The sequence below is a fragment of the Anabas testudineus genome, chromosome 5, assembly GCF_900324465.2.
Source record: "Anabas testudineus chromosome 5, fAnaTes1.2, whole genome shotgun sequence".
Lineage (NCBI taxonomy): Eukaryota > Metazoa > Chordata > Actinopteri > Anabantiformes > Anabantidae > Anabas > Anabas testudineus.
Genome location: NC_046614.1, coordinates 23,928,326 through 24,053,117, shown reverse-complemented (window position 1 = coordinate 24,053,117; position 124,792 = coordinate 23,928,326). Strand labels below are relative to the sequence as shown.

General features: G+C 40.7%; 2 protein-coding genes across 7 annotated transcripts; one reads left to right on the top strand and one right to left on the bottom strand.

Moving 5' to 3' along the window:
• The first annotated feature begins 13,123 nt into the window (after window positions 1-13,123).
• Window positions 13,124-94,380, top strand: chd6 (chromodomain helicase DNA binding protein 6). Of its 4 annotated transcripts, none has more exons than XM_026348586.1 (45): window positions 13,124-16,097; window positions 32,152-32,201; window positions 49,090-49,726; window positions 51,216-51,345; window positions 54,900-55,053; window positions 55,691-55,840; window positions 56,704-56,769; window positions 56,919-56,965; window positions 58,345-58,462; window positions 60,288-60,374; window positions 60,508-60,645; window positions 62,194-62,315; window positions 63,278-63,521; window positions 64,677-64,853; window positions 65,111-65,254; window positions 65,629-65,727; window positions 66,277-66,433; window positions 66,734-66,944; window positions 67,036-67,231; window positions 67,791-67,955; window positions 68,782-68,961; window positions 69,163-69,273; window positions 69,858-70,060; window positions 70,469-70,549; window positions 70,750-70,868; window positions 70,980-71,139; window positions 71,737-71,826; window positions 72,080-72,183; window positions 72,470-72,599; window positions 75,434-75,512; window positions 75,832-75,889; window positions 76,506-76,878; window positions 77,342-77,550; window positions 78,102-78,199; window positions 78,381-79,202; window positions 79,423-79,680; window positions 80,199-80,523; window positions 80,714-82,165; window positions 82,965-83,116; window positions 83,417-83,674; window positions 85,477-86,106; window positions 86,279-86,518; window positions 86,672-86,812; window positions 86,993-87,097; window positions 87,207-94,380. In XM_026348586.1, the coding sequence occupies exons 2-45, from the start codon at window positions 32,172-32,174 to the stop codon at window positions 88,455-88,457; spliced, it is 10,701 nt and encodes a 3,566-aa protein (XP_026204371.1). In that variant the 5' UTR covers window positions 13,124-16,097; window positions 32,152-32,171; the 3' UTR covers window positions 88,458-94,380. The 4 variants fall into 4 exon arrangements, with proteins under 4 accessions (XP_026204371.1, XP_026204372.1, XP_026204373.1 ...); XM_026348587.1 differs by lacking the exon at window positions 13,124-16,097 and adding an exon at window positions 16,418-16,498; XM_026348588.1 differs by lacking the exon at window positions 13,124-16,097 and adding an exon at window positions 16,785-16,906 and having other exon boundaries at window positions 51,219-51,345.
• On the bottom strand, window positions 92,789-120,332 carry rspo4 (R-spondin 4). Of its 3 annotated transcripts, none has more exons than XM_026348589.1 (5): window positions 119,771-120,332; window positions 114,326-114,514; window positions 113,330-113,467; window positions 110,770-110,961; window positions 92,789-95,766 (listed from the first exon to the last, which is right to left on the bottom strand). In XM_026348589.1, the coding sequence occupies exons 1-5, from the start codon at window positions 119,853-119,855 to the stop codon at window positions 95,582-95,584; spliced, it is 789 nt and encodes a 262-aa protein (XP_026204374.1). In that variant the 5' UTR covers window positions 119,856-120,332; the 3' UTR covers window positions 92,789-95,581. The 3 variants fall into 3 exon arrangements, with proteins under 3 accessions (XP_026204374.1, XP_026204375.1, XP_026204376.1); XM_026348590.1 differs by having other exon boundaries at window positions 110,770-110,958; XM_026348591.1 differs by having other exon boundaries at window positions 92,789-95,770; window positions 119,771-120,330.
• Between the last annotated feature and the right edge of the window lie 4,460 nt (window positions 120,333-124,792).

The following is a 124,792-nucleotide window of genomic DNA, read 5'->3' as shown; positions in this document are numbered from 1 at the left end:
TCTTTCTGTATCTAACTCTTTCTGTATCTAACTCTTTCTGTATCTAACTCTTTCTGTATCTAACTCTTTCTGTCTCTAACTCTTTCTGTCTCTAACTCTTTCTGTATCTAACTCTTTCTGTCTCTAACTCTTTCTGTATCTAACTCTTTCTGTATCTAACTCTTTCTGTATCTAACTCTTTCTGTTCTCTAACTCTTTCTGTATCTAACTCTTTGTGTATCTAACTCTTTGTGTATCTAACTCTTTGTGTATCTAACTCTTTTCTGTATCTAACTCTTTCTGTATCTAACTCTTTCTGTATCTAACTCTTTCTGTATCTAACTCTTTCTGTTCTCTAACTCTTTCTGTATCTAACTCTTTCTGTTATCTAACTCTTTCTGTATCTAACTCTTTCTGTCTCTAACTCTTTCTGTATCTAACTCTTTCTGTCTCTAACTCTTTCTGTATCTAACTCTTTCTGTATCTAACCCTTTCTGTCTCTAACTCTTTGTGTATCTAACTCTTTGTGTATCTAACTCTTTCTGTATCTAACTCTTTCTGTATCTAACTCTTTCTGTCTCTAACTCTTTCTGTCTCTAACTCTTTCTGTCTCTAACTCTTTCTGTATCTAACTCTTTCTGTATCTAACTCTTTCTGTCTCTAACTCTTTCTGTATCTAACTCTTTCTGTATCTAACTCTTTCTGTATCTAACCCTTTCTGTATCTAACTCTTTCTGTTATCTAACTCTTTCTGTCTCTAACTCTTTCTGTATCTAACTCTTTCTGTTCTCTAACTCTTTCTGTCTCTAACTCTTTCTGTATCTAACTCTTTCTGTCTCTAACTCTTTCTGTTCTCTAACTCTTTCTGTCTCTAACTCTTTCTGTATCTAACTCTTTCTGTCTCTAACTCTTTCTGTCTCTAACTCTTTCTGTATCTAACTCTTTCTGTCTCTAACTCTTTCTGTCTCTAACTCTTTCTGTATCTAACTCTTTCTGTTATCTAACTCTTTCTGTATCTAACTCTTTCTGTATCTAACTCTTTCTGTTCTCTAACTCTTTCTGTTCTCTAACTCTTTCTGTCTCTAACTCTTTCTGTCTCTAACTCTTTCTGTATCTAACTCTTTCTGTATCTAACTCTTTCTGTATCTAACTCTTTCTGTTCTCTAACTCTTTCTGTTCTCTAACTCTTTCTGTATCTAACTCTTTCTGTATCTAACTCTTTCTGTATCTAACTCTTTCTGTATCTAACTCTTTCTGTATCTAACTCTTTCTGTATCTAACTCTTTCTGTATCTAACTCTTTCTGTCTCTAACTCTTTCTGTCTCTAACTCTTTCTGTATCTAACTCTTTCTGTATCTAACTCTTTCTGTTCTCTAACTCTTTCTGTCTCTAACTCTTTCTGTATCTAACTCTTTCTGTATCTAACTCTTTCTGTATCTAACTCTTTCTGTCTCTAACTCTTTCTGTATCTAACTCTTTCTGTCTCTAACTCTTTCTGTATCTAACTCTTTCTGTATCTAACTCTTTCTGTATCTAACTCTTCACCCTCTATTCCTCTATTCGTCCTTATTTTCTGCTCCTCTATTTTTCTCCATTACATCTTTCTGCCATCTTTGATCAATCATTTCTCTTCTTTTCTTTCCATGTTGCTCCTCTGAGACCCTCTCTTTCTTTCTACTCTCCCATGAGGATCCTCCCTGGTTCTGTCCCACTCCTCCAGTCTCCAGTCGCCTCTTTACTTTCCACTCTTTCCCACTTACTTTCCCTACATGCTTACTCTTTTCCTTTTTATGCTGTTCAGAGCTCTAAATGTAAATGTTTCACAAACCCCCCTCCTCCTCCTTTCCTTTCTCTGTCTCTTCCCCTCCCCCCCCCCTCTCCGCTTGGTGAGTATCATGTTTGGCTTTAGACTAAAGACCTTGGCCACAGCACAGACCACATACATCAGTAACTCTGCTGCTTTGTGTCCTGACTGATGCCATGTATTGGTAAAATTAAACATTACTGAACAATGATGAACAAGAGAAGGAACAAACCTAAAGTCAGAAAGCATCTTCTCTGTTGCAGCAGATTAAAGTTGCAGATCCACAATCTGCTGGTAAATCTTATTTCTCCACTGTTTTATCAGATATTTACACATAAACACAACTTAAAAGCATCAATTTACCCTGATAACAAAGCATCTGGTTATGTAGCTTTTATTTCCCTGACATGTCTGACTTTAACCCAGTATTAGTAGAAGTTCAACTCAACTGACTCTAAAACTAACTTTAATTTAAATATGATCCTCTGTAATCCGTCCGTTGCCATAAACAAGATGCAAAGTTTCACTGTGCCTCTCTGGAGAACAGCTAAATAAACAGCTTCCCTCAGCATCACGCTGCTATAAATCAATCTGTTTTCAAATGTCTGAGGTTCCTTTTGTGTCTGCTCACTGTGTTTTTCTGTTACTATCACAGAACCATCAGACAGAAATGCATATGAACACAAACTATGCAGAGCAATTAAACGTTCCTCAGTCCAGATGCGTTCCCATGCTGCAGTGTGAAAAAAGAAAACAGCACACACGGACTCGAGTCCTTGAACTTTCAATTAAGCTCAGTGTTTGTGAAAATGTGCAGATCCGCCTGCTGGGAGAAACTGTGAAGTGGGGACACTGACACTCGTTTCATGGTTCATGTGGGACAGCTTCACTGATTAGAACTATGTGTGCGTCATTATGTAATAAGCTGAAGTCGTGGTTTAGATTCATGCTGTTTGATGCCTTCTAGGTTATGATGTAACAGGATACTGTGTCTCAACAACCTTCAGTGAAATTAGGTGCAAAGTTAATGATTAAGCAGCAGGTTTAATGAGTTAATTAGTTAACATTTGTACACATGAACATGCTGAACATCATTTGACCTGAGGTTTAAAGAGTGGCTCAGGATGTAGAGTAGGCTGTCCACTAATCTCACAGTTAACACTCTGATGGCTTTGTAACTGTCCTCTCCTGTTTCAGACCTCACACCCACATAAACACGTCGTGGCAGATGGATGAGACTAAACTCTTCAGTGAAGTCTTATAAAGCCAAGTCCAACCTCCACACGCTGACCTGACGTAGTGAAGACAAACTCTGAAGGGGTCGGATTCATTTAGCAGTTGGAGTTTTGACTCCTGTCTTCATTTTAACTTGTCACATAGTGCACGTAGGTACAAACTGAGAAGAGACGTTTAAGAAGCTGCAATAGCACGAGCCTTTCAAAACATAAAACCTACATAAGATCTAGCATACAATCTATTTTAATTGTTATTACAACATCTTTCTCATTTTTGTATCTTTGGCAGTTGTTTCGATCAGATTTCCAACATCACCACTGTGCTCACTGTGTGTAATTTGTATTATTTGGCCTTTTAATTTCACAAATGTCAGCTAACATATGTAACTGCTCTAGAATGTAGACTGTATCCCTGTGTTGCATTATTGTGTTTTGAATTCCAGGTAGAAAATCAAAGTGAGGGAAATTAGACGTATGCATTTAAATAGGATCAGTACATTTAGAACATAGGATGTGGTTAATAGGCCATAACATAGAAAACTACACTGAAGACTTAAATAAACTCATATGAAGGTTTTTTAGTTGACAGCTTTGTCAAACACACCCACAGAAGCTTTGACATAGACATAGTTTAGAGATATTTATACTGTATCTGTATCATGACAGTAACACACACTGACACAAATGCACATACCACACACACCCAAACACGTTATCAGTTGACTTCCAGCACAGAAATACACAGCGACGTTTACTTCAGCTGGCACGTTCATTTCATAAATGCACACACACACACACACACACACACACACACACACACACACACACGAACACATGGCAGGAGAAGATAAGGAGGAAGAGCCGAGTGCATCCTGTGTATCTGGAGGTCTCTGCGTCTCCACTCCCTCATCACACACTCAGCGTAACAGCTGACTGTGCACGTGTGTGTCAGCCTTTACTTCTGTCTTTGTGAGGACCTGTTTGAGTTTATTCAAGGACAATTTTTAAATGTCTGTTATCACTTCTGGTGCCTGGAGATTTTAGATTTGACGTTAGCTTTAAAATTTTGAATCAGTATAATTAGAGCTTCTTTTTTTAGTTTTTATTTTGATCATTTTCATGGTTCACTAACTTGTAATCAGGCGAATGGCATCACTACCACAGCCACTGTGCGATTCCTCTATTACTGCACTACTTTGGAAATCTGTCCTGGAAGACGTTCACAACTGTGTAACGCACAACGTTAACCAGCTCTGTGCAGCGTGGCAGAGGAAACAGACAGGAAAGTGCCACTTTTAGCACAGTTATGTTTTAGGTAAGGATGCACGCTCAGACAATTCCTCCCCTACAGCAGAGGTTTGTGAATCACTCCTTACTACTCAGAATAGCAACATGCTAACATGCTGCACACTTGACTTAAACATACAAATATTCCTGGGTATGCTAAAGACCAGTGATCAGCAAGATCGAAACTAACTAACTCATTCTGACTTCATGCTGTAAATATTTGACAGGATCCTCAGCAGCAGCGTCTGGGTGAGAGTGTGGACTAAAGCAAACAGCTGTTGTAGTTTATCCTGGATCCCTAAGAGCACACGTTTAAGCACATAGAAACCTGCTCAGATGATAATGAAATAAAGTACGTTGTTCATGTCTGCTCACTTTTTGACTTGCTGAATGCAGCTGAGGGAGGTCTCCTCCTGTTGTAGCATGATGCCCTCTGCTGTTAACATGAAGCTACTAAGTGAGGAACACTTTGTTCTCTCTTTACCCAACGTTTACCGTGTCAATGACCTCAGGATGAAACACATCACATGTGACACAACATCACGACTTCCTCTACTGTCAGTACTGTGATTTCTCACTGTGCCATTCATTTAAAATATAAAAACAACCTCCAACCTAACAGATAATAAGAGATGCAGCAAACTGCAGTGTGTTAGGACTGTCACTGTCCACAGAGCTACAACTAAACCTTACCGAATGCTACTAAAACTTTTCACAAACATCACGCACTACATAGAAAATAGATGATGTCAACTCAGCTCTCTGCGTGTCGGTGTTCATGATTTCATAGAGGAAGCAGTTGTTCTTTAGTCTCATTTTGCTGCTCCTGCTGCAAACACGCTACAGCGTCCTCCACAGCAGTGCCAGGGCGACGAGCCCAGCACAGATCAGCATCAGTTACTATAGCAACAGCCGTGGACTAGACTGACTGTGGAGACAACATGGCTGCCAAAGGGGAAGTGCAGCAGCCAAGCTGTGTCTGCCTGTGCGGCTTCACACATGAGTGACAAACACAACATCTTGACGCAGTCATTTGTAACCTCACTGTCTTTGGGGAAACTCTCTTTTGATACAGTACAAGACACGAAAGCGACGTGTCCAGAAAGCTTGTGGTGCAATGCACTGACAAAACATGCTAATTACTCATGTTTAATTAAAAAGTACTCCTGTGAAAGTGTACATTTCTTATTCATCATATCAAGCAGATCATAGATTAAAGATTTAAATGATCAACATTTTGTCTCTCGCTACAGTTCACGTGCCTGCAGTTCTGCGTTTGAGTCTGGGTTAGTTCAAACTAAAAATAATGTAGGACACATGACGGATGCTTGGAGCTGAGGCATCCAGCTAAAAATACACACGGTGTATCATGAGTGCATACATGTTGAATGTGAGAGCTCATCATTGCAGTGTTAGCATCCTAGCACCATGTCAATGAGCCAGTAGATATAACAGATGTGTAGGTTTGAGAGAAGTTAGGTTGAATCCCTCGAGCCCCAGTTTCTCCAGAACTTACCTGTAATGAATCAAAAACAGGCAGACGCCTGCTGAGATGCATCATCCCCCTCTTGCATCACCCACCTCCCAAATATCGCTAATCTGCTGCAGCACGTAAAGTCAAAACACGGCTCAACCAACTAAGAGGAGCTGTAAAAGACAAAGGACAGGATTTGTGTTTTACAGCATTCATAGGCAGCAGATTCAGACTCATACCTGCCGTTCATTGAAGCTGCATCAGATCAAACTTTCATCCTAAATCACACATATTCCCATTGATGGTGTTCCTCTTACTTTACCATCCGTCTGTCACATGACACCTTTTATGCTCGTGTCATGATTCTGCACTTTATTTTCCATCGTAGTATTTTTGGATCTAGATGTCTGGCCTGTCCTTGGTCCACACCTGGTCCACCTCATCCTTTACAGTTTATACACTTTACCATTCACTCCTTCTCTTTCCTTTCATGCTTCATGTGCACACTTTGCTATTGTTCGACTTTTTTCTTTCCTGTGATTGTTTTCTAGTTATCATTCAGGACTTGGAAATGACCTTTAGTGCACTGTGTTATTTTTGATAACGACCTTTTATTCACTTTACTTGGTTGGTTGCATTGTGGTCCTGTTACCTTGACCATTACTCAGCAGCGTACTCACCGAGGACCAATCCTCCTTCTAGGATGGACACAAAAAAGATCAGACCAAAAACTGTATAAATAATAATAACATGCAGGTCAGGATGGGAGTATACAGACTGATAGAGCAGGTAGACTGCAAACATACTGCACATGATGAATATGATCAGGAGACACTTTGAAAACACCCAAATAGCTCCAAGCTCAGCTACATGACCTGAAAAGAGGATGAATTACACAAAAAGACAAAGAAGCTAAAGAGAGAAGCAAGAAGAGGAGCTGAATCTCCAGATCAGAGAGGCGGAGTAAAGTGAAGGAGAAGACACAGAAAAAGAGGGTTAGAGAGATGTAGTGAACTCAGCCGGACAATGAACACGACCGGGAACTTTCAGAACATCGTTCATCGGATTCATTCATGCTGAGCTCAGTGCACACGGTATTATTGATAATGGTAAGAGGTGGAGGCCTTAAGAAATCTAAGAATAACTAAGTTACAGCAAGCAGCAAAGTCGAGAGTCCAGAGTCCAGCACGTCACCTGGTACAGAACCAATAGATCTCTACACACTCCAAACAGTCCAAGACGAGGTCTGTGGGGAAAACAGTAACAACAGAGGTAAACAAGGCAAGTGGCTCAATTAATACTGAATGATTTATGACATAAGTCATCAGAAGCACCTTCAAGTCTGGTCGGACTTAAAGGGAAACTAAGATTTTCAAAGTATTACCATATTTGCAGCGTGTACTTTACAGGCATCATGTTAAAAGCTATTTCTGAGACACAGATTTGCCTTGTGCATGTTAAATAAGCTGCACGCTCCAGTATGTGGTAATGTTGATTAATGACTTTAAATACAGAGGTAATCTTTTACATTAAAGTGACGCCCATGTTACAAGTAGTCTAAAGTTTACTGTCATGCAGGCTGCTAGTGAAACTCCTGGGTTTCAATCAGACCAATTAGCTTTGTATAAATAGTTTTTATTTAAAATGCTGCATTGGTTGATTTCACGTTGTACAGAAGTTCATCCAGCATCAACTCGCCATCAGTTTGGGCTCCTACACAGTCACCTCATCTGTTTTCACACCCTGCACCAGTACGAAGCAGGTTTCTCAGGTAGGTTGGTTCTGATGGACGATGTTGTTTCAACTGGGCATTGTTTGTCTCACAGGAAGACTTCCACAAGCTGGCCAATCAGAACAGAGTGGATTGGGGGAGGAGGGATTTAAACACACAGCAGCTCAAATGAGCATTTTTAGTCTCAAGGCCAGAAGAGCTGCTGCATGAAGAGGTAGCACAAGATGTCTTTATACTTTTTAAACTTGAAAATCATATTGAATTCAGATGTTTACTTACAGCAGAGCAGAGAAAAACATGTGGATGATTTTAAAAGTAAGAGGAAAAACAGGATGCGGAGGTGGGTGGAGGTTCACCACCATAGGTAATTAGTAAATGATGTGTGTGTGGTGGATGCCTGCATGTGATCCTCGGCAGCCATGTGCAAAAGGAGGCCAGTGAGTTCACAGCTCTTACAGTACACCGCACATGGAGATGCAGAAATGGCCTCTTACTACAGTTCATTTCCTTCGGTGCTACGGTGGAGGTTGTGCTGCCTCCACTGTGAGAGAAAAACGGAAATACGAAAGGAAACAACACTTTACATCTGGGTAACTAAAACCCGAGAAGCACGAGGTCTGAAAGTTTTTTGGGGCGGGAATGAAAAGATCAGAAAATCTGTGCCTCCTTCCAGCTCTCTCTGGGCTCGGGGCCAAGCGAGGGGAGGAAGGAAGGGGGCGAAGTGGAGGAGGAGGGATGAAGAGGGGAGGGAGAGAGCAGGCAGGATCTGTGGGGATTGCAGGGGTGCATGGAACAAATGCAGAATAATTTAACTCTTCCTTGGCCAAACACTGTCCTGCTCAGTGGGCTCTGCATCCAGATTAGAAACCCAGTTCAGAGCCTGATTCCAAACAAAAAGACTCAGACTCCTTCATCTAAAACTGCTGCTTTGAATCTTTTATCTCATTCATTTGACTTTTCATGTTTAATAATAGATTGAATCCTTGACTGAAAGGACATTACATTCTTTACATGTACGAAGTATCTTCTAAAGTGAATATCTAGTGTTTCAGAATATGCATAAAATGAATGTTCAGCGGTGGACTGATTTTAATTCTAGTGCTTTAAATTCCTGTGTTCATTTACACACATGAAGTATAACTGTGTGTACTGTAGACGTGTCACAACACGACAAGTACAAACTACTGATCTGATAAAGCTTTAATAAAGTTAGTAAGACTTCAGGAACGCCCTGAGGAAATTTCTTTAAGTTTAGCACAAATGTTTATTTGGACTCAGTGACTGAAAAATTCTGTTTTGGAGGTCAAAGGTCAAAGGTCACTGTGACTTGTTTCTTGTGAATGCAGTATCTCAGAAATGCTTTGAAAGAAACAGACGTCTCATGTGTGTCTCTCTTCAAGTCGTGGGCTCTGACTCTAAAAGGTGGATTTAGTTTATTTGGTTCCATTCTGTTGTGTGTTTTGGGTCATCGTCCTGTTTCACAGACATTCTCACATTTTCCTGAAGAGTTTCTGATACTTGCAGACATTCCAAAAGGTTAACATACTTGTCTGTTATGTAATAATACTCCGTTCTGTTTGTAAAGACAGTCTTTCATTTGTTGAGTCTAGGAACTCATATGGGAAGACCCCCACTCTGCCAAATAAACACCAGGTTTAAACTGTGTAGATTTGGACAGATGCTCTATACTGACACATAAATGCTGATGGATACACATAATATAATTGATAAATATATAACTTTAGAGTAAGGTTTTGTGCTCTTCTCACCAGTTCACTAAAAGCGAAGAATAATAGAACGCCTCTTTTCAGAAATATCTAAAACCTTTAATAAATAAAATGCATTTAGGCAGGAGTGGAGGTTAGTTCTAGGGTGTGGACCTTTTCTGATGCCTTCTATTGCTATTATCAGATACAGCAGGAGAAGCATAAAGGCAGCGGCATGGTGTTTGATATTCACATCCACATTCAGCCACAACAGAAATTCAAGTTTTTACATGCATGACGCAGTGCTGCTCTCATCCTGCTCTCATCCCTCAACCCCCTGAAGAGACATCATTTGGAAAATGCACGATAGACAGAGTCAGGTAAACATCTACAATGCCTGGCACACTAATTATGTATGCTTGGATGCTTGGCTGACTGAAGCATTTGCTGCGCTGTTACTGCACCTTGCAGCATTTGGCTTAAAATGGATTCATCTTGCATCGCAATTATTATCCTCAATTTGTGTGCGACTGTGTAAGTGTTCTACATCTTAAATTGGATAGATTAACAATTTTTTAAATGTATGTTGATATAATTGGAGTAATAATTATATAAGGTAGGTAGTGTGACATACAGAACAGTCAAGCTGTGGATAGAAGCTTGTACTTTCATTCAAGAGCAGTTTTCTTTCAACCAAACAGCCTCAGTCTATCTTTCAGTGCTCTACAAACAATACAGTGACTCAGTTTTTCCAAATTTGTGTGTCATTTACTCATCAAACCTCATCAGCAATGTTATTTTACAAATGGAAATCATCAGATCCTTTCTATGAACGGACTGGAGTGCAGTCATGGCCTTTGTTGTGTGTTTTGTGTTTATTTGTGCGTAAGAGGAAGTTGTTGACAGTGGTTGTTTGTCATCTGATGGAGGAGATTTTGTGCACATGTAGTTTTTAACATCGGTGCCAAAGTACTCTGTTGGCCTGTCTGGTTGGAGATGTGCTGATTATTTTGGTGTGTTATCTGCTGGTATTCAGCATGTTGCACCAACACAGCTATTCCAGTTTCTATTCAATACAATGACCAGTTGCTGTAAAGGCTGATAAGGCTGATCTGGACACTGTATGTGGAAGTTCAATTAGGATAAATCTGAAAACTTTACAATTTAATAAGCAGGAGTTTATTAAACTGTACGTCGTACAACATAATGCAGCGCTGCAGTGTTTTCCACTTGACTCTAAACATCACAAAAAGGAGAAGTTCCATTTCTACTGGTTCTTTATAAAGTTAAACATAGGAAGTTCTGAATTACATCGATAAGACCGAGTGCAACAACCGTAACAAATCCACCGATGGCTTCTCATGTGTTTGCAGGACTTTACTGTAATTCTCATTTTACTGTCTCATGGGGAGAGTGAAACTTCAAGCTAAATGCAAATTAGAAGAGGGTAAATTGAAATTACACAAAAAAAGAAAAGGAACCAGGCAGGGGGTTCGTACAAGGAGAATTAAATACGGCCTTTAAAATCAAATATCAATCTTAAATGTTATTTTGACACTTTAATATTATAATTTTCACACCAGCAGAAAACACCCTTTGTAATTCAGAGTTAATGTGGAATTAAACCTAGATCATGAGTTAAACTGTTGGAGATTTTGTTCTTGTCTGACTTGGGTTTCTATACAGCACAAAGATCCATAAATGTATGATGTGATTTTTGGGGTTTATTTTTACATTACAGGTCTTGACTAAGGGCAAAAAAGGCCAGAAATCAAACAGCGGTCTCTCGCATAGAGGGGAGATATCTTATCACTACGCTATCCAGCCACAGGGGTTGAATATTGTCACAATTAAGAGACACTCAGGTAACCAGAAATTACATTTGATAGACACTGTGTGCGTGCGTGTTGATCCCATCAGTTAGGAAGTATAGGGAAGAAGAGAAAAACCCCTCTGGAGCCTTGAAGGAGTCCTGACACTGGTGGTGGTGGGGTGAAGCTGTGATGTGGCACAGACTGCAACGACAGCACACAGAGGCAGTACAGGAGGTTTGAACACTCTACAGCCAGGATAATGATTGGACGAGAGGAGTTCCCACCTGCACGACCCGCAGCGAATTATTGTATAATAACAGACCGGAGGAGCCTTGGAGTGATGAGGCAAGCTGCCTAAAAACTAGAACCCTGCAGAAGAACTGTTGCAGCATCTGCTCGTTCAAACCATGTTTCTGTGATTTTAGATTTAACAGCCCTGAATTTTAGTGAAGAGCTCAGACCTCTCTAAATGTTGTAACCTCAAAAAGATGGTGTTGATTCTGTTCCCGACTTCCTGGTTCCTCTCTGATCTCACTCGTCCCCTCTGTCTTGGTCTAGTACCTGATTACTGCCTGATTGGAAACACCTGTCCTCTGGTCATTCAACATGCTTTGCCTCACTCATTCAGTCAGTGCCAGATTGTTTGTCGTCACTAAAGCCACTCACCAGGCTGTTCACCTTCCTGAGATCCTGGCTCGTTGTTTCTGGATTTTGGATTCTAGACATGCTAGAAAGATTTTAGATCCTAGGTTTTTGATTAGGAACTGGAAAGTATTCTTGGACTTGGCTGCGTGTATCTGGATTGTGGATTAGAGCTAATTGCTGAAGGTTTTTGTATGAAATTGGAACAGAATTATACACAAGGATTTCTGGGTTTATGGACAGGTTGTTGTTCTTTGGCACATCTTTTCTGTCCAGGAGAGAGGTTCTTTTGTCTTCCCACCCTTACTTTAGCTGGTTGTTGAAACTACTCTTCAGAGCTAACCAGTTGCCTGAATCTGGTATCTGAGCACAAACACAATTCACTGTCTGTCACAACAAAGAGGGATTACTTTGTTCTCACCTCTCCATCTATTCTCTGATCAAGAAGGTCGTTTCATTTTCACAGTGTCGCACAAGCTGACCTTACTCTACTTCATCATTGTTCAAAAACCCTTTTCACATTATTGTACTGTCAGTAAAACGCTGTTTCAAAAGAACCTTTTATTGAAGTGGAATAAGTTGTGATCAGAACAGTAGGGTGCCTGTTTTCCAGAAGCTTTTCATTCCCACGTTTTTCTGTGGAAATTGAAGCTGTGTTCAATTAACCAGCAACAGATAATTCATGCATATTGAGGCGTGTTCGGTTCAGCATGTATCCTACACAGCAGAAAGCCATACAGATAGGAACAGAAGGCCTTTGCAGCATGTCTTGATCTACGCTGTGCAAGCTAAGAGGACGACTGTCAGCTACTCTCCTGAGTATGAGTGATGATGCCGTTAACTTAGATTATCTGTTGCTTATCAGCCGGCGTTTCGGCAGGTGGAGCACTTTTCTTTCTGCTCTTAACTAGTGTTAATGTAAACACTGCACTTCCTCTGAACCAAGATTAAACATTAAGAACTTAATCATGTCTTTTGTTTCGATTTCAGGTTGAGTGCTGAGGATATGGATAAAGCATGAGCACATAATACTGGATGTCCTGTATTTTCTTTTTAAGGTATAAACATGTTTAAACATATAAAATTAGGCTCATGTTGCAAATCAAGAAAGCTGCAGCTCATATAAACATCAATGTGTCAGAATAATTGGTCCTTTTTTTTATTTGTTTCATCAAAAAGTAAAACTGATTTCCACCAATGCCCAGGGAATAGACACTTCATTTTGTGATTACATTATTCTTTGAAATGGTCAAATAATGAAATCTGACAAAACACTTTTCCTAATGAGTCTTCTCAGATCTCCAGACAGTGATCTCGGTGCAAGTGATCTGTGTAAATCAAAAGACAAATGCAAGTCTTTGAAAAACGGAGCTTTATTGTGTTATCAAAATGATGAGGAATGGAGTAATTGTGTTTATGTGATGCTTGTGGAAAAAGCAGAGTTTTCAAAGCGCACATAAACAAATCATAGCAAACTAATGAAACGGGAGGGATAAAAAAAAAAGAGCTGTAAATTCTCTGAGCCATGAGTTGGAGTAATAAATGTGTAATGTGCAGATACAGCACTGAAAAACTGTCCTAAAAAACATGACAGGGGATGAGTGAGGATAAATAATGCTGAAACAATAAAGAAAACTAAATCTGGGACATAAATTCAGATGTTCATAAAGGTTTACAGCAGATATATCCCAACTAGATGTGTGTTATTAAAGTTCTGAGTAGAAGTAACGAGTAGTATTACACTGAGTCAACGTGCTTAACGTCTGTCTTTATTATTAGAACAGCAAACGTCATTAACTCAAAGTCACAGAGCTGAAACAGTGAACACACTAGTTTACATGTACGACGTGCAGCTGATGCTTGTACGCAGAGTGATAATCAGACAGGTACAACCTGAAGGTTGTGATGTGCAGGAGTTTATAGATGTAGAAAGTGTAGATGTAGTTATGTTTATTTTAATAATGTTAATAACAAAGGGTACATTAGTTCAAATGTGCAAGAGAAGCCGAAGAAACTTTGGAAGTCAAGCTAGTGTGTAGTGTTGAAATCACTCAGGGGGTGGGGGGGGTAATATTTCAATAGCAATTCAACATTCATCCCCGTTTTCCTGCTGCCAAGAGTGTTCGTGGGGAGGCAGCAAACCATGTGAATCAATTACAGTATATGAGGTAACATTTTATTAAGCTAAGTGCTTCCTGGTGGATGATGTGTCTCATTTAGTTGCAGAATAATGATGCAGAGATTTTTCTTCCTCTAACAATTCATTTAGACCTAATATATAACTTATATCACTCAGAATCTATATGACCTGACCGCCTCCTGTAGTTGTACAATGGAATATGACTTTAATGTGTAAATGTACATATATTCAGTATGAAACAGTTACAGTAAGTGCGATTCACCCTGCTAATCATTACACAATATTCCACTGACCTATAGGTGACAGTAATGCACCGAGAAGCACAGAAACAGAGGTGAAGTAGTAAAGAAAAGGACTCCACAGGATACTCTTTACACATCTTTAAATATTCTGAAGCAGCAATTTACTGCTCTCTTTGGCTGAAAATGTGTCACAGTGGGCCCCAACAGTGAGGCCACAGTTTACTGGCACAACCTGACAAAGCTCTCTACGTCTGAGTGATGAAAATCGGAAAAGATTCTTAGAATTTCCTACTAAAGATAAGACTAGATCCTGGTAAGGATAAAAGGTGTTGAACTTAAAATAGCTCCTAAGATAAAATGGAAACAAAATGTTGGAAAGACAGAGAGGTAGAAGAAGTATTGAAGCGCTGAGTTAATGAAACTCACAGTTTAGATTGTACAGGGATAACGCAGTTGATCTCAGATGTGCTCGTGTGAGGCCACCAGGAAGTGATCATGGTATCAAGATCTCTGACAACCGGAGAAAGGGAGAAGTGAAGACGACTCTGTCACAACCCTCGATCTGCAGAGTGAACACGCAAACGGTCGCAGAGCGATCACAGCTTCATATTGGGACGTACGTCATTTATTTCCACTGGACCATCAGAAAATAAAGACGTTTATCATCAGAAAGAGGCTGTTAGCAGACTGCACGTTAACCAACACCACTGGCAAGAAATCACATTAGATGATGAAAATTAAAGTGACTGTTCTCCTGCTAATATCAAATATATTAAGTCCTAAGATTAAATTAAGTACTGTGTCCAAGTCTTAATCAAGGATTGAATGTGTTGCTTCGACTGCCCTTTGTATGCTCATCCCCACCAAGAGCACAGTTTTATGTTGCAGCGACCTCCCATTCATCACACAGCTACAGGCGGCTGCTTTATTACTATGTACGTGGATTTAAATGAAGGTGAACAGTGGCCTACTTGCTTCAGGAACCTCCACCACGCTGGTTGAGTCAATTCAACATAGTTCACACCCACTGACACGCTATTCCACATCTACTGTGAGGAGCTTTAAGGAGTTTCTTGAATCCCTCCCAGGCTCGGACTCCTTCTTAGGACTTTTTAGGCTGAGTTAAGAGCTCTCGGAGGATACTTTAAGGATGCTTGTGAATATGGCTCAGACACTCAGACATCGCTGCAGCTTTTAATTTGCTCTTTAAGTCTGAGGCCGCCTCAGCGGTGAGTGCGTCCATTTACTGATGATGATCAACTGAGGTCCCGAGCCTTTCATTCTTGGACATTTACTGTTGAGTAAACCATAAACACAATGACGTGCTGTCAAAAACGTCCTGGCCACGTCTTCCCCATTGTCTTGACCACATTAACCTGCAAAGTTTCGATATGTCACTTTGTGGTCAGAGGTTAACCCGTGATGCAAGAGCTTATTTTGCGCCACATGTGGTGTCTCAACTAGGTGAGACTGGATGCATCTCTCTGCTTTAACCCTGGTTCTGGTTCTTGTTGTTGTTTCCTACAATTTGCCTGTAACTGTTTTAACAAGGCAGCAGTGTCAGCAGGGTGAAGCAGACTTCAGGTGAAGTTGGACAAGCAGCTGTTTGTTGTGTGTCATCCTGCAACAACAAAGCAATCCTCAACAAAAGCTAACAGCACGTTGCATCCTCATTAAAGTAAACACTGCACAGCATTTTAAAGTCCAGCAAACAAACCGAACATCCGGGAAACGCAACCTGATCTGCAAAAGACGTGGACGGTCTTATTTCTTTTCTTCCGCCCTTCAAACCCGGAATGATGGAGGAGGAAAAGGCGACATGATTGGTGGATGCAGCCAGCAGAGGAGAAATGTAAAGACCTTCGTGTTGTTGCATCGGGGGGGTTGAGAACTGAACGCTCCCCTTCTTGTTTTTCTCCCCCCTTCCTTCAATGACAGCAGCCGGAGCAGGAGCCGGAGCCGGAGCCAGCCGGGCGGAGCGGAGCGGTGCGGTTGGAAGCGAGCGTCCCCCGGTACGAGAAGGATTTCCCTGCACGTCTGCGGTAAGGACCACAACAGACCGACACCAGCACCTAGAACAAACAGCAGGCAGCGTGCTGGGGGCGCACACAAACACGAACCACCAGCAAGACAAAATAATAATGCACACAATACACAATGGTGTTGCCTGGGGCTGCCGCGATAGCTCTCAGACAAACCCGGGAGAGAGGCGCTCGGCGCGCTTGCTTGACAGCTGCAGGGCCAATGGAAACGTGCACGGAGCCAGCTGCGCTCGGCTGCAGCCAATGGAAACCGGAGAAATGCTGAGCTGCACCCGGAGCCCCACGGTAAGGTTAGGCTGGCTGCAGCAGCCACACCGCCGCCGCCGCTGCCGCTGCTGCTGCTAAAACTTCCACCAAATCTAAAGCTGTGTGTGTTTTGGCTGCTGCAGAGGCCATTTTAGGTAAGAAGCCCCTTTAAGTTCTGCATGTGTGTGTGTGTCTAGACTGGGCTGTGGTGCTGAAACAGTGCAGGACTCTTCATCTTCCTCCAGACTGAATGAAGTCCGTGGAGCTGCTGCTGCCTTGAGGAGGATTAAACAGATATTGGACTGGCTCTGCTCTCCTCCTTCTCTCTCCTCCTCCTCCTCCTCCTCCTCCTCCTCCTCCTCCTCCTCCTCTCCTCCCTCCTTCTCTCTCCTCCTCCCCCTTCCATCTCTCTCTCCCCTCCCTCCCCTGCCTGCTAATTTTTATGCATTTTTCTAAACTGTCATGGCGATTTTGTGTCCTTGGAAATAAAACGCGCCAGTGTTTTTCGGGCTCACCGGGAGGATGTCTCGCCGGTGAGAGCGTGTGTCCGGTGTCCGGAGCAGGTGAGCAGTCTGTCGGGGAGGGTTTATCGGTGGAGAGATGTCCCTGAGAAGGAGTTTTAGAGGCTGTCCACACGTGTAAGGAGCGGGCTGTTATAATGTATTTACAACAGCGATGCAGTGACATTACTGAGCTAGCGGAGAGAGCTAGCGCGGTAGCTACGGGTGCTAACATGAAATGGGACACAGTGTCTCCTCTTCTCTGTCGGGGTGTACAGCCTGTGTTTGTGTTTTCCCACCCCGAGTCGCCGTTTTGCTCGCCGGGAACTTCTCTTTATCCTCCTAGCTAGCTCTCCCAACTTGGGGCAGCCCAGTGCCTTGCAACGTTTCAAGCTAGCCGTGCGTTAGCCCCTGCGTCTGCTAGCATTCATTACAGCCCAAACCTCAAAGAGGTGTATGCTAGGTTGTTAGCCCGTTAGCCTCTTTAAACATTTGGAGCTGCAGCGGCCAGGTGTGTGGTCCGGCAGGTAATGAGTCATGCAGCCAACGCTACACTGAGTCATGAAGTGAGAGTGCTGTCCGTTCATCCGCACACTTTCACCTGGCCAGGTGTACCACCCCATGGGCAGCCAGACAAAGGCTGCCACAGGCTAACCCCCACCTCAGTGGTCCGATGGGTGAAATCACTGCATCAAACGGGAATATGACACAAGTTGAGTAGGTTTCCCACTTATATTTAGTTTGCTCTCACCTGTAGGGATGATGTTGTCCTCCTGTCTCATTTTTGCACAACTCGTCCAAAAAAAAAAAAAAAAAACCTTCAGCACCATTGTTTCAGAACCCTCTTAATATAATTTTTATATATGAACCTTCTTTGTTATTTATCCATACATTCGTTCATGAATCTATTTCCTGCTACTTATCCACCTCATGTTGGAAAAAATGAGACATGAATACTAATAAGTTCATGCACTTGGTCAGTGGAATTATTTACCTAAGTGCATGAGAAGGATGAACGTTGGTATGAGAGTGCCTCTTATATGGTTTAAAAAATGTATTAAAAGTTTAACACTTTGTTTTATAAAATGTGCAGTTGGGATTGGGACTAGATTTGACTCTTTTCTGATGTGCTGAAAGGTTGCTGGTTCAGTCCCCTACCTGGGTAGTTTTGAGATGACATTGCTGCAGGCTGCACTGTGGCCCAGTGGTTTAACAACTCCCACAGTCAGAAGACATCCAGGCTATTTGAAGACTTTACTCTCAATATGTCTGTCTGCCTACTTCACCCATTGTGTTACGTTTTAAACTGCCTGCTTGCACATTTGCTGCTGCACTCCATCATAAAACCCAGTTGCATGGATGAGAGACACAAAAACAACTTTTGGCTCCTTCTCTTTTTGAGACTGCTGACATTTGAAGCAGACATTTTTAGATGTTGTGTACAGTACAGCACACAAACTCAGAGCTATTTTATTACATTAATAAAAACAGTATAATAATCATTTGCAGTGATATGTTCATACCAAGGCAGAATAAATAGACAGTGATAGATGTTCTCAGCTGCTGTTTGTAGAGAAAACATTGAGATCACAGACTTGCATACCAGCTAGCTCACCTTTACCACAGGTTCCCTGATAATCTATTTGATAATAATACATGTCTTTCTTAGTAATACATTTTTCAAATATTTGAAAATGAATCCACAGTTTAGTACCAATACAGCTATCTTATTGTGCATTTAAAAAGACATGGGGAGAATTAAATGCTGAAGTTTATTCAATTCTGTTATCTTACCAAATAAACTATAGTAAACTCAATAACACTGTGACATCTTACAGCATCTTACAGGAGATCCACCTGTTGTAAGGCTCAGATGTATTTGAGCACATCCTGGCATATGTAGAAGCTGACACTTGTTTACTAAATTTTAATTGAAATAACTAAGGTCAACCAAAACTGAACATTGTTGTCTTTGTAAGAGAACAACGATAAAACCAGAGATGAGTATATTGTGATGCACAGGGTGAGGTGGTGACATTTCTGCCAGTGTTTAAATTGCATTGCATGTGGGATGATTAGGCACATTACAAAGGAGACAAACAGAGGTCTTCCCCATACAGTTGTATCTACAGACTCATTGTTCCATTCAACAAGCAGAAATCGTTGTTTGGTTTGTGTTTCTGTTGAGTGTCAGTCAAACATTAACTTAAGGAAGCTATTTTTATCCAAAGGTTTTGGAGGTGTTCCACAGTTATAGGGTGTCACACTTAAAATCTCTGGCAAAGCTGTAGATCGGGAGGCGCGTTGTGTTGAACATGTTTATTTACATGTTCTGCTTTGACTGGATGGTTGTTTTCTGACGTATCTGCCACAGTGTCAGCCATATGATTTTAGCAGTTTTTCACTGTCTTGGTAGCTTTAGTCACGTGCAAAATAAAAAATAATATTCAGGAAGTTGAAACTGTTCAATTAGCCTTTCCTCTGTCTTGAGGTTCCTTTAAAATTCATTCATTTGGGGAGTAGTAGACTCTTCTTCGGTTTCTGTGGGATTTAAGATGATCCTGACTGGTTCTTGCCCCGCTGTCACTGAACTCCAATGCAGCATATTTGAGGAAAGATTAGCTTTCTTCAGCTTTTCCCTGTTGCACCGTCCCTTAGTGTCTGTCTCGCACAGTGGGATAGACGGACTGCACCGGGTTTCCACTGACAGTGAATTTTTCACATGTGCAGTTGGCTTCATCTAGTCAATCAGAGTGGTCTCTCTCACACACAGGTCTGCCACCAATTCAACATGCAGAATCTTTGGTGGAAAAGTCACAGATGGGGGTCCAACTAGTGCCGTACAGGCTCAGTATCTACAGAAAGTATCTAGGGAGATCAGGTCCACTTAAGACCTAGAGTTTGTATTGATGGAAGTTACTTAGCAGAGTCTGCAGCCATCTCATACAGCTCAGCATGTAATTAAGGTAACGAGGGAGAGAAGGTTTGTAGACTGTAGCTAACTTTGGATGCTGCTGTATTTCACCTTTCACCTTGGTTAACTGTGAAACCAGTAACTAAAACTAACCAGACAGATGCTCACCAACAACCAGCCTTGGTTTATCACTGCCCTATGTCCCTATAGGCTAGCCGCTAGCCTTACAGGTCTTTACAACTGTAAGACAAGCCTATATTAATGGTTAGGTACTGAACTGAAGTGTTGTCAGCCAGAAAATAGAATAACTCTTATAGTTTGTATAAAAATCTCTGTAGTAATTAAAGCTGCAAACATTGAACACTAACAACAAACCATATTTATGTGCTACTTTTTAAATGTATGGATGTATTTATGGGCTGAACCTGGGCTAAAAATGTACGGTTTGACAGTGATTAGGGCAAAACATTAGTGAGTCATGCTTTCCATTGTAGGCACCATCCTCTGAATTTCACAGCTGGAAGTGTTGCCAGCCACAGGTGACTGTGTTAAAATGTTAATACGAGAAATTGGTGTAAGACGAGACAAAATTCACACAGCAAGTTTCAACCAGTTCGTGATGTGATATTTTTCTACAAGTAGAAACCAGTGATGTCACACGAAGGAAAGAGTCACTGTTGGTTGGTTCATCTTTTCTCTGGAGTGCACATTCACTGGTGTTTAGGAGACAGTTTGTGTTATTATTTCCTCTATGGGCTGAGACAGAGGAAATTTGTTTAAAGCAGATTGGGTGAATCCCAGTTTATTGTCTTAATTAATGTTAATCAGCTTCTCAGTGAGTGGGGATCTTTTCTCCTCCAGTTGCTTTGTGTTTTAAGCTGAGAAGACAGCTGTTCATTCATTGTAGTCGTAGGTAGTGCGGTTAACGTTACGGTGTGATCTGTTTGTGGTAAAGCTTTCTGAAAAATGTTCTAGGTTGCTGCTGCTAAATGCTCAGAAAATACTAGAGGAGGTTGTGCTCATAAATTAATTGACTCATGCTCTTTGACACGTATCGTTTTGTTAAGCCCTATCATGATGACTGAACAAAGTGAAGTCAGTAATTGTGCATAAATAAAATGTACACATAGTGATCACAATGCAGACAAAAGATACAGGTTAATTGATTGGGTGATTCACAGAAAATGAATAAATAGCACCTTTACCTTTTAAAATGTTTGTGTTTTGTACTGTAAGCTGTACTGAACTGTTAATTTGAAGACATCGTCTTGCTCTGTGGGAAACTGCGATTCATGTTTTTCTGAATATCTATAATTCATTAAACGGCTAATTGTGAAATGAGTCCAAAACAAAATGAGTCATCGCTAATGCAAATATTTATTAGTTGATGCTTTATAGGGAACATTAGGAGGGCGGGGGGTGAAGTAGTGAGGTGCCACTTTTTTGTTCCACATAGTGCCTCCATTTATTGCACTCTATAAAAACAATTTAAAACGAACATATAGTATTTCATTATGTAAATTTTCACTGTGAGCTGCAGGTGTTTTTCTGAGTGAGTGCAGGCAATAGTTTAAAGTTGGGGATGTGATTCAGTGAGTGGAAAAAGCTGCAGGATTTAGTTGTGACATTAAATATAGCACACAATGGTGTAAATATGTCGATGTCACAGACAGTAGCAGTGGACTAGGTCAGCTCGATGCTAGAAAAGGAAACGGTGATCAGGAGATGATGCAGAGTTTGAGATTTGGAGGTGATTTATCTAATTAAAACTAAAGTGTCTGAGCAACTGAGTATCTGTGTGTTATAGCCCAGACTGCCTCTGACAACACCGTCCTCTCCTTTGTTTGTTCCCTTGTGGGAGCATCGCACAGCTGAAGCAAGGACGAAGCGAGGAGGAGCTGTGTTCCATTTATATAAAAAAAAAAAAAAAAAAACCCTCTTTGTGCATGCTAACACGCTCACGTTTGGGAAAACGGGGCTGAGTTTGGTTCTGATTTAGCACAGCTGGCTGCTCCTCTTGGTCCCTCAAATGAGTCGTCTCCTGATGATTCTCAGACGCAGCAACAGTTAGGCTCTTCTGCTCTTTTGTGCAAGGGCAAGTGGTTGAGTGAAGGGAATAAGGTCATTGAAAAGAGAGCGGCTCTCTCTACAGAGACAGTCAGGAAGGATTTCTGTCTGAGGCAGCTGAGTAGAGTCTGCTGGAGCACCAGTCTTTTTCAGGTTTTAAAAATAAAACGTGCAAATGATTTCAGTTGATACTTGATCCACAAAAAGAATCACACGAAATGACAGCTGTGTTTATGTGTTCATCTATTAATTTTATATATTAAAGGTTTGGCCAATGAAATGTGATGAAAATACTGATAAATGGACAATTTCAATTTGACAGTTTAACAATGTAATTTTTTCAGTGTGCTTGTTTTTGTCTAACCAACAATAACAGGACATTTAGGTTCCAGTAATTTAAAATGTAGGAAAAAAAGCTAATTATCCAATTTGACTGGAACAAAATAAGTTTAAAAACTGAGGAACTGGTAAATCAACATCGTTTTATCCCTTATAGTTGAATATATCACAGGATGGAGCGGTAACAACCTCAATACTTCAATATTAACGAAGATTTTAGTGTCATAGGGATACAACTCTGCATTATTAGCAGCTCTCTGATACCTGCAAATTTATACAGTGTGTTGTGAGGTGTTCAGGGACAGTACAAAGTATAGTTCATCCATGTTATGAAAAAGCCGTATATTTGGAGACTTGTTAGACCCTTAAATATCCTCATATGCACTGTGATGTTTTACATAATAAATGCAATGAGATTAAATCATAACATCAAGATTGTGTGAAAACATAATTGTATTGGTGAGAACTTTTTATTCTTCAGCCACTGCAGACATGACTTCCCGTGCCCTGTGGTTTGTGTTTGAGTTCTGCCACATAAGGCTGCAGAATGAGTGAGCAGCAGACGGTTGTTTCATTTCAGAAAACGGCATGCTCTTGCATCAATATTCATGGGTGACAGGTGTGTTGGGATAAAACAACTTGGCACCAAACTTGAATAAAAGCTTCCACATGCTGTCTTTCTTGCTAGGATTTAGCTGCTGTCTTTTTTTTTTTTTTTTTTTCTTGGAGAACAGGAAGTCCACACTTCCTTCACCGTGCTATTTCTTTTCCTTACACTTTTCTCTATAGTGCTTTTTTTAAATTGATGGCCACAGACGTATTACAGTAAATCTGCTGTTAGTGCACTGTAACTGTTCTTGTAAAGGTAGTGAGGAAAGTTGTTTTGCTGTCACCTGGTGAATTAAATTTTAGAACAAACCAACAGCATAATGTCTTAACTGATTTATTACACTGTAGTGTTAATGTATTGTTTGCTGGAAACTATTTGCATTCAGTCAAAGTAATAATGAGTTTAACTTCATATCGAGTGATTATTCCTTACCATTTCCTATTTTTTACCCCTTTTCAGAACAATGATCCTCTTAAAACAAAACTTAACTTATATTGTGGATAACCTACACTCTATGCTGTCCCTGAATGCCTCACAACACAGATGATCCACACTCTGTACTATCAGGAAACAGAAACGGCACCATGGCTGGGTTTGTTTTACTTTTAATGTAAAAGCCACAGAAATGCAAAACACTGTGTTTGTGTTGCCCAAATGCCTTTTTTATATTCATTCTGCCTAAGGTGCAAAAACACTGCTGAGTGTAAACATTTATATAAAAATTAAAACCCTGTAACGTAACATAAAAAATATATATTGCTGTGTGTGCTGCCACTTTACCCAATCACATACGCTCTGGACAGACTTCATTAAGTGCACATAAACACAGTCATTCACTAAACATTCACAGTGCTGTTATAGTGGAAGTAGTGACTTTACAAGTTTTCCTAAAATAAAAGACTTTGCAGTCAGATGAAACAAAACACAGTCAGAACATGTAAACCAGGTTAGCCAAGTCTAGACTGTCTGGATGAGGAATGGAGAAGCACGTCAGCAAGAAACTATAATGTAAGTATTAGTAGAAAAGAGATGTTTTGTCAGTTTCCTCTCAAAACCAGACATAATGATGAAATTCATTTGTAGTTGAGTATGTTTTTTTCTTTTTTCTGTTACACAAAGATGGAGCGGGCAGCGAAAAGACGGCTTGATTGACAACTTGCACAAAGTTGTTTTGCGTCCCTATGGCAACAGGAGATGAAGTGATGAGGGCATGATGCTGTATTGTCCTGTTTTCATACTCGTTCACCTCTGCTTCCTCTGCTTTAACTCCATTTCCTCCACTCGACGCATCACAGAGGTCCTGCCTCTCAAGGCGGAGCTCAGTATATCCACTCCAGAGTCGCTGGGCCTCAGGGTGTGGAGTGTGCCACATACCCCAGAGCCACTGACTGACTTACTAGCTTGTTTTGTCATGTGCACTGCTTACTGTGAGCGCTTCTGCTCTGCATTTCACCTGTCAGTCCGACAAAGTGTATGAGTGGTTATGTTGTGACAGCTTAAGCCTTGAATTCACTTTGGACTAGTTTTTCCTTGGGTCTGTAGTGCTCGTTTTATCACCAATCATGGTTAGCAACTTTTTTATTTTTTTAAATGTAAATGTGAATGCTGTTGCTAGATCTCAACCCCTCTGTCTCTGAGGATTTTTCTCAGATTAAACCTTCACATTGCCAGATGTTGAAACCTGCAAATATTTCATGAATTGGCTGCAAGTTGAACCCTAGTGGGCGTATACCAGTGTATCAGTTGGTAGTAGAGTAATGGTGTGTATGTATTTATGTATTTTTATTCACGCAGATGTAAATGCAAAGTAAATTTAAATTAAGATCGCCACACTCATGAAGAAGAAAAAGCTACTCAAAAAAAGTATTCATAAGCTACTTCAGTGTGGTATCTTCATCACAGGTTCTCTTAACAGGTGTCTAGGAGAATACGAATTAGCACAGACAGACTGTCGTCCTCACTTGCAATTAAATCTCTTTATTGACAGAATATACAGTGTTTGGTGGAAGGATTAAGTGTCTCACATTTAAAGATGGCAGTTATGAGTCTGCTTGCAGATGCTGCAGTTACATCCCTAATGGTACACTGAGACAGGTGGTGGGAGTGCCCGACTGCTGCACATAACATCGTCCATGTGTTAAGAAGTGAAAGGCCGATTTCTGCTGAATGTCATGTACTAAGCGTACAAAACATGAAGAGTACAGGCTCTTTCCATGAACAAGCTGCACAGTGAAGTTGCTGCTATAGATATCACCTGCTCTAAATCTGCTTCAGCTTCTCAGGGGAAATGTGTTGAAGGGAGTGAGAAGGAATCAGTGAATGAAAAGACACTGCTTACAGTCATTATGCTTTTAAGTTTTGTATGTTACGCTGATCAGTTAGCCTTTTAAATGGATGCATTAGCAAACACAACGTACCGCTGCAACACAGGACTGTTTGCTCATAATGGGCCTCTGTACACCTATGTACTGTAGATACTCCATTATAAAAACAACCATTTCCAGCCACGATGGTCATTAACAGTGTGTACATTGTATTTTGATGTTCTAAAATCTACTTTTCTTTCAAAATAAGGACATTTTGTAATAAACCCCAAACTTTTAAAGGTGGTATAGACATCTGCAGTAAGACTGAGCTTCCCCAGAAAAGCAGAAACAAACCTAAAATCTCTTTTTATGGATTAGGAAAATGAACCTGAACCCCCCCATAGTAACCAAAATGCAGAATTTACATTGACAGCATCTGATATGTTATATATGTCCAGTGCAGTCAACATTAAAATTGCCTGTCTTGTTGAATTTGTAAGCTGTGTTCACATTTGAACTCTCAACAAAGTCTGGAGAATCAGATCCAGACACTGTCTGGAGTTGCTCTTCTACACATGCAGCATACAGTAAGAGATTGTCTGAGCCAGAGTTGTTCTCACTACATTGTTATACGGGATGCTGGGTGGACATTATTGTCCAGGTTCTGATCAGGGTCCACCCAACAGGAGAGGTCACCTACTGATCTAATGCTGTTCTAGAGGTAAAAACATTCTGCTTTGGCTGAAAGTTGGCTATGTTTGATAATATATAAATATCTATATATATATATATTAGAATATTATATTAATTACAATTTGCAAAATATGTTGTAAAGTATAACACAACACTCTTGTCTTCCCCAGTAGGAAATGCATTGGACTGTAATTTGTTTAAGCCGGAGTGTGTGTAGAATGAATTGTAAATTTCTCAGAGTGTCTGTTTCACCTGTGCTCTTAAACTTCATTGTGTTCCTGTCCACGCTGTAGAGGATTGATTAGAAGCAACTTTGACAGTGGTCAATTAAACCTATGATTGGATTGTGGCAAAAATACAAAGACACATTTTTAACCAAGAAATCTGGTGTTATTAATGAGCACATGAATATTTAGTAAAGTTATCACTCTCATTCTAGTGGTCAGAGGCAGTTTATACAAATTCTACCATTCGGTGTTCAAATGTAAGTTGGATGTAGGTCACATGCCTCGGGATCTGATTTTGTACCTCACGTCCTTGTGGTCCAGATAGGAACGGGGAAAACATGTGACTCAATGCAGATTTTTACTGCTCACTGATTAGAAAACATCAAATCTGTGTCACATGAAAGAGGTAAAAAAAAAAAAAAACACAACTGTGTTTTTTCAGTGTGACTGTGGATTGTCCACCTCTCTAGAATACATGCTTTTATTATTGTGCTTTATACAGCTGTTTTCTGTGATACTGCTGTAGTGTGATGGTTAGGGAACATATCATTGATTTGTAGCTTTAATAAGCAAAACGGAGTTCATTTTTAACAGATCAAAGTGTGTTTACAAGTCTTGGGAGTACCTCTACATATTTAAAATGGAAAAGTAAAAAGTTTTAAACCACCTCAGGAAGTTTGAAAATGAAAAATCTGGCGGTGTGGATTTGGAAAGACAGGATCTCTGCTGCAGGCTAGAAGCACGAGGTTACATCAGTAGTAACAGATGATGGCACCATTGTTTCTGTGATTTTATAGACTAAAAATAAAATTAATGTCCGATATAATAATTTAGTTATAGCTGTACATTTGAGTGACAGGCCAATTCAGCAGCCTGTTCAGTATAATAGTCTGAACTGGAGCCTTTAGTATGTGGACTCATAGACTAACTTGAAGGTGGTATTTACCCTTAAGGCAGAACGGTGATTGCTTGTAAGAACGTTGAGTGGTTGGGTAGCCTTGTGGAACCAGTTGCTGTCTTACTGTCTGACCTGTTTTTGTTCTCCCACCATATAGTCAGAGACATCCGACCTCTTAACAAGGCTCATGGGTGTCGGTGTTGCAGAGACAGTAAGGTTTGCTTTTATTCACTGTATATGACCCATTCACAGCTGACATTAAATGCTGTACATGAAATGTGAAGCAGGACTTTAAATAGGACATCTCACCACTTTTAGGTGAAAGTAAATAAACCGAGTGGAGGTTAGAATCTGATTTTTTTTTTTTTTAACCGCTGACGGAGCTAAAACAGGAAATAGTTATTTTTATTTTTATTTATTTTGTTACACTTTTGTGTTTTAAGTTTGATCGGTACTTTTTATAAATGCGAGGATTCTGCTTTTCAGTTGTAAATCACTGCGTTTTAGAACGTTTTACATTAACAAAGCTCAGTTACAGTTAGTTGCCTTTTTTTAATGTGTGTTATAGTGTGTGAGTGGAGCCACTTTGCCCTGCTTGAAAACACAAGTGTGTTTGTTTGTGTGAATATAGATTTTAAAATGACATTCACACACAGAATATTCATTTTCCCTGTTTAAGAATTACAACATGAGGTGTTTGTTAAGCTAATGTTTTAGTTTGTTTTGAGTTTTCTGATTTAAAAAAAAAAAATGCTCTGAAATGATCTAATTTAAATAATAAATAAAAAATTTACATACATAGGAAATTAGGACATTTTCATGTTTAAGTCATTGACTTTTAAACTTACATTGAGTCATTTGGTCACTTTTATTCAAAGACACTTACAAGTGAGATACAAGGTACATTCAAAGGCTGGGTAAGCATAAGGAGGTCTTGCCTAAGGACTTCTACTGGAGAGGTAGGGTCAAACCCCAATCTTCCACATGGAGGGCTGCCATCTTACCACTACACTTTCCAGCTGCTTTTAAAACAAGAGCAGCTTTGACCACACAAAATTCCATTTACATTGCACCAATGAACTATATGCCATCTTCTATAGTTATACTCTGCTAATTACTTAATGGAGTATTTCTCCAAATGCAGCTTTTTTCAGTGTCTGCTTATAGAAGGAAGGTGGCTTTGTGTTTTTTTAGTGATGATGGAAAAATGATCAGAGAGCAAAACAAAGTAAAGACTGATTCACTTGAATGTTGGACTGATGAAAGTAGTGAATGTCTAAATGTACAAATATGCAGTGGACAGACGGATACACAGTGTGTCTAACTCTTATTATAGGAGTAAAGGCACAGTGGTAATACTAGAATTGAATTTGTTTTCATGCTGCATTGAAAAGACTTAACATTAAGGCTTGTTTGCTACATCATACATCAATACCACAGTGTAGTAGTAGGAAAGCCTGAAGTCCTGCAGTGAGGATCTTTGTGGGCGACCATGGGTATCCTAGTGTTTCAAAGAAGTAAAGTGCATAATGTGTTTACAGCAACATCCAGAGTTTGAGTCTGGCTCTGAAACTTTTTGTCAAGTCATTCTTTGTTTTCTTACTTTTTATCTTTTCTTTAATTTTGAGATGCAAAAGTTATCAATCGCAAAACAAAAGAAATTTTAGAAAGGTAAAGAAATCAGAGCGTTTACAAGCATTCAAAAAAACAGGTTATAGTTGGTTTTCTCCAGAAAGCTCATGTAAACGGCAAACCTGGTTACTGTAAATCAGGGTAGAGGATTGGAGAAACCTGAATTTCCAGAGGTAGACTTCTCCTGGAGAACTCTTATTACTCTACCATGTAAACACGTAACTGAATTTCTAATTGACCTTTTACAAGTGTGCATGTGCATAACAAAGGCTGCAGACACTCACCACTCTATCAGCTGAGAAGTGCAGCTGAATGAAAGGAGAGATCATTACACCAGAATTCAACTAAAGAACTAAAACCAACACAAAGTTCCCTGTAGACGTCTAAATAAGTCGTTTTCACTGCTTTTTTTTTTTATTTAAACAGTTTGCACTGTTAAAAGCAGTGCTGTGTCTGTGTCTCTCACAGCAATGTCACCTCCCTGACGTGCACATCGAAAAAAACAAAAACAGAAAGAAAAGTAGTCTGGAAGCGTCTTTTCTGTCTCCATACAGCTACAATCTGTGAACCACGCTCAAAGCAGAGGAGAAATCAGATTACTGTTTTGCTGCATGTATCCTCTGACTTCCAGTAACCTGGTTACTTGAGACCATTTAAACACACTGAATGAGTTGATGAATAGATTTAATTCATGTTTGATAAATTCTAAACCATGTTTCAGCCTCTGTGCTGTGAAGATTTACTGTTTATCTATCTTATTTTATCAAGAGTTTTCATAATGTTCAGTACACCTGACAATTAATCAACAAAAATGTCAATAGAGACATTAATAATTAAAACATTTAGTTTATTCTTTTACAGTTTCCTTAAAACTGGAAAGCTGTTGAGCAGCTGAAATCCTGTATCCAGCAAGAATGGTCAAATATCATGTCCATAATGAGTCTGTCCCAGCTTTGTTGTAGACATCAAACTCTAAATTTGCTAAATATGTATAAAATATAAAATGTAGGTTTATTAGTGAAAACACTGGGAATCAATTGTTAGTGCTTTTAAGATTTAAACAAATGTAGTTTTGGGGCTTTTCTGTTATAAGTGTTTGTATTTTAAGTATAGAGATTAAAATGGTTGAGTTCCAGAACACCGTATTGGAAGCGTATACTTACTGAATGGGTTGCATTTATATTTTTTACAGAAGCAGGGAGTTGAATTAATCTTTTAAATTCTTTTTGGCTCCATCCACCTCCACCCCTCAGCGTGAAACCCACCTCGCTTGCAGTAGCGCTTCCGCAGAAGCAGTGTGAAAATGTTCTTTTCAAGTTGGTATTATTCTCCTTCACCATTTCTGTGCTGTGTCATTGCAGCTTGGAAACCAACCCCAGCAGCGTAGTTTCCACTGAGGCCTGACTGAAAGCTAGTGGTGGTCACTGCTGAATCCATCTTTCACACGTCTTGTTTATGTCTGTCCTTCGTCAGTGTCCGTAACAATTCTTCTGTCTTTGAGCAGGACTGAACGGTTCATCGTTGTCAAATTAACAGCACAGTTTAACACAATGTAATTTTAAAACTGCAAAATAGCTATTTTTATTTCTTATTCAAAGCTAGAGCTTCCAAGCAATCAGAGGTGTAAAGACCTGCTCCCACTGTCTTCATGTGAAACCTGCAACCTGAGTGAGAGTGGACAAAGAAAATTCAAGAAGTTAGCAAGTAGAACAGGCATTTGGATCTATCGTTACATACAAACCCAAATCAAAATGCTGCTGGAAAATTACCCAGTGACAGCTGAGTTTATGGGCAAAGACTTGTTTGCCCTCAGCAGTGAATAAGGCCAAATGAGGGCCTTGGTAAAGACGTTCAACAGGCAGTTATAGCAAACCTTGTGCATGTACTTACAGCAGACTGCTATACTGGAGCTGTATAGAACATGCAGAGTGTAGTTAATAATGAAGATGAATAGAACATCACTTTAAATCACAATATTGCTCTGCAAAGATCACAAATGGACCATTTTCCCTTATTGTTTATAAAGGACACAAGACACTTAGTTGGTCACATGATTCCCAGTGTAGTAGTTGACAACAATGTGCATGTGAGCAGACATGCGTTATAGGAATTAAAGGTCATCACAGCACAGCTAACACTCCTGCTGTTTATTAAAAAAATACATTGCTCATAAATATTTAGCTGTACTTGATGTGGGATCAATAACGTTTAATGGTATCTTATCTTACTTATCCCTGCTGTAGTTGTTGAGGCTGTCCCATGATTAGTGTTCGTGACACCAGTTTAGATTCCTGGAGTGCAGTCAATAATATAAGTCAGTGTTGAATCGTGAGCTGAACTTGTGCAGTATTACCAGTTAATTACAATAGATTGACGTCGTTTATTCCTTTTTCTGTAGCATGTCTCCAGCCTATGTACTGCGTTTGAGCCTTTAGTTGCAGCTCAGGTCATCTGATTGCCTCTTTGACCTGGGGACAGTGGGATGTTTGGTAATACATCACCTTCCTTTTTCACTTGGTTGGTGTTTAGAAACAGTTGAAAATGCCACATTAATAACCCCCCTATTGATAAAGCTTCTGTGGCCTTTATGTGGTTTGTTGAATGGACATTTAAAACTTATTTAAAACCCTTGCCACATTCTTGAGAGGATAATTTATTATATACCTGTTATACCTGCCTGTTACACCGTCCAGACACAAATTAGTGAAGTATGAAGTCCACAAATGTCAAATGTTGTCATGTAGGCACAGCTTCACATTTGTGACCTTTTAGTAATACAATGAGATCCTGTCAGCAACAAGACGGATATATTTGAATATGCAGGTTACATGTCAGGTAGGTTTCTATCCATATGAACTTTTTCTCACGTCTTTTCGTTTGTAATTGATAACAAAGCTGAGATTTATCTTGTTTTATTTGTATGAATTTGACCTCTGGGGTTGTTTGTTGGCCTGTAACATTCATTGCACATACTGTGCAGATGTTGGCTGCTCTCCCCAGTGGTGGAGTCCTACCTCAGCCAGTTTGAACACTCATCAGAATCACACTGATGACAAAGAACAATTGAATCTCTCCTTCCTGCGCATTTAGTCAGCGAACAGCTGAATAGTCTTTTGTCGTTTTTAGCTACAAGTCTAGTTTAACCTCCACGATAGCTGGAGCTGGAAGCTGAAGGCCAGTGAAACAGGTGTCCTTTAGCCAGGCACTAGTGCTGTGTCTGTATGACTGTAGTTGTTTTTGGATGGTCCCTGGACTGAATGTGTGCAACTGGAATGTGAAGGAGGCTGTTGCTGGAAAATGTTTGGCTCCGAAAATGTCTCCTAATATGGATTAGACAGGTTAGCTGTTTTAAATAAAGTTTAAAGTTGGATCCTACATTTGACTTTCAAGAAAAAGGATCCCTTCGGATAACGGTGCGTCCTCCTTGTGGATGTTTATTGGTATTCAAAATGGCTTTTGATCAGTTTGAGTACAGTAGATCTAACTTCACCTTTAACGTTACAGAGCATTACTCACAGATGTATGGTGGTATTGTTTCATGGAATCATACAGGTTTCCCCTGGTGTTTTGATTTGTGTGCATTTCTTGAAGTAATATGAATTATGTCCTCCTCTGTTAACAGATGCAGTGAAGGGATAGAAGATGAAAATACACAAGAAGGACAAGCAGCAGGTTTGTATTGTAATCACACACATGAACACATTAGTAAAGTAGGTCAGTAGGAAACAAACCTCTGTGCAGACACTGCTTTTGTACTAAATAAAACATGATTCTTAATCTTCAGTCTTCACTTTTTTAGTTTAATCCTGTAACATGTCATGAATCCTGCGTTATTTGACGTGGATATGCCGTTAACTCTTAATTCAGAGTGCTGAATTAAGTCTCTCATCAAAAGTGCACTTTCCTGCATTCATTGGGAGTGGGGCAGTTAATGTGGCAACAGACCTGCAATTTGTGAAGAGTGATACTTGTTTAGAAAATTAATATTGTTAGAGTACGATTCTACTTACAGTAGCTATTTTGCAGGATTATACTCTACGCTCCATTTTCTGAAACCGCTTTAGAACAGGTCCCTTTTTCATTTTCATCATTCTAAGATGTTTCTGCATAATCTTAGTCTCATACTGTAGAATGCTGGTTTCTTCTACCTTACAAAGTGTTTGAATGAAAATAAAAGTCTGCTGCCATAAAAATGAAAACATAAGGAGAAGCAGAAAGGTGAGCAGACAACATGAATGATCTGCACTCATCAACGTTTGAATAGACGTTTATGTGATCTGTGTGTCACATGCTAATTAAACAGCTGATTGGATATTTCTCTGTATCGTCAAGTCAGGATTGTAGCTGAGATGGAAATTTTCTCTCCTGTGCTTACACATGGACCTTATTTTAAAGTGTGTGTTTCATTGGATATCCTACGCCTTGTAGTGTACCTATCTGCAGGGAGAGTGCTGAATGTAGATTGTGCAGATGTTTTTGAAATCTGATTGCATGCAAGCAAAAATGTCAAGTATGTACTGTAGATTTCCTGCTCGAGGTCCCACATTGCAGCATCTTGTGTTTGTTACACTTGTTTTTGAAAATATATCCACCTGTCAGTGACTGTGCAAAAAGACTTGCCTGAACTCTAAACTGTGGAATCTCTACAAAAACAAAATTAGATTATTGGCTAATAAAATATTTAACATAAAATGAATTATATGTATCGCTAAAGAAAAGTAAAGTGCATCTAAATAAATTCAATTATCGGTGTTGCTCCAGTGCATTCTTCCTCCCTTACAGCCAACAGTAGGGTGCATCAACTCACCTGAAAAGCCTGTCTCACATTTCCAGGTGTCCTCGCAGCTCCTCACTTCAGTTGTTGGATTGTTCTGTTCTAGTTATTTTAGTGTTCTTGTTGCATTTGCATGATGGCTTGCTGTTTGTAATATTTATGACTCAAGCTGAGCAGAGTGATGAGTCAGAGTTTTTCTAAGTGTGAGGTGACACAGCAGTCTCTCAGTGGAGCATGAGGCCTCCATACTGCAGCGACAGTGTGCTAACATTGTCGCAACAGCACAACATCCCACCCATTATCATCATTATCCAGTGCTGCTACCTGCGTGTTTCATTAGTTTTTTTCTTCATCATTCAACAGCATCAGTCAAAAAGGGTAAAGACTTATTTCCTGTTGCGTCTGCTCATCAAACAGTTCTCAAAAAATAAGCAACACCAACTATTTCTGTAATAGTCAAAATATAACCCGCAGACATTCTCCTGTTTTCTAATGCACAGACTTAAACAAATGGCACATTTGTACAAATGGAGCACATGATTTTATTTTATTCACTGGTCTGGTGCATGACTAGACCGACAACGCGCGTGTGACAGTGAGATTATACAAGCATTTCATGCATTCACAGTTAGGTGTTGTGCTCAGAGGAGCCCGATGAGCTTTGTTACCTGTCAATCTTCCCAACTCGGAGCAGATTTCTGAAAGTCAGGAATGTAACGCAAACATATTTAGGTTTGTTGATAATAAGCTAAATCTCTACACTTTACAGCTGCACCATCTGTAGCAGTCTGTGCTCCTCTCTGTTCTATCCACCTAAAAGAACTCAATTTGTAATTTTACTCTGAAGCCGCTTTCTTCATACAGCACATTTATTTATTGTCACAGTTCTGAGACACACAGATAAACACAGTGATTACCATGGGAGAAAACAAGCAAAACGAAAACTGTCCTATGTCAACCTACAGATAAACATGACACAAGTTCAAACCGTTATTTTCAACCAGCCAGCTCTTTTCATGGTTGTGATTTTACTGAGTGTGTAAACACTCTTTGAGCCTGAATACTTTAAGAAGCCATCTGCCTGGTCTTGGATGCACCAGGGTAGAAAAAAACATGATACATTTGCTATTTTGTTTTTGGATGCTGCAAACCAACTGGATCCATTACTGTTGGTAAACTCTTTTTCCGTAGGGTTTGGTTGTGTGGCGTGGCCCGTATTCAAGTGAAATTTTGTACATTCATCATTCATGGACTGTGGAAAACGGGGAGTGCATGGACTACAGCATGAATTGGTGTGAAATTTTGTGTGTGTGTGTGTGTGTGTGTGTGTATATATTCATGGTGCCCAGAGGATGAATTGTATCATATCCCTCCGTGTAGATTTGGTCCATGTCTGCAGATGTAAGCTGCAGTGGCAGCCATTATCTTCCATCTTCATGATTCTTTTGCCATATGGCGTGCCGTGAACAAAAGCCTCCTACACCGCCTGAGTCTGGTGCATGTTTTGAGTAGACTGCACTTTTGTGGCTCTCATTTGTTGACTGAGGGTGATGGAGTCTGTTGTGTTAACCAGTCTACAGCATTATTAATTATGGTGAAGTACGCTGCTGTTTGTGTTTTTCTGGTCCACTTGGGACTTTTCAGACTTTTCATACTCAAACCACGTTCAGTAGTCGTGTCAGATCAGATTCTCTTTGCTAAAACTGCTTTAATTACATTCCGTTCATAAGGTTGAATGAAATCAGAGGCCATGCGTTGTAATGTTATAATGTTGGCTGCATATAAATGAGTGTGTTTATGTGACTTGTGTATAATTATTAACTCCTTAAGCGAGTTTATTGAGCTGGCACTTGACTGTAATAATGGTAGAATTGATCGTTTTCTCAATCGCATGAGTTTTATTATTTGTTTGTTTGGTTTAATCAGTTCTAGCCTGACAGTGCTTCGTCAAAACACAGTGCTTTAGATGAAGTTATGAGAAAGGATATTAGTAGCAGAATTACAGAGATGACACAGTAGTTCAAATAGTTTAGCATTTCATGGTGTGTGGTGTGGTTTACACTGCATGCTGTAAGACTGTAAGAGGGAAGATGAAACTTTCACTGATGCAGTGAAGGCGTGTCTGGTATCTTAACTTCTTTTCAAGTGGCCACTGAGCTATCTGGTTATCAGCCTGCCACATCGTGGAACAGCAGAGCGATAATGCCATCACGGCAGGGTGACATGTAGGGGAACTGATGTCTGTGTGGAAATGTTTAGAGAAGGCAGGAAGACGAATGACAACAAGAGGAAGATGGGTGATGCTGTTAACGGGGCTCTCCTGGAATAAACAAAACATTTCTGTGGCGGTTGTTGAAGTGGAGAGAACGGTGAACATTTTCTAGATGAGTGAAGTTAGTGGTAGGGAGGAGCAAGAGAAACAACTGAAGTGTCCACTGTAACTGATGGTAACCACTCCTGGACAAACAAAACCTTCTGTTCGTCTCCTATGAGGTGATTGTGTTTGTCACTTCTGTGTAAAACCTTTGTGACCAGTTGATAAGTTTACATGACTTTTGCTTCTGTCAGTGTTTGATGCTTTTTGGGCTTTTGTTGACATGTCTGATAGAAATGTGCTCGCTTTGAGGACTAATGCTGGCTATTATACATTATAATAGGTGCTCCTGAATGCAGTTTTTCTGTTCAAATCATTTGTGAAAATGCCTGCGTAGAATAAAAGGAAACGTTTTCCTTAATGCGTTTTCGATCAGAGTTTAAACATCTGATTAAAAATTGTGCACAGTTTAATTACCAATTAACTGTAAGTTACTTTTATTGTATTTATTAATTTTACAAGTGAAGAGTTTCTACAGTTAGTAATTTTGTCTAGAGTGTCAGAAAATTATTATTTTTTAATTGATTATCAAAATATTTGACATTTCTCTTTTGATTCACTTAACGTATCAGTGTCTGTGGACACTTTAGTGCCCCCACATGTACATGCATATAAAGAGTTTGTTCTTCTCAGTATTTTTTTTTTCTCCCACCACAATTCATGATTCAGCAAATGCTGTGTGAAACTGGGTTTTCTGCACTTCAAGGTGAAGCAGAGAAAAGACTGTATTCTTTTCTGTCTGAGGCCTAGATTCAGTCACTTTGATCATCTTTTCCTACTCACCCAAACAGCCGAAACATCCTTCTGCAGCGCTCTCTCTCCTCCTCCCCCCTTCCTTCCATGTGTTTTTTTTTTTTTTTTTTTTAAATAGGGAATAACAAGAATGTAGGGCTCATCAGAAATACATGTATGAGTAGATGTGTATATGTAAAGGTGCGGTTTCTAATAGATAAGCTTCATGCTCATTCAGTCCCAGATGCTTTTTGTCAAAGTTGCAAAGCTTGCATCATGTAAATGCTCCTATTGTTTTGAAAACTGCATTAAAAGCAGATTACAGCGTTGAAAGATTCAGTATTAACGAAACTCTCTTCAGCTCCCTGACTATCCACCTGTGTGTTAATGGGATTGATGTCAGAGTTTATCTGCATGATTGTATATATGGGGAAAATAGAAGTCTTTGTACCGCAACTTTCTAAAGCTGGATTACATATTGCTTTCACACACTAAAAAATGTTGCAACATAAAGCAAGCAAATCAAAGGCGAGACAGTATAGACCACAGATGAAACGGGAAAGAAGGTGGTGTGAAAGTGAAATGGTTGCAGCTATTTAAAGTAAAACAGTAAAGGTGAGTCATCAGGCTAGTGTTAAAATGATTACTCTGTTAAAAATATATATATATCATAAATATTTAATGTTATTGGAGAAGAGCTGTTGGAGACAGATAAGAAATTGGGAGACATACAAAGGTAAATAGTCTGTACTGTAGCCAATCAAAGTGTAGAGTAACTAATACATTTGCTGCTTTTGTATATTCTATGCTTTTTTTTTTATATATATTGAAAAACGTCACTTTGATATCTGCAAAACTGTAATTAAGTTGTCATCATCACAGGTTGTGCGTCTACACCACACCGGGTATATTTGGCTCAGATATGCACCATGTTCTAAATTTGGCCCCACTGCTTATGTGTCACATTACAAAGTGCATTGCGAGCATCAGTACAAGTTACTGCAATGTTCAGTTTTCTGGTTTCTTATTGTTTTCTGTGGATCTCTCCGTGACACACTGATCTGATAGACTGAGTTATAATCAGTGCCAGTACGCTTACTAAACAAATGGGTTATTGACTAATTCATTGTTGTGTTTAGTGTAAAAATGTAGATGTAGAAGAATCATCCCAGATTAAAAAAGGAAAAAAAAAAAAGACCGGGAGGATTGGATTTGTAGTTTGGTAGAGGAATCAGAACCTGGATTACGTGAGATGAGTGTACACTTACGTGCACATTCAGTGTTAATATTACACTGTATATTCAACACTGCAGAAAGTCCAGCTGTTTTGTACATCTTGGATAAATCTCTTCGTCGAACTCATCCTGTGGTATCAGATCTGTTTTGTGCGTTGATTCTTTTCTACCACACAGTGGTGAAGGCCAGGCTGGGAGTAGGGTCTGTACCAGGGCTACGTCTTGACCTGACCCATCCACACTGACTGCAGACTAGCCACAGTGCTAGCCACATTTCACATTCTGCATGCTGGGAGGAAGCAGCAGCATTGACGAGACTGCAGTGGTGCTCACAGTCTATATTTGTGACACAAACACTGTGTGTTTGTGTGTGTGTGTGTGTGTTTGTGAGGCAGTGTTATTGATTCATCGGCAGTGTGATTGCAGGCAGCCACCCTCAGCTGTATACACCCAGCTTTACTGGGCTGGCAGAGCCTGCTACACTGCAGCACGTCACTGGAGGCTGTGTCTGTGGGCTTTTGTGTGTCTAAGAGAGACTGTGTGTGCCGGTGTGTGTTTGCACAAAGAGGAGACAAGCATGTGGTTGTGTGTTTTTTATTTTATTTTTTATTTATGTAGTCATCTATGTAAGCACATTGAGCCATGAAACGTGTGTGTGTGTGGGGGGTGAGTGCGGGGGTGTATGCATTTAAGAGAAACTGTTGTAAGACAAGCATGTAGCCAGTCATGTAAGCAGATTCAGTGTGGGAGTGAGGGTATGTGTGTGCCTGTGTAGTCAGTCATGTAAGCACATTCGACCATGACGTGTGTGTGTGTGTGTGTGTGTGTGTGTGTGTGTGTGTGTGTGTGTGTGTGTGTGTGTGTGAGCTGCAGTTCTTCCGCTGTTGTGGAGATAAATGGCGGCAGCTAGGGTCATTTCTGAACATGAGTTAGCTTGGTGGCTAATTTTAGCTTTTATATTACCTGTAACTGTGTTTGCAGAGTCATTTTTAGTACAAGGAGGCAAAAGAAGTGAACATGGAGCGAGGTGAGCAAGGAAAGCTTTGTTTTTTTAAATGAGATGATAAACCCTATTGGTGTGTAAATAAATGTTATCAGCACAGAGGTTTAGACTTGATTAGGGTGTACTAAATGTCTATTTGTTTTCTACAGTGTACAGGGGTCATTTCCAAATGAGGTATTTTTGTTAATGGAGTTGTATCTAGGGACTGAATCTGTGAGTTTTAGTTGAGTCTATGTTAAATTAGCACTTACTCTTGTATGAAGTGATAGTTCTATCACAAAATTAAATCAGAATAAACTTGTATAATCAGCCTGTGTGCAGTTTAGGAGTAAGCACTGTTTTAACATAACACACGTGTAAAGGAACACCAAAGCATGACAGACTGTTTTCATGTCTTCATAGGAGAAACTGAGACTTTGCAGCAGGTTGAGTTCAAATTTTGTTAACTTCATTTATTTACACCTGTTACCTGTAACGAGGATTTAGCATTTCAAATGTTACATTTATCTTGTGGCCAATCAGAAGAGATGTTCCTACAGGAAAAGGAGGATTCTGTGTTTGCATTGACTGGGGGGTGCACACTTCAGTGAAAAGGTCATACTTTGATTATTGTGGAAAACATCACAATTTGTGATTGTGAAAAATGCACAGATTAATGGTAAGTTTGTTATATGTTTACTCCTACTCAAACAGACAAGCAATCTGGGATAGAAATAAAACTATTCGTAGCATGAGCAGCGACGCATGCAGCCCGGACCTGACCTGACCTGACTATACCCAGAATCAGCACATGACTTTGTAATTATTAAATGCAGTGCATGGTGGGGCTAGTTTTCTGTTGCCCTTCTCTCATTGTTTTGAATCTGTAAAGTTTAAAACGCACTTTAAATCGCAGCTCAAATCAAAATCGGCAAAATTAATTTAAAAAGACTCTTAATTCAACCAGCTATTAATTCATTTCCTTTTTTCTTATTCCTTGATCTAAGTTTATGATTTAAAACTGTTTTCCTCATTAAGCTTGTTAATGCTTGGTACTGCTGCAGATTGTAAATAACATTTACCCTTTGAGAGGCTTTGGCTTCTTTTGTTAAACAAAAACAAAAAAAAAAGGTTTTGTAGAAAAGATCTTTATGTTCTTCAAAATAAGATGTTTTGTCAAAAAAACCTCAGATATTGTATCAGCATGAGCGCAAAAAACAATTACTGAGCGCTGAACAAGATGTGGGGTTTTCTAAGGTGAATACAGGAGCTGGTGTGTGTGACTTTGAAATACGGTAATCACATACTGCAGAGAGTTAGAGGATGAAATAATACCAATTGTAAAAACACAGATGCAGAAGACGAGAAGTGGCACTAACTAATATTTAACAGTATTTCTTAATAAGGAAGCATCTGTTGTTTGTTGATCCTCAGCATTAGTTTGTGATAAGAGAGAGAGGAGCTGTTTGGAAGTGGGGGGTGGTGAGATGACATTTGATAAATGGTCATATGAGGAATGTCATTGGTCTGTGGGGAATTTGAGTCATTACAGCTTTAAGAAAGAAAAAAGATGCACAAGTGTCATTGTTAAATATTACTAAAATAGGATTTCCTTCCTTAGCTTTGGGAAGAATTCTCACTGACAGATTTACTTCAGAGACAGATTTGCATCAAAGACGTTTCAATCCCATCTGATCTCCAGTTAGAATGTTATTATTGGATGTTATTGTGTTAACGGAGAGGTGTGCCAAATTGTTTGTTCTGTGAAACAGTCTTCACTTCAGCTTTTGTGTCAGGTGAAGTTCGTGGCATCATGCAAATGTGGCCTACTTGGCGAGCAGTGATTCTGTTGTTACTCATTCTGGTGCAAGTGGCCTAGTTATGCCCATGTCCTTCATCATTCCTCTCTCTGCACGCAGAGTTTTGAATGATTTCACTTCATATTTTCTTGTATGTTTAGATTAAAAACACTCCTGATGATAACAAAATGTTTAAAAAAAAATAAAATAAATAAATCTTGAACTAATTATGTTATGTTCGATAATTTACAACTTCTGGTACTTAACCCTTTTAAGGAAATCAGGTCACATGAGCCCAGCTGCACTGAAAATGGGCTAAAATATGACTTTAGACTCAGGATCCTACATCAACAGTGAACTCTATTACAGTTATTTGCAGTTTTCTAGACGTTGAAAAGCATTTCAGGTGTGAGTCAGTGCCTAGATAAAACCCAGCAGGGTCAGGATGCAAATCCACTGCTATGGTAGAAACCTGAATAAGTTATAAACGTTCTCTCGTGCGGTTGAGCCCTGTAGGGAGAACTATGCTTAGTAAGCCCTTGTTAGGTCCTCTCTGGCCCGGCAAAATCCAGACTGAGCTTCTGATCTCTAGCACTCACATGTCTATTTAAAGTCGTCATCAAACGAAAGGCTTTCAAAGAAATATCTTGCAATCCACCATCAATGCTCGTCTAAGGTCTTCTACTCCTACCGTTCTCTTCATGTACGTTAAAGTGAATTTGTGTTTTTTGCTCAATTAACATACGTTGCTGCTAAATATTGTGTAAGTGATGTTTATTTTAAATTAGTTTTAAAGCATGTTTAGTTTTTTTTACCATGTTTGTGTGAAATACATACAGGCAGCATTGAGATACCAGACGTTCCAATAACACAATCACTACAAATGTGAGTGAAACACAAATCACTAGTACAATAGACGTGTGCACATTTTTCATTTTTTTATTTAAAATTCTGCTCATGGCTGCCACTGTTCCTCTTGAAAGCTTTTGACACAGACACCGTCTTTGTCTTATGCCAAAAATGACTAGCAGTTGACCTTAGCAGAGGAGCACTTCCACTTTTTCTCCCAGGTATGTCACCCTGGGAGAAATTCAGGCTCATTACTTTGCTGCTCGTGTCATGTAGAGACTCGAGAGAAACCTGCTGTTGCTCCTCTCGCTGCTGACCTTTTGTTTTACACCGTGATCACACACTACAGTTTACCGAACTGTACGCCGACGGAAAAGTGGAGCTGCATCAAAAATATAAACGGTAAAAAAATAATTGTCAACTTTGAGTCTAAACAAAGATGAAAGTAAAGTTATTACATATGTATAAGTAATTATGTTCAGTTGGACCTGTAGTTAATGCTGTGTCTCTGTTGAAAACAAAACCAAACCAAAAAACACCTTTAATAAACAATAAATGATTCTATATAATCTCCAGACCACATTCTGTGATCATTAAATAAAGATATAATCAACCCACAAAGTTTGTAATTTAAAATCATGGTCATCACAGAGGGTCTTCTGAGTGTATAATGGCTTTTCCTCATCACTAGTGACGCCCACAGCAAATTGTTTGTGCTCCACCGCACAACATGCAACGTTAAAAACCACTGTCTCATGAAGCCTGTATTTTACAGCGCAGAGACAATAGTCGGTTATTTGAGTAGTTGCAGAGATTATTTTGATAACTGATACTTAAAAATGGCCTGTCCATTAAATAACATTTAAGCAAACCAAACCAATAATTCAGTTGATCCTGCTTTAATTTGAACATTTACAGCTTTTTTATTTAGTGTAGTTGGGATGTGTGGGGGTTTTCTTTTTGGTTCTTATTTCTATGCAAGGCAACAAGCTGTGATGTGTCAGAGAAATGAAAACATAACATTGGATATGATACATTTATCAAGATAAAAATAATATAAAGAAATGTTTAATGGCACCAAATACCCAACAAGGAAAAGTATTTGTACTATTGTTACCTTTTATACGTCAAAGTACATTACTGAGATTCACGTTTCAGGTTCCAGTAGATTTAATTGCTTTTTCCACGATCAGTTGTTAATGGATGTGTTTACATTATATACCTGAGAAATTTTAGATGGACTTTTCTGACTGAGAAATCGAAATACTGAAATTATTGCTGAAGTAATATGATTTGTCTGTGCTTTGACTTTTTCTAGTCATTAAATAATTTCACTTTAACTTTATGATTTCCATTGACTTGGAAGATTTCTATATATTCCTATAGTTTAACTTTCATCTCTCACTCACAAATATTCTCTGAACTTGTGATATATTTTGGTAAAATAAATGTGTTTTACTTGAATTTAACTCGGGTATTGTCACATGGACAATTAAAGCAAATTAAAAGGAATGCGCCACATTTACAGATATTAATAAAAAATAATGTTGTTGCACCAGCTTTGTCTTATAGTTGGCTGTACAGATGTGTAGATGGTCAGACCTGCAAACCCTTTGACGCACAGACTAAAAGCGGACATAAAGAAGAAATCAATCCATCCATTAGACAGACAGACAGTTGGATGGATAGACGGTCAGGAGCCAGTGGCAATGAAAGGGTTACCATGGTGACCATGTGTTTACGTCTGCCTCCCCACTCCCCGCAGCTTTGGCACAGAAAGCCAGTTTCCATGGCGACGGCCCTGATACCCCCCTCCTCCAAAATCTACCGGTGACGAGGCCATTGAGCTTGGTGTGTGTGTGTGTGTGTGTGTGTGTGTGTGTGTGTGTGAGTGTGAGAAAGAAAGGGAGAAATTCATTGAGATGATTCCTCATACCTGTGTCTGTTGGTGCATCTGCCTTTGGCTCACGACGCACGGCAGCCATACTCGTCCTTACTGCATAAAAGCAGCAGTTAGAAAAAGGCACATGCACCTGCTCCGCGTCTCGCTTACACCAGCCATGCATCATTATGGCACACATGCACTTTTTTCAAACAAAGATGCACACGCCACACGAGGAATTGCGTGCAGACACATGCGCAGATGTCACTCAGTCAGTCCACACTGGCGTGACCTGGCGTGCTAGTCCCTCCACAGTGCGTGAGCTCTCTGTTCTCTAAATACGGTCAAGAGCATCAGAAACGGCCTCAGCCAATTTTAGATCCTAATCACTCTCTCTGGTCTGCTGTCATAGGAACCATGCAGTCATTCTGACATGCTGCATCAAATACGTGTGCACATAGGTGTGTTTGAGTGAGGAGGTGGAAATGTCGGCCTACATATTCATCAGCTGCATTCAAAGCTCCAGCCTTCCTCATTCAGAATTCCCCATAATCACAGTAATGAGCTGGCGCTGGCTCGTTTTCAGAAACACAATCGCTTCCTTTGCCAAGTGCGAAAATGTGCTACAGTTTGTGGTGGTGGCATCGGTTCGGAAACATACAGACGACGTACAGCTTTCTCACATTACGTACAGATGGTCGGATCCCGCGAACAGCAGTGCAAAAAGGCAGAGTAAGCCATAGAACAGACGGTTGACCGTGCCGTATGTAGGACGTAATGTATATTAAACACTTTGACAGCTGGTGGTCGATACCCGTTTATGCATCTCAAGACAACCTGCCAGTCAGGATTCATTTTTATCTATGATGTTTATATTCAAGAGGCAGCACACAGTATCATTAAGTAATGAGTTCAACGTAGATTCAATAATTAAACTGCGGCACATTTTGTACCGTAGCAGGTGGAAGTTCATTGCTGTAATTTGATCTGTTACCACTGTGATCTAGACTTCTCAGGTGGGATTTTTTTTTTCTGTGTTGTAAAGGAAAGCAGGTAATACTAGTCATGATTTCAGTAATTTGAGTGAAACTGTGTGTAAATCTGGAACTAGCATTAGTTCTTCTATATTTCATCAGCTCACATTACTTCAGAAAAGACCGGCTCTGCCTTTTAAATCTACTGTGTGTTTAGTGTCTTTACTACTCTTTACTGTGCAGATACTTGTTTTTGTCATTGATTACAATAAAAACTCGTGCTACATGCTTTGGAGTTGGTCTCCAAAAGATTTAAACTAGAATCCAGGATGATGTTTGATGATTTCCTTATGCACTACACAGCAGGAGAAGAGTTTTATGCTGAGGTGGGAGAATGTGTTTTACTCTGTCACTGAACTAAACCTGCTTATTAGTTTTCCATGCAAGTGTCACAGGTAACATGTTGCGACATGCATCAATGTGTCTACATGTAGAATTTAACCGTCTTTAGTTAATTCCCTTTTTACTTACCTGCTATTTGATGGTTTTTCTCTATGGAGAACAGAGTTGTTTATCATTGTAAACATTATACAGCACACAGCGTTTACAGACTCAGCTGTATTGTCCAGAATTATTTCATATTCCACTCCTTTGTAAATTAGAGCTGCAGCTGCTTTGAAGGGCTTTTTATAAGCGACTTACAAGTACAAGGTGAAGGCAGAGCAAGCGTAAGGAGGTCTTGTCTAAGGACCCGTACTGCAGGTAGCGATCTTACATCACTACACTATCCAGCCACTCAGCAAGTTACATACAGTACATGTATTTAAAAGCTGCAAGAACTGAAAATGAGAAATTGTTTAGTTGCTTATATCAACCTACATGTGACTTTCTACCACTGGTTTCCTTTCTGTCCATTTTAAAATCTTAACTGTACAACTACACCAAACAGTCGCATGCTGGTATTTCTGCAGATGCGTCACAGAATATATAGAATAGATAAAGACGTATCGGGAGTTACTAGACCAGAACCTCAATCTTCACATAAAGGAATAAAGTATACATTTTGCTGATTGGCACTAAAAAGGAGCATCGACAAATTAACAATTATTTTCTTTCTCATTGTGGATGTCAAAGTGTTAAAGTTCCATTTAGACATGTCAGAAATGGGTGTGCTCTTAAGATTTTGGGAGAAAAGCGGCCATAGGTTGTGATGGTTTCCGCAGCAGAAGGAAGAGTTTACTGCAGATCTTACTTGCTTGGAGAAGAAAAACAAAGTTTGACCGGCAGATTTTACTGAGGAGCCTCGGGGTGTTTTAGAATAGTTGTGAAGTTGTTTCACCATTGTGATGTAATTTCTGGCATTTGTTGGGTCCAACTAAAGTGTTTACTCTAGTTTCCACATGATGTTTAATAGCTGACCCTTTGCTCTGACCTTCCTATTTTGTTGCAAACAAGACAATTTCCCTACTGGGATCAGTCATGTAGTATATTATTATTATTGGCTATGGATCTGGATTCATTATACACACACTTTCTCTGTCCTGCTTGTTTTTCAATTATCCCTGTCATGCTTGCCGTGGAAAGTGTGAGCAGTCTGTCACCTTGGAATTTGTTTCTGTAATGCACTTTAATTTAGTCTTTACTTCATTCAGCAGTGTTTAACTAGAGAGGTGAGATGAGAACAATTATAGTCATTAAAGAAATCACTAAGGAGAATATCTGTCAGGTTTTGTAATATAAAAAGTAGGTACGAAGAGAAATAAAGCAAACAAACACTGCTCGGCACAGACAGTCTTACCATAACATCACCATGCCAAATACAGCCTCAGCTGAATTAAATAACAGACACTAAATGACAACAAAACATCATAAAAAATGTAAAACTCATTGGGAAACCGAGGCATCTTTGAAGCAGCTTCCAAGTCCCACTGACCACACTTTAGGATCCAGAACCAAGCCCCAGAACAATTAGCCAAAACGTCACAACTGAGCCAAGTGGAGCTTGTAAGGGTCCAATCATTTCATTACAGAAATAAGATGTGAGTTGTTTTTATAATTTTATTCTGTAATCTTAACGGACTCTAAACTCTTTGTAATATTTTGTCTGGTATGTAAATATTAGACTCCCTGATGCCCTATATTTGATATAATATCCTGGTTGTAAGAGGACCTATCACTGAGTTCATGTTAGGAAAGTAACGCTGTCACTAGATAAAAGGCATAGTGTGAGCTGTCGGTCAGCTTCAGCTCTAGTGAGGTGCTCGGGGACTGTGCAGACTGTAGGTCATCCATGTTTCAAAAGCCCCTCGAGCCCAGTAGTATCCAGTGTTCCAAGTTGTTGGTGATTTAATAAAACCCTGCACCAAAAACAAGATAAAAACAAAACAAAAACCGAGCTGTGGCTCAAAAATTGAGTTCTGAATTTGGTTTCTCATGGAGGCTGCAGTCCCTTTATATTGGTGAGTGCATAAGGATTCAATACAATCTGAATTTGACCTTTGATTTCCAGTCTTTGCCTAATACAGATGGGGGGGGGGGGGGGGGGGGGGCACTGTGCTGCTTGTTTTCCATCTATCCCTGCCGTATTCACTGCTGGTTACCTGGGTCAGGTGAGTTCAGCCAATCAGAAGATACAAGTGCAGTGACGATTGGAAAAAAAACAGGACAGTATATAAAATAAACGATGGATGTTGAAGGGTCTCTGCAGTTTTACTTGAAATTGACAGCTGTGCTTTGCCCACATGTGCTACAAATGTTGAGCGTTTATGGTTCAAGTATTTTTGCAGACATGATTATGTGTTCCCCAGTGTATGAATTAGAGATGGTCAAAGTTCCCTCCACCTCTTATTGGTGTTAAAGATGGAACCATGGTGGAAATCCCCCTTCTCAAATCTACAGCGCTGCTGCGGGACTTCCATCGTTGCAATAATGCAACAGGGAAGCAGCAGCAGAAGAAGTCAACGTTTTAGCTCAGGGTGGAAACGCACTGTGCTGCTCAAACACTTTGCAGGGGTTTAGAGGAGTGGTGTTTGGATTCTGTGGTTCAGTATATTTAGGATGAGGGCGCCGTAGACTGTAACTTCTCAGACGGCACAGAACACGGTTTGATTTCTCAGAATCTCGGCTTACAGTACAAGGGTGTGATGAATAGGAAATGCTATAACATACTGGGTCATCCTTAAAATGATGGATTCTCTAAAGTAGATCTCTTAACTTCTTAAAACATCATCTCCACTGTTTGATGTCTCCTTGTGATTGAAGCTCTTTTTAGCGTATCTGTCTAGGCATAGAGAAGCATTTTGGTGATGTTCCTGCACAAGGAGCGACTAAAACAGTCAATACATTTACAAACTGCATGAAGTTGTGACACATATAATGTGGGTCCACAGCTACACCTGTTCTGAAGCTGTTGTCTTTCTTTATGTGAAGAGTGACACTCAGCTGTAGTGTGATAGGACTTTCAGCTGTCGCATACGATTCATGCGGATGTGCAAAAACTGACCTCATCATGAGAACGACGTGACCCAGACCCAGTGCTCAGCCACAGTTAACCTTCATCTTGTTCATTACTGTCTGATGTCTTCACCAACTACATTTATTAGCTTAAGCTAGTAAAGAACTCTCCTTTACTGGATCCCCTTAAAACATTTTTAGTAAAGCTGGATGATCACACCAGTCCCTCTACAGACTGCTCTGTGAGGAGAGAGGAGGTTGAATCATCAGCAGCATCCTGCACTAACTTAATCACAGCACATGGCTCATTCAGACCTGACGGCCTACCCTCTGAGCACCTGGAGTTAGTTTTTTTTTTCCTTGTAGTATTAATTATCAGTTTATCCTGATGGTGTTGCTCTTCAGTATGTACATTAAATGGCTCTAGGTTTCTGTCACAGTGTGATTCACACACAACAAAACACATGACCAGAATGAGATTTTGTTTGTTTTTGATTCCTTAAATCCTTGATTTGATAACTAAACATAAAGAAACAGATTACTTTTCTCTTTTACTCTTTATTCATCTCCTCGTTTCTGCCCCCCCTCCATCTCTTGTCAGTGACTATGACTATAGATAATGATGTTTGGGAACATTATATAAACAAACCCAACAAGCTGTTGAGTGAACATTGATGCGCCATTATCTTGTTAAGTTAATTTGGGGAACGCTTTCAGACAGTTGCCTAATAGCACATTCAGCTGCTGCACACATTTAGAGGTTCTAGCAACAGATTGATTGTCCAATAGTCCAGTTCTCGCTGTTTTCTCAGCTCGGTTTTGGTCTCTACCTTCTGTCAGTCAGACTCTTCAGCTGCTGTGCACATTGTTCACCAACTAGTTGATAAACTTGTTTTTTTGCAGTTTGATACTGAATTGAGGTACTGCTGCTGCTCCTTCTGAAAATGAGGCTAATGAGAGCAGTGATAAGTGAACCAAAACATGCCAAATCTTCATAGCGCTGAGGGAGACCAAGATGTTTATTTGAATTTGTCTTTGTAAACATCCTTTTCATATTACACACAGTAATTTGATCCATTTTTATTTTAAATAGTGAAGGGTACAGACGCATAAAAGCTGGACACTAATCGGTGCCCAGTAAAATACATTGAGTGGGGGTAGACTTACAGGTGGGATGACTCACACAATAAAATCTGAATAATATACATTTCCGCAGCATTGAGTCCATTAGCACAGTCACGTTCTGCTGCTGTTTCTCTCTTTAACAGAAATGCTGTTGCCTTTACTAATTAATTTGCTGTGTTAGTGTCAGTGAAGTTCTGTTTCCTGCAGATGTTTCACGTGAAAAAGATGCAAAGAAAGGGACGGGTCATAAACATGAAATCTGTAATCTGTGTAGGTCTAAGTGTTAACTACCAGTAGCTGTCAACAACTGTCAAATTTCTACTTGAGACAGTCAGTTGGTGATTGAGAACAGTATGATAATGATAAACTTGTTTCTTTCAGATGTTTACTGGTCTCCTGAAGCACACGCCTCCTTCGGCCTCCGCTGCAGCAGCCTCCTCTTCCACCTCGGACCAAAACAACAACGCACAAACCGCAGTTTCTACAATCCCACGGGGACACCTGGTCGTGGGAACTAAGGACCAGCTCCGCCTCCTCACCCCCGTGGGCAGCACGGCGACGTCCAAACACTGCGCGGTGGCTGGGGCACATACCACTAAGCACTCCGGAGGAGGCCCGCGACCTCCGTCCTCTCTAAGCGAGGAGGATGATGGAGGAGGTGGAGGCAGGGTGAAGAAGAAACGAAAGAAAAAGGACAGGAGAGAGCGGGAAAAAGGAGGAGGGGAGGAAGGAGAAAGGGAAAGCAGCAAACCAAAGAAACGAAAGGAGGAGAAGGAGCCGCTTGTGGTTACATTGAGGAAAAGCAGGGAGCCCAAGGAAAGCAAGGAGCGGAAGGAGCGCAGGACCAAGGGAAAGGAGGGTAGGAAGGAAAGTGGGGCGGACCTGAAGAATGTGGCAGCAGGGAAAACACCAGGCCCCGCTGTGGCCCCTGGACTAGCTCAGGTACCTGTTAAGGTGCCTGGCAAGAGAGGAAGGAAACCGAAGGTTAAAATCCTACCTCCTGTACCCACGAGTCAAGGTATGCAGCAACAAAATCAAAAAGATTTGTTTTATCAGTAAGTAAAGTTTAAACCAAAATCTGTTTATATGTAAATGTAAGAAATCTGGAATAGATGGTCATTTAAAAAGCTCAAAATAATAAATATTTATTTGTTCACTGTTTTTAAAATAAGGACTTTTTTTTAAAATAAGCTTGTAAATTGCAAAAATGCAGCCAAATGTGGCCAAATCTCTGATACTGTTTTATATGTGGTCCATTTGAGTTGAAGTTTTATAGCACAAAAAATAGGTTTGTGTCTCTTTTTGTGTTGCATCAACAACAAAAGGAAAAAAGTAAAAAGTTTAGCCGAACAACCAGCTTTGAAGCTGGAACATTTCATCATTAATTGGAAGGCACAGATGATGACTGTTCTATTCTTAAATATCCTTAAATCATGATCAGACATGTCAGGATAAATGAATCTTATTATGGTGTGATTGTTGGATTTAATTAAGACAGATTAAGCATGCCAATGTGTGGGTGGGTGCATTAGCACTTTTTCAGAAACCGAAAAACAGACTCAAAAATGACATGTAGCTTCACATGTGCAATAATCCAATCTACACTTGGTTGGCTTATTAGCTGCACTTATCTAAACCTCACAATAAATCCTCCCTGCGGGAAGGTGATAATGTTCGCCTGCTTTTGAGAGATGTATGATGATTTTGGAGCATGTAGTTTGTACTGCCGTTGAGTTGTACTGCAGCATACTGACAGGATAATTTGCCACCTAAGTGTATGTATTACCTCTGCAGTCAGAAACCTTAATTAAGTGGTGATGCATGTGCAAAGGTCAGAGGAGGTTTGCATTAATACAAATGTGAAAATGATCAGGTTATGCATACTGACATTTTCTAACTGATTTTTATGCCTGCTGGTCTATTTTTAAGAAAATCGTGTTAAATGCTTCCTGCTTTCCTGCATACAGCTCTTTACAACTCAAGAGTACAACCCAGCAGCTAGTGAACAACTCAGAAATGCAGTGAATGCACATGTTTCTCACACGCTGGCGATTGCTCTATAGTGTGATGTAGGCTTTTTAAGTTTTGAGGTTGACGTTAAGATAACTGCAGAGAAAATGACACATTCTGCTTTTGTTGTGGGGATTCAAAGCTGCTGCTGAGGTAATTTGATTCTGCCCCTTCGATCATTCCTATCACATATGTGTAGAGCGTTCATTTCTGATGACGTGAAAGACCATATCAGCACAGGGTTCACAAGGTCGCCATTGGGCATTTGTAGTTATAAGTAAATATATCCACAGCTTAAGATTTCAGAGTTTCTCCATGCAGGGACCCTAACAAAGCATTAGACACATTGTTTTTTGCTGATGGGAGTTGAACAGCAGTGTCTGACACTGAGGAGGAAATCAGGTCCAGACCTGTTAAAGGTGACTTTGTTTTGAGAGGATTTTGCTTGAACTCACTCATGTCTATGTCTTCATGTTTTCTGCTCCCCTCTCCACCAGCAGCAGCACCTCCTCCTACCCCAGGACTCCACGGTAAAGTCCCAGGGCAGCTCCAAGCTAAGAATCATGGCCAGGCTAATAGCAAGACCCCAGTCCCCTCAGCGCCAAAACAGAGGGGCCGCAAACCCAGGTATGATTGTGACTGGCTAGTAATTCATAGGAAAAAGACAGAAGGGGAAATTATGGGAATTTAGAAGAAAGAATGTGAAAGAGGCTGTGCTAGGAAAGCCTTGGAAGTGGTCACTGATTGAGTAAGGTGAGCAAGGCAGCTGTAAACCTGTCACCCCAAGCAAATTGTGCAGTTCTTCTTTGGTCAGCTTAGAAATAAATATTTCACTGTGGGGCCTATGGTTTATTGAGGAGTCAGGAAAGATGTGAAAGAGCATTTTATTTAGATTCAGGACGACATGGATACACAGTATGGTTTGCACTTTGCACAGAACTGGCTTCCTAAATGTAGTTGAAATTGGATCTTAGATGTTGCACGTGATAGATGAAACGAAGAGATTAGGGCTGACAGCCCAGAGGAACGCAATTCAGAAGTTTTTGCATCCTGGTTGGTTAGTAAAGCTCCTCATATCATTTTTAATATTGTTTTCTCCCCACTTCTACTTTAACACAAAGTCCTATAACTATATATGGACTGTATCTAACATTAATGCAGATGCATTAAGGACACATTCTAGTAGACAGTGTAGATTTTCTGTGTTTTGAATTCATTCAAATTAACCTTAACCAACCCACAACCATTTTCAGCTGCATACCAAGACTCAACCATAAAATCTCATGCCTCCATTACCGTTTTGGAAAACCACTCACAGCGCTTCTGCCCTGCTGTGTCCAACCCTCATGGGATCTATAACTTCTACAAGAACAGACACACTCGCATAATGTCTTTTTTACGAGGGTTTAGATAAGAGTGACTCACAAAACATATGTCTTTTGAGGGCAGATATTCTTTTTCACAGATAGTGCCCCTGTCTGTCTTCTCCTGCGTCTGCCATCTGTCTTCCCTAAATAGTTTTTTCCTTTTTCTCTGTATTTGAATTTGATCTTTTCTTCTGTTTTGTCACTCCTCTGTCGACCTACTTTAGAGAAGGTGATAAAAGCACTGTGACCTGTCTGCAGTACATTATTTGTTGTTATTAGGTTTGGGCAATATGGCCAACAAAAGTAAGTCAACATTTCTTTTTCGGTGTTATAGACTATTCATGATTTTACTTTTTTTCTGTCTACATGAACTCCAGACAAAACTGACTGAATGATGTAACAATAGTTTTGTGTAGTGAAAGAACAGACTTTCAGACAGATTACTTAAGCTTCTGGTGCTGCTAAAGAAACATTAATGTGAATTTTATGATTGAGGCATTTTTCACAATGTTCAAAAACAATTCTAATTCCAACTACATTAGCTTTTTACTAAAACCTTTCCTGTAACAGGTAAACTGTGCAGTTGATTGTAGTGTTTTGTTTTCTTACTGCTCGGTTGATATTGAGTACAATTGTTGATAAAAGGAAGATGATTTAATTTAAATTTACTGAACATTAAGGTTAATCATGGATGACTTTTTGCAGCACAATCAACCTGCACTAAGTAAAATGCTAATTATTTTTTGTACATCAAGATGAAAACTGTCAAGATTATAAAACCTAATAAGTAGAAAAGAAGTTTTGTGTAAACTGAGGCTAATAATTTAGGTTTTGGACATGTGTGTTTTTACTAAAGCCTGAATTAACAAAGAGACTGAGTAGGAAAGTGCAGATATATTTTTTTAATGATATTGTTGGTTGACTGGTTAGAATACTTTTATTGTTGCACAAGGAAAGGAGACAGGAAGAAATAAGAAAAGCTAATGTCTTCAGATGGCAATAGAGAGATATGTGTAGAGCTCTAAGATTGAAAGAGTGGTAAGATGAGATAGGGGAAGACAAAATAAAGTGTGAATAAATGGAGGAAGTGAGGAGAGTCACTGATGTGAAGTTAGGAAAGGCAACGGCAGCCTGATGGGCAATACAGAGGAAAAAAAAAAAGTTACCAATAAGTGTAAAAAGAATGGAAGAAAGAGGATGAAGGTAATGGAGAGAAGCAGCAGAAATCACTGCTGTGAAGAGAAAGAAGAGAGGGAGCTGAGTGAAGTAAGGATGGGACAAGATGAAATGCAACAGAGGTAATGATATGAAAGAAAAGAGTACAGATAAGATGGAATGAGTGGAGGATAAGAAATAAAACTGAGAGAAAAGATGCAGTGATGTGGAGATCAGGGATGCTCAGTGAATCTCACTGACTCAAGGTCATTTCCAGGTTGTGCTCTGCTATCAGGTCATGTTTTGTTCAGATAACAGTCACAAGAAGATTAGAAAGTCCTCATGTGGTGCAGTTTTAATTCCATTTTAATGTGTAGCTTTGTCTTTTCTCACTGCGTTCAGAGAATGGCATTAAGTGGGACAGGAATTCATCTTTTCTGCTCCTCCGATCACAGCTGCTAGTGCAGTGCTAAATTCACCAGTCACTCTGTGCAGTTCACATGTCGGCTGCATTTCTAAAGGAAAATAAAAGTCTAAACGGCATTTAGTTATAAATGTGCATAAATTAATAGAACATGGTGTTTACCAGCTTATTGCTGCATTTTATTGAAGAGAAAATAACATCCAGTAGGAACTTCGAGTTTTTCATTTGTTTGGAAAGGAGACTGTTGTGTTTGTACGGACACCTTCCATTGAGACCTTCTGGCCACCTGCAGCTGGTAGGAGATCCCAAGGCAAAGCTTTAAGACTCTGGAGAGATTATATATGTCATCTGGCCTGGAAATATCTTTGGATCCCCCAGGAAGACCTGGAAAAGCAACAGAAAATGGATGGACCTCTGTCCATCTTTCCCTCTGAGACAAACATGACGTTTCTAATCTGACTAGAACAACTTTGTCTTATTTACTGCATATATTGTCTGTTGTGCCTTTACACAAAATAAAGGAATCTTCCATAAATGTATAAATAAATGCCCCACCCCCACGGCTAGAGCGTTTGGGATGTTCACATACAAACACGTGACCTGTCATTTGAAGGAACACCAGGACTGCCCAGTGGATGATATTGGAGGTCGTGAGTGCTGGAAAATGTTATTTACATTTTGACAACGGGGAGGTGAATGGTTCTACAGTTAGATGGTGATATCCCTCATCAAATCCATGGTGTTTTCTTCATTATCACTATGTCAAATATTAAAATAACACTTGAATTGGATGTGTCTCATTATCAAAGCTAAATGTGTTCTAACTTCCGTTTGTGTCTATAATGCATTTTATTATAAAAAGCAGGTAATTGTGCCAGAGATGAGCGAATTAGTCATTGGACTACCACCTACATAGATCCACTGAATGCCAGGAAACACCCTGCTTTTTCGTTCACTTCCTCTGCTCTAATTCAGGCAGCCTGGGGATTCAATTGGCAGCCTGATCTACAGGCCTGTTCCAATCCCAGACCAGCTTTTCTCCTCCTGGTTGGTCTTAGCATTGGACAGCGGTCCCTCCAGTATACCTGGAGAGATTAGAGGAGAGTGGAGTGTTAACCAGATAAACCTATCTCAGGCAATCCTCCACAAATCCTCAGAGAGCGGCAGAGTTTGAGAAAATGCTGCTGCAGGCTACCACAGCTGCTAATTACTCATCAGTATTCCTGTCCTTCCAGAGATCCTGGCGCAGCGCCACTGGAGAAGAAGAAAAAGGGGAAGAGGAGAAACCAGGAGCTGGCTGTCCATGAAGGGGCGGAGAGTGACGACACTACCTCAATGTCAGCCCTCAACATGGGTGGAGAGGACAGCCAAGACCCCCTGGATAATGCTGTGAGTGGACATGAGAGCGTGCACACAATGGGTTAATGACACTGACTGAAGAAGAACCATATATTAAGGTTTAGATTCGTGTAGCTAAAGATGATGTATGTTTCATGCAGACTTATAAGAATGACTTTACTGTTGATTAGAGAGTTTCGTTTACTTTGCTACGGACTCCACAGAAGCAAAGGCTGCGTCTAACAAGTTCTGACAAGCTGCATCCACTCTGCAGTAGGAGGGTGTCTTGGATGTTGCACTGTTTTTAAAATCAAAATACACCCCTGCGGGCAAGTTGTGCATGTCTCTAAGACAATGGTTAATATGATATAACTTTAATAGCTGATCTTGTTTTACATGCATCACAACAGGATGACTGAAGTGATTTTATTTACTCTAATTCTTTACATTAAGTAGCAGCAAACTGTTACTACTTTTTATTTTTTATTTAACTTCTTCCTTTCTTTATCATTTCCATATTCTCTGTCCTTCTTTTCTACTGCTGCTTCCTTTCTTGCTTCACACATTCTGTGTTTTCACCTTAATGTCTCACGCTCATCGCACTTCCTCCTCATATCATTGTATTATTTCCCCTCTTTTATCTCTTCTTAATTCTTCCTCTCTGATCATCTGTTTCCCTCCTGTTTAGAAGCGGCGTTCGGGACGACAGGTCAAGAGGAGGAAATATAACGAGGATTTGGACTTTAAGGTGGTAGATGATGATGGAGAGACGATTGCAGTTCTTGGAGCTGGTCGCATCTCGGCGCTTAACGCTACTGCTCTGGCGTGGCAGGCTGAGGTAAGGAAAGACACAGACGCTCTGTTTCATTTACTCTTCTTTTGTCATACTACTGCTACATCATATTTGTAAAATACACAACAAATATGGCATAAAAACTCAACATTTTAATGTCAAATAGTATTTCTGCTGTATATGTGTTGGAATTGATTTTTTTTTCTTAATAAATAGATTTCTTGAGAGTCTAGCTGTGAATTCTCCACTGAAACTTTCATTAGCAGATCTGAAAGAAAAAAAAAAACCTCTCTCTTTGACCAACCCTCTTCTTTGTTTGATGGTTGAGTCTCGTTATGTGCACGTACTGTCACTGGCTAGACAGCAGAAACCCCGTTGCTACGCCAGTGAAAAGTAAATACATGAGAAATATGTAATCATTAAGAGTTTCTTATACAATACAAGTGTATTCAAAGTAAAATATCGCAAAATATATTGAATCAGTACATGTACATACTCAAGTAGTCTTAACCTTTCAGAAGTAGATGGTATAAAGTATAACTTATAAAGAACACACATTTAATTAGTTTATTTAATGTGCTTTTACCTGGATTTCTCTTGGCAAACAGGTAATCTGCAGGATGAGACCCATCTGATATAAAGTCTGTATAATACAAATCAGCTTCCTGACAGTTTGTTTTTTGTTAGTTTCATTTCCTATTTAGTTGTTGCTCATCTATATATACATGGTGGTCACGCTTGCTAACTCCTGTTTGTATAATGCATTTCTTCTCCTACCTACCAATGAGATTTTTATACATATTTTAATTTCTGGGGAGTGCTTCCTAGGTGAACTTTGTTGTTGCATCGCTGTATAAAAACACACAAACCTTCATCTCTGTTGGCTGCTAATGAATTCTGTCCGTCAGGAACCACCTGAGGACGAGGCCAACATCATTGAGAAAATTCTATCTGTCAGAACAGCGAAGAAAGAGGTGAAGGACAAACACACACACACACACACACACACACATTCATAAATTGATCTTTGTGCGATTATAAATCTGTTCTGTTGCTTTTACTTCTCCCCTGTCCTGAATTGCATTCCCCTCTCTCTCTGTCTCTCTACATTTTATCATCACAGGACCAAGCAGAGGAGACTGAGGAGTTTTATGTTAAGTACAGAAATTTGTGAGTACCTCTTCATTGTTGCTTTTCCTATATTGAAATAAGCTGACATTTGACTGACCGTTAAAGGCTCAGTTTTTATACAGTTTGTACAGATGCACACACAAACAACTACATTTCTTAAAGAATCATCCCTGGTGAATCTAAGACGAGTCCTGAGTACCACCGTGCACATGTGCAGCCTCATCTGTACTAATAGATGGAAATGTTTACCGAGCGTTTCGGCTTTGTTTTTGTGACATGGAGTTTTCCCAGGGAAGTTGACTTTGCCCACGCTGACTTTTTCTTTAGCAGTGGCATATTGTCCAAAGTCAGTGCTTCTCAGCAGCGCAGTAGTTGTTGAGGGAGCTCAGACAGCTTTTCATCCTCTCTCTGATGCTCAGTTTTCCAGCCAGTCTGTGGACCTCTGGAGACCGTCCCATTTGTTCCAGCACTTTAAATCTTTAAAATAGATCCTACACAGATATATTGTTGTTGTTGTTATGATGATTTATTCTTAAGAATGATGAATAAAACATGCTGAATTAGATTTAGTTAAATGGATGTGAACACTTCCTTACTTCTCCGTGACTTTATTCAACAACAGTGTATTTGCAAATGATAAAGTTGCAGAAAAGTTTAATACTTGTAGTCTAAAAGTCATTCTTGTACAGAACATAATGTGTTGTTAGATTCATAAGTATGCAGTTGCATAGGCAGTTTAGTAACTGCATGGTGTAAATGGTATCCGCTGAGCACTGCAGTGACATTTATATTCGTCCATTTATAGGTTGTGGTTTATGGATTAAATCATGCATGTCAAACTGTAGCCATAGTAACAACATTTTCTCTGCTTTCTTTTCCATCGACTAATGATTAGGGAATTTTTGTCGGTGCTTAAATCACTGAGTGAGACATCTTCATCCTTATTTTGCAGGATTCAGTGGTATCTGAAGCATAAAGACAGAAAACTAAACACTCATACCTGATAGTTCCTGGTAGTTTTTAAAAAATCTCTTGTTGATTTTCTGTCTGACGTGTCTAAAAGCTCACATTAGCTTAATCTATTATAGTTTATCGTGTTTTTATATGTGATTGTATTGTAGCATTAGATAACTTCCAGCACACAATTGCTAAATTATATAACACATAGAGCTTATTAGTCTAAATTGTTTGTCAAGGTGAGAAAATTAGCTTCTTTTTACAGGACTTGTGTAAAAATCTTTTCTTGTTTGTTTTTCTTCCTGAACTCACAGGGTTCTGTATTGAGTTGAAAATTGTGAAGAGAGGGAAATCATGGTGTAATTAGTCTTAATTTAGTTTTTTTATATTATTTAAATGCACAGTTTACAAATGATATCAATTACAGAATTAAAGCTCTGCTGATTCTTGTGTCGCTTTAGTTCCTACCTTCACTGTAAATGGGCCACTCTTGAAGAACTAGAGAAGGATCCTCGAATCCACCAGAAGATTAAACGCTTCAGGACGAAACAGGCCCAGATGAAACACCTGTTCACAGAGGTAACATCATCCTCCTCCTCCTCTAGATTTTACCATTACCAGTCATCAGGAAAATATACACGTGATTTACTTCAGGTGTGCACTGAATGGGCCACACTGGCTGATAATTCACACTGCATTCATCGAGTATCAAGGCCAACAGGTTAACTCCAGCATGATGTACCAAGGCAACACCTTGATATAGAACCATCATGGCTCTAATATGGAGAAACTGAAGTCAGTTGTATTATAAATTAAAATCAGAATGTATCGGACAGCTTTAGAATCTCTATAAGACGTTGTCCGTTCCTGTTTCTCTCTTGATGGATAAAAAACAGCATTGTAGAAATAGATAATAGATTAGGATTATGAGGTAGGCCTACTCTACTGTTCAAAGGTTTGGGGTCTCTTAGACTTGACTTTGTTTTCCATGAGAACATAACATGAAATATGTTTGATTAAGAAATTAAACAGAATAACTGGGGCATACACTGTAGTCATGGACAGGTCAGTGGAAATGGTAATTATGCCCTTCAGACTTCGTCTTTGTCAAAGTATCTATCATGGCCTCAAGTTACATCCTTGCAGATTTGGTCTGTTCTACTTGTTTCTACAGTTTAAGGTAGTCTGAAAAGATTTCACCTATTGGTTCCTGAATCACCTCCCACAAGTCTTGATTAACATTACTTACTACCAACCATATGATCAAGCCTCTCCCACACTGCCTCAATATGGCTGAGAACCGGTGACTGCTAGACAGAATACCAGCTGACTGTTGCATAGTTTGGAGCTGTGCTTTTCCTGTTGTAGGGGGAAACTGGTCCAAACTGAGCGCCGTCCACAGGGTACGGTGTAGCTGTAGGAACTGATAACCTTCCTTCCTAATGGTCCTTTTTACCCCCTACACTGCCTATGTCATGACCGATTGCATCAAGCACTCCTCCAGCATCTTTGCTTAGATTTGACTGTCTATAATGCTTTTTGCCCGCTGTGCACTGTCTGTTTTTCTTTTGCCCATATTAATGTTTTCGTTGACCAGACTGAGATATAGAAGCTTTTTTTCTGTCAACTCTGCCTAGAGGGCAGCATCCCAGATTCACATCTTTACTTTTGATGTTAAGACTGTGAAAACTATTTAATGAAGCTGGCTGTTGAGGACCTGTAAGGTGTCTTATTGCATTTGTCCTCTTGCTCAGTTGCTCCCATTCCCCTTTCTATTCTAGTCATAATGACAGCTGTGTGCAGGAAGTAGTACAGTGCTGTGCGAGACATTCAGTTTTGGTTCTTTAATTTCTCAAAACAAAAACAGATTCATGAGTTTTGGAAGAAAGGTTTGTTACGGGTAATTTTCTACTTCCTGATGCTCCAGATACTCAACTAGTCTAAGTAAAGCCAGTTTTTACCTCTGGTAAATTACATGCAGAAGGGAATTAGGTTTTTAAATTGATAAACATGCATTAGCAAATACAATAAGTTCTTGGAACACAGGACTGTTTGCTTGTAATCGGCCTCTCACAGTTACGTCTGTGTAGATATCCCTTTGAAAAAAATCAGCCATTTCCAACTACAATTGTAGTTTTAAACACTAACAATGTGTACTCTGTATGTCTGATCACTTTTATATTACATTAAAGGGCTTTCTGGAATAAGGACATTTCTAATTGACCCTAAACTTTTCAATAATAGCAAAGAGAAACAACAACTGTTACATCAATAACCACATTTCCACTGTTCCACTTCTTATGTGAAGGTTTTTAAGGTGATTTGACTTTGCTTAATTTCTTCATTAAATCCCTGAAACTCATTAAGAATTTATAACCAGTGATGTTTTTGTCACATGTTCTAGCCTGATGAGGACTTGTTTAACCCGGACTACGTAGAGGTGGACAGAGTGCTGGAGGTGGCTGTTACCACAGATACTGAGACCGGAGAGGTAGGTAACACATAAACACACTTTCTGACAGCAGTGTTTATCTGGTGTGAAAGTGGTTATTACCGAAGTGCAGTGGTATACTCTTAGTCCAGCAACACAGACTCACACTGTAGTTTCCTGTATGTTGTTGTAGGAGGTGACCCATTACCTCGTTAAGTGGTGCAGTCTTTCGTACGAGGAGGCAACATGGGAGCTGCAGGAGGACTTGGACCCGGAGAAGATCAAAGAGTTTGAGGAGATCCAGAAACTACCAGCAGACCTCAGACACATCGTGAGTATAAACACAAAAGGAGACAAGTGAAATGTGTCTGGTTTGATTAAATACTGAGAAAAATGTAGCAGCAGTAACAGATCAACAGATCAGTGAAAGGGAATTCAAGCAAGGTCCTTTTTCAAGGAGAAATCTTCAGATCTTTGTAAGCCTTCTCTTGCATTATTAAAGGTGTCGTGATTATTATTAGAGAATTGAATATTTCTTGTTTATTGGTCGCAGGGAAAAGATTCTGTTAAGTTATTATTGGTTAGGTGCTGTTGTAGCATGTGATTGGAGCAGTTAACCTAACATTTGTCATGTTTATCAAGGAAATATATTGATTTATGAATTTTGTAAGTGGCTGTGCAACAACTTTTATAGCTGCACCTGCCTCTTCCATGTTTATTGTCTCTTGTCCATGCGATACCGGAAAAGAATACAACCTACAAAGCTCTGGTTAACTCTGATCAATAGCCACCTCATCTGATATTCTGATGTCTGGAGTTTCTCAGATAAATAGTGGAATAAAAAAACTTTAACATTGAGCCTAGGCTTAGTGAGATAGGGGGGAAAGAGAAACTGCAGAACGCATGTCATCTCAAAACCACCCTGCAGAATGACCTTTTCTGCCCACGTCTCTACAACCACTCACCTCACATTCACTATCTTGGCTTTGTTGTCTCTTTCCGGTGCTAATAAGAGCAATGTGTTTTGTTCTGTGAGGTTTTCTTCATTCTCTAGCTGGAGTTTAGCACCATCAGGACTTGTGGTTGTTTTGAGGTGACAGTGAGGGTTTGGAAATTCCCATAATCAAATCCATGTAAATCTTTTTTTGTTCCTTGATCCACAATTCTTTTCACATCTGTTCGGTGTAGGTGTCAGTAGGAAACCCAGGCTAAAATAAACGCAGGAGAGGCCTGTTACTGTGAGCAGAGCAGATTTGATAGACTGGTAACAACAACGACAACTTCCACAAAATACACAACCGTCACAAACCTGTCCGAACATTTACTTCGGCAGATGTCGAATACAAAATTGTTGCTCAAATAGCTGCAATTTCCAAATGTCTCTCGCCACTCCTGAGAGACACAGGAGTACGACCTGCAAATTATTCTTGCTTTTTGTCATTACACTTTTCAAAACTAGTATTATTGCTTATTACTATCTGGCAGCCGTAGTCTGCTGCATTACTTATTTTGTTATTTGTCCATTCAGCCTCCAAATCGGAGACTACTTACGTACCTTTAACAACTGGGACAACTCATTTACGTCCTTTCTCATTTATAGGCAGAATGAAATAGTTTTAATATCTGATGTCCTCCTAGTTCTTTTGATGCATAAAAATAAGGTCAAATGAGCCGTTACATTCAAACAAAGCATCCTATGCAACAAATATGCATTTACGTAATCATCATTTTTTAATAATCCACATTTGCTTTGAGAACTGGTGTAAAAAGGTTCCAGTTACATGTAATTTGATAACTCACCATGAAGCCTTTTGTTAACAGAATAATCCAACTTTCTGAAACATAGTACAGTGTGCGTTTGTGTGTGTTCTTATTGCAGGAGCGTCCTCTTCCAGAAAAATGGCAAAAGCTGGAGCGCTCCAGAGATTACCGCAATGGAAACCAGCTAAGAGAATACCAGTTAGAGGGAATGAACTGGCTGCTGTTCAACTGGTACAACAGGTAATTATGCAACCACACTGCATCCTGTAAAAGTAGTTTGAATATTAATGGATATGGAAGTCTGAAATCAGTTGTTATGGCAAACCAAATCGAGAATTAAAATTCAGTGTTAAACACAAATCATTTCTAGTCTTTAGAATCACACCAAACTCACAAACACACCTTGCTAAAGCTATAATTATCAAACCTTTAATCCAAATGAACCCAGGAATCAGCCCTGTTTTTAAAACAGATGTCATGTAGAAGTGAGATGCAGACAATCGCTTATACCTGCACACTAATGCTCTTTGTATGTTCAGTATTGTTTCTTTACTACTGCAAACGTTTTCCGGCACTTTCTAAAGAGGCTGGCTTCCACTTTATTTACACTTGTTTTGAACAAAAGTCTAAAAATAGCATCCATAAATGCTGAGACAGTTTGAGTCAAAGGTCATTTCTGCTGGCAGACTGAAGACTGAAATGCTTCCAAACTCTTTTTATCCTTAAAGACTCATCATTTAAGTTTCTAATAGTAAATATGTAGCTGTAGCCAAAAAAGAGGTAATTTTGAAATTGATGATAGCAACACGTCTCAAAAAGTTGGGACATTGGCAAAAAAAAGGCTGAAAAAGTAAAGTGTGACTAACAGGGAAGAGCTGTAAGAACATTTTTCAACCTAGTCGGTTAATTGGCAACAGGTCAGTAACATCACATGACACATGACACAGACTGGGTATAAAAAAGAGATTTTTAGAGTCTCTCTCTTCATCATGAACTATTTCAGAACGATGTTCCTCAACATAAACTTGCAAAGACTTTGAAGATATCATCCTCCACAGTATCTCTGCTCAAATAGTAATATTTTTAATTATTAATTTAAATATGTTAGTGATTTTCATTAATAGATGCATTTCTTCTACGTTATGTTTTTGTTCCTGCTGCTCTGTGTTGCTCCCTCACTTCATGTTGGTTTTTCAACCTAGAAAAAACTGCATACTGGCAGATGAAATGGGTTTAGGAAAGACCATCCAGTCCATCACCTTTCTCTATGAGATCTTCAACATGGGGATCCGCGGGCCCTTTCTCATCATCGCCCCCCTCTCCACCATCACCAACTGGGAGAGGGAGTTCCGCACGTGGACGCACATGAACGTCATCGTGTATCACGGTTCGCAGATCAGCCGCCAGATGATCCTACAGTACGAGATGTTTCACAGAGACCCACAGGTAGCGTTTGAATGCATCATGAGTCAGCTGTTATCGTTCTATACAAAGAACTGAAGGTGTTTTATTTTCAATCGGATCAGAACATTAATGCTGAAATTTAACCATAGCTGGCTCCTTAAGGGGAGATCTGGTCACTGTGCTGTGATTCACAGGGGACCTGCTTGTAGTGGGCTCTTGAATTGTTTTAGTGCGTGTGAATGGTAAACTGAATGTTTGTTAACAAGTGTATGTGATGCGTTCAGGGACCCTAAAGAGGCTAGGTTGCTTGTGTTTTTGTAAACCTCAGAGCTCAAATTATGAACTACCTGCTGGTCATTTAAATGTTCCGTACATTTGTGTACTGTTTGAAAGGCCGTGTAATCTGCCTCCATACGTCCTACGTACTCGTGTTGTCCTTAAATCCTCTACAGAAATCATCAAGAAGAAGTCAAGACGTTAACATTTTTGAAACTGATCTTATTAAACACTTTTACAGAAGTGTGATAACAGAACGTACTAAATCTACTTCTGCTGACATAAGTTTACTGTGGGGCATTAATGACTTTTCATTGGGAGCGTTTAGATTGTTTTAATGAGTATGTCTACGTGTCTAAGGTCTTAAATCAGTAAAATTCAATGTATTTCACCTCTATCCCCTTTTTTATTAAGATAATTCTTCAGATGATGAAGAGCATGTAAGATAATAAGTAAACTGTGATTTTGCTGAATATATTTTTTTATTTTTCCCTACTTGTCTTTCTCTTATCCCGTCACCATCCTACGTCCTGAGGGACTTTTGCAGCGTGTGCAACACTGTGGATGTGACAGACATACATAACACGTTTGTCATGTCTTTCACTCTCTTGTTTGTCAGTTATTTTACCTCAGCCTCGCTCTTGCTGCTGGGTAAATGTATTTCATCATTAACTTTTTCCTGGTGGCACATTTATCTTTATCTACATAGTTATTTGAAATGGCCTCTTCCCTTTCTTTATATTATCTGGTGTAAATATTCTGTCTCACAACAGGATTCTTACTGATACAAGACGAACACAGAGCAGGGCTCTATTTAGTCTTTTTTTACATATTTGGATGCCACAGCTGCATGATATCTGCCCCTGACCCCATAATAAGACACTTTACGTGTGCTAATGCGGACCTATCTGTCACCTACAGGGTAACACTCTCCCAGGTGTGCTGAAGTTTCATGGGTTGATCACCACCTTTGAGATGATCATGGCCGACTGTCCGGAGCTGAAGAAGCTGCACTGGCGCTGTGTTGTGATTGACGAAGCTCACAGACTGAAGAACAGAAACTGCAAACTGCTGGAGGGACTCAAACTCATGAACCTGGTCAGTCTGTCTCCGTGTTTGATGAATAAAATATGCAGCGTCTTTGGCATCACAGCTGCAGGAATTAGCTTATTTTTGTATAGGTATATGTATTCATACATATATTATATTTGTTGTGAAATGGTTCGATGAAAGGTAAACTCTTACATAGTTTTACACAAGTTTTGCAAACCTTTATTGGTAAATGTCTTAATTAGGCACCAGATTTTATCAGATTTTTCATATTTAAGATTTTTTCTGTGTATGTTCTTTAACAGGAACACAAGGTTCTGCTGACGGGAACGCCTCTTCAAAACTCTGTGGAGGAGTTGTTTAGTTTGTTGAACTTCTTGGAACCGCAGCAGTTCCCCTCAGAAAGCACCTTTCTGGAAGAGTTTGGAGACCTCAAGACAGATGAACAGGTATGTTAACAGAAGTGTCTTCGTTTAGATTATTGACCTAAACCAGAACAAAGTCTCTACAGGTTTTAAATCTCTCTTTTTTGGGGATTCTGGAAACGCCTCATAACAGAACTTCAGAGTTTTTCAAACACCCCTGATTAATTATCTTTTAGCGAAACTGAATCGAATGGATTTGTATTAAATGCATGCTAATGTCACTGTTCCCTCTCCTCTCGCTTGTTATTCTGAAGTTTGGTTCTGCTGTGTTTGTGTCACCTGGTCTCAGTTATTTATTTTTATTTTATTAATGCAAAACCAAAAATATCTTAAAACACTTTTATTGTAAACATACAGAGGAAACATTCACATCCACCCTTGTCTGTTCTCTTCAACAGGTGAAGAAGCTTCAGGCCATTTTAAAACCTATGATGTTGAGGAGACTAAAAGACGATGTAGAAAAAAACCTTGCACCTAAAGAAGAAACCATCATCGAGGTGGGTCTGTGTGTGTGATTGATACAAACATCCGGTCTAAAATTTGTTATAGGGTTTAAAAAAAAAACACTAGGCTGGAAAGAACTTATCTCCCACTTTCTTCTGTTTTAAGCTGATTTAAATAGTGACGTGGCTGCAGTAATGAGTAAAAACTGTATGTGAGCAAGAAGATTCTTGATTCAAACCCACTGCAGGTGTCTGAGGCCTCTTCTCTCAATGTGGAAATAACATCCAGTTATTTAACAAGCAGGTTAGGTAAAACACTGCCTATAGATATAAATCTGAATACATGTGCCATCCCTTGCTGTAGCCTCACTCGAGTAGGGTCTTTTTAGCAAGACCTTCTTTTGCTTACCCTGCCTTTGCCTTGTACCTTGTAGGTAATTTAATGTAAATGTAAACGTTGATGGGCTGACCAGCTTACTGAACTGGAGAAGTGATAAATGCAATAGATTAATTAATGGAAATTGGAAATCAGAATCGCAGTGTAATAACAAAACTACATGATTACCAGACTGTTTACTAAAACACGTGTTTGTGTTCCTGCAGGTGGAGCTGACCAACATTCAGAAGAAGTACTACCGAGCCATTTTAGAGAAGAACTTCTCCTTTCTGTCCAAAGGAGCGAACCAGCACAACATGCCCAACCTCATTAACACCATGATGGAGCTCCGCAAGTGCTGCAACCACCCATACCTTATCACAGGTAAGAACACATACACACAAGTGCTAGACTTTCTGTGAGGGGAAAAAAACACTATGGTAATTAAGGACGGGCTTTCTTTTGACCTTGTTCTTCCACATCTGTGAGTGCAGCTGAACTAATGGCGTGTTAAAGATGGCTAATTTATTACTAACGGTCACATGTTAAAACAAAAACGGTGACGCTGGGAGAAAAAACAAAACAAAATGGTGTTTAAGTTCGGGGCAAAACAAAAATATTTTATTCTTTTTTATTTGTCTCAGCGCCTCTCTTCTCCTCCATCTTTTTCTGTTTTTCGTCCAGGAGCGGAAGAGAAGATTCTGGAAAGTTTCAAGAAGAGCCACAGTCCAGATGCACCGGACTTCCAGCTGCAGGCCATGATCCAGGCAGCAGGTAAACTGGTGCTGATTGACAAGCTGCTGCCTAAACTGCTGGCTGGAGGACACAAAGTCCTGGTCTTCTCCCAGATGGTCCGCTGTCTGGACATCCTGGAGGACTACCTCATCCAGAGACGGTGAGCAGAGAGAGAGTAGAACAGAAGTACAACAGAAGTCGGTGTGGAAAAATGCATTCACCACTGATTTATTATTGTGTGTTTTCCTAAGCTACACGTACGAACGCATTGATGGCCGCGTGAGAGGGAACCTGCGACAGGCAGCCATCGACAGGTTCTGCAAGCCAGACTCAGACCGCTTCGTCTTCCTGCTGTGCACCAGAGCTGGAGGTCTGGGAATCAATCTGACAGCTGCTGACACCTGCATCATCTTCGACTCTGACTGGAATCCCCAGAACGACCTGCAGGTGAGCAGAGAGCTGGGTGTCATATAATGGACCCACGAGGTTGTACGTACACAGATGACGCCAAAAGCTGAAGAGACGAACATGTCATCTGTTAAATGTGTCTGAAGATTATCCATAGTAAATCATAATTTTTTATTTAACTCTGTTAAGCTGCTGCTTGTTTTAGCTCTTTTAATGTGTAGTGGCGTTTGTGATCCCTTTGGGACTGCAGTAAATGACAAAATGCGTGCTTCAGAGGACGAGTCTGCCTTGAATAATGAAGTGACGTGAAGTGTTACCTGACTGTGGGTTTGCATCCTCCTCACTGTTTTGATGTTGGCTCGTCTTGTCAAGAATAAAGCAGCCAGCATATATCTTCAGTGAGGAAACTAAATCACTTATCTGATGGTAGAGGCACTAATGAAAATCTTACTGTACTTTTACTTCGTCCCTTCTCTTCAGTTTATGCATCAAAGCATTAATGTCATTTGTAAATCCAACTTCGAACACTGTTCAAATGAAACATAATGTTTTACACTAATCTTATTTTCCATGTATTCACCCCACCCATCTGTCCCAGGCCCAGGCACGCTGCCACCGCATTGGCCAGAGTAAAGCCGTAAAAGTCTACAGACTGATCACCAGGAACTCGTATGAGAGGGAAATGTTTGACAAGGCCAGCTTGAAGCTCGGGTTGGATAAAGCCGTCCTCCAAGACATTAACCGCAAAGGAAACCTGAATGGGGTAAGATATTACTGATTAGAATACTACTAAACATTGTGAGTTTGTTAGATATATGTACAATGAGTTTCAAAAGTTGATTCACTTAAATAAAATCACAACAGAGATGACCCCACATTTCCTCCAAAACCTTATTTATTCTCTACTTCTCATAATCGCTACTGACCTTGATGCACTTCTGTAAACTATAGATCTGGTTTCAAAGCACTTAAAATTATCTTTTATGAAGCTTGGAAAACTCTTCATTCACTGTCTTCCCTCAGTCTTACATTGTTCCCTTGAGCAGTCAAGTTCTTCAAAAAGAATTTGGTGGAAGATGTTATTGAAATCTCCTTGTTTGAGCTTGATTCAGGCTTTCATTGATTTTCTTCTTCTTCACTTGGGCACCACCTACGTTGGTGTTTGGCCAAGGTTAGCTTCAAACCCCATTTACTATAATTTATTGTCTCCATCGTGGCTTATAAACCTGATGTGTTAAAGGAGAGGCGGCAGTAGCTCAGGTGGACGAGTAGTCGTCTACGGACAGGAACTCTGTCCTTGGACAACACATCTGAACCTCATAGCTGATATGTTTTATCTGTCATCTGTCCAACCACAATTCCCCAAGGGGATCAATAAAATATATCATTATTATTATTGTTATTATTATTGGTGTTGTTAAACGTGAATAGAGTAAACCAGGCTGGGGGTGTCTCCTTTACTTCCATTGTAGTAAATAGACATTTTAAACTCCACTCCTATCTGGGCGTTTTCTCCAGGGATGTTGTCACAATTTTTATGTGGATTATAAAAAGAGCATGAATTCCAACCTGTTTGTTTGTTGCTACAGGTGCAGCAACTTTCTAAGCTGGAGGTGGAGGACTTGTTGAAAAAAGGAGCATATGGAGCTCTTATGGATGAAGAAGACGAGGGTTCGAAGTTCTGCGAGGAAGACATCGATCAGATACTTCAGAGACGAACTCAGACCATCACTATCCAGTCGGAGGGGAAGGGCTCCACGTTTGCGAAGGTAGAAATCCTTATTCTGTTGCTGTTTCAGAAACTTTTTGGAAGCACTTGAAATATTTTGGCATCATGATCAAACAAACACTGGTATTTAGGAGCTTCAGTTCAGACGTTGGTTTAGTGCCAACATCTGGCAAAACGAAGTTAACATCAAGCAGAATGACTGTATCTTTCTCACAGTGTCCTTCTGTTCCTATTTCCTCAGGCCAGTTTCATCTCATCTGGCAACAGAACGGACATTTCTCTAGATGACCCCAACTTCTGGCAGAAGTGGGCCAAGATTGCTGAAGTGGAGATTGACTCCAAATCTGAGAAGGTACGAAAAGAAGGAGACAGGGTCAGATTTTAGAATGACAGCGGGAGAGGATGAAAGAATAGAAGTTGGACAATAAAGACTAAAAGTAAATGTGAGATCTGGTCCAAGTTAGTGAATATAAACATGGAGGCAGGAAAAGATGAGCTGAGCTCTAAAACTGCGTAAACAAGAGCAGGATGGAAATGAGGGTAAGAATCCTCCTCTCCTCTCCTCTCCTCTCCTCTCTCTCCTCCTCTCCTCTCCTCTCCTCTCCTTCTCTCTCCTCTCCTCTCCTCTCCTCTCCTCTCCTCTCCTCTCCTCTCCTCTCCTCTCCTCTCCTCTGCTCTCCTCTCCTCTCCTCTCCTCTCCTCCAGATGGGCTTATTTAATGAATGAAGCAGATTGTACACCAAGTACTGCTACTGTCTTCATGCTGTGTGTGTGTGCAGACTGTAACTCGTACCTTAAATCTTTAACAGCTGCTACCTTCAGTGAACAGAAGTACTGTGTGTGCTAGTGTTTTTTTTCTCTTTGCCCCTTTATAAATGTAAATTTTCACAGACCTGCTCCATCTTCATCCTCACTACATTCTTCTCTGTGACACAGGAGTCCTTGGTGATCGACACGCCTCGGGTGAGGAAACAGACGCGTCACTACAACTCCTTTGAGGATGACGAGTTGATGGAGTTCTCTGAGTTGGACAGTGACTCGGAGGAGCGACCGTGTCGAACTCGGCGGCTGGGTGAACGCAGCCGGCGGTACCTCCGTGCTGAGTGTTTCAGGGTTGAAAAGAACCTGCTCATCTTTGGGTATGATCTCATATACAGAACCCAGAAATACAGTAGATCCCTTTCTAAGGAGCTTATGGAGCATACAGCAACTAAAATAAACCCAGAAGAGAAAGATCTGTATTTATGTATTGGCACACATTTGATGAAGTTTGCAGCACAAAAGTTGCCCCTTTCACGATCACCTCTTAAAGCTAAAACGCTAGATGTGAGCTCATAATACCACAAATATGCCAATTATTCCACAATGTTGGTTTCCAGCAAACTCAGGTGTCAGCACTAATGAACCAAATGTGAAACTTTTCTCAGTAGTTTTATGTGAAGAAAATAACTTCTACTGTTTTCATATGAAAATAATTCTGCATATTATAGTACTCTGTGTCCTTTATGACCTTCTGTATTTCCTTCTCTTTATTTCCATGTCTGCAGCTGGGGTCGGTGGAAGGACATCTTAAATCATGGTCGGTTTAAATGGCACCTGGCAGAGAGAGACATGGAGGTCATTTGTAGGTACGGAAAGCAACTATTGATTGACGCTAATTCTAATATATGCAGAATAATTTCTAGTGAGTAAAACTGTAAAACGAGCAAATTAACATCAGAAGTCGATTTTGCTGCAGTGCCGCTGACACTATACCTGTGAACATAACCATTGTTGTATATGAGTAGTGTGAAACATGCCAAATTAAAACGTTTTTTGTGTCATCTAGGGCCCTGCTCGTTTACTGCTTGAGACACTACAAAGGTGACGACAAGATCAAAAGCTTCATCTGGGATCTGATCACACCCACCAAGGAAGGCCAGGACCAGGCGCTCGTCAATCACTCTGGTTAGAGTTTGACTGTTCACTCATACTCTAACCACTTCTCTATATATAAATAATTGTGATCCCTTCTCTCATCTCCCTGTTTTATTTTATATTTATTTATTTGTGTTGCAGGTTTATCTGCTCCAGTTCCTCGGGGTCGGAAGGGGAAGAAGCTAAAGAATCAGCTGAATGTTCCTGAGGTGAAGAACGCTGACTGGCTGGTCCACTGTAACCCTGAGGTGGTGCTGCAGGATGAAAGCTACAAGAAACACCTCAAACAACACTGCAACAAGTCAGTTTACTGCCAGTTTCATTAACTCCAGTTAACAGGATTAAACACAGTCTACTGTTCTGTCACCCTGAGATTGTCCTGGAGAAACTCATTACGTCCATTCTGGAGATGATGCTACAATTAACTACGAGAACAAGCTTGAAGATTTAATAGTTTCTTTTCCTCTTACTACAACAAGCTGTGTAATTTATGAGCTGCAGAGCAGCAGCTATTAGAAACAGCAGCGTGGGTCATTTTTTGTAATTAATTAGTCTTCAGTGATTGTTACTTTAAACCTGAGGTGCTTCCACGTGGCAGCATGAGTACAGAAACATAGCCCGTGTAGTTGTTAAACAGATTACTCGAGGGCTTTAATTTCACACCAAAGCTGTTTATTTACAATGTGAAGTGTTTACTCCTTTCTGGCAGTTTGCATGGCCGAGAGAGCAGCGGCTTTTCATGTGATTTTTTATTTTTATTTTTTTTTCTCTCAGATATCCTGTTGACAGAATGACTCATTTACAGTAGTGGTGAAGCTACTCTCTAACTCTAACAGCCTTTTCGTTTCTGTGGTGCCTTCATGACACAGACTCCATCTCTTTATCTTTTTCTCCTCAGGGTGCTGCTGAGGGTGAGGATGTTGTACTACCTGAAGGTGGAGGTTTTGGGTGAGGCTGCCAATCAGGCTCTAGAGGGGGTACCTGCCAGGTATGCAGCATGTTCTTCTAGATTTTCACTGTACAGACCTTCACTCAATGTCCAATGATTTATTCATCTGTCTGATTTGCGTTAGAAGTCCGACTGAAGATGCTTCGACACTCCGTTTGACAGATTTCTGATTGACTAACTGAACGTTTCTGTGCTCGTGTTTTCAGTGAGCTGAAGTGTTCTGACTTGACGCTGACAATAGGAACTGACAGACTGATAGTTTGGCGTGTGGTGTGTCTGTTTGTGTTGACAGTAAACTTGAGGTGGCACTTCCAGACATCGACTACATAGAGATTCCAACAACGTGGTGGGATGCAGAGGCCGACAAGTCTCTCCTCATAGGAGTTCACAAACACGGTGAGAGATGATGTCAACTTAGAGTTTGACAGTTTTCAGTGTGGCTGTATTATCTTTCTTTTGCACATGGAAAGGTTACTTGAGTACTGTTTATTTTTTGTTATCTTATATCTTTATCATGGTGTAATTTAAAGATGATTTGTTGGATGATGCTTCATAATGTTTCTTAATGCTTTTTTTGACTTTTAAATTATTTAAAGAAGATTTTGATAAAATACACAATCAACAGCTGTGTTTCTCTGTGTTGTATTTGTACCTCTGGTCGTCACTGTTTGATCTTTGACAGGGTATGAGCGGTACAACGCCATGCGTGCTGATCCAGACCTGTGTTTTCTGGAGAGGGTGGGGATGCCAGACGTCACGGCGCTGTCTGCTGAACAGGGAGGAGGGGAGGGCGCCTCTGACATGACTGACAGGTAGGATACGAGGCTACAGTATGTACACTATGTCTGATCCACAGTCGACCTTTCAAAACATGACAAACCTGGACATACTCTATATTAAAGATTGTCCTCGAGTTTTTCTTCTTTTGTGTTCTTGTTTTTTCAAAAGGTTTTAGTTTTTATATAATTATGAAACATATAAATAGTCTGTTTAACTTTCTCAAAGCAGCAAATCTGACAGCCACATGTTGTAGAATTTATCAGTACCTCAGTACATGGGCGAAGGGGAAGGATTGTATATCGGCCACAACATTAAAACAGGTGATGTTAATAACTTTATCTTTTTACAGTGGCAGTTTTACAGAGAGCTACAGCACAGTCAGAGTTTCTGTGGTGGTTTTAATGTTGTGGCTGATCCTTGTATAACATGGCCAGCTAGAGAAACACTTCTGCATCCCCATCTCCCAGAGTCCCAGCTTTACGAAGTGTGATAACATTATTAAACGTTAATGAAGGTCTTCAGCGAGATTGATTTTGACACATGAACCCCCTTAATGACTTAGTTATAAAGTAGAATCCACCTCACGACCCTTACGTGTCACTTGACTATATGCTTTAGTGCTTTTAATGAAATTAGTGCAATCATTTGATTTTACAGTGACCATGAAGCTCTCATGGCTCTGGAGCCGTCGCCCATTTTGCCAATTTGTCAGTCTGGCCTTGTTAGCTCACTTATGGGCAGGTATAGACGTGGGACTCATGTATGTGCACAGATGAGCTTCCTTGTCAGTCTACTGCAGGAGCCAGTCATCACTCCTTTGACTCTCTGTAGTAGCGTTCACAGCGGGTGCCAACATTAGCGAGAAAAACACATCCTGTCTTCTCTGATATCGTTTGGTTTGTTTTTGTCGACACCACCACCTCCCGCCCACACAGCTACTTTACATACTGAGTGCAAAGAACAAGATTAAAAACACATACAAATATAAATGCAAATGGTGATATCAGGGTGCTTATTATTGCGATAGCAACCAGATCGTGGGTTAATGATAGCTAACAGACTAACACACTGACACACAAATGCACAGCCGCAGGTGGATCATCAAACAGGACTCAATTTAAGCCTTAAGCTACCACTGAACTCAAAAAGGGTTTTAATAAAACCCTCTTCACAATTCATTTTTCTGGTACTTTCACTGTACTTGAAAGCTTTAAAAAGAACCTAAACTGACAGAAGCCAGAGAAGGATAACTGACAGAGGGGGAGTGAGACGGGTCAAAGGAGGACGGGGTAAACGCACTGTGGGAAATTTGTTTTCTGGTGCTGCTGCTCCGGCTGACGGCAGAGCAATGAAGACGCTGTGAGACGCACATTTAAACAGGAAGCTTTGATCCTCTACCTGAGGGTGATTGAAGTTGTTATTCGCTTTGTTACCTTTACAGCCTGAAGCTGTTCCCGCCGAGTACAGCGTCTGTTTGGCAGATTGAGCTGTGTGGCAGCATGTTGACATTTATAACAGACGTACAGTACGTCACATGCATTTCGATGTACTAGCCCTTTACATTTCCTACACCTTACCTAACCAAGTTAGCTGCTTTCCCACTTTTATTACTGTACATTATTAGTTCTAGGAAGCCTTAAACTGATCAGCATCCTTAAATTTTGTTTTGAGAGATGTGAAGATTTGTTCTGTGAACTATGATAATGGGTTATTTAAACAGTGATGTAACAAAGTGATGTGAGAATTCCTCAGTTACACTATGTATTTCTCTTTCATTTGTTGTTAATCTTTAAATAGATTTTATAAGAACCAGCCATTTCACTGCCAGCCCTCTGATGAAGAGGCTGTTATGGCAGTAGATCAACAGAAAGACCAATAAAATTAATCTGTATCCAAACTCGAACATGTCAATGTGCCATTGTTCCTATTAACTGAGGATATAGCGGTTCTGAAATAGAGACTGAAACCGCAACGCATATGTTCACGGTTTTGTGTTGCGGTTCCAGAACTGATGGCAACCTTTTAAATATATCTCACCTCTGTCGTGGTGAAGTGTCCCTCATACTGATCCTCCCAGACGCTCCCAAATTTGATAGAATATCCCGGAAATCTCCTTGTTGTACAGGGACCTTCAGCTTTAAGTGCAGGCTTTACACAGATGAAATAGCAATACATCTGGAGATGGTAAGCTGTCTATCTGCTCCTGCTTCAGTGTGCTGCATTCAGGGACAGTGCAGAGTATAAGTCAGTCCCTCCCTTACTATTAATGCATCTTCCACAGCTGCTAGTAGTTAGTAGGAGTTGTAATTTAGTTGTCATATGTTTGTTATGAAGTGCTGTATTTTGACATTATATTTGTATTTTTCAGTTCTGACTGATATGACTTGTTTTCCTCGACTTGTATTTTGTAGTTAAAGCCTTTCTGTTTCATTCATACGCTGCCATCAGCCAAACACCTGGGGAGGGGTGTGCTGTCATGTGCAGCTGCTTTGTTATTGGTTTAAAATTTATATTTTGTGGTGCCTTAGGAAATGCTTTCCCCACGCTTCCTATTCAACATCGTAACTGTTGCTTAGTTTCATATTCAATCAGCTGTTTTTTTTATCACAGTGACAGGTCATTTTCTGACAGGCTCTTTGTTGAGTCTCTACGTTGTATTTCTCCGTAGTCCTTTTGTGTTTTCTGTACTCTGACATGTTTTATCTTTAGCCAAACATCAAGGAAACACTTTGTCATGTTTACGCGTCTCGATCTCATTTAACTCCATATTTACGTGTGGTACCTGCAGTCGTACACCTGGGGAGCGCGCCAGGATATTGTAGCTGTTATTAAAGCTTTTATGCTATTGTCTGTTGTCTCTTGTCAGTGTGTGCAAAACTGAAGAGACGAAGGACGACACTGAAAGCAAAGCTGACGGAGGGGAGGACAGAGACGAGAACAGCAAGGTGACGAGGAAGCGCTCCTGAGATGTGATTAGTGTTGTAAAAAGATGTAACTTTGTCGTTTTTCTTCCTCTGTCTGTCTCTTTTATTCCACTAACTGAGTCGAGTTTTTTTGTTTTGTTTAGTTTTTTTTCTTCAAATAAAAAAATAATTTCTGTAGTGATATTTAAAGATGCCTATGTGACTCCCAGGTACTGTAAATATAATTGTACAGCCCTTTGTATTGGCCAGATGTGGTTAGATGACATGGAGAAATTTATCTTATCATGTTTTCATTTGGATTCATTCTCTTTGTTAAATTTTCTGTGTTTTGAATTCACAGGGAGAGGAAACTTGCTCCAGCACTGATACCTCAGACAAGCCTGACAGTACAGGTCCAGGTGAAAAATACTCTACTTAATGTATTATTAAGAATCCAACAGTGCATACAGCATGTATCTGTCCAAGGAGGAGCTCTTGACATTTTTTCTGTTAAGACACTTTTTTTAATTAATAATTTTTTTTATTTCTATAATAATAGTGAAAACCTTTGACACAATACGATACCATTTCTCCTCGCTGGATTATTTCTCCTTCAGTTCATGTCATGATGTTTCCCCTCAAAACCCATTTTACTTTTCAGCTGAAGTCTTTATTTCACACCCCTCTGCAGAGTTTGGGGGTGTTCAGACATGCATGAGTTTCATTTCTCAGTGGGTTCAGTTTACTGATCATCTAATATGAGACATAATCCCTAAAATAATCTTTATGCGTTTAATAATTCAATACATTTAATGCTTTTTTACATTACAATTGCAGGTTGGATAGTGAAGAATATCTGCAGTATGAATTTGCATTTTCAGTAATGAGCATATGTAAAATTAAAATCTAAGAATCCAGTGTGCTGCTTTCACTGATTTGGTTTTGTCGAGTTAATTTACAGAGAAAGTTTCAGTTTTCTTTTCTGTTATAAACAGGGTCAAAATGATCAGTCATTATTTTTTTCTTTCCTCACAGACTCTCAGATGTCAGGTGACATGTGCGTGCAGGATGGGACTTTGGTCACCACGACAACAGCAGGAACAGGAACAGGTGTGGCGGCTTTACATGTGGTGCAGGCCCGGCCCCTGTGGCCCACTGGCCCCGCCTTGACGGCTCGCTTGCGGCGCCTCATCACTGCCTACCAGCGCTTCACTCTCCGCCGCGAGCCGCTCCTCAGGCACGATTACCTGCTTCACGACAGCCTTGTCGGTATGGGGATCGGAGGAGCCGGAGCCGCTCACAGCCATCATGCTGGTGGGCCGCTGGCATGGCAGCTGGGTGAAGAGCTGAGGAGGTGTTCTGTGGTCGCCACAGAGCCTGACCCCCTGTTTCTGGAGTGGCAGAGAAGGTGACAGATAATTAAAAGCTGACGTTGCCTGTTAAATTTACCTGCTATCAGTTATTTCATACAGCTTCATACAGCTGACACCGAAGCTTCCTTAACTTGAAATATAAAGAAAATCATACAGGTCTGTTTCACACAAACTTTTGTTTTAACATTTCCTATTTCAAAATATGGAGATTACCAGTCAACAGTGGTCAGTTCTGTTTACCATGTTTAAACTGACTAGTTAAAAATAAATCCAATGTCACAATATTTAAATTCAGTTCTTCCTCTTAAAAACTTCACACTGAATTTTTATAAAGGTGTTTTTCAGACAGTGTTCCACATTGAAGCACAAACTTCTTGAAAAATGTTATTAAAAAGTAGAACTCCCCTGAACAAACATGAAAACATGACAGTTTTGAATTGGGCATTTGTAAGTATCTCATTTTGTTTAATTTCTCCACATTCTCCTGTCTTGTTTAAGGTGGACTCGTCGAGAGCAAGCAGATTTTTACCGCACAGTGTCGTCATTTGGGGTGGTGTATGACCCAGAGAGGAAAACCTTCGACTGGTCCCAGTTCAGGGCGCTGGCTCGACTGGAGAGGAAGACGGATGAGAGTTTGGAGCGATACTTCAACTCCTTTGTCAACATGTGCAGGACGGCGTGCAAGCTGCCTCCAAGGAATGAAGAGGGTATAGTGCAGGGTCGCACACAAACACATGGGAGGACTCATCTTCACTTTAATGTTTTGAACATTAAATTTAGATCCAAATTCACTAAACAGTTCAGAAAATGACATGATAAAGATAAACTATATCGAACATGACCTCAAGAAATAGTTAATGAACTCTCCTCAGATTCCTGGTTTGGTCATGAAATGTGATTTCATGGTCCAGAGGCAGCGAAGCAGCCACTATAGTCCCCCTATAATCCCCCTACGCCACTTAATTTCTGAGGGTGCTTTATGTAGCAGTATGTTTTCGTGATAGGCCGACAGTACAACTAACTCACACATATTTAAGCTGCTTTACATTTATAGGATTAATTGTAAAATCATCACAGACGAACTGACTCCTGCACACACAAACAGAACTTTTATCTTCTCTCTCCACCCCCCACCTTCATCTCCAATACCTTCTTGTCGCTCATCGCCTCCATGCAACTGTTCACGGTTTCTCTTGCCTTCTTTTTCTTCCTTTAATTCTTTTCTGACTTTTCCCTCTATACTTCTCGCCTTTTCAAGGCTTGGTGGATCCCACTGTGCTTGTAGAGCCTCTGACGGAAGAGAGAGCAGCCCGGACTTTATACCGCATTGAGCTGCTCCGCAAGATCAGAGAGCAGGTGGGGCTCTGAAGAAACACAGCTTCATCATCATTAGTGTTTTTAACTGTTGCAACTGAGACTCAGAAACTGACTTTAAGAGCAAACATTATGTCAAACTCAATATTTGTTGATGTTGAAGTTCTGTGAGTTTATTTTGATGCATGTTGTGAAAATGTTTTCATCTCCACTCTTTGTTCAGGTTCTCCGTCACCCACTACTCTCGGCCCGCCTCCAGCTGTGCCGCCCCTCCCTCTACCTCCCGGTCTGGTGGGAGACTGGTAAACATGACCGTGACCTTCTCATCGGGGCAGCACGACACGGTTTGAGCCGCACCGACTTCTACATTCTCAACGACCCCCAGCTGAGCTTCCTGGAGGCTTACAGGAACTACGTCAGGGGACAACCCGCTCATCTTCATCAAAGTCATCATCACCCTCACCATCCAGGCCTGGCCACACATCCTGGCATCTCGTCCTCATCTTCCTCTTCGTCTCATCCGCAGTTGCCCCATCCACACTGCTGTCTGTTCGATTCAGGACTCAGTTGCCACTCCCCTCAGCCTCCTGAATACCCCCACCAGTCCTCTCACCACCACCCTCATCACCAGCATCACACTGCACCTCCATCAGCTCCTTCTCCTTCCTCCTCTTCCTCCTCTCACCCTCACCTCCACCCTTCACCACTGGATGCTCATGAATCATCCTCACCAAGTCTGGGAATAGTTCCGGGCTCACGGGGAGATTTTCTCGACTGTCCTCCTTTGGATGAAACCTTGGAACTGAGCTCGCTGCAGCACGATGCCATGTCTGCAGACGCTTTACATGGAGGGAAAACCTCTAAAGATGCCCTCAATGGGTTCCCATTCAACTCGGCTGCAGGAGGTCAAAGCATGCTCAACTCATACGGTGTAGGGGGAACAGACCTGGACTCGAAACTGAGGAGCGATGTGCTTGTTGGTGAGCAGGGCTCGTCAGAGGAAACTGGGCTGATGGCGCCGTCAGTGGAACTGGATCAGTTACAGGTACATACTGTGATTTATATCTGTATTCTGCAGTTTACCTAATACTGACCTGGTTAAGTCTTAGTATTTGAGATGGAATAGGAGAGATGCATACAGTAAATGTTTAGATTTTCAATATATCAAAAGGAAATTATTATTTCAGCAGAGTTTAAATGATCAAAAACTGCTTTGACATCTTCGATATGTACTAACATTTTTAATTAATCAATAATCCCTGCAGGCTCCCTGGGACGGTACAGACCACTCCAGTCCAGCTCATCACATGTTCAACGAATCTGATCCCATTCTGGGTCCTTCTGCTCTAGAGACTGGCTTTTTAGAGGAGGAGGAGGATGAGGAGACACAGAGGGGAAATGGAGCAGGGGAGGAAGGTGGAACTTTGGAGGAATGCTTAGGCCTCCCACCCTCATCCTCTCCTTCCCACCCCTCCGCTGGAGATTCTGTGGAGCCACTGTCCTCAAGTTACATGCTCTTTAAGGTTGGTTTCAGCATCTCTTGTCATCAGGGTGACATCAGCAACGTAGAGTAAATTGCAGTAATTTCAAAGCGTTTACAAGAAATTGGCCCTAAGGTAATAACAGTCTGAAACCCATTTTACAGTAATGTTTCCACAGAGGCTGACAATAGACAAACACAATAAAATACAATGGAATTCATTATTTCATGAAAACAAAGGATAAAATGGTGTAAAGCACAAAAAATAAGTCATCTCCAAACACTGCTCATGTGTCATGGCATTTAGGTTTATGAATTAAAGGTTTCCTCAACCATTTTATGAGTGAAGATGATGGAGTCATGCAGGCTTAAAGCTTTCACTTGAGCTGTAATTTTAGCAGGGTCATAGTATTCAAGGAAAACTTTTGTAACACTAAGTATTTGAATCCTGTTTAAACGTGTCACTATATCACCATAATGTGATTTATTTTATTGGTAGCAATGCTGTTAAACTTGGGCTTTAGTAAATGTGATTTTGACACTATTGTTCTATACGTTTAGGACATTGGTGTAAGTGAGGAACCCAGTGCAGATCAAACAGACCTGTCAGCGAGCCCCCCTCCGCCCTATGTCCCCCCTCCTCCGCTCTCTCTGTCTGACATCACTGCCCACGAGCCACAGGATAGGCTGGGTCAATCTGATGTCGCTGAAAGCCTGACCAATCCTGTAGAGGAGGGAGAGGACCAGGAAGGAGCTGTGGGCTTTGAGTTTGATGACAAGAACGTGGAAGAAGGTGTTGAAGACTTGTCGAGGGAGACCATGGAGCAAAATGTGGAAAAACGAATAAATCCAAGTCTGGAAACGGATCAGTGTGATGCAGATCAAGGTATGATGGGGTGAAAAAGTCCATTGTGTGTCTAAAGTGTAAAAGTGGCTATAATTCATTGCATCATGATTCCAGATTTATGTCGTTAATGCTTAACTTTACCTACATTCTTACCTCATGATTGAACCTTCATTCAACTAATATTGTTGACTCTACTTCACATTTTTATGTTTAATTCTCGTATGTTCAGACCAAAGCTTGGGTGTCCTGAATCCACACATGAAACAGATTGATGGGATAGAGCCAGGCTCGGTTCTGGGAGACCAGGATGGGACGATGCAGATCTCAAACCAACTGTCTCAAGACCTTCAGGACAGATTTGAGCAAGCGGAACATAAGGCAGACCTACCCCAAGACATGCACCCTTACCTTGGGAAGCTGGAACAGTGTCCTGAGTCTATTGAGGAACCTGTAGAGGAGGTGGACGGGTTGATGTTTTATGAGACAGTTGAGGAAGTGTCAATGGAAAACTCGATGGAACCTGAAACCTTGATGGTGAACGCATCTGGGGAGTTTCTACAAGAAGGAGAAAATGCAGAAAATTCCACAGAGGATGGTTCATTGGAGCAACATCTTGCAGATCAGGTGGATGAGATCTCAGAAGGGAAGGTAGATCACATTTCATTATTTCAACCCTGCATTGAAATGACAGAAAAAGCAGTTAAACAGCTGGACACCAAACCCAGTGAGATGGAGCTGGACAGCTTTTACTCCAATTGCACACAACCCTCCTGCCCTTCTACTTCCCTCTCATCACCCGTGGAAGGGTCAACCAATGAGACCATAAAGAGCAGCAACAGTGCTGGAGTCAAAACTGAAGTTTCAGTGGAGCAGGAAAACTTTAAAGACGTAGTCGAAGACTGTAAGGACAGAGCTCTGGCATTATCCCCTCAGGATAACAAAGACAATCTGCTTGAACAAAATGAAATCAAATTTGCGCCCACTCTATCTGCAAACAGCAGTGAAACAAAGCCATCTCATCTTAAATTTTCTATTTTACCAGACAGTGGTGGCGAGAAGAAACCAGAGCAGTTTGAGCTCCCAATTAAGGTAGAGGAGACAAAGACGGAGATTGAGGAGACATTACCCTCCTATCCAGATAGTTCTGAAGTCAAACATGCAAAATTTCTAGCTTACGCTGTTAAGTCAGAAGACTTGGTGACCAAATCTGAGCAGTTAGATTTCAAACAAGAAATACTGGAGTCCAAACCAGAAGATCTAAGCCTTCCCATCAAGCCTGAGAACTTTGACAGTAAACCAGAAATCCTCCAGTTCACAACCTGCTCAGATGGCTCTGAAATCAAACCTGAAGCCAAACCTGTAGTTCTCCAGACTGAGACAAAACCAGAAGGTTTAAGGTTAACAGCTTTTACCGACATGTCTGCCATCAAGCCTGAAGCCAAGCCAGAGAACTTGGAGTTTGCAACCTACCCAGACAGTTCTGAGATCAAACCGGAGGCCAAGCCAGAGGGCCTTGAATTTGCTGCTTTACATGAGATTAAAGCAGAGACCAAGCAGGAGCTGTTGGAGGCAGACAGCACAGTCCTGACCCCGAAGCTAGAGCAGGCAGATGCCCTGATGGAGACCTCAGAGAGTCTGGCGTTGAAAGGCCAAGTGAAGGAGGAGAGGCCTAGTTCACCAGGTGAGATTAGTCAAACTTTGTAATGTAGAGGTTCAAAATCATTTTCACAAGATACAGAAAATATTATTTTCAATGTTCTGTAGTCTGTAAAATGACAGGTTTCTGGTGAACAAGTGAGGTGTTCCAATTGCCTATTTTGTTAAAGTGGCCATATTCTGCTTGATTTAGGGTTTATATTTTATTCTAAGGCTCCACTAACACAAGATCATATGAATGTCAAGTAAAAAAAAAAAACACATAAATGTTATAATGTCTCTATGCAACAGTTTCTCTGGACAGAGACTAAAAAGATTTGTTTCAGTCCCCCAGTCCCATAGAAGTGTTCTTGTGGGCCAAACTCTGCCCAGTTGAAACTGAGACTGGTGCCATGAACTGATCATTTCTGAACAGAACCCATTGTTGTTTTATAGTTTAACCTCTGTGAAAACTATTTTTCTTTCACAACTGAAAGTTGAAACACTTTCTGAGACACACACTGACCTTCATGAACACTCCAACTAGCCCTGGCCATATGTGGGTGAGCATTAGCGGTGGCAGCTAACCTAAGAGGGTACTTAGTCTGTATAGGAGCCCAAAACTGATGGCCAGTTATCGATTTCCACAATGCCTGTTCACCTCAAGCTTTGGGCAAAGTCTTGGAACACTTAAATATGCGACAGGTGCGTTGGAGGAAACATGAAAAAATCTCCTGCACTGTCCAAGAGACTGAAATGTTGTGAGTTACTGAACTGTATCACTGAAGTGAGACAGTGTGTGGCTTTTTTCACATTTCTTGACTTGATAAATGATTCCTCCACAGTGCCTGTGGTGGAAACATATGCAGGAAGTCCAAGATTCGCAGCTCCCATTTCCATGTGTGAGATTCCCAACAGCCTCCATGACACCAAGGAACCAACCATCGCTCAGCTGCTACAAGAGAAAGCACTTTACTCGTTTTCTGAATGGCCAAAGGTACTGTGTTGTCATTTATACTTAAAGTGTATTTGAGGGTTTGACATTTATTCTTCTCCTCCATGCAAGAAAACATTTTTATCTACAAACGTATTGTATCATGAGCTGAAGGCAGTTTTCTGGCCTTACATATGGTGCATTGATTTCAGTTTTAGAGATTTTCAGCCCAACATATATTGTGTTTTCTGCTTCAGGAGGACAGTGACTTTGTTTGTTTTCAATAAAAGGGCTGTACACACATGCACGTTATCTTCCTCGTGTCATTAATCCAGTTATTTTCTGTTTTATTTCCCCCTCTAGGACCGGGTGATCATCAACCGCCTGGACAGCATCTGCCACGCCATCCTGAAGGGAAAATGGCCAAGTGAGCAGCATGACTCACCCGGCTCCCTGGCTGCCAACTCCTGCCTGGCCAACAGCTTAGCCCAGCATCACCACCACCGAGCGACTTTCCTCCCCACCACAGCCTCAAGCTCCGTCCAAAGCCAGGCCAGAGTTCAGCAGGCAAACCCTGGACTGGGGTTCTCCATCCCACCCCCTCTCACAAGACTACCTAAGGTGAGCACATACCTGTGACGTGATGAATGAATCAGTAGATTCCCTTTAATGTACATATCAATGTATCTGTCATTTGTCTGCATTTATCCCTGCTGTCTCATGCCATAGTTCATACAAGTGGTGTCCAGTTTAAACCGCTAAACTCCTCCATAGCACCAGACAAGGACTCTGAAAAAGTGCATGATCACTTTGATTTGTCCTTCTTGTGCTCGCAGAGACACAGTATCAGTCAATATTTTAATTTAGTTGATCAGCCATGTGACATAACTCTGTCTTTTCAGGTATACTGATGCATTAATGTGCACATTAAGTAATGTAAATGTTTTACAGATATCTTTTAATGTATACTTGTGGCACTGGACACCTCTAGTTCACATCATTGCTTTGTTGCTTTCCTTTTTTGTAAAGTACCCTGTCTGTGTAATGTGTACTGTATATATTATATATGTTGATATCAGACTTGGGCAGGCAGTCACGTTGTAAAAGATTTCTAACATATATAAGGAAAGGAAGGTTTTGTTTCCATTTTAGATTTAAAATTAGGAGAAGTCAGTCAGGAAGTTGTCTGGAAGTTAAGTCAAAGCATCTCGGTCTTTAGTGAAGAAGCTGCTTATATGAATAGAGTAGAAGAAAAACGGTTTCTATGACTCAACTTCCAGACAAACATAAAGAGTTTTTCATATAGATTTAGTCTGATGAATTATCAGTTTGGGTGTTTTACCCAAAGTCATAATTTACTAAAAGTTACTTATACCATAATCTAAGGCACAGATGGGTTCGCACCTATTTATCTGACTTTATATCTCATACTTTTAGAAAAGAAAACTAGCAGATACATGAAGCAGTTTCCAAAGAAAACACATCAAAAGAGAGAGATGACAAACTAATTTTTAAATACACTGACCTTCCAAAAAAAAGTCACACACTCTTTCGCTGGAGCGACTTTAGCTTTGATGCCTGTTTTGATGAGCTTCTGCAGTGTCACAACATTTATTCCAGAGTTGCATTAATTTTTCACTTCACATTCATCTTGGTTTGATGATGGAAGAGTCAGACTGCTGCATGAAAGTCTTCTCCAGCACATCCCAAAGATTATCAATAGGGTTAAGCTCTGGACTCGTTGGTGGCTAAGTCATGCTCCCATGCTCCACTCTTTTACATTTCAGTCAAGTGATTCCCGACATTGTCATCTTGGAATATGCCCGTCTCATCCGGGAAGAAAAAGTCCATAGATGGAATAACCTGTTCATTCCGTATATCCAGGTAGTCAGCTGACCTCAGATCATAGCACTGCCCCCACAGGCTTGTACAGTAGACACTAGACATAATGGGTGCATCACTTCACCCGCCTCTCTTCTTACCTTGGATGTTCCCATAACTCTAGAACAGGGTCAATCTGGACTCATGAGACCACATGACCTTCTTCCACTGAACAGTTCTTAAACCAGTTTTTGTAGTTTCATCAATTTCTTTAGATGTTTTCTTTGATTCATGCCAATAATTTGACTCTTCTGAAACAGATTAACATCTTTCCCACGACCACAGGATGTGTCCTCTAAAATGGTTGTTTAAGAAATGAGAAGCTACTCTGCATCAGTTAGAGTTCAATAACTTAATAAATCCAGGTAGTTCTTTTTTTTTTTTTTTTTGGACGGTCAGTGTATGTGTTGCTCTTATGGTTTTACCCAGGTCTGGTTGCCAGCGGCCACTGTGTTACGTCTCAGTCCATATGTATGTTTAACAAATCCATCATCTCTCTCCCATTCTTGTCTACCCCTCACCCACCCTGTCCACCCTGACAGTACATGCGGGGCGGCGCATGCGGGCGCGGAGCTTGGCGCCTCACCTCCTTGCCTCTCTTACAGGAGAGGCTCGTGGCGCCTCCTTTCCTTCCCGAGCTCAAACGAGCGGGAGGTCGGAGGTCTTTCGATTACGAAGCTGCTGCTGCAGCCGCTGCCAAGGTTTTAGCTGGAAAATCAGCATCACCGTGCCATGCTGCTTCCACCACAAGCTCTACTGGCGAGAAGGTGCCGGTGGTGGCCCCGCCCTCCCACCGTACAGGGGCCATGTTGATTAACGGTTGGCAAGAAGCAGCCATAGATCTTACCAAGTCGTCTGGAGAAGTAAGCACCACCAGTGGCATTGGGACAGGTGAAGCTGTGGTTGCACCAGCAATCAGCCCCCATGGTGCTGGTGCTGGCAGCAGTCATAAGCTCCCGCCCCCCATCACAGCACCCTTATCAGGCTCTGTGGGAATCGACATGGCCGGGATACTGCAGGCTGGGCTCATCCATCCTGTAACAGGGCAGATAGTTAATGGGAGCCTGAGGGGAGATGATTCATTGAGGAGGAGGAGGGGGCGGCGGAGAAACGTGGAAGCTCTGTACTCTGAGTTCACCAAGAGCAGAGGACTGCACCTCCCTGAGACACAGGTGGGTAGAGGGTGGAGGGTCTTCTCACTGTCATAATTGTTGTGGTTCAGAGTGAAAGGGAGAAACCACACTTAGGGTGGTATGGGGGAGAATAGTTTTCCTATTCAGAAGTTAAGAGTTAAAACACCTGCACCGTGTTTGTGTCTGTGTGTCTGTGTTTTTCTGCCTACAGGGCCGAGTGGAGGTGATCAGCCACTCGTCTGTCTCCTCCTCCACCTCCTCACCGTCCCCCTCTCCCTCAGAGCGACCCGCAGGTCCCCCCACGCCCTCCTCCTCTTCTACTCCTACCCCTACCCAGACACCTCCACAGCCAGAGATCGTGGCCATAGACAGAGAAGCTGCCAGCAAAGGCCTGATCGAGTGGCTGAGGCAGAATCCAGGTTACAGCATGGATCTACCCGGATTCTCTCACGTAGGTGTTTTTCTCTGCGTCTGTAAAATTCTTTTTTACATTAAAATGTTATAGCTATTAGGTTGTTTTTTAATATTTAACATGCTGTTGTGGACACAGCACCATGCATCTGATGTTTCTTCATCCATCTCATCTTTCTTTGCTGCTTTGCAGTCTGGAGCAGGCCTGTTACATGGTTTTGTTGAGCGTCCCAAGCAGAGGAGGCATCGCTGTAAAGACCCCACAAAGCTGGATATCAACTCTTTGACAGGGGAGGAGAGAGTTCCAGTTGTGCACAGAGGCACTGGACGCAGGGTAGAACACATACACGCAAACATAAACAGCATGTGCACATCAGTTTATCTGCATTTTTACTTTTAAATTAAAAGTTATGAGGAAGCAACATTAGTGCCTTTTACCTTTTTACCCACTAATAATACAGGCTATAAGAATGCAGGCTCATTAAATTATTGTCCTGGCTTTCCTCTCTTGCAGCTTGGTGGTGCCATGGCTCCGGCCATAAAGGAGCTTTCCAGGTGGCTTGATGCCAACTCAGAGTACTATGTAGCTCCAGACTGGGCTGATGTGGTCAAACACTCTGTGAGTACAACACATTTTAACGTCACCTTGTATTATGTCAACGTGATATTTGTATTCCATTCAATACCTACACTACAGTTTGTATGCTAATGTGGACTTTATGCTGCAGGGTTTCCTCCCTGAAGGGAAATTCTCCCGGATCCTCACGGAACCAGTCAACAGAGATCCGAACTCTCGGCGCCGTGGGCGTCGGCCTCGCAGTGAGATGCCTAAGCCCCTCCTGTCCATCTCCGATTCCTCTTCATCTGCCCTTGGGCCTCCCCTCTTCATGAATGGTGGTTTAATCAGCAGTATGGATTCCATGGTGGCCATGCAGAACCTCCGTGGAGGTATTCCTGGAATTCCCATCTCCGGGATCATGGCAGCTGGATTCCCACATGGTTTCCCTGCAGCCGTCCAGGCAGGAGGAGCTGGAGCGTCAGTGGAAGACGCCAAGAATGGGTTGAGTATGTTACCCATGATGCTGCATGGCATCCCGCACCCCCACGGGGCTGCTATTCCACAACACGCCTTATTCAGTGTTGGCACAATGATGGCGCACACACCTCCACCACCTCCTCCCCACCCCAGCACCTCCTCATCTTCCTCTTCTTCTTCTTCACTGTCTGCTGCAAAAGTCACCACAACAACTGCACCCTCTACATCTGAGGCTGCCAGCCCCTCGTCAACGACTCCCGTTGAGAGGGAGAGCACTGCCCTTTTGGTTTCCGGAGGTGAAAGTGAGAGGAGTCGGGAGGAGAAAGGGGGACTGGAAGCCAACAAGAGACCAGGAGGGGTGGAGACAGCAGCTATCATTACCTCCACCAGCAGGGCCCATCTTAGCTCTGCGCACCTCGGTGCCGGCACAAGCGGCCATCTCACCTTCAACCCCTTCCTGATCCCGGGCATGTCACATGGCCTGATGTACCCACACATGTTCTTGCCACATGGTGGCATCATGGCGCTGCCTGCGATGCCTCCTGGAGCAGTAGATGCCTCACCAGGAAGTCCGAAGAGGAGGAGGAAGAGAGGGAGGGAGGAAGGGGACAAAGAGGAGGACAAGGAGAAGGTGGTGACAGGAGAGGTAGAGGAGAGAGAAAGTACAGTTAAGGCTAGTGTTATGTCCCACCCAGGCTCCTCCTTATCTCCGTCCACCTCCCCTACCTCAGCTCCAGACCCAGGCCCACCTCCGACTGAAGAGCTCCAGACTGGGCCAGGAGATGGAGGGGAAGGACCTTCAGAGCCCCAGGAACCAGACTCATATTACCAACCTAAAGGAGCAGCAACAGAGGAGAATGTGGAACGTTTGGAGGAAACAGGAATGGAGGCAACACAGGAGGAGAAGCAGGAAACTGACGAGCAGAGACAGGTGGAGGCATAGAGGAGGAGACAAACTGCAGAGGACAGAGACAAACCACTTCCTGCCCTCTCCTCCAGTCTCTTCTGTTGCTCGCTTTCTCGATTGAGCAACAGTGTAAAGTTTGTGCCGTGTCTGTCAGTCAATGTCCATGTAAAGACTTTTATTATGATGATGACTAATAACAATAATGATTATATTCAACTTGGTCATGTTTATATACCAAGACCCCACCCACTCTCTCCACTCCCTCCTTGTATACAAAAAACTAGTGTAAGAAATGATCTTCTGTGTATTCTTCCCCTTCATTCTGCATCGAGACTGAGTCGGAAAGGACACTTCCCAAAATAAACACACACACATACACACACATTGCAGGCAAGCTGTGCTAACCATGGAGAACGTTGGCATTAATATCGATATGATTAGAAGCTCAAAGTGATCCAAGATGGTTTGTTTTGTACGTGCAGCTTTAGTTCGGTGTGTTTGCACAGACACAAATATGACTGAAGGGTTGTGGCACAGATGTCAGAGGTGGTTTTCTAAAGTCGGTCTGAATTTCTTTCCACAGTTTGGGAATTCAGAGAAGCTCAAGCAGAGGAACACTCGTGTATCTTATGTTCAAGGTCAAAAACAGAGCCTGTTCAATAGAGTACTGTTTTTTTTTTTTTCCGGCACACTCCACTAAATCAAGTGTTTTTTTTGTTTTGTTTTTTTTTTATCTTTGTGCAATGTTCAAAAAGCTGCAGGCTCTACTAACCTGAAATCGTGTTTGGTCAGACTAATGAGTCTGAACCAGCATTCCCGAAGATATGTGACACTAAAACACCTTTTCCCAGCTTATTTGGGAAAACACTGGTAAACATGAACCTAATATGCAAAAGCTTCTTTACCAAGAAAACAGATCGCAGTTCAAATACATTTCAGAGAGTGTAGCTTTTTTAAGAATGTTTGAATCATCGGACTCCATCAAAAGATGTATGTAGTCAGACAGCTGCCAAATCAGATGAAACTTGTTTTAATGGGTTTTATCTGCTAAAATACAGACTGTAATATTGATTTGAAGATCAAAATTCAAGTGAGGTTAACAGAGTCCCAGGCATGTGTGTTGTATCTGTTAAGATAGCATTGTCTGCCATTCTCCTATTGTTTAGTAACTGTCTTTTATTTTATTTTCAGTGCTAAGCCATTGCTGCTATAACTTCTTTTAAAAAGAAGTTCAGACTTCAAACGTCATTTAGCCTTCACACTAGAAGAGGAAACCAGAATTCAAGAACAGGACATGTTGAGTACATATTCAGAACAAGAACTCCACTGTTGTTTGATTTTGTTATAAAAGCAGAGAACAATCATGAGATTATTTTCTTTTGTCACTTTTTTGATCATGTTAAGATTTAGTTTTAAACACAGACATGTTGTTGTCGCTTTGAGAGATTGCCCTTTAGGCCTAATCCGAATGAGAAACAGGAATTTCAAAGTTCAGAGCACAGTTAAGCCACCGGGGGGCAGTAGGAGACAGTTTAGATTGTATCCTGTCCTGCAAACTCTGAGGTGGGGGGATTGAGGAGGATAAGAGGAGAATAATTGTCCTGGAGTCCCAGCTGGAATTAACTTACAGCAAGTCAGTTGTAAGTTAATTCAATTTGGGCCACTTATTCATCAGGAACAGTGCAGAGTGACTGCTGCAAAATGCCTGCAATCACAATCTGTAGCATCATGTTCTTTTTCCAGGGGCGGGGAGGGAGACCATACTGTCCTCTCCTCATTTTTTCAGAGATTTTATGTTCAGAGAGAGATTATCTGTGCGTTGCCCAACGTGTGTCCAGTGAAAGGGAATAATCTGTTTTCCAGGCAGGAAGGACGGATAAGAGGAAGAGGAGGGATGCAAAGTGGTCTGAATCACCTGGGCTGAGTGCCTCGTTGTTTCTTTGTCTCCTTTAATTTGCGTGAATTACTTTTAATAGCAGTTCTTACTAAAAGTTTCTACCTGTGTAAATCTTTCGCTGTATAGTGCAGTTTTTTTAACGCACCATTTTTCTTTAGCGCTTTGTTTCTTCATTGGGGAAAAAAAAATACTTGACATATGCGAGGGGGGTTTTTGCATTGAGTGTAGTCCCAGTGTTTCCTGTGTCAGACAGACTGTACTGTACATTAAATGGATGCAAGTCTTTGGTTTTAATCTTTTTTTTTTTCTTCTTCACAACAGGGTCTGCATTGTGGGGTTATATGTCCAATGTTTCTGTTGATGATGTCGGACTTCACTTTTTTGTTTTCATACATGAAAACATTATTTTTGCACAGTGTCTCTATGTGAATGTTAACATGTTTCTGTACTGTCTTTTCTTTCATTTATACGTGTGTGAGAGTGTGCGATGATGGAAGAGACTATATGTGTGCATGCATGCGCACACGTTTTGTTGTGGAGCTGTGTTTCTACTGCCGTCTCGTCCTTGCAAGTCACATTTCTTCTTGGAAAAAAAAAAAAAAAAAAACATAGTTGTTGCCTTGTCACAAGTTTGTGGCTATATATAATTTATTATACTTTTTCTTTGCCAAACTTTCACCAAATATGACATTCTTTCTCTTTTTGTTTCATTATGTATTATTCAAAGTAAAATGCCTTATTTACCTAGTATTTTTTTGTATAGATGTTCTGTTACATCTCGATATAGGGACATGCTATTGTGTTTGTGTTCAGTTTGTCAGTTTGTCCTTGTACATGTGTACATGGCCTTGGTGATGTGCATTATCTTCTAAAGTCAATAGTAATGCGAAGGTACCACTGTCCAAATAACTGTTAGTTCCCAAAAGTCAATCAGTCATCGCTCAAAGCACAAATAGAGAGTAAACAGAACGTGACTGTTTCTAACCAGTGCCTCTAAAATGACTTTACACGGTTTCTCTTTTTAAAGGCTTCTATTGTATATCAGGTTAGTGTATCAGGTAGTAAGATCATTACTGGAAACGTGATTTGAAAGAAGATTTAAAATTGAAAGTCTTCATTGGATTCATTCACCTTTTCGCAGATGACACCATGTTGTTTATTAAAGAGAAATTCTGGATTTTTTTTTAACCTGGGTCTTAACTCATATATTTGTGCATTCTGACTATAAGCTATGATCCAACCAATGATAAACCCACAAAATAGTCAGTCTGTAAATCTATGTAGATCTATGTAGTAGTATAAGTGACTAAGAGCTTAACTTAGCCACTGAGATTCTCTGTGGTCGGTATCAGTATAAATCACAAATTAGAAACACGCAGAGCAGTGCTGTGGTTTGTAGTCCTGTATTGTAATACTGTATTAAACTGGAGCCTAGCACGCTAGAGTAATGAGCATAGTTCTTTTTCTATTTACACAGTATGTTAGAGTTCCTTTTAGCAGACTCTGCAAATTCATGCAATCGCAGCTGAACAGAGAAACTCCAGGGCCAGTCGCAGGTCGTATCAAAATGATGAACACCTTCAATCTGCCTTTCAGGCTTTCATTCAGGTAAATTGGAGATGGTGCAAATGTTTGCAGCCATTGATGCAGATTGGGTTGTACTTTTCCCACCATATTTATGCACACTGGTGTGTTTGTGTTAAGTGGCCACCTGCTTTGCATTTAGCTCGTGCAGGAACATATTGTTCAGCTTGTTGTGTAAAGCTTCACACTTGGATCAGGGTAGGCTTTGTTATTAGTCAAATCTGTTTCAGTTTGTAATTCATAAAGATGATACAGGTCACATTTCAGTTTGAGTGTTTAGTGAGCAGCATCTTATCAGGGTTTGGTCAGAAAAATGATGAGTAAAGAAGACGCAGGTTGAGAAATACCAGATTTTCCCTTTAAGGACTGCTTCCTGTTCTCATTCGATTACTGCAGGAGAGCGTCTGTATGACATCTGTCACATCTACAGTAGGGTGATAATGCACACGTATGTATCCTAATCAAGTATTTGATTGTTGTGTGTTTGTTGACATTCCTAAAAGTGCATCAGTAAATCCCACGGGGAAGCCAGTGATCCACACAGCTAAATAACGTTTTACAAGGATGACACCAAGTTTGAATTCCACAGCCCAGATATGCACATCGTTTCCTGTTACTGACATGTTCTTGTGTAAAAACTTGAAACAAAATCATAGGTGCAGTATGTGACAGCAGCTGGAGGTCAGTCCCGGCGATGGCTTCGTACCTGTTCACGTCACATCATGCCTTCTTTAACAGTGTTCTCTCTTTTCATTGAAGTAGTTTTGGTTAACTTAAATGTTCCGAATGCTCACCTGAAACTGTTGTAAACGTTTTTCTCATCATGAATAATGTATTTATTGTACAGATCTTGTCTTTACATGGTTGTCTCATGACTGATTTTTTATTTTTTTTGCTGGCTTTGTTACTCTTGTACTCCTGGGGGAAAAAAAAAACAAAAACTTTTGGTTCACATCTGCTTTTTCCCCTCATCTCGTGGGAATAACATGGTAAAGAGTTCTCTATTCTCTGAATCATTTCAACATACTGTAGTTGGGGGAGCTGAGCTACTGTATACGCACTGTCCAGTAATAATCCAGCATTTTGGGGCCACTCTTTGGGATTATTGACATTTCTTAAGACACAGGATGCAGCCATCAGTTGCCCCAGTGTAAGACTTAAGATGTGATGACTGCATTTTGAAGACGATGACTGATAACTATCAGTGTCTGGAGCAGGTAACCTGCTCTGGCACCACACCTGAACAAGAAAGAAGGCATAGATCTGATCAAATACACATTATTTGGTTTTCTTTGTTTTTATTTATTATTTTTTATCAGAACTGCTCAGTCATATATACCTAACACTAGACGCAGTAATGTGATTTAAGATATCTACATGCTCCATTAAAGAGGTTCGTTACCATCCTGTCACTGGTTGTTGGCCTGATAATGTTAACTTTAACTTTTACTTGTCGTACACTTCACTCTGTTCTCGCTTATATTAAGATTGAGTTTGAACCTATTATCAGAAAAGATTTGCTTCGCTGAAGTGTCCTTAAGCAAGCAAGCTTTGAACCTCTGTCAGCTCATCTGTAGCTGAGTCTGACCTCTGACCTCACCTAGGATAATGATCACGAAATCCAAACGAAGAAAGAAAAACACTTGACTTGCGCACGTTCAGAAAACAGACAACATCCAAACACACTCCATAGCTTTTGCTATAATTCTTGACCCGGAGTCAAACAGATGTAAAAATAAATCTTGGAAAAATGAGAAAATCCTTGTGTCAAAACATGGATTTTAGTTTAATTCATTACAGGTTGGTTTCACAGACACTAAAATATGTTCTTGGCAGAACAGACGAACAGAAGAATTACAACCCTCTCTGTAATATTGTGGGGTTTGAAACTGAACTGCGTCTTTGATGCTGTAATCTCCGCTTATTGTAGCTTCACAAAACGTTCAGTTTCTGCAAAATGAGACACAGGTGCCGACACAGAATTACGTTTTAAACACTGAATCCAACGCAAGTTCATTAGTGGCATTTGTCTTGAGTTAGCTTTCTCTTCGTGGCATGCCGACCTTGAACGTCGATCGATAGCAAAGCTGCATGACAACCAGGAGAGAGCCAGAAAATAAAGATGTGGTTGGATGAAAACGGGCTGGGACAGTTTAATAAGAACTTCATCACCTCCTCTGAATTCACGTCTGCGAAACCACCCACCTCAGAATAACTACTGTAATATAAGGCAAGTCAAATCAAGTGCAATGTAATTCACAAGGATGTTCAGCTAAAAAGTGGAGGAAAGACAATAACTGGCTGATTGTGAAGTCAGACTCCTGGTTCTTACCCAGTAAGTTATGTGGTGGGGTTTTTATCTTTTTTTCTGTTTTTCTTATTTGTAACTATAGCTCTCTGTATTCCCATGTGGACCAATCTCATGAGTCAAAACATGGTATGTGTGATCTTTTATTGTGCAATAAAAGATGACTTTCACCTTTCTTTGTCCTTGGTGAGTCATTTATTCAATCTGGACTGAAATCACCGCTGTAATTTCCTCATTTGTTTTTGAAACTTCAGGTTTTTTGACTGCGGCGACCTTGAAGTGGACTGACGGCCCGCTGTCTGCACAGTGTATGCTGGGAAGGGCTGCAGCAGTCTGCCATACTGAACAGGACTGAGCAGGTAGAGAAACGGATGCACACAAGTTGTGAATTTATGATGACGTCTCATTAGGACGGAGAAAACGCTTCGGCTCCTTCACTCAGAAGCTGGAAGACACCTCTCATCTGGTATCTTCCAGCTTCTGATTGACTGAACACACCTGATCCAGGTAATCAGCAGTAGGTCGGACCAGAGTAGTTGGAAAACAAGCAGGGGGGTTGTGAGGACCAGGTTTGGAATCCCCCAGATACCTGAACTGCAAATGAGGAAAAAGTTATTTGGCTATGGAAATAAATCATGGAAACGTTTTAAAGGCTGAGTAACGTTTGTACAAACTCTGTTATTCCTGCAGTTTGTGATTTGGAGACTTCAGCATTAGAAACAACACGATGAGGAATAAATAGCTGTGTCTCATAGTAAGTGCTAAAACAGTGAACAACAAATAAAATGTATTAATGCTGTCAAACCCTTAAATTCAAACATTTAAACACAGTAAAAAACAAACCTCTGCACCAACGCAGCAACATCAATATATACATTTATTGAAACAAACATTTGTGTTTTGGAATAAATTTCCATTTTGTCGTCGAAATATTGATAAATATACAACGAGAGAAGCCGATAAACAGATGAGATGTTCGAACAACTCCGAAGAAAAAGGAGGAATACCCACATCAGTCCTGCACAATCAGACAGGACAGGTAGACAGTGAATGGACGTCAGCTGTTTCCACTGAAAGGGTCAATACATGGAGAAGACGTGATTTAAAATGTGAGTAAAGTCTCTTTGTGTGGGGGTTCCTTCTTTTTCTTCACTAGTACAACAGATGTATGTGACTTGTTTTGTTATATACACAGCGAGGAAAGGTGATACCTACTTTAATGAGATGATTCAGAGTGAAAAGGTCGATTCACACGTTAACACACTTGTTATTTGTTCAGTTTTAGTTCCAGGACAGAAGAGCAGAGGATTTAAAAGAAGTTCAGAGATACAGGCTCATAACAAACACTGAGAAACGATGATTAGGTTGAAATTAGCTGCTGATGATGATGTGTGTGGTGTCCTGGTGAGCTGGACTGTCCGTCTGGTCCTCAGGGGTCCGTGTGCTCTGTGGTGGCGTCTGTTCCGTTCTGCGAGTTGCCCAAACTGCTGCTGACGTGCAACTGTTGTCGTTTTCTCTCTCTCTTTCTTCCAAGTCCTTCTTTTTTATTCTTGCGTCTTTCTGAGATCAATTGATAAAAAAAAAAAAACAGAAAATAACACAAATATTTTTAATTTAGTCTGAAGTTTGTTTGTTTTAGCTTTTCTATTGTGAACATCTGTGTTGGTTACAGCTGCACAACTGAGATTCAGGCTTCAAGAAGCTTCGTAGTCAGCAGTTCGCTATCATTTAGAAACGACCTCATCTCAACAGCACGGGTACAAAAACAGGCAGGTGACAAGGCAGGTAAATTACTGTGTGTGGTTGAAATGTGGATTTTTAAATATCTTCTAGTAAATCACAGTTATTTCTGAGTCTACTGCAGATCATTTAACACTGATTCACCATTTAGTAAAGTCTAAATTCTAGTTCTTCACTATATACTATGATAATAGTGTAACTATAGTCTATTTAGAGGGTAAAATTGTTCCCCATGTGTCATCATCTGTGTGCAGTTATCAATAAAGTTTGTTCTTATTGTTGTTGTTGTTCATATTGTCACTACAGTTATTAAAAGGCAACAACACGTTGTACAGCTGATGTACTGAAAGGCCTCAAACATGTTTGGATCACGTCTCTTAAACAACTTAAACTGGCTGTGAAAAGGATCCTTATGATTTTAAATCAACAATTAATAACCAGCGTGTCATTTAGATCACACAGCTTCACCTCTGAAAACCACCGTCACTGAACATGGTTCTCAAATCACGACGCCTCCTTGTTCAGGATAAAGAGGAAGTGGACCCTCTGGTCGTAGCGTTCCAAGTCTTATGGAGTCAGAGTTGCGGGTTAGATCAGACCTGACCTTTTGCCCAAACGTCTCATTGAACTGAACTAAATCAGAACGTGTGTTTGCTCCAACAACCAAAGGTTGTCAGAGTAGAGCAGGAATTCACACAGCTGGTCGGCACCTTAGCTTCTGGATCGCAACATGACCTGAACCTTAGTTTAATACAAAATAAAGAAGCTGCTGAAGCTTATTGTCAATTTCTCCAACTCCCTCCTCATACATATTGTTTAGTTACTGGTTTTAACTTCAGTTGTTCACGTCATCAGAGAAGCCAGTGGAAGAACCGTTCACACGCAAATGTTGTTCAGGTGTTTCTGAGCCTCACGTTTAGATCCAGTCTAAATACCGTGAATCACTATGTGAGCTGATGTGTTGGATTTCACTGGAGGGTCTGTGCAGAGTGTCAGTGAAATATTTTCACTGATGTATTACTGCCTTCACAGGGGAATTCTGGCCACCAGTGTATTGAAAGAGCAACGTGCTTTTCAACCCTCTTCAACAGATCTGATGTCTTATTTGTTGCAAACTCACGGATACATCGGATTCTCTGACGTCTTTAAAAACCTGACAGTGTTAGATCAAAACTTAAGTGAGTCTGAGCTCGATGAATAAATGTTTCCTGACATCGGTGATTAAAAGTTATCCATCTATCTCATATTGCTGTCTCATGCTATTAGAGCAGAGTTTAGCTCAGATACAAAATGTGGTTTTGATGTTCGCCGATGAAGAAGAGAGCTCCATAATCTCTGGCTCCAGTTTAACAGTGGGATCTTTTTCCGTACTGAGCTTGATTTAGAGCGTGGTTCAACATCAGACAGTGTTTCATTGACAGTTCTAGACTGAGCCGGCACCAGTTGGTTAGAGACCTCCTCAAAATACAAGAAGAAAGAACTTCATAAAAAATGGTCTTTTGAAAGTTGCACGATACAGAAACAGATCAAACCTTCTAAAAATCACCGTCTTTAACTCCTGGACCAAAACACAGTTTGCTGCTGATTAGCTTCACAACACTTGGTTTTTTCCTGTAAGTCACACGAGCTCTTTAAGAAGTAGTGTGACGTTGGTGCCTTTAGATGTTTGAAGAAATGACCCAGGCTGTCTTTGTCTTTGTCTTTGTCTTTGTCTTTTTCTTTTCTTTCTCTCTTCATTTCACTCGGGTCAAAGTTTAAAGGCAGACAACAGTTCTTTAGTTAGAGCTCTCTGATGTTGCCAGCACGGCTTTTAACTTTTCCTCTCTTTCCTCATGAGAAGTTTCCCGCTGGGTTAAAAAGAAACCCTCAATACAACTCTTAAATAATGCTGGAGAAAAAAAACACATTTAGAAGAATGACTGGTTTATTCCTGATCTTTGGTCTTTTCTGTCTCTAACTTTTTTTCCAATCACTGAACAAACGCTGCGTTAAAACAATTTGAATTTTGAATTTGTTGTCCTCATGCATCATTCTGAACTACTGGTTGTATTTGCGTAGCTCCAGAGTGAAGTGATGCCAGTGCTGAAGCTGCGCTGATTAAGCGTATATCACTCGCATGTTGGTGGACAACAATCACGTTCCCCACACAAACCAAGGCAAAAGTCCCAAACTGACATTTTGACTTCGAGCCAGCTGCTTGCATGACATTGTTGCTGAAAACTTAATTCCATTCTTACATCTTATTTCTCTTCCCCCCAGTCACACTGCAGGAAGGCTGCGGTGCCACGTCACATGCCCCACTATCATCTGCCCTTCATTAGCAATGAGAACCCGCCTTCATGACTTTTTAAATCCCTCCTGTCTTCTCTCCTCATCCTCAATCAACTTGTCCTCTCCTGTCCCATCTTCATCTCTGCATCCTCCTCTGCCATCCCCTCATTTCTGTAATCTGTCCTTCATTAGTAACACTGTCACACTGGCTTTGATTTTGGATGCTGCGCTGATGATTGGGAATTTTGACAGTCTGTCCTGAAATGCCTCTGTACGTCCTCTCTCTGTGTGCATTTACATTGACAGTGGCAGAAAGTACACGTTCCCTTTTTGCACACTTCATTGTTTTGCATCTCCCTTCTATAAAACTGGATCATGTATGTAGAGGAAGAGTTAGCAGACCTGTACACATGAGCACATGCTGCACACGTTCTACTGAAAACATGCATATGTGCACAGATGTATGCATGGTCATGGTCGTGTCTCTGTTAATTCATTCACGAGCATGTATCCAAGTGTGAGGAGAAACTTCAAGTGATGCTTGGCAGCAACTCAATCAAGTAGTGGGATGACCACGGACAAGTGTCTGAGCTTTGAATCAGCTACAGGCACCAACTGGAAACCAGTGCAGAGATACTGAATATCCAGTGGTTTTTGATTGATCAAAAATGAGATGCTGCTCTTTAGATCATGTGCAGAGGTTTGATTGTGCATGATGCTGTTCTGTCAGTAGGACAGTTGAAGATGGACTGAGGTGAAGTGGAAAACTGGGCTTTGGTCTGATGAGTTGAACTTTTAAGTTCTTTTTGGAAATCTTGGACGTCATGTCCCCCGAGCTACAGAGGAGAGGGACAATCAGACTTGTCATCAGCACACAGTTGAAATGACAGCATCATGACTGTATGGAGGTGCTTTGCTACGTCTGCATCTGCTCCTTTAATGAATATGTCCAGGTTTTGAAGCAACATGTGTTGTCATGCAGACCTTTATTGAAGGAGGCCTTGCTTATTTCAGAAAGTCTATGCCAAACCACAGGACTCCGTCGTGAAGGAGTCCAGTTGCGAAACGGAACTGTCTGCAGTCTGCAGACCTGTCACCCACTGAAAACATTTGGCTCATTATGAAGCGAAACATTTGACACAGGAGGCCCTGAACTGCTGAGCAGATGAAATCCAAAATCAGGCAAGAACGGAAAAAATGTCACTTGCAGAGAGAGGTGACGAGATGGTGCAACACATTTTTAAAACGTGCTGCTGGCATCAAGTTCAAAATGAGCATCTTCCGATAAACAATCACATTTCTAACATATGATGTGTTTCCTTTGTACTTTCTGTCCTAAAGCTTTGAAATGATCAAATCATCATATTTTATGTAAGGGTTAGGGTTAATCATTGAATCAGGGATGAAATTACTGTGGACTGGTGCAAAATAATTCAGTTTCATGTCGGTTGTGGGAGCTCAAAAAGCTGTGTAAACTATAAAAGTATTAAAGTTTTTGGAGTTTATGAAACATTTATAGTTTTCATTAAATCACACTGATGTTCCTCCTGTGTAAGTTACATCTTTCCCTCTGAAATCCAGTCGAGGAAGTCGCTCCTGTAATCACGTACAGCACAAATGGACTTTGTCACTTCGCACCACAGAGATGGACATCCTAAATACATAATTCATGGTAGCACCGAGTCTTACCCACACTGACCACATGTGATCAAAGATCTTTACATGCAGCGGTGCTCACCTCTTCACTCCGTGTTCTGCTTCAGTCTCTTTGTCTCTTACTCACACTCACACAAACAAATTGGACACAGTGAACCAGATGGCTTGTAGCTGGTATGTCATGAGAGCAAATCCTCCCTCAGTCATCTTAACTGAATCAAGCGCTGTGTTGGAAAACTTTCCTGCTCATCACATAACAACCAAACCACAGGCAGACTACACACACAAACAAATGTATACTCCCTCACCATGGATGTACACACACAGAAATACAAATGTTGTCCCTGTGGCTGTTCTACTAAATTCCATTTATTCTCTAAACCCATAACACTAAATATACGACCACATCACAAACTCTTCGATGGATACACACAGTTTTTGGAGGATTGTCTTGATGGTCAGCTTCTCTGTTAAAGTATTGAAAACAGACACCAAACTCTCACATGTGTTGCCAGTATATAGCACTGTTGACCTGAGTCATCGAGCCAAAACGTTGGTATGTTGCACAGAGAAGTCTCTCACTGAACAGTAAATGTCAGTTTGTGGGCAGGTTTGCTTGTTTTTGTAGTCGGTGGAATTTCCGAAGAGAAATCGTACAATTAATGTGTTTGTGAAGATATGAGTGACTGAACAGGAAGTGAGGAAGTAACTGAATGAAGACATGACGCCGGAGCCATGTGGCCACAAGAGGACATTTCTCTCCTGCACTCCAACATATTCAGGTTGTAACGTGTGAAACTGTCTATTACAAAGATGAACCAGCACAAAATGTCTCAGTGACATTTAGAAACAACATTTAATCCACTCAGTACTTGTTCTTTTTATTGTGCCTCATTGTTTTATTGTCATATGTATTTAAAAAACGGATTCACTCATTTGCCAAAATTTCTTTGGACTTTAATATTAATACTTTCACAACAAAAATGTATATGTAATTAATTCAGATTAATTAGATCAAGCGAGTATTTAATTATCTCATTGATAATGGTTTGACACCACTAATTGTTACCTATTTTAAAAACTGTCAGTCCTGGTATTGGCTGTAAAAAGCAGGTAAGTCCAGCTCTACCTGTCTTGCTCACTCAGAAGTGTGGTTTTTCACTACGACAGGGATGTTATATGACAATGTTCATAACAGTAAACTGTTAATAACATCATGACACGTCTAAAGGAGTCATTAATAAACGAATAATTAAAGAACAGTTTAGCTGTGGAACGTCAAAGAGCCATACAGAAAGTCATTTATGTGAAAGACTTGTTGACTTTTTCAGTGTTTGGAGCCCCACGTCCATAATTCTGTTCTGGATGCTAGATACCATAAGGGGTAAGTGAGAAAATGTGTTTTTGTGATCTGAATGAACTCACCCTTTAAATTAAAGGTCAGTTCAGAGGGCCAAGATTTACTAGACAAAGACAAAAAGCAGGAGGAATTTTCAAAAACACTGGATTATCCCCTTGATCCTGTGCTGACTCTTTGCACAATGCAGTTACACTCAGAACCACATGTTGAAGTGGGGAAAAAAAGCGCTGTATATGACCAGAACGGATGATAAATCAGCCTGAAGCAGGACAGATCTGTGTGGGCCAGCACGCACATACCCTGGCAGCAGAAAACAAGCAAATGCATTGTAGAAAGTTTTTGCAGAAACAGCTTCTAAATGAGAATTTTTCAAGTTTGCATCCAGACTATATATCATGAAAAATCATTTGTCTTCAGCTGATCAGTGAGACGGCTCCGTGTTTAACAGCAGTGGTCGTAGCAGACGGCAAACAGCAGCAAACAGCAGCAAACAGTAGCAGACTAGTTTTACTGGGTGACTTTCTATTAATGTGAAGAAAGATGCTGTTGAAAAGGAGCATCTGCAATAAATCAGCCACATGCAGGGTTGCATTTTGAATAGATCAGGGTAAGAAGTTAGGAAGTTAGGGGACATTTAACCAGTTAAAGAAAAGAAGACAAGCAAAGCTGGAACACACTGAGGCAGCACAGCGGTGCTGGAGTTGAGTTTGGATCATCTAGGTCATAGGATAAGTGAAAGTGTTGACCTGCTAGTTACCAGGAATCATCGTCAAGTGTGAAAGACGGTATTTTGATTCAACCACCTGACTCTCATTCATTCTTATTACTATATTAAGTGAAAATATTTTGATTGCTTCACATTTCAGTTCCTCTGTCAAAGGTACCAGTGCAGCTGACACACTAGAGGCTCAGTGACACCGGAGAGCAAACCATCAACCCTGCGATCAACAGCACATCACAGCAACCCGTCTTACAGAGAGAGGCAGAGCTGCCCCAAACACAACCATGTTGTCTGAACTGTGTACCTGCAAGTGAAATAGGACAAATTACAACAAGAAGTACACCTGTCCTCATTTAATTAGCAAAAACATCAGCTGTAATGAGCTCTATTCAGAATCACTGGGCAGCTTCTGTGCTGAGACAGGATCTGAGACGTGCCGTGCAGGACAGGAGACGCCTGCTGGTTGTAAACAAACTGTAGAAGCTGAACGATGGTGCATCCTGGATACGTTCACTACATATATATTCCTAAGTTATTTATGGTCTGATCAAATCGCTCCGTCTCTCAACAGGAACAAACTCGTGAGAAGGTGTAGAACACACCTTTCTCATTGATGCCCACAGCTCTGAGGAGAGCCTTTGAAAGAAGGAAAGCAAATCACATTAGTCCTACGTCTTAATAATTAAAACGATGAAGCTATTAAAAAGCTTTCAAGGAGCGAAAAAGAGAAAAAAGAGAGACTGCAGCTAGTTTCGTGTTCTCTAATGATTACCTGTTGTACAGGCTTCAGGTGCCCGAGGCGACGTCTGCACTGGGACTGCTATGCATTAATTTAATGCATGTGATACTTAGGAAAATGTACTTTAGCTTGCTGTCTGTGTTGTGTTAGCTCAACCCAGATCCATGTGTTGCTGAATGAGAAGGCCACTGAGTTCTGCACCGTATGTTAAAGAAGCCGTGTTTCAAACGGTGCCTTCTAAAAACCTCCCTCTCTGTCAGGATCGGATTTGTCCGGCTGCTTTTTGGATATAAAACTAGTCCCGTATATTAAAACAATGGTTTTTTCCTCTCAGAAACTCCAAAGCCTTCAAACTCTGTTTGCAAGTATATTTAAATAAATGGGATAAAAGCATGAGCTCCTTTTGAAGTGGGGTTTACAGCATGTGGAAACTACAACTAGCTGCTATTTAGTATTTACTATCACTAGTTTTAGGTTTCAATCTGATATGATGACCAACAACTAAACACGGTCCAACATTTTTCCTCTTACTAATTTGTCAGGTTCAGTATCAGTGTTGTAATTTGGCGTTAACTCTAGCAGTTACACTTCCTCCATTTCTTTTAGAAGTAGAACCAAACTCCAGCAGCTTTTCTTAGAAATATCCTTCTAAAGTAATTTGCAGCTAAATACCAGCTAAATCTTTAGGCAATTATGGAAAATGCTTCCGGTAAATTGGCTGGAAAATACCGTACGTGTAAAGTAAAGTGCCAGTATCGGTCCCTGTAGTTCTGGTTCAAGAGGGTTCTTTGAAATCTGTGATGCACATTTGACGTATCGTTCACTGAACGCCATGATCTACGTGAACTATCTTAAATCAGACCTATTTATTACTGCTGCATTAGTAAGAAATCAAGTTTCCAGTACTGAATTACTACGGTAGGTAGATACAGTCTTTTCCCTTTGTGAAGTTGCTCCTGCAGAGAGCCTCGTATGGCAGCTCTCCCATCAGCATTGGTATCGGGTGTGTGGGTGAATGAGAAGCAACATTGCAAAGAGCTGTGTGTACCGATAATGTTGAAAAGCTTCATATAGGTTCAGAGCGTTAACCCGAGCTGGACCGTGCTTTGTTTGCATCTTTACACAGTTAAACGAGCTGAATTCTGTTGTCCCACCAGTGTCGGTGCAGAAAATGATACATCCTCATGAAAATTGATCTGGATAATATCACAGCGTCCCCCCCAAAAAAATTCTCGTGATAAAGTCACATGTGGTCTCTATTGTTTGGTAATGGAGCTGCTCCAGAACGTTTCACTTGTTAACATCACAGACTGAAAAAATGGTTCTCATGTGCTTTAACCGCTCTTGCAGTGACAGGGATGGTATAGTTTACAAGGCCCTTTCACACATGGAAACTCTTGTGCCGTGCATAAAGTTCAACTGTCTTGACATAAATACAATACTTATCATTTATAAAACCTATTCTTTTATTTTTCAGCTATGTGGTTATTTTTGAGAACGAAGTTTTGTGGTTTGTGTCTCAGTGCATCAAGTGTAGCAGAAGGTCCCTTCGAGTTCAACAGCAGACACTCTGACAGGACCGCTCCTAGTCTTCAGATGTTCTGCAGCAATGCAGAGTTTTAAAACACCATGAAACAGACGCCTAATCTCCTGTATGGACACTTAAGCAGAACACTGACTGTGCCACCTTGAACTCAGTCTGGAATATCCAGTCTCCATCCTCCTGTGAGCTGCAAACATGGATAAACATCAGCTCACTTTCACCTGGGGGACCAGATTCCCAAGAAGAGTTTGACTTAGAACCAGCATGAAAGGAGAAGACAGCTTAGAAATCACAACTAACAACCAAGTGAAATCAAGACTTGCTGAGCGGCTTTTAATGCCTCAGTGACACAGACATTTACCAGAACACTAAGCTGACATGTGGCCGAGACACACACTCAGTGGATGGAGCACAAAGTCCAAAGGAAAACAAAGGAAGACAAAGAACCAAAAAATGACTTCACATTTTGTACTTTGTCTAAAGACAAGTAGCTTTTACCGTTGTCACTGCCGGATTAGCAAGACATGCTGTGCCACCTAAAATGAAACAAGCTCACATTTCAGTCACAGCCAAGAAGATCTGTCCCCCACAAACAACCACCACGATTATTAAACTATACCACATGAGCTTTGCACGCTGCAGCATTGTTTTGGTGGATATTGCTGAAATCCTGTATGTTCAAACTTTTATGAGCAGAACGAAAAGAGTTTGATTCTAGTCGGTTCTTTTTACATAGAGTCGTTTATTCAAAGCTACTTACAATGTGCAAAACAAACAAAAAGGCTTCAAGGAGTGGAGGCTAGAAGGTCATCTGGTCCTTACAGTGTTGTATTTGAGGAGCCTGAGGTGTGAAGGGGACAGACTGGCTGTAGCCTCTGTGGTTGTACATGTGGGAACATGGGGAGCTGGTGCCATTTGGCCCTTGGCAATAAAACGTGTGCACGTGCTGTGGGTCAGATTTATAAATGTGAACTTGTCATTTTTCCAAAACGGACTGAGGTCTGTAAAAACAGCACGTTTTATTTAGTATTATAGCATATTAGTGATTGAGTGCACGCTCCCAGCCGACGGCCCTATCTGTGTGTTATTTTCATGTTGTGTTGTGAACTTGATGTTGGCTGGCTGTGTGTAGTTGTAGTGTGGGGAAACATGCTTTGTGCTGTGGGACTGTTCAGTATATTAAACACTGAAGTACAGCTGTAGCCGTAGCTTTGTTTTACAGCAGTCAGAGGGCAAAAGTAATGACCAGGCAACAAGCCACTGGGGACTTTAGTTGTGAGTTATGACTTACCCATTCACTTCTGCTTTATAGTATTTAAAAAAACAATCTGCTGCAGTTCTAATAGAATAATAATGAAGGATGGACGTTTGACAGGGGAGTTCAGCCACAGTTGTTTTAGCCTGTTGTAATACTGATGCAAGACAGATGCATGCTGCTGGACTTTGACCATAGATACCACTGTTTCCCTCCAGTTTACATTTGTGTTGCACTGCATCATAAAACACCAGCTATGCAGCCTCTTTTGATTTTATAGTAGGGGAAATTCATTATGTCCTAAATAAGAACTCCACAGCTGAGCTCTTTCTTTAAAAGGGAGCCGAGTAAATCAGTCGGATTATGGGAGATTATCACCACCATAAATACAACTTAATAAGCTTTCACACTAACCCCAAACATGTGTCTATGGCTGCAAAAGTCATTGAACAAATATATCTGAAGCCCAAATTTAAGAAGAGCCTATTTGAGTTATCACCGTGTAGAAACGCACAGTTTGTGATTTGTTATTCTTCTGTTGGCTAAATTTGTGTTGCACTAAACCCCAATGACTAAAAAAAGACTTGGGCTGTTATCTCTTTGTTTATGAGCTCAATACCTGGCTGTAGAGAAGCAAAAATAATTCAACTGTTTGTGACTATTAAAACGTAGGAGCATTGAAGCATCAACTGAATCCACACGTCAACATGTACTGAGCCTTTTACCAGCGTGAGACGGATAATATGCCCCTTGTTTAGTCACTGTCTTGAACCCACGACCTCGTCTGCATCATACAGAGACTGATATACTGTGACCTCAGTTGTCTTCCTGGTGAACGTCAGTTGGAAACGTCCTCAGACAAAATAACTTCGAACTGACGCCGGGCGCTTGTGATTCATAGAGTTGAAATGCTGTGAAATGGAGTCGTGGAGCTGACAACTCCGAGTTTCACAATGTTTTGTGTCTTTGTTTAAAAAATATGATCGTAACAGATCAGAGAAAACGTTCTGGCACGAAGATGTCGATTTATTGTACTTCACTCGAGTTGGGGGGGCGGGGGTTCTCACTGTCAGAGGATGGACGGATGGATGATCAGCGAGGAACATCGATGTTTCACAGTCAAACACAATCCTCATTATTATCAGTCAACTCGCAGATTGAAAAATGCGAAGTGCCTGAACATGTGAAATCATGTACACGAGGTAAAAGTGTCGTTTAGTGGAGCTCGACAGTCGACGGATGTGACTCAGTGTCATCTCAGATACAAGGGAGACGATATAAAATCATTGGAGTTGGAGGAACAGATTTATATGGTTAAAGCTTAAAACATGCAAAACAAAGCACAGAGCATTGTAACACTCACAGACAGGTTCGAACTGTAAGTACAACTCAGTACAACTTAGTACAACTTAGTACAACTTAGTACAACTTAGTACAACTGAGTACAACTCAGTACAACTGAGTACAACTCAGTACAACTCAGTACAACTCAGTACAACTCAGTACAACTGAGTACAACTTAGTACAACTGAGTACAACTCAGTACAACTCAGTACAACTTAGTACAACTCAGTACAACTCAGTACAACTCAGTACAACTCAGTACAACTCAGTACAACTGAGTACAACTCAGTACAACTGAGTACAACTCAGTACAACTCAGTACAACTCAGTACAACTGAGTACAACTCAGTACAACTGAGTACAACTCAGTACAACTCAGTACAACTCAGTACAACTGAGTACAACTCAGTACAACTGAGTACAACTCAGTACAACTCAGTACAACTGAGTACAACTCAGTACAACTGAGTACAACTGAGTACAACTGAGTACAACTCAGTACAACTCAGTACAACTGAGTACAACTCAGTACAACTCAGTACAACTGAGTACAACTCAGTACAACTTAGTACAACTCAGTACAACTCAGTACAACTTAGTACAACTCAGTACAACTCAGTACAACTCAGTACTGCAAATGTTTCATCTCTGGGTCCTGATGACATCAGCAGCAATAAGGCGTGTGATTGGCCAACGTACCACATTGTTGGAAGTTGTTGAAGCAGATTCAACTTATTTTTTCCACACTACTCTGCGTAGCCTTGGCAACAGGAAAACACTTCTGGCTCCAGCTTTGACGTGATTTTTAGACAGCAAGTTACCATCTGTCAACATCTGTGTGCGTTGCTGCTGCGGCGACGCCGAGCTCCGTTCCTAACGGGCTCTACACCACAGGCTGTGCGTTATCCATCTAATGTGATTCCATCACACAGTGAAGTCAGTTTTAGGTAAAATATGTTAAAACTTTGGCAAAAATACACAAGGTACAGTTTTACTAACCAGCCTCATTAACATTATCTGCTCCAGATGGATCATCAGGCTTTGAAGCTGATGTTTCTCTGACACCATTTCTCTAAATGACTGTTTCACTCCTTCAAAATATCAGCTCCAGTGTTGTTTCTCTCTTATTTCTGTGATTTCCAGGAACCAAACACACAAATTTAACATGTTACAAGCAAAAACCGCTGCCAAGTTTGAACCCCGTCCTAGTTTGTGTCTCTCCTGTGTTCATGTCTCAGAGGTAGTCATTGCTCTCTATCACCACCATGATGGAGAAGAGACGATGTCCAGGGACAGTTTCCATTAACCACCCTCTGTCTACTCCAGTCCCATCTCCTGTCTTCACATGGGCCTTCACATTGTTAGTCTTAATATCTCATTATCTTTAGTTCTTCACTTCCACATGATCTCAGCTTCTTCAGCTACTGTATCTTCACCTTTGAAGACTTGATTAGAACTGGAAACCATCAACTAGGATTCTTTGTCTCGCAGCTACTGCACCACACATTAAGACTTGTCGATAACAAGTCGAAACACATTTATGATAGCAAGGCGTTCCCCGACAGCATAATATCTGTCCAGAAGCTAAATTAGCAGGAAAACAAGCAGCAAACCCTTCTGTTAGCCGAAGACAGTCAGTAAAGACACAGAGAGAAAAACAGAGGCGAGAGACAGGATGGGAGATGAGACCCATGTTCTTCCTCCTCATCTGAAAACAATAAGACAACAAGAGAGCAGGAATTAAAAGACTAGAGTCGTCTAATCTGGAACAACAGAGGAATGTCAGAGAGATGCCACAACACTCTTTTATCCCATATGTGTGCTATTAGGTCCACGGGCCTGATCCCTGTGCCAGACTCTGCTGGATCCGATTCCTTCCTCAGCTAATGCCACTGGACATACGATCTGACAGTGATAATGATAATTACTTAAAATGACATGCCTTGCATTGTAGAGGAGCTGGGAACAGCACAGACATGAACACACACAGACAAACACAATATTTGCAGAGCCTTAAACTAAACTTACTGCGGGTTCTCTCACCAATTTGGAAAGTTAGAAACAGCTCTGTACATTCCTCGGCACTATTTAAATGTTTCACAGCTTCTGCACTGTTTGTGTAAAGAGGAAGAAAATATGGAACAATAAAGAAGTCACAACAACAACAGCTCGGGTTTGGAGAGAGAGCACAAACCGCTGCCAAGTTTGATTTTTAATGTTTTGGAATATCCGCATAAAGTTCATCATTAATTTAATGCAGAGTTAAAAACAAGAGCCAGGAACTGTCACCAGTACAATGGTTGTGTTGCTGGTGAGAGCCTAGCAATAAGGGACTAAATAACCAGTGTTTTTGTTCTCTTCAATACAATTCTAACCAGTAATGACAGCATCTCCCCAACATAGAGCTTTCGAAATGTTTTTTTCAGGCTAATTTCAGCTTCCTGAGATTCTGAAAAACACACAACACATGATGAGCATTACATCCTGGACACGACTGATCTTACACCAAATCTGAGAGGCTGGGGATCTTTGGATGGAAACAACCTTCAAACCTGAAAACACACAAAGTGAGGAGGTTTGATCATTAAAGATATTGTGCAGAGCAACGAGCCGGTTCTCCTCATGTCCCCTCATTAACATACTAGCTCTTATCTCTTCTCTTATTTTTCTGCACTCAGGACAGAAAGCCTCTGGAATAGTCTGTAGGTGCCTCTTTGACAGGATAAAACTCAGTGAGCTGCGTCTCTAAGAAGTAGAAATGACTACACATCAGTTCTTGTTGGTACGGCTGCTTCGTGAAATTATTAAAACACAACTTTCCTTCACAAACTATTGCAGGAATCACCCCATGTGGGAATGTCTTCGTTTTTCCACTTTAATAAAGACAGATAAATATTGTTTGGATGTGGTTTTCCACCACAGTCTTTCACTTGTTCCACTGCATGCTGTCATCAGAAACTGCTTTGTACCGTGTTTCATTTACCATAAACAAAAGCTTCAACTATGCTTCAAACACTAAATCACAACACAAACAGGTGAACTGTACGTTTCCCTGCCAGCAGCAACAACTACATTGATGTAACAGATTCCTGTCAACAGCAGGACAAAAGGATCCAGAGGATGTTTTACCCTCCATGTTTTATCCCCCATAAACACAGCTATACCCATTTCCTACAAACCAGGATTGTTTCCCTAACCTTAACCACATGGTTATTATAGTCTTCATGACAACAGAGGTCCCTTAACTTTAATGAAGTAGTCATTTCATCCCTAACCATGATGTTTTCCTAAATGTACCCAAACCAGAACCATAACTGATTCATTTTTCTCTGGTTTTAGAGGGAAGAGTAAAAGATGTGTTGGGAGCCTCCGAATAGAGACTAATGAATGAAAAAACCTGACTCGTTAAATAACTTTTGGATATGTTACATATTGTCACCTGAATAACAGCAACAGACAGTTGCTTGATGCTGGCCTGTGAGTGGTGTGAGTAACAGTGTTGACGTGTAATGATAAGTGTTCTGGCTCTGGAGGTTACGGTTAGAGGTAGTCACCACAAAGAAGTCCTGTAAGTAAGTTCCCCACCTCCCAGAAAAAACCTTCAGAAAGGGAAAACTATTAATATCCGCCTAGAAGTGCTAATTAGAAGTAGCATGTGTTGGAATTTTTTTACAAGGTCCAATCTCTCCCACTTGGCATTATAAATTCCACTAGTGTGTCAACACAGCACATAACACAAGACCAAACAATGTAGGGAATCTGCAGATGTTGGCAGCCAAACACACTAAAGTCTAAATAAACTAAATGATCAGTTGTATCAGACCAAGCTTATTAGAAGCAGATTGTTTATGTTGGATTTAAAACTCATAAATAACAGAACAGCGGTGAAACTGTAATCCCCCCCCCTCCTTTCATCCTTCCCTTCCTCACCTGTTGGACACTTTTTCTTCATCCTGCATCTCTGCGTCTCACTGTGCGATGGGCAGTGTGTTGCTGCTTTGTCTCCAGTCAGTCCCCCCCGGGTTCTCGTGTGTTTGCCCCACCTGAAGCCACAAGTGGAGCCATCACGGTGGCAGGTGCTCCATTCGCTCCACTCTCCCGGTGGAACATGTTGGCAGTCTTCTGAGAGAGACGTATACAAGACAGAGAGGATACGCTCTGATTAAAGGCACGTCAGCGTCACTTCATAATTAAATAGTATCTGAAATTCAGAAGGGGAAAAAAAAGAAATCACAGAGAGTAATGCACTTAATCAGTTTCACATGGATGTATCAGGTCACAGAGAAGTAAAGCTTCTTCTGGCACTTAGGTAAAGAACCCACGACGTGGAAAGTAGTCTCCAAGTGTAATTATTAATATGCCTGACCAAATACTTTGGATATAAATCTGTGGTTCGCGCTGCAGTTTACAGATTAGAGCAGTACAGAGAGTGAGATGACAAGATAAAGGAGTAAATTACAACCATAACCCGTGGAGTGGCAATAACATATTGGAACCAGTGTTTTGTTCGGACCCCTGGCAACAACCGTGAATGCCAGCTGAAGCATTTCTACATGCGACATTACACTCACAGTGACTGGAAGCTGATGAGTGATGTCACCCACAAAAATCAGTGGCTGATTTTTCCATGAGAGCAAAGATGGAAAACCAGAGACTTCGTCCCAAGATTGGACAACATTTGTTGGTAATCATCATTATCATTGTCAGATTCGAAATGAACAGATTTCCAGTGACCCTGCTGGAGTTGCTCGAGGTGTGTACCAACAGTTAGACATGAAACCTTAACATCGCCATTAAAACCAGATGTGGTCACCGTGCCAAGAAACAACAGTAGCTGCAGATGGTGCAGGTGGACGGCAGAGGGGGAATCTGGAGCCCCGGCCGGCGTTCAATGAAGAGTGAGCACAACAATATATCTCACTTACTTAGAAGGGAAGGATGATCCACAACGAGATATGAAGATAAATTCTAAAACTCCTCTCAAGACTTTTAATATGAATCATGTGTTAAATAAAAAATTTGGCTCCAAATCAGAAAAGAGTTAACCGCAAATAGATGAAGCAAAGAAATGGAGCGGATGAGAGTTCAGAGAACCAGAGGACGATAGGAACCGGTTCTCAGAGGAGATCTGGAAGTATTTCAAGACAGAATGTCCCAAGAAGGCAGAATTTAGTGTATCATTAAGCCATCAGAAGCATTCAACGCAATAAAGAAAGGTTTTTAAACTTTAATAATGTTACTTCCTTAAGATCAATCATTTGATCCATGTGGAAGCACTCAGGGATTATTTCATTTGTTTTCTCGTTTCATGGTCGTTCCTGAAACATAGTCTAGTTTCCCAAAACAGGTGCTATTAGTAGACCTATCAGTAGTCCAATTATTTCAGTGAAATCAGCCCGGTGCAAGATAAAAACCCTCCACAGCCAATGAAATGCTCAACGAGTCAATGTGAAATAATGTAGAGAAGTAGCAGAGAGCAGGAAAACTGCTGCTGGTTAAACCGCTCACATCAGCTTCATCCATGCAGAGTTATGTTATAACACGAAATATAAAGTAAAAGAAATGGCAATTAGACAGGATGAGAATAAAGCTGCTGTGGGTTCCATCAGAGCAGCAGTAATGAAATCCATGGACTGCCTGTGTAACTGCACTGTTTCATTATTTGTCATCCTCATTTTTGGTCTAACTAACTACTGCGTACATACATTTAGACTGAATCTGCACACGTGGCAGATGCGATGTGCACATGCTGCAGGATCCCAGCGTCGGATGCATTTATTGGCATTTTCAGGATTTTTTAAACTGGGATAAAAGCCTGTCCATGCTTCTGGAAACAGAACATAATGTTTATAGAGAATACAAACAGGATGCTCCAAGAATCTGATCATAACCAGGACACTAGTGTGCATGTAATCGAGCAGAGTACTGCAAGACCCCGGGACACGGTTTAATTATGTTGTTTTATTTTTCTTATTGTGGGCAAATCCCATGACAAAAAGCAAAACCGCCAATGTGCCAGTTCATCTCCAACAGAGTTTACTCTGCTGTCTGTGGCCTCTGCCGGTTCCTGCTGGAAAGGGCCAACTTTAAAAACCAGCAAAATATACACTTTTAAATAAAATAAAGAAACACAATAAAGTAAAAGATCAGATCAGATAATACAAACAATAGAGTGGGTTTGTTCGGGACGACCTTGAATTGACCTTCATGGACATTACATCACCGGCTGAAACCATTACTATAAATCTCTATGGCACAGAGACATAATTAAGTAGTTAGAGTTTTACTTTAACGTCCTTGCTACAGATACAGGTTTCAGAGGTTGGAGGTTGGTTATTTCTCACTTCCAGCTTTGATGTAGGCTTCAAAAGTGCATCAGTGGCATTTTTATATTCATGAAATGAAAATTCTCAAAACTAAGAGGAACCTCTGTGGTCACATCCTTTTAGCTACAGGTACTGTCATTGTAAGTGTGGAGTGTCTTACTCACCCAGGCAGTCGCTGTCGTGGCTGAAGGTTCCCTCAGGGCAGCTGGTCAGACACTTGCCTTTGTAGAGCAGGAAGCCAGTTTTACACTTGGTGCAGAAGTCCCGGCTGAAACAATGCTCACATTCCAAAGAGCGGCACTCTGAGAGGAGAGAAACCATCACACATCCAGTCAACAGGACACACGTCTTTCTTAACATCTTCTCTTTCATAAAAGATGTGATTTTACTTTAACTGTTTACACGTCTTCCTGCTGAAACTGGACGTCAGAGGGACGTATATCAGAGTTTAAACAAACAGAAATCAGATTGATTTAACGAGGCAACACGGTTTGACATGGAAGATGGAAGTAGTGAAGGTGGACGTAGTGAAGATGGATGTAGTGAAGATGGACGTAGTGAAAATGGACGTAGTGAAGGTGGACGTAGTGAAGATGGACGTAGTAAAGGTGGATTAATAGACACACAACCTGGAGTGTTTAGCTGGTTAGATGTGAGAACGTGTTGTGAGCCGTGCCCTGTCTGAACTAGTGGCCTTCACATGATACTTTGATGTTGGAGCCTTAAGACGTCTCCAGTCATCAAAGCTTGTTGTTTTGTGTTCCTGAATATATACAGACTGAAAACTATGGACATCTGCAAAAACTGGCACTTGGCTGGTTGCACTTTGAGTGCTCCAACGACTTTCAAGCAACTTCATGTCCCCAGTTTGTCTCATATGTTTGACCAGGATAAATCCTGTCTCTGCTCTTACTGTGTTTTTTAAAGCCAGGTCACATCAGAAATGACTTTAGTCATGAATGTTTGAGTATCAGGTAGATGCCAGTATTAGTTTAACTGGACTCTTTGTTTGATTAGGACAGTGAGCGTATGGACACTCGTTACTGTTTGTTGAAACAAAACTCAACATCTCTTTCACTAATTTGGGTTTCAAGGCAAAGTCCTCTTGTGTAACTTGATATCAGTCAGACTGAGAGACCTCTGCACGTAAAATAACATACTCATGCAATGGCTGACGCCCAACCCTCTCAGTCCGTAGTGTCCAGCAGGGCAGGTTTGGACACAAGTTCCATGGTGAGACATCCCCTTCCTCTCCAGGAGCAGGAAGAGCTTCTCAGCGCAACGCACACAGCCGTTATCAGTGGAACACTCGTCACAGTTTGGACACTCCTGGGTTGTCTCCTTGTGAGCTGAAGGAGATGGCGGAGAGCAGATTAGGACGAGTGCAATAAAACAAAAGTAGAGGAGAAAGAAAGAGATAAAGAGTGAGAGCAGGAAGCGGAGGAGACATCACAAATCCTCATGATACCAAGAGAATTTCTGGACTCCATGAAAAAACACAGACACTGAGCTTCTTGAAATGCAGATGTGCAGATACTGTCGGCAGGAAGACATTCACACGAAACCAGTCCCACTTTTAAAAACATATAGACACCGACTGTAAGTTTACCTGGAAAATACTCGATGGAAACAACAACTTCTTGCGTTGCCACATTTAAACTGACAACATCACTTTCTGTTGGTAACACAGTTCATACAGTATTGGGAGTATCATGCAGCTGTCTCTTGTAGTTCTACTGGCCTGTGCATCGTGTGTCAGCATACATTTGTGTTTCTTTGAAAATAAATTCATCAAAGAATCTCTGGCGCACCATGTGAGTTCAGGTTTGTGCAGCTCACCGACAATAGATTCCATGTCTTGGTAGCATGACATTTAGGATTATGTCTAAGCCCAAATAAGCAAACGGCGATGTCTGCACCCAGATACACACAAGCCTCGACAGACAAAGTAGGAATGCTTTCAATCCGACCTGGGATAAGGAGGGATATGGAAAGACAGGCAAGGTGGGATGGAAAGGCAGAATAAAGGAAAGAGTTATGGAAAGATGGAATGAACCTGCAGCGGTGGAGATGAAGGACGGAAGGTAAGTGTGCGTGAGTCTGATCCTCACAAAGTACCTGTGGCCGAGTTGACTGTCAGAGTGTGTGTGAAATAAGACTTCAATTCATGTAATCAGGTCAGCGATAGAGGTCATCAGAGGTCACAGTTGATGCAATCTTAAAAAAGCCAAATATCACATCTGATTATTAAGTGTAACGACTACAACTCATTAAGGAGAGAACAGGTATAAAAATACTCTTTGACAGTCATCCACGCTGAAAACCTCTTCAGCCAGAATCAGGGTTAAAATCATAAAATATATCCAGTTATATTATTGTTATTTAATGTGGACAAGAGTTCTGCTGATGAGGCCATAAAGGCTACACATATCCTTCTTAATTCTGACAAAAACAAGCTGCTCTAGCTGGTTCAGGCTGCACTAAACAGTGACCTCTGACCCTGCACATGTTCAGGATGTGTTTTCAAGTGATCTCAGCTGAGTTATTATTAGTCAAGAACCGATAAAAGAGATGAAGACTAAGTAAAGAGATGAAGAGATGCTGACTCATTGTCTGAAAAACAGTTTTCTTCCACATGTGCTATCAATCTGCAGGCTTCTAGGACTGTTAGAGGAGCGGCACGTTTAGGTAGCATAAAACTGTGACCTTTGACTTTGCATGGGACTGCACTGAATTTTTAATGAGCACCAGGTGTAACTAGCTGCAGCGGGGTTTCAGGGAAACATGCCAGCATTTAAACATCTACCCTAAAACTGAATTCCCATCATGTGGTGAATGTGCGAAAGAGAGAAGAGGTGATTTAATGTTGTGGTTTTAGGTTTAATAGAAACAATAGATTAATGAGAATTAATGGACAAATTGACTTTTCTCAAAGCAAAAAACAACAAACTCCAACAAACAAATCATACAAATGTCTCTATAATTTAAATCTGATGTTAAACTTCACAAATCAAGTTAGAAATGATCAAGTAACTGAAATACGAATTTCATGATATGTTACAGTTTTAAATATCTGTATTTATGTTGGTTCTCTAAACATTATGGTGTTTAACAGACGTTTGATGGATTAATATTAGTGCATTTATTATTTATTAAGTAGACAGTTTGCATTTTCCAACAATACCTGTGTTATGTAGCGTAGGTTTTGATTCATGTACTGTTATAGATCTATTAGATGCTAAATATGTGCCTATAAAAAGATCATGATAGTGTATGGGTTCAGGTGGGATTACTCTCCACTGTTTCCCTGCTTCACTAGTAGAAATAGCAAGAATTTCATTTCAGGGTGTGTTATCTCAGTAAAAAAACAAAAATCAGCAGCCACCCCCTTTTGAAGTTGGTGCAGCATAAAGTGTATTTAACCAGGGAAAACGTGCCAGGTGGGGTGCCGGACCTACTGGTCCCAGTTTGTTTAAAGATGTGGCTGCTGTTTAACGCATTCTTCACCATGTGATTGAGGTTGTTTAAGTGAAGTCTGTGTGACCTATGTTACAGCTTCTGGCTGCAGCCTTTTCATGATGATACTGTCCATCTTGTGACACTGAGCTGCTCTCACTGTTCTGTTCTGCTTCTACTGAAATGCAGCTTGGTTGTCAAGTGCACATGTCTGACACCAGGCGTCACCAATCCAGGTGGAGGATCGTATCTGCTAACGTCGACCTCTGGCAGATGGAATCTTTACTGTTATGAATACTCCGTGTAAGCTCACTGAGTATTCATAACTCATAACTCCAATACACCCTTGTTTCTCAATGGGTTAGTCCACTGTTAGTGTGCACAGGTTAACAGTTCTGCACAGGTTAACTGTTCTCTGTTGGATTTCATGAGATGACTGCTGTCATACGTGCTCAGCTTAAGCTTACATGTTGAAATGCATCCACCTGTTGACACAAAATTCACTGAGAAGCTCAGCGAACATCAGGCTAACATGTGAGCAGACCCTTTGCACAGTTTCTGACTTTGTGATTGCTGCCAAATTCATACATTGGTACAAGAAAATGACCTTTACCGTAAATGCTCATTTAGTTCTCCAGTTAAAGACATACCCCGTGATTTAGTTCTAGCCCCATTAACACCTCCAAATGTTACCTCTGATATACGTATTAAAGCATAAGTGCACTCAAAAAGTGCAAATGGAAAAACCATGAGGCGAAACAAAGTGAGAGGTGAACAGAAATGGACACATCCATGTAATGTTGCAACACTAAATATGTCTCTGGATTCAAAACCAAGGAAACATTTTATCTCAGAATCTGATCAATCTGTTTTTCTCTCAGTCTCTAATGTAAAACAGCCACAGGTGCTCACAATTACATAAAGTAACCTTATAGAAACACAAATAGCACTAATGGACATTATAATGGGTTCACCCTTGTGACTTCTTAGGCTTAACGTTCCTGCTGTGAAACACTTCAAACCTTTTCAGCTGTGTGTACGTGTGTTTTAACAGCTAAAGGAACCAGGTCCAGATGTGACAGAGAGCGAAAAGAAGGGGTGTATGAGGCAGGAGCGAAAGGAATGAGGGCTAAATGAAGGAGAAGAAACGGGGAGGAGGATGATGTGGGGAGGGAAGACTGGACTGACAACACAAAAGTCCGGGTTGTGAAGTGATTCATTCTGGCAGCAGGTCCACCTGCTGTGTACACAGCCAGCGTTTGACCCCTGAGACCTGAAAATGGTTTCTAACCTCAAACTGTTCTGATCTATTAGCACAAAATGTCTCAATACAGGACTCAGTCGTAATTTTACCTAATTTTACGCAACAGTAACAGTGTGAGTTCATGCTGCTTTGCACATTGAAAAAAATCAGTTTGTACATGTTCTATATTTTAAATTTTGTTCAGTCATTTCACATGGACTGAAGACTTTAGAAGACTCTTTTACTCTATTACCAGTTTTTCAGTGCGCTAGAAAACTTGATGAATCATTTTAATGGAGGATAAAATACAATCACAGATAAACATGAATAAATTTAATATAGAAATTCCAAAAACAATTTCCGCAACATATAAATTGACTGAGCAAGATATTAAATGTCTACTCCTCTTTAGTAATTGTTGTATTAATGGTGTTATAACCGACTAAACCTTGTATGTTTGAAACAGCTTAATCTTGCTGTCACAACTGATTATCTTGAAGGAGAGTCAGTGGCACCTGATGGCCCCATTCTGCCTCTCCAGTCATTATCTAACACCTCAACTCTGCTTGGAAGACGGGGGCAAAGAGGGAACCGTCGGAAACCAAAATGATGGTGTGATTGAGACCGGATCCCCCTCTATTAGTCACAAATTCCTGAGGAAATGCCAGACACCAGTGAGCGTGAAGGTCACCACATACAGTGGCAAGAAAAAGTATATGAACCATTTGGAATTTCATAGTTTTCTGCATTAATTTGTCATGAAAAGTGATCTGAAGTCAAGAGTATGAACAAATATAATGTGCAGTGTGTAGTATTTCATGTCTTTATTGAGAACAACCATAAAAACCTCAGTGTGAGTGGAAAACAAAGAAGTTTGTGAACCCTTTGAATAATAACTTCAAAAGTGCTAATTGGAGTCAGGTGTTGGAATAAGTTAAGAAAATTAGTTCAGAGGTGTGAACTGGAGCTCAAGCCGTATACGCTCATGTGAGCCATGTCTCGACAAAAGGGGCTTTCAGAAGATCTACGATTAATCAGAATCAGAATTAATGAGTTATTATTTTAGTCACATTATATTTGTTAATATTCTTAACTTAATGAAGATCAGATCAGATTTTATGACAAATTAATGCAGAAAACCATAAAAATATTTGAAGGTGGCTGTGGTCAGGTCTTTGAGTTCAGAGGGATTTTATTGAGACTCATTAGTCACAAATTGGGATTTGAGGATTAATTCCAACCAGTGATGAAGTTCGGAGCTTAACTTAGAGGCAAATCAGCCAATGAGAAGCATTGAAAAGTGAAAAAGAGTGTAGTGAGATATAAATATATAAATATAACAAAGCAGCGTTTTACCGAAGATTTACTGATGATCCAGATTCTGATATCATCAGTTCTCTTACTATTGGAAGGACAAGCTGGAATGAATTGGAATATATAACCTCAGAGTTCGAGGAAGCGGCTGGATGTTGCAAATATCTTGTGATCCTCGAGTACGATCATGAAACCTCCTCTCTGCATTTATTGTCAGTTAGTCAAGGTTTGATCATGTAAATCTGATTATTTTCATTTTTTAAATTCTTATTTTAAACCTGAATCTCATGATACGGCATCAGGTTTCTGTCATGAGAAACTATGCCGTTTTAGTTTAACCAACAAAACTATGTTAAAGTTACAGTTCTTAGCTATTTTAGTCTTTTATTACATGTTACATTTATAAATAATCTTGTTAAAGAACTGTATTATGTCCAGTTATTATTTGTATAATGTAACGAATCCAGTCAGTATCTGTTCCTCTATTTATGAGGAATATCAGCTCAGTTTTAGAAAACGAAGAGCGTGAAGCGACTGTCGAAATCGCAGAACCCCTCCACACCCCGTCATGCTGTTTTCCCAGCGTACTCACCGGTTTGCTTCTGCGCGACACCAGACCCCATCCTGATCACCTCACATACCAAGGATATCACAATGGCAAACAGTCGCAAATGCATCTGGGCTGCTGGCAAGCGCCCGCTTCAGTGCCAGGCTACGGACATCTGCAAGGACTCCAGGGGTGTCAGATGTAAAATTTAGTTCCACAACGAGGCACCGAAAGAAACTGAAAGGGAAAGGGGGCGAAGACGGGGAGGGTTAAAAGATGAAGGGATGGATGGAGATGATTATTCAGGCAAAGATGTGTGTGTGAAGGTGAGAGAAGAGAGGAGAGACCCAACAGAAAACCGTCCTCTCCTCTGCTTAGTTTCAGGCAGTAGATTTAGTGTTAAGATGAAATGAGCGGCCATAAACAACAAAGGAGAGCACAGGAGAGTCAGGAAGGCTGGAGGTGAGGAGAGCAGGGAGCCTCGTCTGCTTCCTCAGACTGGAAGCTCGGAGGGAAAACACACCATTTAACTAGCACTGTCAAATTTGCGATAAACGAGCTCCACTTATCCTGTAGCCATCTTTAACCCTTTATGGGGTGCGCTCTCCGGGCCTAAGTGGTTCCATATTTCCAGCATGATCTTTAGCCTCCTCCTCCTCCTGGCTCTATCTATTGTTGTTCACTCTCTTCTTTTAACTATTCCTGTTTTTTTATTTTTTTATTTTTTGCCTTTACTGAGCAGCTTTGTTTTCTGTAGCAATCCTATTAAATGTGGGCAGTCAGTAAACTTAATTTGACCACCCTGAAAGAAAGAAAACCAGCTGGAAAACAGCATAGCTCAGACTTTCTATTTTCATTATAGCTTCTCGTGTTTTTGCAATTGATTAGCTGTGTTGTTTGAGGAATGAGTCAGGTAAGGAACCCGCTGCGATGAAGAGGTTCTGGTGAAGTCCACTGTCTCTCCTGTGGCCTCGGTGGCAGCAGTTAAGATGTGTTTTGTCTGCAGCCGACTCCGTTTTCACACAACCTTGACAAATCATATATTGTTTGAAAGTCTCCTGCTTCAGTCTGTGCAAAGACGTTTCAGATCCCCACACAGCTGCTTTTCATTTTTGTAGCAACACAACAGAAAGTCGCTCCTTACCTCCTGATCATTTGTGATTGGAATGAACTAAATGCACCCAGGTCTTAGTCCAGCAAATGTGATGTCATGGAGAAATAGCCTGGATTACTTGATTAACCAAGACCAGGATTAGAACTATAGTGAACAGAGTTTGAGAACATTATTTTTAGGCTTGAGCACAAAACCTGGGCTTAGTAGCAGATTAGAGATAGAGACTGTGATATAGTATGGACATGAGGTAAATCCAAGTCTTTAGCTCTTATCAGACTAGTTACTATCAAGATAAAGACATATCGACTGAACCAGCCTTTTCTCCACAATTCAAATCCACCTGTCGGCCTCTAACACCTGCAGCAAGAGCCGGCTGGTACTGTCAAGGAGGAAGTACAGTTACTGTGGATTTACAGTGCACCGATCCTGCCTGACGAGCCGGCCAGCTGAGGCCATGCCGTGTGGAGTTTTCCCTGGATGCTCCGGTTTCCTCCCACAGTCCAAACACATGTGAGTTAGGTTAACTAGCCTGTAGACGTGTGGTGCTTTCCATCGCTCTCTATCTCTGAAAATTCCACAAAAAAAATGATTTTACTTTCTGTCTTTAACAAGTAACAGCAAGAGAGAAAGAACAAAGAAGAGAGTGAAACCTCTCTAATAGTGACACCTGTAAATAAACACCCACATATACATTTTAATACTATATCTAGAAAGATTCAGAATCCCAGTACTTTGGCTAAAAATACAATAAAACAATTTAAGCAAGCGCAGGGACAGGTTCTCAGATTTTACACAAGCTAGCATAACCTATGTTAAATTGATTATTAGTAAATCCAGTCATTATCTTCTTGGTATCCACTCACTTTGTGCTTCACATTCATCATTTTAAACACAAGACCACTGATATAACCTACTTGTCATTTTTAACATGCAGCTATAAATAAAAATAAATCCCAACTCTGCTTCTTTTTGTTTTGATTCTCAAGATAAGATAAGATTTATTATTAGTAATATTATTATTTTAGTATTATTATTCAAGTAGCCATGTTAAAAAAACTTATTTCTCACTTGCTGGTACTTCACAGTTCTGCATCTAAACAAATGTTTCTATACATGAAACGCTGAAAGCTAAAAACCCCACGCTCAACTAAAATCGACTGAATGGCATGAACACTATCTATGTAAGTACGTACGTTTGAATATATCTCAATCTATCAGCTCTCTGTCTGTGCGGTTGCAGTGTTGTGGCTTTGACTTTGACTCAGCTTTTGTTGCATGTTATTCTCCTTTGTTTGTCCCGTCTCTCATCTCCTTGATTCAGAACAACTCTAATGTTTAATGTCATGTCTCTATTTAGACAAATGTTCTTCTAAGCTAAACCTGATTTACTGACTGACTCACTGTGCCCTTCATTACTACATCAAAGATGCAGTTTTATGTACTCGAGTCTTTCTGTCTTTCTACACACGGAAAAGTAAAAAGGGCTTCAAGGAACCTTTGGTGCCACCAATGGAATAACACATGATAAGGACGATACTGTTCCTATCTTTAAAGATTTAAAGATGTTTTACTAGGTGCATCTCAACCACAGTGCACCCAAACACATAATGCGTTACTTGAATGACAACTGCATTTTCTAAAAGAGCCGTCAGAGATGCTAACGACAAACACCCCCATAAAGAAAAGGTCACGCAGCAGCTGATGGACCCACCTCTGAAGTACCACTGAGAAAGCCACTAAATTGTGCTGCTCATCGTAAGTTGATCTGTTGATCACTGAATTACACGCACACAAAGGAACCATGTAAACTATCCTTTCAAAGTTGGAATCAGCAGTCAGGGGAGCCGATTCATGATTCAAAAATTCATGTATCTTGACAGTTAATGATTGTTTGTCATGTGAAGACAGTTATTTCTGTTTTTATGTCACATGCTTTTATTGTGTGTTTAGCTAAATGTCAAACCAACATGTCATTGGAACACACCGACAGCTGAAATGTTGGTAAAAAGAAAAGTTTTCACTGTGCGAAAGTGACTTTTGTTTTTCTCCAGTTCCTCAGCAGCGATGATTCTATTGAGATACACGGTTTTAATTTGTTTCCCTCCCCACACATTTAACAATAATGGAATCCCTCTAGTGTCTGTCAGGCTTCCACATTAAGCCTGGTTGTAATTTTTATGTAGATGTTTTGCGGCCACAGCCTTTTTGTGGGGTTGGACAGAGTAAACTGTGGCCTGTGGTGAAATTAGAACAAGAGAGACATTAAGTAAGGAAAAGTCTTAGTGGAGCTCGCTGTCTATTCGACAGCGCTGATGTAGAGATCAGGCTCACGGCTGAACATGTGAGGGTGACTGAGTGACTGATGTCCTGCAGGGTCCAAATTGTGGGGCATAGGCGTTTAAAAGAGACTTGAGCTCCCCCGGGGGCAAGATTTCAAATTTCAAAACCTCTAAAACATATTTAATGTTTATGAATGTAACACTGAACGGGTTCCATTTCTTTTGAGGGTTATTTGTCCTCAGAATGAGCTGGTCTGGATGTTTTAATGTATTCAGAGTATTGAGGATTGTACATCAGACTAGTTCCTAAAATATTTTTGGTGTACAGGCTGCATTGTGGCTGTGACAGTGAATCTATGAATTCATCTGGATTTGGAGTAAAATCATGTTTTTATGCAACTAAACCACAACCACAATTACTTTCATTACAATTACTACATTTATGAACACATCGATGAATTATGCAGACGCACAACTGGACTGAACCTGACTTATAAAATTAATGAAAATGAAAATGTTGAAATACTTGTCTCGTGTAATCTATTGTATTTCTAAACCAACATGACACCAGATTTTGAAATGACTGGTTGTTGTTGGACTGTTCCGACATTAACATAATTCAAAAACAGACCTCGCTGATCCTCAAATCACAATAAACGAAGACAGTTGGAGGTAAAAAAAGAGAATAAAACTACAGATTTGTATTAGAAGGCTATTTTTCAATGCCAAGTTTTCCTCCTTTGTCATTAAATGATTAATTCAAAATGAATGGTTCGGTTTCACATCACTGCTAAATGCCTGTTCTTGGTAGGCACTGCTGTGCATCTCCCCGTCATTGTGAAAAACAGGAATGTCATTTGATAATGGGAAAAATATGTTTTATTGAGGAGTCAACTCAAAAACCATATAAACAACTCAGTGAAGTATGCAGAGTTCAGGGGATTAGAATCCAGAAAACAATTAGGTGAACAACCATAAAAGGGTCTGCACGCTCACCGAAAAGAAAAATAGGATTTCGATCTGAATTACAGAAATGCTTCATTGCACGCATTTCCTCATTTCCTGTTAGTCTCAAAGCTCAGGAACGCTGCAAATTCAAAAGCAAAGCCATCGAGGACACAGCACAGTGGAAACTCTGATGTTCCTCACAAGTGTTTTGACCAGGAAAAATCAGCATAGAGCTTAGTCAAATTATATATCATCAATCCGTCCAAGCAGCAAACACAAATAAGTTTGAGGTGAACGTGCATCACTGCGTGTTAAAGAAAAAAATCTCAACAATCTGTAAACAACGGAGTCTCTCGTGGATCAAGCATCCATTTATCATCCAGCTGAAAGCTGCAGGTTCACCACTGAGAGCACAGGCTCGTGCATCACAGAGACTGTGGCAGGTTATTAAAATGCCAAGCTGCTGTGTCTTTATTGTCTGACAGACCTTTACTTAGCCTGCAGACACAGACTTAACCAGCTGCTGACAGACTGCCACTAAACACATTGTTAGCACACACTTAACTTCAGAGATACACACAGTTGGGGATTAGTCATGGGGTTAGAGGGGTGAAGCGTTTCCTTTAATGTAGTGGTATTTCACCAGAAGCGAACCACCATCATTTCATTTAGAAGACACGTCAGCTCAGTTTTTCTTTCCTTGTTTATTCAGTGTACAGTATTTCC

What these genes read in the sequence shown, in the direction of transcription:
- chd6 (XM_026348586.1), top strand. Translation starts at nt 32,172, where the DNA reads ATGAAAATACACAAGAAGGACAAGCAGCAG. An exon ending in GGAGAGGCCTAGTTCACCAG is followed by an intron (nt 82,166 to 82,964) that starts GTGAGATTAGTC and finishes ATTCCTCCACAG; the next exon opens with TGCCTGTGGTGGAAACATAT. An exon ending in TGCACCTCCCTGAGACACAG is followed by an intron (nt 86,107 to 86,278) that starts GTGGGTAGAGGG and finishes TTCTGCCTACAG; the next exon opens with GGCCGAGTGGAGGTGATCAG.
- rspo4 (XM_026348589.1), bottom strand. Translation starts at nt 119,855, where the DNA reads ATGCATTTGCGACTGTTTGCCATTGTGATATCCTTGGTATGTGAGGTG. An exon ending in TGTCGCGCAGAAGCAAACCG is followed by an intron (nt 114,515 to 119,770) that starts GTGAGTACGCTG and finishes CATCTCCTTCAG; the next exon opens with CTCACAAGGAGACAACCCAG. An exon ending in GGGCGTCAGCCATTGCATGA is followed by an intron (nt 113,468 to 114,325) that starts GTATGTTATTTT and finishes CTCTCCTCTCAG; the next exon opens with AGTGCCGCTCTTTGGAATGT.